At 33.2% G+C, this 134,946-nt stretch overlaps 7 protein-coding genes and 1 long non-coding RNA gene across 11 annotated transcripts in view; 3 read left to right on the top strand and 5 right to left on the bottom strand.

The window, feature by feature from the left end:
* The window catches only part of LOC140438264 (uncharacterized), a 15,515-nt gene extending 14,302 nt beyond the window's left edge, over positions 1-1,213 (bottom strand). The window contains exon 1 of the mRNA XM_072527960.1: positions 950-1,213. Within this exon, the coding sequence (XP_072384061.1) occupies positions 950-1,070 (121 nt within the window). The 5' untranslated portion in view covers positions 1,071-1,213. The remainder of the gene's footprint in view (positions 1-949) is intronic.
* A 10,433-nt stretch (positions 1,214-11,646) lies between these two features.
* Positions 11,647-57,672, top strand: LOC140439637 (uncharacterized). 2 transcript variants are annotated; one of them, XM_072529677.1, is made up of 12 exons: positions 11,647-11,993; positions 15,361-15,522; positions 20,797-20,968; positions 27,752-28,005; positions 35,380-35,519; positions 39,675-39,906; positions 41,703-41,788; positions 41,851-42,035; positions 45,973-46,123; positions 46,182-46,279; positions 51,207-51,350; positions 55,120-57,672. In XM_072529677.1, exons 1-12 carry the CDS (start codon positions 11,841-11,843, stop codon positions 55,197-55,199), a joined length of 1,857 nt encoding a protein of 618 aa, XP_072385778.1. In that variant the 5' UTR covers positions 11,647-11,840; the 3' UTR covers positions 55,200-57,672. The 2 variants fall into 2 exon arrangements, with proteins under 2 accessions (XP_072385778.1, XP_072385777.1); XM_072529676.1 differs by having other exon boundaries at positions 11,651-11,993; positions 15,184-15,522; positions 55,120-57,671.
* A 7,441-nt stretch (positions 57,673-65,113) lies between these two features.
* LOC140439636 (thioredoxin, mitochondrial) lies at positions 65,114-65,702 on the bottom strand. The gene has a single exon (XM_072529675.1). It carries the CDS (start codon positions 65,555-65,557, stop codon positions 65,168-65,170), a length of 390 nt encoding a protein of 129 aa, XP_072385776.1. The 5' UTR covers positions 65,558-65,702; the 3' UTR covers positions 65,114-65,167.
* A 1,977-nt stretch (positions 65,703-67,679) lies between these two features.
* Positions 67,680-89,543, top strand: DCTN5-p25 (Dynactin 5, p25 subunit). The gene is made up of 4 exons (XM_072529674.1): positions 67,680-68,177; positions 68,238-68,425; positions 77,908-78,019; positions 89,253-89,543. The coding sequence occupies exons 1-4, from the start codon at positions 68,130-68,132 to the stop codon at positions 89,451-89,453; spliced, it is 549 nt and encodes a 182-aa protein (XP_072385775.1). The 5' UTR covers positions 67,680-68,129; the 3' UTR covers positions 89,454-89,543.
* A 6,184-nt stretch (positions 89,544-95,727) lies between these two features.
* Positions 95,728-98,356, bottom strand: RpL31 (ribosomal protein L31). Of its 2 annotated transcripts, none has more exons than XM_072529671.1 (3): positions 98,216-98,356; positions 97,723-97,952; positions 95,728-95,902 (listed from the first exon to the last, which is right to left on the bottom strand). In XM_072529671.1, the coding sequence occupies exons 2-3, from the start codon at positions 97,944-97,946 to the stop codon at positions 95,752-95,754; spliced, it is 375 nt and encodes a 124-aa protein (XP_072385772.1). In that variant the 5' UTR covers positions 97,947-97,952; positions 98,216-98,356; the 3' UTR covers positions 95,728-95,751. The 2 variants fall into 2 exon arrangements, with proteins under 2 accessions (XP_072385772.1, XP_072385774.1); XM_072529673.1 differs by having other exon boundaries at positions 98,125-98,217.
* A 166-nt stretch (positions 98,357-98,522) lies between these two features.
* LOC140439634 (uncharacterized) lies at positions 98,523-102,591 on the top strand. Its single transcript, XR_011950668.1, has 3 exons — positions 98,523-98,685; positions 98,884-99,395; positions 99,450-102,591. It is a non-coding gene; the product is annotated as an uncharacterized lncRNA (long non-coding RNA).
* Positions 102,592-102,667: 76 nt separating this feature from the next.
* Positions 102,668-105,755, bottom strand: LOC140438702 (uncharacterized). Its single transcript, XM_072528347.1, has 3 exons — positions 104,821-105,755; positions 103,601-104,515; positions 102,668-102,691 (listed from the first exon to the last, which is right to left on the bottom strand). Exons 1-3 carry the CDS (start codon positions 104,923-104,925, stop codon positions 102,668-102,670), a joined length of 1,044 nt encoding a protein of 347 aa, XP_072384448.1. The 5' UTR covers positions 104,926-105,755.
* Positions 105,756-117,918: 12,163 nt separating this feature from the next.
* Positions 117,919-122,002, bottom strand: LOC140439631 (uncharacterized). 2 transcript variants are annotated; one of them, XM_072529665.1, is made up of 3 exons: positions 121,531-122,002; positions 121,302-121,406; positions 117,919-121,237 (listed from the first exon to the last, which is right to left on the bottom strand). In XM_072529665.1, the coding sequence occupies exons 1-3, from the start codon at positions 121,882-121,884 to the stop codon at positions 120,428-120,430; spliced, it is 1,269 nt and encodes a 422-aa protein (XP_072385766.1). In that variant the 5' UTR covers positions 121,885-122,002; the 3' UTR covers positions 117,919-120,427. The 2 variants fall into 2 exon arrangements, with proteins under 2 accessions (XP_072385766.1, XP_072385765.1); XM_072529664.1 differs by having other exon boundaries at positions 120,101-121,237; positions 121,507-122,001.
* Positions 122,003-134,946: the final 12,944 nt, after the last annotated feature.

Here is a 134,946-nt window from a genome sequence, read left to right as displayed (position 1 = left end):
TTGTCTTCTAGAAACATTAAATTTAAATTTTTGAAATAAATGTTTTAAAAACTTTTGAATATTTTTTGAAATGTTTTTCAAAAAAAGTGTCTCAAATTTGGTGCCTTTCCCCTATTGTATTATATGTAAAATAAGGAAGTTTTAGTAACTAGTGGTAGCAGGCTCTAAATATTTTAGAATAATTGGACATAACCAAAAAATCCCATATAAGACCCTAAATTTTCAAATATTAATTATGTCAAGTTTCTCTAAAACTTCTAATTGGAATTCTCTAAGAATCACCCTGTATAAATATCTGGTATTTATAAGAATATTTGTATAATTACTGAATAGTAAACGTAAAAATTAAAATGGGCTAATTACAAAAAAAAATTAAAAAAAAATCCTTAAAAATAAAAAAAATTAAATAAAAATAGATCAATATATTTTAAAGATAAAATAGAAAATGGCAATGAAAAATTGTATAGAACAGAATTATACAATTAAGATCCTCTCTTCGTATCAAGATTAAAAATATGTAAAAGTAGTGTGTCCATTTCTACTATTTGATCCCTTTAGCAGATCACCTTTTTCCTACTTATTCTATACATCATGCATGGTTTTAGCTCTTGAATATTCTAGTTTCCAAATAATTTCTTCTATTTGTATTGTCACTTTTCATCTACAGTATAATTGACACAATAATTATTGCTTTACAAGTTTGAATTGCGTTAAATGTACTTGCATCCATTTCTGTTTCCCATTATAATTTTTTCTGTTCATATATTAAATATTTTTTTCTAATTCCTCGGCTTATCTTTAAGAAACCCAACATCTTGACATAGGTGCACTCTTTAGAATCTTTAAAAAATTCAATACGTACCTGGAGAACATTCTTAGCTTTAAACGAACTTTCGAAGAAACTGGTTTGACTAATTAATCTCAAAATAAAATTAAGTATTATAAATACCTTGAAATCTTTCTCCTTTTTCATGTTCAATAACACACCGATATTTGTCTGTAAGCTGTCCATTTGAGAGATTTTGAACACCTAATAAGATACTTGTTATCCATACTAGTTTTAGAAACATTTTTTATGTATAAATTGCGTTGTCTATAGCTACTGACACTTTATTAAATGTTATTAATCATTAGTAGCAATTTGGTGTATCTTTTAGATCTATATAGTCAATGAATGAATTTTTGAAAGTTTCGATGGTTTACCAACCGTTATCACAGTAGGTTAGGTATGTGAGAAACTAGTTTCAACAGGGAGGAACTGGCATTGATTTATCAAGTGAGAAATATTTTATTTTTTTATTATAGTTTAGTATTTTTCCAATTTTAGATATGTTCCAAGTATATGAATAGGGGAGAGTAGTACACAGTGAAACAAAAAAACGGTTTTGAGTCCAAAAAATTTATTTTTGAATTTAAAGGAAAATTTTCAAAGCAGTATGTTAAGGTCGGTACACATACCTATACGAGCCAAACGGTATGCATACGGTATGCGAACGCTATATTCGGTAATTTGTACGGCAGAAAAAACCGCTTGCGTACTGTTTCATCGTGACTCGTCGCGAACCAAATTGTTGCGTTTTATTTCACGACTTCAAAGGAAGCTCGTCTTTCAGTTTGGAGGGCGCTTACTAGACGCAGCGAACATTTTTATTGTGTCATCAAATCGACATTGTGTGAATGACGTGTTCCTTCCTAGAGAGACGTGAGAAAACAGTAATCTGATTATTGTACATATTTTTATTTTTGTTAAGCAAGCAAAAACAGAAACATAAATCAGTACCCAAATTATAAATAAAATGAATCATTTCGCACATGTGTGTTCGTTGTTGGTTTGTCGCTTTCCATGGATCGAGATAAGTATGCGATCAGTACGATGTAGAATATTTTTCAAGGATCTGTACGCGTACGGTACGTATACCGTTTGGCTCGCATATGTGTACCCACCTACACTAACTCTTTCTTAACATTCTAAGGACGAAATTCGCTAAAAATTCAAATAATGAAAAAAAAAATAGAACTTAAAGAAAAAATACCAAAAATTGTACCACAATCGGTATACAGTGAAACATATTATATCTAGTGTTTTAAGAAAATGTTTGACCACGTAAAACCCTTATCGAATATCTAATGATCCAAAGTAAATATTAAATTTGTAATAACCTGCCAAGCGTTGATTTTTCATGGAAACCGGTTGAGGTAAAACCATTTTTATATCAACTTTATTCACTAGAGCTAACTCAGGCTGTGGAGGAAAACGAAAAGAACCACCCATTTTCTCACATTTTTGTAAATATGAAATTTTGTCCATTAATATCGGTAAGCTTTCCAACATAGTGGACCTTTTTAGGAAAACGTACGAACACGAAATCGCCCATATTAGCACTTCAGGTTGTTCAGGAATCCAATTATGATCATCATCTGAGGAGTTGGCTAGTTGGTCTGTTTTTGCCGTTTAATTAATTTGGTTGTTGTAGGGAATTCCTTTAAACGATATTTAACCTTTTTACTAATTAGTGCTTTCTCTTTTCCTCTTTCTTTCTCTATCAACGCATCTTTCTCGGGTGTGTCAGTAATAATTATGCTTTTACCTCGCTTTCTAGGTTTCCTGTTAGCTTTGTGGGATGCTTTTGGTGCTTTTGGATACTCTCTGAAGTCTCCTGGACTAGCAAATGTAGGAAGTTTATTGTCCATAGTTGTTTCTAGCTGAAATCCTATGTTAGATGGTCCAGGTTCACTTTTTTCTGAAGTAATCTCGTTCTGAAGTTGTGCGCCAAATGATCCAGCACGTTCAGTATCTGGTGTTGTCTATTTACTCAATTGTAAGGTGGCAGGTCTAGATAATTCATAATCGAGGCCATCTTCCCGTTGTAGCCTGTCAGATATTGCTGATGTTAAAAAGTCTGTGTCGTCAAAGATTAGAGAATTAAATGGATAAATTCCACTTTTCTGGAATCCGGACATTATATTGGAAGGAGTTACGGATTTTGCATGAGCTTTTCCAACACATTTGGCTTTTTGGTAAATAGTCATGGGAATTCCAGGATGTCATAGAAGCCAAGAATCAATACCAGCCTTGTAATGTACTTTGAATGACCCAACGACCGATATATCTAAGGGCTGTATTTTGTGACTACAGTGTGGAGGTAGGGTCAAAATAGCCACACCTGCAGCTCGAGCTTTTTCAACAACGGCAACTGATATATGGTTTTCATGATTGTCATATATTAGAACGGAAGGATTGTCAGGTGTACTATGTGAATGCTTTATGAAATGGTCAAGAACATGTGAAAAGAGTTCGGCCGTCATCAAACCATTGGGCGTTGCTAATGCAAGTGTACCTGGAGGTGCTCCAGCTACCATGTGAGTTTTGAAATATTTTTTCGGAAACACCATTGCTGGGGGAAAGTATGTGCCGTTAGCACAGACGATTGCGCAAGTTGTTACTAGAATTTTACGTTCGGTACTGTACAGTGCTAGTACCCGTTTCATCAAGATTCTAGATACATTAGCTACTTGAGGTTTCTTTTCAAATATTTGGTGTAGATGATTAAAAAATGTTTTCACATAGTGTGGGTTAAACGAAGTGATTCTGCTTAAACTGCAGGCTTCCGGCTGACGAATGCTAAGATTCTTTCGTCTTTTCATAAATTGTCGTAGCAAATCAACCCCAGCTTGCTTGTTTTCTGTTCAAGATTCAGGAACAACCAGTTTGTTTACAACCGACATCTCCCACGCAAGCCTTCTGCACTCTTTTGTGGACAATCCATATGTCATTTTACTGCAGGTATTAATATACTCTGCTAATATTACTTCCTGTTCCTCTGTAAAAATTTGTCGGACGGAATAATTGGGTGACATTTTTAGTTACAAAACTAATATTATATCTCTCGGCTGCTCCACGTAGAGAATAATACCACTAATACCAACCTCTAATCCTCTAATACCAACTTTGTGGCAACAGCCGTTACATCTGCAGACGTATTCCCTATTTTCCTAGGCGTTTTCTTTCTAACCATCTGAAATACCAAAATAACAAATTGTTGGTAATAATTTATAATATTAATTTATAATATTGCGGTACACAGTGAAACGCGTATCACCGTGAAGAATGCTTGAAATCGGCTGTTAATAAATAAAAAACACATGCCAACGATTCTTATTAAGTTACTACATACCTTTTTTAAAAAACATAAAATCCGATTATTATTCGCAAAACTTATTCCACGCACGTGAACGCTCACAACAATATTCAACTCTACTGGACATGGACAACTGTAGATTTCACAAATGTGCTTTATGAGGGCTCAAAATTTGAAAATAAATTTCGGTGTTTCACTGTGAACCATGTTTCACTGTGTACCACTTTCCCCTATATGAATTTATATTAAATCATGTTATACCATTTACTCCGGCAGCAGAGTACCTTTCTGTATCTATAGAAGGGTAGATAGTTAAAAACTATTCTATCTTATGTAAAATTTTTCGCTGAATACGAATATTTTTACAAATAAATTTTCAAATTTCAATATTTTAAAAGGTGAAAGAAATAATAAGTTAGACTTACTCACAATCAATTTAATTTAACTAATCGGACGACCGGTTTCGCTTTCTACAATATGCAAAGCATCTTCAGGTCACGATACAAAGTTAAAATGCTGAAAACAATAATCCCTTATTAGGGTGTTGTCTAATAAAGATAAAAACATAGGTAGGTGATACAAATTATATAAATTACAGTAATTATGCCAATATTACATGTCTGTGGTTTTATAAATGAATAAAATTAATAATAATAAAATGTTTAAGCAGACAAGGTAAGACCCACAAATTGGTAACATCGTCTATTAAACTGTAATGAATCAATAAATAAATGAACAACTAAATAAACATTACTTACATGCCGGTACTCTATTAATTGATGGTTGAAAGAACATGGTTCAAACTATCTTGGATTGTTGATTGGAGAACTCAGGTTAACTATTGTAATTGTTTAACAGTAAACTGGGAAGTTCTTGAGGAGACAGATTTTATCCAATGAAGTAGAGATAAGTGGAATGTATTGTTTGTTTTATGAAAGTAATGTTCTATACCATTAATTTCTTTAAAGTTATTTAAGTTTATTCTGGAGATATATTTATGAAATATGTGTTATTTATTGAGATTTTATGTTTGTTCTGGAAGGTGACAGTTGTAAGACAATGAATAGGAATGGATGTATAGATTGTGTGGGTGTGCAATTGTATAAACTTGAAGTTATCAAAATTTCTTTGATAAATTTGTTGCAATAACTGGCAAATTATGAGTAAGTCTAACTTATTATTTCTTTCACCTTTTGAAATGGACTCACACAAGCAACACATTCATGATTTCAATATTTTAATTTACAACTAGTCCCATAGTAACATATTTCTCTAAAAGCTGCACATAAAAAGAAAGCTGAACCTATTTTGATAATTTACTATTGAAAAAAAAAATGAACGAAACGTGTTATCGACATTACTTCTGCATCGAGCAGTTATTGAAATTTTAAAGTAGCTACTATGTAGCATGCATAATGTCAACACCTACTAGCCCGCTGTGGCTTATGATTCTGTAAGTGCGAAAAGCTATTTAGTTTATTGTTTGTTAACTCAATGAAAAAGAAATTTTATTCCATTTTTTTTCAATAGTAAATTGTCAAAAGAGGTTCAAAATTTCTATTTATATGCAGCTTTTAGAGAAATATGCACCATGTAGTAAGTTATGAGGACTAAAAGAATAAATCTTCGATTTCTCGACTTGAAAATATTAATAACTTTTAAATTATAAACTTTTTATATACATATAACATAAGTATATAGCATTTTTAATGTATTTTTAGCCATACTTTACCATGGAAATAGTTGTAGCTTAAAATTTTCAAATTTAAAAATTTATTTACAAAAAAAATGTTTATGAAAATTGGTACCACTTTTTGAGATGGGGGCCTACATATTCGTATTCCAGTATTCCACGCATACAGAAAGATACCCTGCTGTCGGACTAATTCGTTTTCGCTGGAAATAGTTAGTTTCAAAAATATCAACGATTAAATTTGAAACAATTGCTAATTTTTCTTAATCACTTTTTGTTTAAAATAAACTGTATTCTTGTTAAATTTTGATATATACGAAAAGTAACTTTTCGCACTACGGTATTATTAAAAACATTCACATATACCTAATTTAGTTTCCGATGCTTCGCTACTGAAAACTAAAAACAAATAAGATTTTTCTTCCACTTGTTGACTTTCTGCTAAGAACTGCTAGGGCTGTTAAAAATACTGAGTATCCCATCTCAATCAGAAAGGCTGCTACAAATTTTGATATCATTTATAGAACTTTGGTAATATATTACCGAAAAAACAGTGATGACCACCTTGTCAATAATATTTATACTATTGCTAAACAAATCCAGATAATTTTTAATGAAAATGCAGAATTGGAGTTAGAAAATTACTTGAAAAAAGCGTGTGACATCTATTTTGGATTAACTCCCAGGAAAGTCAGAAAACTTTCCTGTGACTATGGTAAAGCCTTACAAAAACGAATGCCTCAAAGTTGATGTGAGTTGCTAGTGGTAGTTCTGATGTGTTTACCAGATTTCTAGAAACAAATTCGAGATCATCAATAAGAAAATTACAATCAACAAACTTATCTAGAGCTACCAGTTTCAACAAAACTAATATTAACACCTTCTTGGATAATTTAGTTTAGTTATTTGATCGGCATTGTTTTCGTCCAACTGACACTTAAAACAGCATTAAACCTGTAACATACTTGTCTAGATGGTAAGTGCGAAATTAAAAGAGAATAGGTAATCCAGATGCAAGTTTGTTCGCCTTGCAAAACCGGCGCCCAGGTGTTTTGACGGACACAACGGTTAGCTTTGGGACGTGGTTTAAACAATTGAAATTTACCAATGAAAATAACTAGGTACTGAAAGAAAGAAGGGAAGTAAAGGGCGATACATAGTTCTTTTTCAAGGGACAAAGAAAATTCGACACTTGACCTATCAGGAGCTTGGTTTAAGAAAGATTTAAAAAAATGTCAGGTAAACCTCTCAAAAAAACCAAACTGCATGCATAGTCAAAAAGAAAGAGAAGCAAATACGCTTACCTTAAACAAATAATTGCTACAAATTAACAATATTTATTTCTTAAAAGTTCGTTCAAATAAAAGCATTATGAAATGTCAACGCTTTACAAAGTAAACATAAATAAAACATGGCAAATAGCAAAAAGAACCAAAATGTAAATTTAGACAAATCAGATATTAAACAAATATTCCTAAATTTAGATGGAATACATTTAAATACCTTTTAACTGGGTAAAGCTGAAAGGTGAATTTAAATAGCAAAATTTAGCAAAAATACTTTGACATTACCATCTAATTATAGCATAATTATCATAATATTATCGGTATTATCACTTACTATCTAAAAAAAATACCTATAAATTAAATTAACATACAAACTTTTAGGTTGTGTACAAAAAACAAAGATTATTACGAAATACAAAAAAAATGAGAAAGATACCCTATACAGAAAAAACGTGGCACCGCACTGCACTGAATACATAAGTAATAAAAGTAGCAAATGAATTTAGGTTTATTTCTTAGATTCGCTAGACAGATTAAAATAAAACTATTAACTATAACTATTAAATAAATATAACTATAACTATTAAATAAATTAGTGTGAAGTATGTCAAGCAAAGTTACGTTGTTTAGGTAAGTAAAAGAAACACTCAATAAAAAACAAACAGTTATTCTTCAAGAGAAAAAAATAGTAAAATTAAATAAATATAAAGTATGTACAAACAAAATATGATATTCTGTAAATCTATCGTATTGATTACAAAATCAAGCGATCTTCTTCACTATCTGAATACCTTTGAAAATATCTCGACAGATTATTTTCTTTTAAGGTGCTAATGGTTGTTGAGTACTACTGATTACTGTGTCAAGTGGCAGCGGCAGATCCAGCATTGTTAAGGGGAGGGGGGAGTGATCGGCTAAATGTCTAGATAAATATATATATATATATATATATATATATATATATATATATATATATATATATATATATATATATATGTATATATATATATATATATATATATATATATATATATATATATATATATATATATATATATATATATATAAGCGGGGATCCTACAGCTTCTGCCGCTTCCCGCATTTCGATCGCCATCTTTTTCTATCTCTCCAGGTGTCTTTATCAATGGCTCTGTCTAGAAATGTCTACAAATGTCTAGATCTAGATAATAATAATAATAACCTGTGGGAGTTTTTTTGTCAGTTCTTCTATCAGGCGCAGCCCCCTGCGAATGGGGATACTCTCTGGGTATTCTTAGCACCGATACCCAGAGGGTAGCAGGATTATCTACCGTGAAGCAAAAACTGACACCTGGGAGTAGGTATAAAATGCAACCCCATTAAAATGGTGGTTATTGATTTTATGTTTGGGGTCGCTGCCTGGGGATCGCCAGGGCACTTCTGGAGACGGCGCTGGCCATGACAGCATGCGGGACGTCGGTGCCAGGATGTTGAGGAGGCGGGCCCCTGCCATACAATTAGCTACAGCCCAATAAGAATAACAATCACAAGCGAGCCAAACAACAACAAGAGCTCGACTCGCTGAAGGTGCTGCGCTGGAACATCAGCCGGCGCTCATTCAAGCAGGACGACCGAGGTAGCGCATGAAATGGACTGTGTCCATAAATGAAAATATTTTGCGCTTGTATTATAAGGTAACCAACCTCGGTCAAGAAACGATTGGCTATCGACAAAATCTGTATGCCGGATTTTGCAGGGAATACCCAAAAATGCAAGTATCTGGAGTAGCAGATCAATACCGAACACTGAAGTCCTGCCCAAATATGTCGTAGAATCCCATACATTGGAATATATGCATACGCTGATTTACTGAGCAGCAACAGCAATTACCATTGTTATGGGCATTAAAATCAGAACACGAAGGGCTACTAATATCGGAAGGACAGATAACAGAGTTGCTGCAGAAAAACGGCTGCCAAGGAAAATTGAATCGTTACGTAGGAACATTCGTCAAATCACGGAATATGTTCAAGGAACAACAAGTAGAAAAGTAATCAGAAGAGCTGAAGAAATAATGCTAACTACCGCAAGACACTCACAATATGATCCAGAAAACAACACAGCACAACAGTTCCTGCATACATTAAAACAAAAACTCTACGTTTATTCGGGTCGACTAAGAAGATATACAATCAGTAACAAACGGAAATCCGACATTATACTTTTTGGAATGCCGAAAAGGCATTTTATCGGAAATTCAGTTCTACTGCAGAAAGTGCCAATAAATCGTATCCGAGCCAAGAAGAAATTCATGAGTTTTGGGGAAATCAACTTCCCTACGGAAGCTCCCTACGACCTTTCACTGCTGAAGATGTTTCAAATTTTGTCAAACAGCTTCATAACTCTAAATCTCCTGGACCAGACGGCGTTCAAAACTTCTGGCTTAAGAAGTTCTGGAGTATTCTGAGTATTCAGAAGTTCTGGAGTATTAATTAATCACACTATTGGATGCGCTAAAGGTTTCATGGGCTGCAAAGAACAACTTATCATCGACTCTATTATTTCTAACCAAGCATATAGAAAAAAAAAAAAAGGAATCTACTGCTCTCATCGACTACAAGAAAGCGTTTGTTTCAGTGCTAATAACATAGTGACCTTTTTAAAACATAATATAATGTCAGATTGGAAGACAAAAATGTACCTCCAAATACCTGGTGAAAATATTGCAATCCACCGGGACCTATTTCAAGGAGATTCGTTGAGTCCACTGTGGTTTTGTCTAGCAATCAACCCCCTATCCCAGCTACTGAACTCAAATGACACAGGTTTTAGCATCAAAAATAGCACTACTGTTGTGGCAAAGCTTAATTATCATGTATACGGATGATTTAAAACTATTGGTTTCCATTCGAAGCCACCTGGATCAGATGCTGAAAACAGTATCTCTAATTAGTACGCACTTTGGTCTTAAGTGCCGTGTCTTAAATATAATCAAAGGAAAGGTTCAGCCCGGCAGATTCGATATGCAAAATGGCCAGAACATCGAGGCCATAGGTGAAAATGAAATATTTAAATACCTCGGAATAAAGACGGCGTGGAAGATTGACCATAAGTAAATGAAAACTGAGATAACTAGTGAGTTTATACGAAGGGTAAAACAGCTGCTTCGTTCACACCTTAACAGTAAAAATGTATTTAAGGCACTAAACACCTACGCATGTTCCGTGCTTAGCTATTCATTTGGTACCTATTGCTAAGTGAACAAAAATGGATATAGAAAATCTTCAGCGAAAAGTACGAACATACCTCACAAAGGCACAAAAACACCATTCTCGAAGTGCAGTATAAAGAACGATATTATATGGATATAATTGAGCAATTAGAAAAACAGATTACTAATTTAAGAACTTATTTTCAGATGCAGGCTGAGACATCTACTCTACATCGAGCGATTTCTGCAGTAGATGACACAACACCGATCACACTGAGGGAACTAGAAATTCGTATAATCCATCTTACTAAGGACGAAAAAATGCGTAATTGTATGGGTAGACCTCTGCACGGACGACATCAATTTATATTGTTTTTCATTTCTCTAACAGTCTTCTTTTCTCTTGGACCACGAATAAATATGTTTGCTAAGCTATAACATACGAGGTAAGTGTAATAAATGCTGTTTATTTGTCTATGTATGTATTTTGGTTATTGTTTATTGTATTTGTTTATATAGGTATTTCGGTTTTGAGGTTTCTTTCTTCCTAAAAAAAAAACGAAGTAGCTCATCCCTTCTTATTGGCACATTTTTGATAACTGTTTTTCTTTGTATTGTTTATCCCATATATCTGGTTTAGCTCTAGTAGCTATCATTTCCCCAATTTTTTTTCTTTTCAATTTTTCTTTTGTTTTTAAGCAAGTAAGATTGATCCAAAGAAACACGTTCACATCTCTTCCGATTCTGAGCAAAGTGGCCTTGTTCATTTTGTATGCCACAAACTTTCCACTCTTTGTATTGCTACAACCTCTCCTGGAATTCAAAGTAGAAATTTCACAAACCCTTTGTTTGAAAAATAAGGTAAATTGTTATAAAAGAGGGCGTTCTTCTAGTTCTAATGTGTCAACGCCATACGAGGAAAAGTAAAAGAAATACCATGCAACAGCACCCTATCCTCGCTAAGAAGTTAGAAAAGATCAAATGGGTAATTGGTCCGTTTATTTAGAACGAAAAGAAAGATAAATTGTAAAGGAACTCAAGTTCAATGCCAAAAATGTAAAATATTTCTTGTTTCACTGCAACTTCTAATTGGTGTCATACAGAACAAAGTTTTCACATGTTGAATTTTTAATATAGGTACTACATGCAGTTTTATTGCATCATGTTGCCTACAGTACACATTCCATATTTTACAAAAAGGGGGGCAACTGAAAAATTAGTCTAGAGAAATTTTTAAATTTATCACGACTAAAGCTATGTCAAAATAAGAAATGATTTTAGTGTACATTTAAACTGTTAATATTGTCCCTTTTTAGTTAGTGAAAAGTTTGCGTCATGGTTAATAGTTTAAAAGGTCTGTCTGTTGATTGAAAACATTAGCCACCCTCCCTTAACAGAGAAGGCCATAATTATACAGAAGTAGAAAATTTTGAAGTATTTTCAGCGGTTGTTTACAATTTTGATAGGTTAGAAAGGTTGAAATACTTGTTGAATAATATAAATATAAAACAAAAAGAAAGGTTTATTTGAAAATGACGAAAAGGATATTTAACACAGAAAATAGAACGACGACCAACAAAAAACCAAAACTTGACAATGAAATTGAAGCATTATGGGGCGACGAAGAATTAGATGAAAGTGTCTTTGACGATTGTATAAGATTTGATAGTCAAGTTGTGCAAGAAGTAAGTACATTTTTGTACAATATGAACTTTTGTTATATTTTTTACTCCTGTGAAATCTATATGTCTCACATTCTTTGTATTGGGATTATTACCTAAGTATAATTTTCTAACTTTTATAAGCTTTTCCATTTCTTGTTATTAATTTTAGTTTCTTCAGTTTTTCTCACTACTCTCCAATAATTTCCAAGTCTTTACAAATGCTTTGCTTTATAAAAAGATGCACTAGAGACTTTCAGAGTATTGAAGCAATTAAATTTCTATATTGTTCTTTAGTTAGACCTCATCTAGAGTATTGTTCTTGTGTATGGCCCTAATCTTATAATATTTACATATCAAAATCGAGACAGTTCAACACAAGTTCTTGAAATATGTAACATATAGGTAAAACGGGGTATACCTTTTGAATTAAATCAAGTAAATTATGATCAAATTGAGACCCAACTTAATATTCTCTCATTGTATAACTGATGATTAATTAAAGATGCTTTATGGCATAATTAATTCAACAGTCTTATTTTCAGCTATTTAAGCAGGTTGGTCTGCATGTACATCTCTGTAGAACATGATTAAACCAAACTTTTTATGTTCCTCTTCACAGAACCAACTATGCATATAATAATTTTTTATCTCGAGTACTAAGATGGGCAAATATTCACCCAGATCTAATTTTTTTGCACTGAAGGCTGAATTAATTTCTGGTCTCAGGCATGTGTTTATTTGAGTGGCTGTGAAATAGGTAGTCATCATTTTGATATGTTAAACTAAATTATGTGATGAAGTTTCTGATGTTTATATTTTATTTTGTTTTATTGTATTTTTAAATAAGTATATTGGAATATAACTATTGTAAAGTTTCTTAATCTTATTGGGCAGCTGCCCATTGAAAATAAGTAAGTAAATATATGTAGAGGAAGTGAAAAATACAAATATAGTTCTTCTAAGAATCGAAGAATGCTGTGGCAGCAGGACAACACTAAGCTGCAGCTTTTGCAACTAAATTTAGAGAGTGGGTGGCACAAGGAATCCACAATGCCAAGATATTATGTTCTATAATTTTAACCTGAACACCATTGTATTTTCCACTCATAACTGACATGTTGTAGTAGGACTGTCCCCTGCAGTTTTTCAAATCGATATCATGTTCTTGCAAGAATGTAATTAGAGAATTACATATGTTTTCTGGTTTATGACAGTGATTTGGCAAAAATATGAGAACGGGAGTGAAACGGTAGTGAAACCTTCTGTGTAACAAAATATCACAGTTAATTGATCAGTATATCCTTCATCAGATGTTGACTCAAGAGAATCTGAATAATATTTTGACTTATTGTGCTGTGCATAATATGGTGATTCAAAAATTCATTATATTCAGCTAATAACTTGAGTATTCCCAAATAGTTTCCATTTTCTAATGAACCCAACAACTCATTTTCGTCGCGAAATGCTGAACCAAGTTCCCAAATAAACTATATAACACTAATTAGTCTTTGAATTACAATTTTTCAATAATTATTTATTTCTTCAGCCTGTTTTGGTATTTCAGTATCAATATGCCCCAATTCTTTCTCACAACACACTACTGCAGTGAATGCATTAAAGTATGCTTTGGCCATTTCGTGATCCATAAGCCTACTACCTGCATATTTCCAATCACAAAATCCACAGTGGCTAAAATGTGTATGAACAGTAGATAATAATTTATAAATGAAGCAATACGTTTGCCTGGTGAATAGTGAAAAACATATCCATGAACAGTGTATTATATCACCATTGCGTCCCTTCCTTTTAAACATACTTGTCATACATTGTCATGTTCCTGTATCTCCTACCAATTTCTGTTTAAATGAACATCTCTTAAGCTTAATATGTGCATCGCATTGTTGTAGCTTAAAAGTTCCCACTCCAATCCAGTACTCAATATTTGTTACTCTTTCAGTGCCACATACCATCAAACACAGCAAAATCCTATTTTACATTTTTCTTATCTTCTTTTTCTTGACTTGTTGTTGCAGTGGATGTTGAAATATTGGATGTTTGACATGATTCTTATTCTGTACATTCTACAACAATGTCATTGTCGTTTTCCTGGGGAAGATTTATTCTCACTAACAGAAGCAGAGGTGGAAGCAGTTATTAAAAAATCAGTCATATGTTGTGTTTTCGCGATGACTTCTGCACATATTTTGTTCTTCTCTTGAGCAAGTTTTCGTTTTTGAGCACCAGTTTGATAATTTCGCTTACTCTTATTTCTATCAATGTTTTCCATACCCTGAAATAAAAAGATAGGTACCAGTAACAATGAGACCACACAGCACAATTTTATTTAAAAATACGCAACTTTAGAATAATTTAAAAATTAGTGATTAAACTTATATCCCAATTTTTTACAGTTAAAATCCAATGTACAGCTTAAATATTTTCCAACCTTGCCTGACTATGTTTGAATGAGTAGCATGACTTTTTTTTTTATATTTTAAACTCCCCAACCCTACAAATACTACAAAAATTCTATGCTATTACAAAAATAAAATAAAAACCTACTTTTTTCAACAGTTGTAACAGTATGAAATGATACAAATGGGTGGGTAATGTTGCTGTTAATAAAAATTATAGAATTAAGACCATATTACCTTTCTGCAAGTAGCAACAAAGTCAGAGAACAAATAAAAAAGGAGAACTAAAACTCGCGTTCTCGCTTTCATAAGACATTAATTTTGATATACATATTATGTGTTTGCATAAAACAAAAATAATTCTATGTTGATAATGTGCTGGTCCCTTAAATCAGGCCCTGGTGTAGATGCAAATCATCATTTTTATTTAAGTTAGTCAGGTATTCTTGAATTTTAATACTGAATCTACACTGAACATCTGCGAATAGTGGTAATTATCTATAATGCAGTAACAATACAAGAGATCACTAAAAATTTCCTTTCTTCTTGTAAAATTTTTCTAGGTTACAATCTTCCCCCCCTTTGAGCTGCTGATACTCGTCTTTCAATTGGTACATTGTATTTGACAATGTATAAGACCTAAACCTTTTGAGTCAGTGTAAATATTTTGGGTTTTAAAGGAGATGGGATGTGCATGTTAAATACTAAGATATTGTTCTTATATGAGTTTTTATTTCCTCTCTTGCTACTTGCCAATTTTAAATTCTCAAATTTTCTAACTTAATTGTGTTTTTAAGGAGCCTAGAAATGAAAATGAAACCATTCTACCTAATTATACTATTTTTAAAGCTCCAAGGCAAATGTTATGCTCTACACAATTGGAAGTTCATGCAACAACTAGTAAATTGTCAAATTATGATGATACCCATAAAAAATCTAGCATTGAATTTGAAATTCAAAAACTAAAATTACAGTGTAAAGAAAAAGATGGGGAAGTAGCAGTTTTAAGAAGTCAATTGCGTGATATTAGAGCCCAAAGCAATGTAGATTTTCAGAAATCTCAAGCTGAATGGAAAAGTAAATTTACTAATACTGAGAAGCAAATACAAGCAGTAAAGAGTGAGTTAGAATTCAAAGTAAGTTAATGACTTTTATGATTTAAAGATTTTAATTTCATCTTAATCTAATAATTTGTATAGAGAAAGTAAATAGAACACATTAGAGATTGTTGTTTGATAGTTGAAACATTGAAAGACATGGATATTTTTGTTAATTTATAAGTATCTTTTAACAGTTTTTACATTGATATCCATGTAAATTGATAATTCTTTGATCAGAAGAAAAAGACAAGAAAAGATGGTATTTAATTTTTATTGATTGAATTATATGAATGTAAATAAGTGTAGGCTATTGCTTTATAAATGTGTGATTTTTTCATATATGTATTAGTTGTACTTCTTACAGATTACTTGGTTTTATAGAAATTAATTAAATTGCTTCATGAATTGTGGCTTGTCTAATTGATATCTAAATAGTATGTATTCAATATTGATATCATATTTTATGTCCTATCTGACCATGGAATGACAGGTCCAAAATGGAATTTCCTGCAGTTGATACTTCAGAGAAAAATAGCATGTGACTAATAAGAAAATAACCAGAGAACATTGATAATAGTTACTGATAGTGGGTTATGTTGACTGCTAAATATAATATTACTTGCTTGTTACATTTTTGTATTAAGTACCTACTTATTTAATGGGAATAAATCACAATTTTATGCAGAATTCGAAACACAGAATATAAAGTATTTTTAATTAAAATTGTGGATTATTCCCATTAAATATATTAATTACTATTACCCTTTCTTTGTTGGTCCATTAGATCTAGTATCTTTGTCAGCATTTAATATTTTGTGGTTATTCTTTTCACTGTTGTGTGCTTTTATGTTATGATTTGTTTCATTTTAATTCTAGTTTTAGTGCCAATAACCAGAATTTTTCCTGACTGACTAGGACACCTGAATATCCAAGCAAGTAAAATCTGTAATTTCTGTCTTATTGCTTTATGTATAATTATTATATGCCATGTGGCTCTCAATCTCTCTAAGTGGAAAATTCACTAATATCATCACCTAGGGTATCAAAATAATTGAGCACTGAGAAACTCTTTCTGTGTTATCCAGCCCTAGGTGCCTGGTATGCTGGATTATCTTTAACAAGTTTTCTGATGCATCTGGATGTCTTAAGAAGTATTAATTTTGCATGGTCTGAACATAAGATGTTCACCAAGACCAACTAATGTTCATTAGGGGGCTCCTCAGAATGACATTAGTAGTTGACAGAATTATAGATATCATTTTGGATACTTTACATTCTCAATTGTCCCCTTATTTGTGCCTCAATGATCTTTAGACTTGGTGATTTTCTTGTTATATTTAATACATGAGTTGTTCTTGTTTGGTATCACCACACCAATAAGCATTGTTTGTATAGTTAGTTTGTTAACTACTATGACATTCAGTCTATTATGTGCCACTGGTTGGCCGGCTATAGCATTGGCAATTGCATATAACAAGTAGGACAGTTTCTTTGTGGGTGTCAAATATTGTCATTGTTACATTTGTCATTTTGTACCTGATAATGTTCGTTAATTATTTCAGTTATTTTTTGGTTGGGATTACCTAATCCTGAATAAAGAGATTTTACAAATTTCTATGTTGGATAGATAGTGTGTTTGTATTTCTTGTGTCTTCAGTTTAAGTGGTGTTATTTCATCTACCCTAAATTATGTGATCCTCAAATATCTCGGACTGCTTCTGAAAATAAATTCTAAAATTATTAACCTTTTTGGTGATGATGTTTGTCATATCGCACTCTAAGGATAATGCTTGTATGCCTTTGTCAGAAATGTTCTTATTTCATGCTGAAAATTTTCATGTGATTGTATCAAAAGAGCAGAGGCATGCATAGGTGTTTAGTGCTTTAAACAAACTTTTACTGTTTGTGACTTGGTTAAAACATTCATTCCTCATATAAACATGGTGTCAGTCACTCTCTGATGAGTGAGGAGTGACTGACATCATCGAGAAGATAGCCAGACTAAAATGGAGATGGGCAGGACACATAGCCAGAATGACAGATGGGCGATGGACAAAGAGGTTATTGGAATGGAGGCCAAGGGAAGACAAGAGAAGCGTCGGTCGACCACCTACAAGATGGACTGACGATTTAAGAAGACTCGATAAAAACTGGATGAGAGCAGCGCAAGATAGACGGGGTTGGAAACATGAGGAAGAGGCCTATGTTCAGCAGTGGACTCTTGAGGCTGGATGATGATGATAAACATGGTTATCAGTTCTTTTTTCATTTATTTATACATATTATTCTTGCCTATGGCCTCGATGCTTTGGCCATTTTGAATATCAAATCTTCCCGACAGAATCTTTTCACTGGCTATGTTAAGAATATGGCACTTGTCCAGTATGAACTAATATCACTAGAGAATGTTTCTGTAGTCTGTAGTATCTGATCTAATTGTTTTGAGTGGAAGCCATTAGTTTCAAACCATCCAATAGCAACATATGATTAGGCTTTGTCACCACAGGTTTGTTATTTCTTATTCAGCTTAACAAAACCACAGTGTATATATATATGAAAATTACTGAGTTCTCGGGAACAATACAAATATATATATATATATATATATATATATATATATATATATATATATATAGTTTGAGTTTAGTTCTTGAACCTTAATATATATTTTTTTAGTGGATTTTCTTGGGCTTAGGTTCATAAAAAAATTTGATTTGATACTAAGGCATTTTCATATATTTTTTCGACGTTTCGGCAGGAAATCCATGCCTTTTTCAAGAAGTAATATTGACTAAAAAACATTTTATGATAGACATAATACGATTTAAAAGTTAAACATTTGACTTACCAAGCATGTAAAAATTTGTTACTAACAAGTAGACGTCACAATTAAAATAATATTAAAAACATAGGACATACCCACTAAGTCACTACATGTAAAATATATTTTAGATCTAATGTGTTGTTTATTGAAGTTAGTTTATCGTTTAAACAACCAGTTATTTTAACATCATAGGCGTTCTGAGATTGTCTTTTTATGTGTTTTTAAATTAAGTTAAAATATATTTTGTTCAAATTTTTGACATCTTTTTTATCATTTATTGCATTATTATTTTTTTTTATTTGTATAGACTCTAGAAGCTCTCTCTTTTTCCTGTTGGGTTCACTTTTTAGGATCTTGGTTTTCTCAAAATCAAATTTATGTTTTTTTTCGTTTTCATGTTTTGTGAGGGCGGTTGAGTTTTTTTTGTCATATTTGTGGGAACGTATTCTTGAGTTAAGTAGCTGACTGGTTTGTCCAATAAATATACGGTCTACCCAAAACACATAAAGAGGGTGTGCCGCTGCGACCTATTGTTTCATGCATTCAGTCTCCTTTTGAAAACCTTTCAAAATATTTGAAGAACATTATTTCCAACGTAATAAATAAAAATCCACACTATTTAAAAGACGCTGATCACCTGAAATTAAAACTCAAAAATATACATTTACCTCCAAATTATAAATTAGTTTCTCTCGATGTGGTATCTTTATACACCAATATTCCAATAGCTTTAGCGAAAGACATTATTAAAAAAAAGTGGAACGAAATCAAAGCGTTCACAGACATCCCTCTAGAAGAATTTCTGCTAGCAGTCGAAACAACATTAAAGTCAACCTATTTCCTATATAAAAACAAAATCTTCCAACAAACAGATGGATGTGCTATGGGTGCTAGCATATCCAGTGCCATCGCTCAATTAGTTTTAGAGCATCTAGAGGAAATTGTTTTAAATAAAATAGATTTTGATATACCTTTTTTCTATCGCTATATAGATGACTGCTTGAGCGCAGCACCAGAGGATAAAATGGATATTTTACTAAATGAATTCAATAACTTTCACCAAAAACTAAAATTTACATTAGAAATTGAAAAAAATCATCAAATTAATTTTCTGGACCTGACCTTACATAGAGAAAACAGCACTATAACTACTTCATGGTACACCAAAAAAACCTGGTCATCGAGATATCTGAATTTCAACTCTCATCATCCCCTGTCTCAAAAGAAATCAGTAGTTATCGGACTCGCCGATAGAGCTATTAGATTATCCGATCCTATTAATAGACCTCAGGCCATTAAAAAAGCAAAAACAGCACTAACACTTAATTCATACCCACACCACCTTATCGACAACACTTTCAAATCGCGACTGCATAAATTTTACAATAACAATAATAACAATGAAACCAATACGGTAAAGAAAAACTATATGTCTCTTCCCTATATAAAAGGATTATCAGAACAAATTGCAAATCTTCTGTCCAAACATAATATTATGGTTGCTCATAAAGGGCACAATCTTTTGAAAAAGAATTTTACAAGATTAAAAACAAAAACCCCTCTATTAAAAAGATCGCATGTTGTATATGAAATTCCCTGCTCGAATTGTGATGGAGTTTATATTGGACAAACCAGTCAGCTACTTAACTCAAGAATACGTTCCCACAAATATGACAAAAAAAACTCAACCGCCCTCACAAAACATGAAAACGAAAAAAAACATAAATTTGATTTTGAGAAAACCAAGATCCTAAAAAGTGAACCCAACAGGAAAAAGAGAGAGCTTCTAGAGTCTATACAAATAAAAAAAAATAATAATGCAATAAATGATAAAAAAGATGTCAAAAATTTGAACAAAATATATTTTAACTTTAACTAAAAACACATAAAAAGACAATCTCAGAACGCCTATGATGTTAAAATAACTGGTTGTTTAAACGATAAACACTTCAATAAACAACACATTAGATCTAAAATATATTTTACATGTAGTGACTTAGTGGGTATGTCCTATGTTTTTAATATTATTTTAATTGTGACGTCTACTTGTTAGTAACAAATTTTTACATGCTTGGTAAGTCAAATGTTTAACTTTTAAATCGTATTATGTCTATCATAAAATGTTTTTTAGTCAATATTACTTCTTGAAAAAGGCATGGATTTCCTGCCGAAACGTCGAAAAAATATATGAAAATGCCTTAGTATCAAATCAAATTTTTTTATGAACCTAAGCCCAAGAAAATCCACTAAAAATATATATATATATATATATATATATATATATATATATATATATATATATATATATATATATATATATATATATATTATATATATATATATATATATATATATATATATATATATATATATATATATATATATATATATATATGACCAGAATGCCTTTACATACGAGTAGATCCACGGGTCTACAGTACTGTGTCTCGATTGAACTCTTTAAAAGATTTTATGTGTTTTTTTAGAATTTAGAAATAGCTAACCTCAGACAAAAAGTGCTTAGTCTCAGTAAGGCAAATGTAAATATAACAGTTAATAATGATGCTACTAAAAGTCCCAAACCTTCTTTGCCCAAGATTCAATCTGAAGAAAAACAAAAGGATTTATGCAGCAAATTATGTATTACTTCTCTTCCTGGTAAGTCAATAATACATTTATAATATGTTCTAATGAAAAAATTAACCTACATTTTTTCACTATAATAAAGAGATTTTCCACTTTACATACGGCGTTCATTAAAAGTTAAAGATAATAAATTTTGCAAATCACAAACTTGGTTATTTTCGGATCAAATGAAAGAAAATAGAACCAGTAAATGCTTTTTTAGTTACAAAAGATTATCAGCACATTGTTATGGTAATAATTTGAAAGTTGCGTATTGTCAGTCTGTTTCTGAATTTTACAATCAATAGAATTTTTTTTTGTCCATGGAACCCGTCTATTTTAAACCGATTGTGCTGCAGCCAGTTGTTTTATTGTACTTCTTCATGATACCCATTCCAGGATTATGGAATCTTGTACTAGCTTATACACTTCTAGAGGATGGGTACCAGATGTTTATGGAGTCAGTAGTCTCCAAAACGCGTTTATCGTCACTTACCCATATGTTTAATTTACCATGATAATAATATTAATAAAAAAATAATAATACATATTAATAAATATTAAATATATTTACAAAAGGAATATTTTTATTTTCGAGAAATAGTGCTTTTAATTTCAGGTGCTAGCCAAAAGACACCCCCCTCGTATCTTTTGAACGGTTATAAATACTTATAATAGTAAAATTTGGAGCGAGTTAATAAACTAGTCATAACAGGTGACGTATTAGTGACAGATGACGTTACAGAGCCACTGTGACCGACAATTTTAAATGGGACCTTATGGCAAGTGATATCTCGTTTGAAAGGTATTGAACCTACCTATTCAATCATAATAATTTTGTTTACGCTTAAGAGGATTTGGATGAATAAATTAAATGAATATTAAAATTATAGTTTCCCATTTAATTAATAAAGATTCTAACGTCCGCCTCTAGTAATTTGTCAAAAAAGTTGACGTTTTTCAATTCTCTAGTTGTTTTTATTTTGCTAAGTTTTTGCCAAAGTATTTATACCTTGAATATTTAGGTGAATTATTGTTTAACGAGACGTTTAAATGTTTACATAGGCAGAATGGTACGTACTGCAACCGACAAAGTAGCAGCTGTCTTAATAATTGGTGAATGTAGAAACAATTTCCATGCAACGCAGTGTCTTTTTAATGACTATTCCGGTATTCTGGTATTCAGATCGCCCTATATCGAAGACTTATTTGAGCGAGCTTCCTCGGAAGTTTGAAGAAACAGGTAGTGTTCAATATGCCAAACGATCTGGCCGACCAACAATTAGTGATGACAAAAAAATTGACATAATTGCAGAAATGGTAGTGTTGACAGTACACTGAGTGTTGGTTAAAAACAAATTTCAAAACAAATAATTAATTTCAGATGATGACCCCAACCGAAGACTAGAATTCTGCGATGTCCAATCAAATTAACCAACAGCCAGATTATATAAAACAATTTGTTGTAGTGACGAAAGTACTTTTTTCCTCAATGGAAATGTTAACACACAATGTGAGGTATTGGAGTAACACAAATCCTCACGTCTTTCATGGAAAACATACTCATTTTCTAGAAAAAGTAAATGTTTATGCAGGTATTTTGGGAAACCACATAGTTGGCCTGTTTTTCTCAATGCTAACTTAACCGGTGAAATGTATCTGGAGATGTTACAAAACACAATTGAGCCGTTAATTCTTGAAATTCTGGAAGATAATCCAGATGAATTCGGCAACTTGAAAATAAGATTTCAACAAGATGGTGCTTGTTGTGTAAGGGACACAACAGTACCCTGTACTGTAAGAGTACGAAAAGAGTTTAGCAATAGGATGCATTACTGTCAGGAAGTAGATGAAGCACATTTAGAACACTTAATATAAGAACTGGTTCTTAAATCTTTATTAATTCAATGTGAAACTACAATTTTGGTATTTATTTAATCTATTCATCAAAATCAAGCTTAACAAAATCAGTATGATTGAATAGGTATTTTCAATACCTTTCAAACCAAATATCACTTGCCATAAGGGCCTATTTAAAATTATCGGTCACAGTGGCTCTGTAACGTTATCTATGACTATTACATCATCTGTTATGACGTCATGAGAGATGGAAACAAATGCCTTCTTTAAATCGATAAAAGTTTTTTTTTTAATTAACATCCAATGTTTATTGCAATCTGTCTCATTATAAACAATAAGCAATATGTATGATTTATGTACAATAACATAGTGGGAAGCTGCCCAGTGGCGAGCTTACTGTCCAGGTAAAATATAATATAAATATAATTTATGATAATCAATTAGTTTAAACTTTCACTTAACAAACAGAGTTTAATACAGGTAAACATCACTGACACACATATGAGAGTTACAAGGCTAGAAACACAAATTAAGGAAATATTTAGAAAACACTTTTCACCGCATCATGACACTATGCTCTATTTTTCCTGATTTACTAGAGGTCCAAAGGGTCTGGTCGTTTTAATCTTCTTACGTGTGAAATGTTGAGCAGATCCGTGGCTAGCGGATTTGGATGGCAGGATAGTCTGTTCTTGTATACAGAGTTTACAGCAGATATTGCTTCGCAAACTGTTGGTAGCTGTAAATCGTGGTGTAATCTGTGGTTCGTGATATACCAAGGGGCATTACAGATCTGGCGCAGTACTTTCGATTGAAAACGTTGAAGTTTTTGTATGTTGGTATTACTTGCTGTACCCCAGATTTGTGCTGCATATTGCCATACCGGTTTTAAAATACATTTATATATCAGAAGTTTATTCTCCAGGATAAGATTTGATTTACGACTCATGTACCAATACCTTTTCCTGTAGATTAAGCTGAGTTGAAGGCGTTTCTTCCAGATGTGGATGCCCCAATTTAGTTTGCTATCCAAATGGATTCCTAAGTATTTAACGACGGTATTAACTGGTAGTGGAGTGTTATTTATAGAAACTGGTGGCGCGACACCTTTTTTTAAAGTAAACGTTATTTGTGTTGATTTTAAACTGTTAACTTGGACTCGCCACAGCTAAAGCCAGCTCTCTAGTTTAAGTAGGTGATTGTGTAATACCTGGGCTGCTTCAGCTGCTGTAGAATTTGAAGCCATGATAACTGTGTCATCGGCATATGTAGCGATTGTTGTATTAGTCGTCGTTGGGAGATCTGATGTGTATATTAAGTAGAGGGTGGGTCCTAGTATGCTTCCTTGTGGAACTCCGGAACAAATTGGAAACAGGTTAGTGATTTCCCCACCTCTTTTGACTTGAAAGAATCGATCTGTCAGGTAGGATCTTAAAAGTGAACTTATGGGATGAGGAAATATAGATTTAATTTTGGAGATAAGACCTACATGCCAAACTTTGTCGAATGCTTGAGAGAAATCTAGAAATGCAGCAGTACAGTAATTTTTTTGTTCAAGCGAATTTCTGATAGTCTTTACCACCCTATGAATTTGCTCGATAGTACCATGTTGTTTCCTAAACCCAAACTGATAATTCGGTAGAACATTACTGTCATATAAAATAAGCTCCAGTCTTCTCAGAAAAAGCCGTTCAAATACTTTGGATATAATAGGCAACAAGCTAATAGGGCGGTATGAAGATACTTCCGTGTGATCCTTATTAGGTTTTGGAATCAGAACAATTTGAGCAACTTTCCATTGGAGCGGAAAATAACCTGTTTTTAATATTGAATTAAATATATAAGTAATTAAACTTACGCCTTCGTTGGGTAGATTTTTTAGTACTAAACTAGATATTAAGTCATATCCAGGTGACTTTTTAATTTCCAGATTATCAATTATTTCTTTGATTTCAGATTTCTTAACAGGTTTAATAGGTGGAGCCATTTGATATGGTGCATTTACGACTTCATGGATAGCTTGTTCTTCTTCAACTGAGACTTCCCTCTGATGCGGTTGAAATACCTCGCATAGATGATTTGCAAAAGTATATGCTTTATCTGTGTCAGTTTTAGCCCAAGTGCCATTTTGTTTCCTGATTGGCATATTTATTTGTTCGTTGTGTTTAAGTTTTTTTGTTAGTTTCCACAGCGAATAGTTTGTATCATCTGCAGGTGAGAGGTTCTTTAAATATTTGTTGATTCTACTGTCTTTATGTTGGATCAGTTTTCTTTTGAGTAGTCTGCAAGCTCTATTCAGATTTGTTTTATCTTCTGGATGCCTAGTGAGCTGCCATATCTTTCGCAGATTTCTTTTTTCCAATATGAGTGTATTTATGTGTGCAGGATAGGACTCGGAGTTGTCTTTGTAATAAATTTCTGGGGTGGACGTCCAAGCAGCTTGCTGAATAACTGTAGTTAAGTGAGCAACTGCATTTTATATGTCACTATCACTTTTAAGAGGCAAGTTTAGATTGATGGATGTTTTTATTTCTTCTCTATATCTGTTCCAGTTTGTTCTTTTATTAGAGAGTGTTAAATGTTTAGAACAGTTATGAATTTGGCTTTGTAGATCTATGAAGAAAGGGGAATGATCTGATGAGAGGTCAAATGAAGGAGAAATTTGGAGCTAAGTATGTGATATTCCTTTTACTATAGCAAAATCAATAAGATCAGGAATTTTTTGTCTATCAGTAGGCCAATACGTAGGCTCTCCAGTAGAGAAAGGAATTAGATGATTCTCATTAATACTTTTTAATAATTCTCGTCCACGTGAGGTTACGATTCTGGAACTCCATTTATGATGTTTGGCATTATAATCTCCAGCAGAAATGAAACGGTGTCCTATTCAGTAAAATGATCAGCTTTAATTATTTTATTCGGTGGACAGTAAACAGCAGATAGAATAATCGAGCCTTGTGAATCTTCGACCGACACTGATGTGGCTTGGATGTTAACTTTACTAATTTTATTTGTTTCATGATGCTTAATGTTATTTCTTATAATAATTGCCGTACTTCCGTAGGCTTTACCTAATGGATGTTGAGTTACATAGGTTGAATATTTGGGAATATGGAAATGGCTCTTATTAGTCATGTGTGCTTCGGAAATAAACATAACATCTAGATTATGATTGTAGATAAATGCTTTAACTTCGTGGAAATGAGTGGTTAATCCATTGGCATTCCAACAGCACATCTTTAGTTTAGTGTTGAAGGTTAAGCTTAGATATCAGAGAAATTATGAGATCAAACATCTTATCCATTCTTTCCATTAACTTATGAACTAGTAGTTCTAGATTATTTTGTATATGTTGAGGAGTTGTTGTTTCTATTATATGAGAAGTCTCATCTATGGTAGATGTATTTCTATTATCTCTTCCTGCAACAATTTTCGCATAGCTTGTAGTTGGATGAGTACTTGAAGGAAATTCTGCACGAGGTGGTTGACTTGCGTTTTTTTCTCTAAGTGTTGGAAATTTTTTTTCTGTAGCTCTTTGTATATTGAGCATCCCTTATAGCTGGCAGGATGATTTTCTAGACATCTTACACATTGAACATCTTTTATATTTTTTGGTTTTGGGCATTGAGATGATAGGTGATCGCCCACACATTTTACACAGCGCGAACTCCTGTGGCAATAATTGTGGGTGTGGCCAAAATTTTGACATCTTTGGCATTGGGGTAGTTCCCTTTTCGGATGCGGTGGCTCAACTGTGACAATAGAGTTTAGTAATTTTGTAATATTATATATATATATATATATATATATATATATATATATATATATCTTTATTGTTACTTATAACTTATTTAATATAGAACTGGAGAGCCAGTTCTATATTAAATAGTGGTAGATCTTTCTTTGTGCCTCTTTGCTTAATGTTGGAGATGTTCAGTGCTGTATGTCCGTGCGCTAGCAACGCTTTTTTAATGTCATCTGGATCTGTTGAAGGATGTAAATTACGTATAACAACTCGGAATCCACAGTTTTGTTTCAATTGGTATGTATGGTACTGAGTATTTTTTTCTGCTAAAGATTTTACAATTAATGAATAGTTTTTGGGTGAGTCAGCTTGAACTTTAATTTGGTTGTTAGCAAGACATTTTAAAGTATATTTACCTGGAGTTATCTGCTGTAGTAATTCCTGTAATGGTTTGATACACTCAACATTTTGGATAAATATAGGTGGTGGCTGTTCATCTTTTTTTTCTTCCAGCATTTCATCCTCTTCATTAGGTTTATCATTTTCAAGTGCCTCGTATCTGTTAGATGTAGGAACAGTTTTACTTAGCCAATAATCTTTGAGTGTAGCTTGTTTGGTGTTTTTCAATTCAGGACTATCATCGTTGCGTTGACGTTTCTTGTGGTGGACTGATACCCATTCACTACCATTTTTTACCTCTTCTGCATCTGTGAGATTTTTTTGTGGTTTCTCTATTTGAAAGTTTGATAATTTTGTTTGTAGATCGTTGTTGAAATTTTTTCTGCTGTTCATCTAGAGAGTTGTAACTGTCTTTTCGATTTCTTCCAGGTGGAGGAGTGCGGGCTAGGCAGGATTTTCTAATGGCTGGATTTATGTCCTCAATGCATTGATAACTAGTTGGTTCTTGGTTATCTAGTTGGTGATCCATAGTTTTTCACTAATTACAACTAGGAATTGTTAAGACATTCCGGCATTATTCTATTAATATACCGGACTATTTTATTTATATTTATGTTAATAAATGTAATAATTAAATTTGTATTAGTTCCTTGTTGGATAATTATAATAACATTGAACACAATCACAAATCGATAAAAGTGATGTAAATCTCTTTATTAGCAGAAATTCGATTTTGTTTGTTGTTGATATTTTGAAGATGTAGGCATAAGATTTGCAATATTTTTAATAATTTACTTTTTGTTTTTTGACAGATTACCCTTTACAAGGAGTAGTAAACGAATCTATGGTTTCCATAGTAAAAAATGAAAAATTTGTACTGGAGAATAAACAGATCCATTCATATAAAAACGCCATCCCTTATCTTCAGAATAAAAACATATCTACAAGAGTTATACTGGATAAAAACAGAGCAGACATACAACTTATTTACCCCATTTTATTAAAATTTTGTGAATATAGAATGGAAGAGATTGATTGTTCGAAAAATATTAAGGATATAAGCAAGGTATGGGAAATGATATTGCATTTATATTTGTTTATAAGTTCGGGTTAGTTACACCTAATAATGCAAGCTATTCATAGATGAATACCTACGTTTTGTAGACAATGTTGTTATAGTAGCGAATTGTGGAGAACAGTTAAGAAAGTGTTTATACTATATATACTATATGTAGGATATCTTATTATGTGTTATAATAAGATTATATCTTATTATTTAAGTTTAGTCTACAATTTCATTTAGCTCTTACGCCCCTGCACAGCATTTTAGTATAAACACGTTGAAAAGTAGAGAATTTTAATTACCAGATAAGACAACCCCTCGCCAAATGCTTTTTGTTCTATTATTGTAAAAGGTAGTCGAGATACTTTGTTCTGGTGTGTTCAAGGTAGAAATCTGTGCAAAGAATTTTTTCAATGGACGGTGAACTTTCAATTTTTCCATGAACTGTGAACATTAATTGTTTTATAAATTTTAACAACAATTAATTCAATAACTGTCCAATAGAATAATTAGCCCACAATTAATCTAATGCATCCACGCCGGCTTTAGTTCGATTGTAATTGTGGATTATTTTTAACTTACTACTTTCATCTTTATTTGTTGATCATCATGCAATGTTGAAATAAGTATGACAACCCGGTTTTGTTTGCACGCAAGAGTATATTGTCATTCCATTATTATGGCCAAATAATGATGATCGTAATTGCCGGTTTCTATTTGGTTTAAATTCAAGTGGCAATTGCGGCTTATTAACTCAGAGTTCCAAGAGTCAATCCTTGTTCCCTCAGCATCCCTCAAGATTTGAATGGATATTATTGAATTTTAAGAACTGTTCAACAAACAAAAGTATTTGAAATTGCTTAATGATTAACTTTGTCGTTTTAATATAATAATTGTTGTATTAATTAGACGATAATTAATAAGATAAAGACGCTTATGAAGATAAAGACGCTTATAAAGATACAGGCGCTAATAATGGTAACGACGCTTGTGGCGATAAAGACGTTACTGAAGATGACGATGATAATAAATATGATGACGACAAAATTGAAGATAAACAGACGACGGCGTTAAATACGAGGCAGAAATCAAAATCAGTTAAGATGGCGACAGGTAGAGATTTATTTGCCTTAACTTTTAGAGACGTAGAAGACAATATAAGGACTTTTGACGGAAAAGACGATTATCCTATAGGAAAATAGATTGAAGATTTTGAAGAAATTTCATGTCTGATGGGATGGAATGATTTGCAAATGCTAATTTTTGCTAAACGATCCCTAAAAGCTAATCTCTATATACATTCAGAAAAATTGTGAATAGCTGGAAAATAATGAAGAAAAGACTTATGACGGAGTTCGAGAATAAAATAAGTAGTGCTGAAATACATAAAATGCTGATGCATAGAAAGAAGAAGCATGACTAAAGCGTACAGGAGTATGTGCTGACGATGAAAGAAATCGGTAGAAGAGGTAACATAGAAAAAGGAGTTATAATACAATATATAATTGAAGGAATTCAGGACGACCCTACTAATAAAGTAATACTTAATGGTACAAAAAACTTTAATGAGTTCAAAGAGAAAATTAAATTGTATGAGTTAATTAAAAAGCAGACGACACATAAATCGTTTACAACCGAGACGCATAAAAAGCAGTGGACACACAATGAAGTAAGACGAGATGACAGAAGAGTACATGAGAGTACGAAAAACAAGGAACAAAAGTATTTCAATTGTGGAAGTCAGGGACACAAATCGAAAGATTGCCCTGATAAAGTCAACGGAATGAAATGTTTTAAATGCAACCAGTTTGAACATATTTCTTCTCGATGCAATACTAAAGAAGAGAAAGCGACAGCTTCTAGCCATATAAATATTATCAACGTTGTATATAAAAACACGGTGACTTTGAAGTTTGTAAAAATATTGTTACATGCGTCATTTTTAAACAAAATTAATTAGATTTGAATGGATTAGGAAATACTAAAGTTAAAACTTTGGGTTTATTTAACAGAATAGTAGAAATACAAGGCGAATACTTTAACATTTTATTTCATGTGATCCAGAAGGAGCAATTGACGTTGAAGTTATCCTTGGAAACAATATATGGAGACAAGTTGTAGAGGTTAGAATACCCGAAGATTGAATAATTGTATGTAAAAAGGAAGTAGATCATTTTGTAATGAGGATTGTAATTGACGAAACGACAGCCAATGATGATCTACAGATGAACCATATAAAAGATCAAGCTTCAAAAGAAAGGTCAAGATTTATCAGTCAAGAAACAGTTAAGACATCTTTTAATAGTAAAATCCAAAAATCCAAGGACATTCAAAAATATCCAAAATGCTTACCTACAACCTATAAAAACCAACGTAATGCATGGATGAACTGGACAGTTTTTAAGAACTGCTTTTTTAATGACTTTGTACCAGTCATCGATGTCTACCTAAAAAACAAAAATCTGCCTCAGAAAGCTTTGTTGTTTGTTGGACAACGCACGATTGCACCCAGGCGTAAGTGAATTAATTAGTGGTGACGTAAGAGCTGTGTTCCTTCCACCCATTGTGACGTCTCTCATCCAACCCCTAGACCAAGGCGTTATAGAAGATTCAAAAATCATCTAAAAAATTATTTCAGATAGAAAACAAAACACTGGACCTTTAAAAAGAAACTGATGACTGTGAAGTTAATTCTGCTACAGCCAATCAATTACCAGTTGAACAACCAATCGTAAACCGAGACGTCATCGATTAGATGAATGGAAATGAAGAAATGGAACTGACAGATCACGCAATTACCGATCTAGTTCTAAACATCAACTAGAAGAAGAAGATACAGATGAGATAACTCAAAACATTTCTCATTTTGATGGGTTGAAGGCACTTGAAGCAGCTCTCGCATACATCGAGAAGCAAGAGGAATCGACGCCAGTAGACGTCCTTCATTTTCAACGTTGGCGCAACATCGCCGCCTCAAAAAGAGGAATAAAGCTTACGCAAAAATCAATCAAAGACATTTTTAAACAGTAATATTGATAAGGTAAATGTTTTTATCTTTTATATACAGTACTGTATTAGTTTTTAGTCATTAAAATAACCACAATTATCGTTATTTGTGTGTTTTTCTATCAGTACAACCAATCTCGGTGTTAATCGAGTTTTTCCGTATCTGATGTAGTCTCGGTCCCAATTACCTCGGATAATCGCCTGTCTACTGATATATTAAAAATCTAGTGTTGATAAAGAAATAAATAATATACAAATAATATATGAATATCATATAAATAATGTATACTTATCCTTTTAAAATTCTTATTTATTTTATAAAGTAAACAGAGTAAATAAAAAAATGACGAAGGCGTTAAAAAACTAGAGTCTACTAATCCAAACATATCTAAAATCTCATAGTTATCTTCTCAAAACGGCTGACATCACTGATCGCAGGCAACTAAACTCGTCTTTACTGCAATGATGTTTATATATGTCTCCTGTCCAGTACCACTCCGAAATATTTTTTACTGGATGTGTGTTCTAGGGCTATTCCCCTCCACGATACTGTCAGCTGACGATTTGCCTCGTCGTTTCTAAGGTGAAAGTTATTATCATAGAATTCAGACATGTCTTGGGGCAAGGCGTTTTTTGATTTCTCTACCTGCTTTTCTTACCATTTAAGGTGACTAAGGATTGCCTGCAACACAGATGCGATTAGCTTTGTTAGATTGATGTCTAGTGGTTTTGAAGATCTTTGATAAGAGCATTTGTGGTTGCATTCTTTGATTGTGGTTTAAGCTGTCGTAAGCCGCCGACAAATCAACCAATGCCCCACCCATAATCCTTGCAGCCACTCTCTATGTAGTCAGTGAGTGCAAGTGCTTGTACAGTGCATTATTTTCCGGGTCTGAATCCGGCTTGCTGCGGGATTAGAATCTGTTCGATAGTCTTTTCGATGCGTTGCATTATCATTCTTTCAAACAGCTTAATCAAGTGGCCTAGTAGCGGGAGCGGTCTGTAACTGCTTGGTCCTGCTTGATCTTTCCCAGGTTTCTGCAAGACGATCACTTGGGACTTCCGCCAGGGCTTAAGTATCTACTTGGTTCTCACATAGGTGCAGCTACATTTGATAGATACAGCTGTACTTTCTTAGGAGGCTTTGAAATTCGTCAGAATAGCCGGGGATATATTGCTGCTTGCGATCTTTTTGGGAATTGTTGTCTATTTCCTTGTATTCCCACCTGATCCTGTGGCTATGGAAGTCGCGAAGACTGAATAGGTTTGATTGCAGTCCAAAAGTATTTTTGGGCTGAAGGTAAACGGTGCTGATGATATACGGAAGTTACGGTACATTTATCAATCTCCACTGTGAGTACTTATTTGTTGTTTCGACCGTTACGATGTGTAGACGAGGCTTAACAAATATTGCATTATTGTGCCTTCCGTGCGATGTTTCGACAGCGAAGTGCATATCCGGGATGCCAGGGCGCCTGTGTATTTCTATTCTATGTGTTTCCTGGAGGCACAGGATGCCCAGGTTATTTGGTTTACAGTACTCTGTCAGTATTTCTTGTTTGTTGTTATTGATTAGATATTTATAGATGTCATTTTTAGTGTTTGTTCTGACAAGAACATTTGATTGTTTCGTTCTCTCATTAGCAGGTTTGGTTCTGTTGTGGAACGATTGACCGTCCAAAAAAAGTTACCAGGCAATGCCGGCAGCAATAGTTAACCATTTTGTCTTATCTCGTGGTTACACTGCTACTCTCGTGGAGCCTACTTTCATATCACCCAACTAATTGACATTCAAAATCGACGGACGCTTCAAACATTGTTTCTGAGAGAACGGTTTATTCTAAACAAAAAGTGCTAATAAACATTTTTGTTCAACATTATCTCAGATACATTTCTTGTTTGAAACGTTTTTTTCTATGGAGTATAGATTCTTGGTAAATCGATGTTTTCCGTTTTCCCCCCTACGAGGGAGGTTTAAGGAGGAAGCTCGAGGGTAGGAGTGGCAAACTTTTTTGCATATTTTTTGGTGTCCCAAAATTGACATTCTCAGCAAAATTCAGCTTGTTCGTCTCGTTTTTAGATGTAAAATCTTTGACAACTGAACTAAAATTCCTTCGATGAATAGAATAATAAAGACAGCAAGTACATTTTGCTGGAATAAAGGTCTAGAGAAAAAAGAAACGTTGGGTTCCGATGATGCTTATATCATTTAAACCGATCCGTAATACGCCGAATCAGTTAGCATAAGATGCAGATTTTTGATATTAATGATAAAAACTTGTGTTGTGCAATAAACGAAAATTGCAAGATTTATAATTTTGTAATAAATATGTGTTGTTATGAGTTACAACGCTCTAATTGCGGCAGTAATTCTAGAATTCGAATTAACCACTTTTTCAGCAAAGTTCTCAAACTCCTTATCTGTATTTTCTGTAGGTAATCTCATATTAAAGTGCTGATTCGGCATTCGTACCTTCGCTAGAACTCTAGAACAGATATTCATGCATATAAACGGCTCGGCTCCTTTGAACAGACAGTAATTATATATATATATATATATATATATATATATATATATATATATATACATATATATATATATATATATATATATATATATATATATATATATATATATATTATATATATATATATATTGTGACGATTGGGGTTTATAGAAAATAATTTATAAGTTATATACTACATAATTTTAGATATAAATAGATATTTGGTTGTTTTAAATAAGTTATATACTAGAGAATTTAATAAAAATTATTTATGTGAGGGTATTTTTAATAAATTAGCATATAATAATTGTAAAAAGTTGTATTTTAGTAATTTTAATGTTGTAAATAGATTTAAGTGAGCCATGTGCATAGGCAACCAAAAATACTCTCGGAGTGATAGACAGATATTTATATTCTGAAGTGACGTTTAAGAATATTTACGAATATAAAGTGGGGTTATAATATATATTGTTTGAAATGTGTATTTTATTAAATTAGAACTAATTTAATTATATATTCTGATCTGAAAAGCCTAAATGTAAACAAAATTATTAATAGAAAAGAATGGAATTCTCTGGATCAGCGGAGATGACCATTGTTTACAGTCGAACATTCTCGAAATAATGATTATGGCGGTGGATCGAACAGATATTTTTTTCGAGAACATCTATATGGAAGTAATGGAACAAATTGGAACATGATCTCTTACGAGATGGTTCTAGAATGTCCAAAAGATATAAATACCCGTGATTTGGATTCAAGATGGCAGTTTTTGAGTTTTTAATCTGAAGTCAGGCAGTTTTGGAAGTTTTTAGTCAGAAGTCAAGCAGTTTATTATGAAAGTTAGTTGGAGTCAGTGAATCAAGTACAAATAATCAAAATGTTTAATATAGTGAGTTAAATGAAGATTAAAAATTATGCATATAATTTAATGCACATTTATAATCATACACAAATAATTATTGAAGATTAAAAAAAGTATATTGGAAGAAATTAAATTATATTATGGTTGGAGATTAGTATAAATCAACTTATAATAATTGGATATTGGTATATTGAAAAGAAGAATAAATATAAATGCTGTTTGCTGGTTTGGTTGGTGGTGTATAAATGCTGGTGAAGAAAACTATATCTTAAATTGGTAGAAGCTGATAATTGAAAAAAATAATTTCACAAAAAACAAGGATAACTGAAGTACGAAGACATTCAGTGGTGATTAGAATCTATATAGTAGAAAACAGTTCATTTAGGCATTCAGTGAAAGAAAGGTACAAAATTTTGTTAATATAATTTAGTTAGTGTCATAACAATTTCAATTTTGAAGATAGTTTTGTTTAAATTGTAGATTGTCTATAGAATTTAATTAGTTTTATAAGAATATCAATTTAAAGATAGTTTATTTTAAATTTACATTGGCTAAGTTAGATATATATGTGTGTTTCATAATAGTTATAATAAAGATAATTTAAAAAAGTACTTACAAGCTAATTCTTTGAGAACCGCGATAAAAACCCTATATTATTAAAAATACTCATTGCTCATCATTCAAACAAAAAAACACATCATAACAATATATATATATATATATATATATATATATATATATATATATATATATATATATGTGTGTGTGTGTGTGTGTGTGTGTGTGTGTGTGTGTGTGTGTTTGAAAGCAATACCCATATTATTGTAGGCGAAAGTTATTAGTGTATTTATAATTGTTAATGATATATTTGTTATTTAATTTAGTGAGTTTTTTTTAGTTAAGTGAGGTAAATAAAATTAGTTAAACTACGTTTACTTTACTTAATTCCTGATCCTACAGAAAAACGTAACAGTATATTATTTTTATTATATATTTCAGATAGTGTGCACAACGTTGCAGTTATTAGATGATTTATATATTATGTTGCATGAAATTAAAAGGAATCTTCGAACGGAAGATATCTTAGAGGCCGACTCTGTTTATCTGAAGAGAATAAATTGTCTTTCGGAATTTGACGGGTATGTTTTTGTTAATATTAAACTAAAAATTATATATTCAAAATTTTGTTGACTTAAATGACAAAAACCTTCACATGACATATTTTCAAATGTGTTTTTTTTTCATATTTTTTCTCTTATTTTTAAATAAAAAAAATGGAAATGATACTGGTTACAAAATTTTTTCATATTTAGAAATCCCCGTGCTCTGCTTAATTTCGATGTAATTATTGTAAAGTGATAAACTAAGATAACTGGTAGATAATTAGTAAACTTAATGAGTGAAAATTTTATCAACATGGATCTAAATAAGTTCCGCTTGAATATTATAAATCTGCTGTTCCTGATTCTGAAATGCGCAGAGGGTTTTCAGTATTTTACAGAAGGACAGACTGTCAATCCCGACACGGCCCGACTAAATGGCTGATAGGGAAACTCTTATTGATATATAGGGCAGGTGTAAAAAAGGTTTAACCAAAAAAAAACATCAGCTGATCAAGTGAGTACATGACATAGGGTAGCGACTATGTAATTAAGACATTAGTGCATGAAAGCTAGTGAAAAATACTCCTCTAAACTCCCAAGTGGTAATCACTTACTGATTTAACCATCTGTCATACTGCGAATTAACATGCGAAACATATAAGCTATTACCGGCTTGCGAGTAATGGAAGAAATTCAATTAAACGAAAACCACATATTAAATCTGTGATGATACTGTGATGAGGAAAGCAACGTAAAAATACATCGTTAAACATCTCAGTACAAATCATCAGGGAAAACCTAAAGCTCCCGACAGACCTTAGATGGCCAAAGGGGATAATAATCTTTGGGTTAGTCATAGGAGAAAAGCGACATGGAATCTAAAATCTATATTTGAAATTGTAAAAATTCACAATACTGTAAAGTAAATAAAAAAACGGTATGTGGTATTCCGGAGGTGACCGAGGAGAAGAAGCATAGCTTTCTTATCGTCTAAGCACGAAGCGAGGGTTTTCATTTTATTTAAATTAAAAGAAATATGCATGCGACTGCGATTTCTAACCCATATAGTGTGTGGTCGCACGATCTGGCGTTTCATCGCATTTCTGTTGTCATTATTTTTTCACACCTCTTCGCGATCCACCGCTCCTCTGTAAGCTATGGTTCTTAAAAAACTATGCATCCAGAAAGTTGAATATCGAAATCCTAGGGATTACTGAAATGCGATGGATAAATTCAGGTCAAGTCCAAGTAGAAAATCATCAGGAGGTAACTACGGCAAAAACCACCATAACGGTACTACCATCATAGTCAACAAGAAGGTCAAACGGAGGATCAAAGCTGTTGCTCCAATATACTTACGCACCATCTATTAATATGATTCAGACTTACGCTCCAATGTGTGATTACTTTTACGAAGACGTAGAATTATTATTATAACCAAATCAACTCAGATAATACTAGTTAACAAATCAGATGTTAACAGAATAACGGGGAGAAGTCTGAAATACACAGAGTGAAGATATAGTTGGTAACATCGAACTTGGGGTACTGAATGAAAAGAGTGGTAGGCTGGTGCAGTATTGTCAGGAAGAAAACCAAGTTATTGCAAACCTTTCTATCTACCTCCTTGGTTCCTACACCCTTCTTCATGTGCCGAGCTCGATTATCGAGCGTTGGCTATCAAATTGGCTACAGTAATTTTGTTGACGGCAGCTCGGAAAAGAGATGCAGAGGATCTTTTAAACCAATCTCTCAGGTTTCTAAGCCATGACGTTCTTCTTCGACCTGGCCCTCTTCTTCCGTCTACCTTGCCTTGTATTATTAAATGGAGTATATTATATCTCTCTGGGTGGCGCATAACATGGCCAAAATATTCAAGTATGCGATTTTTAACTGTTTTGACGACTTCCGTAACTTTTCCCATCCGATGCAAAACAGCTTCGTTACGAACTCTATCCACCCAACTTATTCGTAGGATTCTCCGATACGCCCAGATTTCAAAGGCTTCCAGTTTCTTGAGAAGTGTATCCGTCAAAGTCCAACCTTCGACACCATACAAAAGAGTAGAGAACACATAACATCTCACTAATCTAATTTTCAGACTTAAAGTAATATTGTTTCCACATAACAGTTTCTTTATCTTAAAGAATACAGCTCTGGCCTTCTCTATCCGTATTCTAATTTCTTTGCTCATATCCCAGTTCTCATTTAGATTACAACCAAGGTAAGTGATACTGTTAGTTCTCTCAGTTGTTCACCATAAGCTGTTACCATACCACTTCCGGTTGTATTGGCGTTTTACTGACGACCATCACCTTTGTCTTTGCGGTGTTTATCTTAAGGCCATATTCATCACACGTTGTGGTAATCCTATTAATTAGACGTTGAAGTTCTTCGTAATTGCTTGCAATTAACACTGTGTCATCCGCATATCTCAAATTATTAATATTGACGCCATTCATTTCCTACACCCATGGTCATAAAACGAGAAAGCTCCAGAAAATATACACAGCGAAATAGACTACTTAATGTTCGGGAAACGTTCTCGAAGTAATATTCGGTCTGTAAAGGCCTATCCCGAAGCACATTGAAACTTAAACCACAAACCTATAGGATAGATCTTAAATAACTAAAGAGTAAATCAAAAATTAGTAATATTAGTACGTCCGTATTAAACAACTAGGAAAGCAAAAAAGAAGTTACACGAATGCCCAACCAAAAATAACCTACGAAGGAGATGTTAAAATAACGTGAAATGTAATTAAACAAGTTATCACTGAAACTAACCAAGAAAACCTTAACCATAAGACGCGGAATAAAAGAAAATGCTGGATGACAAACTAAATCTTGGGCCCTGGGTGGGTCCTAGCCTCCTAAAAAATTTGTTTCCAGTAGTCCCTATTCATCGCCTCCCTCCGCCAAGTACGTATTCCGATAGTTCTCATGTCGTCATCGATGTTATCAAGGAACCTTGTTCTGGATCTTCCTTTTCTAGCTGGTTCATTTTGTTCCATACGCATTACATGCGCTACCCACTTCATACGTCCTATCTTAATATATTTTACGATATCTGGTTCCTGGTATATTCTATAAAGTTCGAAGTGTATCGTCTTCTCCTCAGTCCATTGTCATTCACCGCTCCATGGATTCGCTTTAGTCCTTTTCTTTCGAAGATTCGTAACCTGTTTTCATTACTGTTTATTAGAGTTCAGGTCTCTGAAACATATATTAGGACTGGGCGTATTATTGTTTTGTAGAGTATTATGACATACCGTGCGCAAAATTGGTTAATAAACAAGATAAATAGCAGCAAGGTAGTTGTAGTAGAGGTAAAGTGCTTCAGAAGATGCTATAAGATAGAGAACATTGAGAAAACAGAGTGGAACTCCACAGGTCGAAGAGAGATCGATCTAGAAGATCCTAAAAAACGAAGTAGCTGAAGCTATTTTAAACAGGGTATGAGAGACGAGAATGAATCGTATGAAGTCCAAATTAGTTATCGGATGTTACACTTTATTCACTTATTTGTTTATCATTATCATACTTGACTTATCGGTTATTTATTATCAAGTATTCTCAATATTGCTTTTAAAGCTAATATTTTACAAAAAGTCTTTAACTCGTACTCATAAAAACAGTAATATACTCAGTGACATTAGAAGTGTTACACCCAGAAGGAGTAATTTCTTGAACTTCATTTTTTGACTATGGACTTTTTCCAAGAAGCTGGCGTTAATCTGTTGCCACGGCCGCCCCGTGTTCCGGATTTAAATCCTATCGAACATGTATGGGATATGATGGGAAGGAGACTGTCCACTTTGCACCATCCTGCACAGACTCTGGCACAGTTAATACATGAAGTTTAAGTTGCTTGGAACGAGGTGCCACAAGCAGACATTGTACATCTCATTTTGTCCATTCCTAGACGTATACAGGAGTGTATTCAGCTACGGGGTCGCCAAACACATTATTAATTTTTTTTTTGATTACTTGTTAATAAAAATTCTTGACAACGTTATCGTTTCATTCTTGATGTAAATCTACCATGTTGCCAAAAAATTAAGTTCAAGAAATTATTCCTTCTGGGTGTAACACTTCTAATGTCACTGAGTATATTAATATTACCCCAAAATGTCTACAAAAATATTATTAATATTGAAATTCTGTAATGTTTAATATAAATATTTTTAGGTCCAATAAGAATGAACTTGGCAAAAAATCTTCATTTTTATTAAATTTCTTATCCGAACTCTTGCCTTACTCTAGGTATCTAAAAGATTATTTTTTTGAAAATAAGCAATTGGTTTTAAAGGAATTAGAAAACTTTAGGAGTAGTCTTCCATATATTTCTTCAAAGAGGATCCATACCGGAGAAGATTTTTTAAATAAATTAATATCAGTTTTAAGTATGCTTGGTGAAATAGTAAGTAGAATAAATGAGTTATTATTAAGTAGATTCAATTAGATGTAAGGCATCTGAATTTATTAGTTCTGTGCAGCTGACGATAGGGGATACACGTCACGTTTAAAGCGCTTACATCGGCCAAATTTGTCATCACCGTAAGATTTTTATAACTTATAATTATACATATTTAATTATTTAAAACGATGGTAGGCAATATTTTTTGGATCGTAAACTGCTACAGTAATAGTAAAAGTGGTTGTACTATTTATTGATTTGTATCGTGAAAATCATAAATAGCATCAATGTGAACTGTGGATTGCAGCATCAAAGCTGGAAATATTTAATTTTTTTAAGAAACACTGTAACTGTACCAATGATTCCATATGTTAGTCTTAAAATTCGAAGAAAACGATACAACTTCGAACTTTATAGAATATACCAGAATATAAACCTGATATCGTAAAATATATTAAGATAGGACGTCTGAGGTGGATAGGGCATGTAATGCGGATGGAACAAAATTACCCAGTTAAAAAAACGTTCCTTAATAGACCCATTGGTCAGAGAAGAAGAAGAAGATCCAGAACAAGGTTCCTTGATAACATCGATCAAGACATGAGAAATATGGGAATACGTGCTTGGCGATGGATAGGGACCACTGGAGAGATGTAAAGCCAGAATAATGATGATTATATTATTGTTCAAAAAATATAAATAATCTGCTAGTAAAATGTTTAAAATCTATAAATTTTATTAGCTACTATATTTGCATGAACATCATCCAAATTTAAACTTCAACAAATCTATTAGTAGTACGTAAATATTACGATAAAGTTATTTATATTCGCTGTGCGTGACCATGGTAGGGGTACCTTGAAACGATGCCAGCGTGCGTAGCGGCGAAATATGACAAATTTGGACCTTTTGGATCCATTGATAAATAATATAGTATATAGAAATTTTTTTGCTTTGGATCTTTTTAAGCATAAATTTTATCAAAAATGGGTGCAAATACATGTTGCGTATTTAATTGTGCTAATAATAGCAAAAATAGTGAGTGTAGCTTTTATAGGTTTCCAAAGATTACATATAAATTAGAGAAAAGAAAAAGATGGATTCGTGTTATTAATATGAAAAAGTAAATATCACATAATTTCATTTTTATGCAATTGAAATAGGAAAAATTTAAATAATTTACCTTAAATGATATTTCATAATGCTTCGAGCTAACTGCAGCCTGCCAGATGACTTTAGCTTTTATATCATAATTTTGACTAATATTGTTTTTAATTACAGACTCTTCCACATGCAAAAACTTGATTTGCCAGTACTAGATTTTCCCTCTCTTTTCCGTTTGGGGTTGAAAAATAAAGTTGATGAATTTTTAGAAACCCAGTTTTTAATACTAAATTTATTTTGTACATAAACTGAAAAAATATAATTAAAAAACTAATTATTAATACTTGTCAATTTCGTATCTATTTAACATATGTTTAACCTCAAATTGGGAGGTCCAAAACTGTCAGATGAAGGCGGTAGATGTCACGTCAGTCACGCACGAAGCGAATATAAATAATTTTTTACGGACAATAATTACGATTAATTACAAATTTTTGATTTTATTACTACAGATATATATAAATGTTTTCCATGGTGTAAATCTTAAGGTGATAAATAATAAACTATAGAGGGCAACACCTGTTCAGCTGCACGGAGCGAATACCTAGGTATTAGTATAACATCTGTTTTAGCTAAGCGTCTTTCAATAATAATTATTCTATCCTATGTGGCGCTAATTCAAAACTGATTTTTAGAGGAAAACCAATGTGATGTCTTCATTCCTAAAATCAACAATATACCTTTTAACAAATATCTGCAAGCTTAAAGGCTACGAAAATTTGTAAGTTATGGCATATTATGTAATTAAAAAATAATAATGAAGAAATAATTATTATCTTTTAGGGAAAATCTTATATGTCTTAGTACCAAGGAACTTATTTTTTTACGACCGTCTCTAGAAACAGCATTCCAGCTGACTTATTTATTAAGGGAGGCTTCAAGATACACGTCTTTTGTTCAATTTTTATTGAATAAGGCAAAGAACGATGGTATCACTAAAAATAAGAAAGTTATATATTTTAATAAAGGTAGGTGAGCATTATGTCATATTCATAAATATATTTATTAGTAAATTTTTTTATTAGGTGCACAATATTCACCTAAAATTGGACATAATCTCCTCTATTTTCTTCCATGTTCCAGTATCCAGTCTTCCTTGACCTCTCCTATTTTCCAAGGTCTCCACTATACGATTACATTATTCTAACTTTCATCTTCATATCCAATGTAATATCCTGCGCAATGCCAGTTTAGTTTTTGTTTACTTCTGTACTTTGTCTAATTCTTTATAGTTGTCCTATTTATTTATTTAGAAGAGAATAATGCATTACAAAAAGTAAATAACAAACGTTTAGTTGAAAAATATATTCAATTGACTTTTTGGTCGCAACTAAGAAATCGGATGGATTGTCATGCTAGGATTTGATCGGGCATTCCTCTACGAGATGTAGAGGATTAACCGTTTGTCTTGCAGCATCGCAATCGCAGTTTTGAGAGGGTATTTTGCCCCACCTAAAAAGTGAGTCGGAGCACCTTCCATAGTTTGTTCTGATTGTGTTCAGTGTGGAACAAATTCGTCTTGGTTGGTCGAAACGCTCTGGCTTGCTTGTGATACATGGCGTATTCAGGGTGTCAGACGATGCATTCTTCTCCCAATCTTCTTGTCAACGGTCGGTTATCTTAAAGTTCCTTTCAATTAGACTTCTTGTAGAATCTAGAAAGTTGTTTCTTGAACGAAGTCTACTTATGTCTCTGCAAGTGATCACAACATGGGAGCGGAGCACAGGAACGGTGTTAATTTTTCTATATTCCCTGACAAGGGCATGTTTTCGGGCGTATGAGGGAGCTATGTGGCTTAGTGCTGGTAGCCAGTATGTTGGTGTGGCCTTTATTGTGCCCGATAGAATACGTTAAGCCTGGTTTAGTTGGGCATTAACACATTTGGCGTGCGGGTTGTTGAGCCACACCGGTACACAATACTCCGCAATGGGATACACGAGTCTTACTGTTGTCGATCTAAGTGTAGACGCTGAGGAACCCCATGTGGTAATAACTTTTGCAGAATGTTATTTCGTTTTCTAAATTGTGTAAAGTTGTCTTTGTAAGATGTTCTTTAAAGCTTAGCGTTCGATCAAGTTCCACACCTAGATATTTTGGGTGGTTAGTGATTGAGGAGTTTGTTTTCAAAGTGGATTTTTAATTGGTAGTTGAACTAGTCTGCTGTTTAAATGCATATTCAAACTTCTTTGATGTGGTTTAGTTGGAGAACTATTTAAGTTTCTACTATATTTGTCTTCTTGACTTTTAGTTTTATATTATACTTAGAATTTGCGTTACATGACTATTTGTGTAAATAAATAAATGTATTTTTTACTAAGAAGAAACCTTCACACCCACGATACTCCATCAAGGGGTTAGGTTGATTTATTTTAGTAACACATGCGTAATAAAAATTCCGTCAACCATACTCTGAAATTCAAAAATGCTATGTTTTAAACGTAATTTATTACACAATATCTGTCTCACTAGCATTATTGTAATAGATAACGCAAGCTGTTACAGCAGACAATTAAATAAAGTTTCTTGCTCAAACACACGCAGGCACACACTTACACCACAACACTCTCCATCGTTAATGAGCAAATCACAGACAGCTTGGGATGACATCTGGAGCTCACAAAAGAAGATGACGAAAGAGGCAAAAATATCTGCTGGGACATGGACTCCAACAAATCCACATAAAACCAAAGCGGGGCTACCGGTAACAAGGAGTCCCTAAAAAACAAAGGAACTCTAACGAGCCGATTATTTATATGCCAATGTCAAAAACGTCTGGATGGTGGTAGAACACAGATACAATCCTGATACTCAACTATATCAGGCTAAAGTAGTTCTACCTGATCATCAACAACAAACTGGAACAAGCAGTAGTTATATTCCTATCTGGAGTCAGAATCTAATCAATCGCTAAGCGATTCAGTAAAGCATGGCTTAGCGCAGGGCTATGGCTAACTGTGCTAGCGACTATGCGAAAAAACTGATGAAGCAACTATAAGAACTAAAATCAAGAACTTAAGACGGAAGATTGGTTATAGAAAAACCGGAAGATTAGGGTTAGGGTTAGTGTCATAAATTCTAGTCTACACGATCGACGAGGTCTCCTACAAAGCATTGAGGGCTGCTAATTTCAAGGCGTATTAGTATAAATTTGAAAAGGTATCTCATTCAAAACCATCAGAGGCCTCGACAGCTCCTATGAAAGTCCTGCAGACGAATCTGCATTTAGTAATAATAATCATGTCCTATAATAGTTAAACGACATATCAAAACACTGTCGTTGGTGAATCTTTGCTCCAGGGATTTATTGACAGAAAATGTGAAGACCATATAGAGAGGAAGTATAAAGGGGACAATTCTCGGTTCAGCATATCTCCCATATGATGATCCCGAACAACCACCACCAAAAGAGTTAGAATAGCTAGTGAGAGATTGCAGGAAAAAAGGACTGCAATTGATCATCGGCTGTGATGTGAAGAGTTATTTAGACAGGTTTAAAGGGACGATAAGGCATACATGGACCTAGACATGGCCGCCGAATAATTTTAAGAGGTTGTCATTGCATCGTTCGAAGACAACTGTCCGGAGATAGTGAGGAATTACAACAGGAAAGTACTCTGGTGGAATGACAACCTTGTAAATCAAAGTATAGAAATTATCATCATCAGTTGGCGCTACAGCCCTTTGTGAGCCTTGGCCTGCTTCTGATATGTGCAGAAAACTGGAAACATTTGAGATGTGGCTATATCGGAGAATACTTAAGATCCCGTGGACTGACCGAGTCATAAATAAGGAGTTTCTCAGAAGAATGAATAAGAACCGAGCGGTACTGATCACCATCACATCTTGAAAGTTACTATTCTTCGGACATATGCGAAATGAATCCAGATATGCTCTCCTTCAAGCCATCCTGCTTTTCCGCGCTGTTGCACATAAGATAAAGATTGCCATGATGATCGCCAACATTCGTAACCGATAGGCACACCAAGAAGAAGAACCTAAACAATTAAAAATTATTATACTTTTTTAAAAACATGAAAATTTGAAACCTTTTAAGGTGAATCAAGTCAAAAAAACATTTTAAGTATTGAAAAAGCACCTCTACAGCCATTTGAAAATTGTTTAAAAACTACTTGACCGATTTGGGCACATCTTTTGCAACTATAGTAACTACATAAAAACTCACATTATGAAATGTGTTTTAAATGTTTTTATTGTTTATTTTAATAATTATAAACAATTGAATGCGTACTTTCGGCATATTTGCAATATCTTTTTTGTTTAAAAACATTTTTTAATTTAGAAAATCTCATTTTAAACAGCAGGATTTGTTAAGAAAGTTGTCTGTTGAACGTTTTTATTTACAACTCGTAGTTTTTTTACAATATTGAAATGAATGAAAAAAGTCGCTTTTTTTTTGCTTAAATGTTAATAAAAAAACCATGACGCAGTAAAAATTTCGATAACGACATCCATCTGACCCTCAGGCGGGTCAGAATTGAAGAGAGAGATATATTTGACCGAGTATGTTTTCCCAGTGATAGTAATGTTGCCTTCGGATCCCGACTTTTTCCGGTCTTGGCTCGGAAATTGTTTTTTGGCTTCCCCACAACCGGTCTGGACCGAAGAGTTTTGTAGTTAAAGCTTTTCTGGAAAGTTCATCAACTCTTTTATTGTCTAATTTTCCCCGGTTACCTGAAACCCTACCAGTCTGACACTGTTATTTTCCGCCAGTCTGGAGAGTTCCTATCGGTATTCCCACACTAGAGTAAAGTTCACTTTATTACCTAGAGCTCGCCATGGCTGCTTGCCTACCACTATGGTGCATAGATTGACCCACTTCAATTCGAAAGCGCTCATTAATTTATTTGTATATTACCTTTGCTAACAATATTTTTTTATTTTTAGATGCTTGTCGTTTTTATATCTTTGTCCTGATATTTGACCGATGTCTAAGTAAAAAGAGAAATGTGCCTTTAGAGATTTGTTTCAACATATTGTCTTTTATATACAACACCTACAAATCATCGTATTTTATACATCACCAAGACATAAAAGAGTAAGCTTTATAGTGCACATTATTTTGTACGTTATTATAAATTATTCATTATTTTCAGGTGTGAATGTTTGCCTCAGTTATATAAGTTAGTCATTGAAATCATACATCGAACTGTTGAGAGGTGTTTAGATGAAAACAGTGATATAGGTGGAAAAGGTAAGTTGATGTTGTCAACAATGTTTCCAAAATTGTTATACTCACACATTAGCATTCAGTAATTTCTTTGTGAATTGTACAATATCTACTTAAAATTCGCAGCTATTCATTATCAAAAAATATAGAAAATAATTATATATTGGCAAATTTGTTAAGCAGTCATTTTCACATCAACATTAAGGAAGGTAAAATTCTCTTCCATAATCACATGTTGCATTTTATAATTTACTATCATATTTCTATTTTGTACAGTTACTCAAGATATGCTTTAATATGTTTTCCGCTCTTCTGTATGTTTATGTTTGTTTCCCCGCTTGTATTTGTTACTTATTTTTTTATGTATATTTTAAAAACGTGTTTCTTTTTCCGCTAAAATAAATGGTACAAAGGTGTTTACAATGAACTGAGATACAAACACAATCTTTTTCATTGTCTCCATGGACTGAGGTTATTGATTACTCTGACAAAACTTTTCCTGGTGCTCGTATAAAAGCCCTTCGAAGCCTAGTTCTTCTCCATTATTTTAGGTTTCTCACTCAGCACAGCTTTTTTACTTCCAGTGACGCATCTTTTTTCTTTTTGCCTATGATCATTCTTGTTGCGAAAAAAAAAAAGGGATGGTTCAATGACGAGTGTAAAGAGGCCATACAGAAAAGAAATCAAAGACACTAGAAATATATGGAAAGAAGAGCAATCTACGTTGATGCAAGGCGGAGGGCCGATAAAATATGTCGAACAGAGAGAAGGAAATACGAAAACGATATGGAAAATGGAAGAAAATTTTCAAAGATATAAGAGAAGCATATAAATATTTACACTATTTAAGAGAAGAATACAAAGCCCGAACAAATCTATGCAGAAATCAAGAAGATCAGATAACCAGTGATTCAAAATAAATAAAATCAGTCTGGAAAACCTATTTCCAAACTCTTTTAGGGCGCAATAAAATGAAGAGCATATGGACATGCATATCATTTAGGGAGACATCGAAGATATCAATATCAATTTAACATTTAAACCGCTTATTTTTAATAGATTGCGCAACTATTAGTTCTCACGTCAGACATAACCATTTTTTTGCAATAGCATATGCGTAGTATTATTTGGTGGTTTTTAGTAGATTTTCGTCCTGGTTGTTCATATATTCTCTAAAAAATATGTGGTCACACTGACTAAAAAACGACACTTTGAACCTCTGTAACTCAAAAATTATTTATTTATTATAAGTTTTCTTGCAATGATAAATTTTGTTCAGTATGACCAAAACTACCTATCTGCAAAGTTTCGGCCAATTTAACTGAACCAACTTTTTCATAAAAGTACCGGGATCTTTTTAGAAATAGTGGATCTAAAGTGAAGGGTAAGGGGAAAAACAAACGATGTCCATTTTATAAACTCATTGTGTTGACAATATCCGGTCCCAAACACGTGCTAAATTGCATGGGAATAATACCAACGGTGTCCAAATAAGAAAGCATTAGAATATACCCATACTGGTTAAAAACAAACGTTGTCCGCGCGGTACTGGTAAACAACCGACTAGTTGCGTAGCAACGACATTTAACAGGGCGTGACAATCTTACATGTTTTGTTCTTTTCGCGGCAGTTTATGTCAAGATGAGTTCGAGTGAAGAGTATTTGTGTGACGATCTGTTAAAAAAAAAAATACAAGAAACGAAAGAAAATTGGTCGAACTGCAGATGTAATGAAAAAGTTAAAATTTCAGTCTCACGAGTTAGGAGATGATTGTAAGTGTAAAAGACTGAAGTGTTTTGAAAACACTACTGCTCAAGAGAGGCAAAACATACTTGACGCATTCAATCAACTAGGATCAATTGATGCTCAAAACTGTTATTTAGCCGGACTGATTGCTGTATTGCCAGTTGTAAGACGAAGGTCACGACAAATCGATGGAGAACAACATCATGATGCTACCTGCCGCTACAGAGTACGAGTGAAGAGAGAAAACATAATAGAAGAAATATCTGTCTGCAGCAGTGCTTTTACTGCAATGCATGGTATTACTAGATCTAAGTTGGTCCATATTCAAGCATCTCTGAAAACTTCCGGAATTGCTCCTGTCGACAAAAGAGGAAAGCATTCTTCGAAACATCGTCAGTTAACTTCAGATTTGAATAACCAGATTCAGCAATATATTGCTTCATTTTGGGGCAGGTTAAGTCATCCTAGCATTCACGACTCCAAAAAAGTGTATTTAAGTGAAGAGTTAAATATTATGAAAATGTTCCAAATGTTTAAAGAAAAGTATCCTATTGCATCTGTTTCATATGACACCTACCGAAATATTTTTAATAACAAGTTCAACATTTCATTTGGATACCCAAGGGCAGATACCTGTAGCAAGTGTGATGAGTTTAATGCAAAAATCAAGACTCTGCATTCTGTTGACGATGCAGCACAGATAAAAGCTCTATCTACTGAAAATAACTTGCACAAAATTCGTGCCCAAGTTTTCTATGATAGAAAACGAGCTGCCCGAATAAAAGCTAGGAGAACTTTTTAATATGAATCAATCGTCATGGACTACCAGAAAAACATTTCGGTACCCGACATCAGCACTTACGATGTTTATTATAGGAGACAACTTTCTATGTTTTCTTTCAACATTCACGTACCGTCTGTAGGAAAAACCTGTTTTTTTACATATCCTGAATATGTGTCAAGTAAAGGATCCGACGAGGTATCATCGTTTCTCTTCTTTTTCATTTTTAATGAACTACCAACAGAAGTCCGCCATCTTCACATTTTCTGCGTCTCAGCTGGCGGACAAAATAAAAATTTCACAGTTGTTCGGCTACTTCATTACATTGTCCATGATATAAAGCGTCTAGATACTATTCAAGTCACATTCCCCATTAGAGGACCTTCGTATCTAGAATGTGATAAAAACATGGGCTTGATAAATTTGAAGACTAGGATGGAACTACCCGTAGATTGGATAAATGTGTTAAAAGATGCAAGAAAAAAGCCGGAACCGTTCAAAGTTATAGACGTGGACCAGACATTAACGAAACAGTGGACTACTTTTCTATAAGAAAAATTTATTCGTAAGTGTCCAATAGCTCTGCAACAAGTAAGGGAACTTCGATTGATGAAAGAAAAACGCCGATTGGTTTTTTACTGAACCACTTATAATGGCATTTGGGAAAGCAAGCAAATAACAGGTAGATCAATAAAATCTGTTGTTCCAAGAAAAATTAAAGATGGCGAATTTGAGCTACCAAATCAAGCATACCATGGACCATTACCAATTTCCCAGACTAAGTACAACGATTTACAAGTGTTAAAACGATTTTGTCTTCCAAATGTTAAAGAATTTTATGAAACATTGCTATACAAATGAAAAATCTCTGTGTAGGCTTATGTCGAAAATGGACATCGTTGGTTTTTAACAAGTTATTTGTGACGTTAACGTGTTTTTTTATTTTTTCAACAAAATCTAATAATGTTAAGTTCATATTCTTTTGTTTAGATATTAACAATATAGTAATAAACTATTTAAAAATATTGGCATGCAGTTTTATTTATTTCTAAGATCATAACCAACGGTTTAGTAACGTTAATTAACTTTTCTCCGTAAGTTACTTTTGTGATATCGTTTGTTTTTTCCCCTTACCCTTCAAGTAATGTATTAAATTGACGGTCAGGAAATCTTGATTCAGAATTCTTACGGCTTCATGGTAGTTACGATAAACCTCTCTAAAAATACTCATTGATATACATTTGTCAACTAAATTCCGAACATGAACCATTTCTAAAACCATAACTACATCTTAAAACTATTTTTGTTGGTAATAAGCCACAATTTAAGTTTAAAATAAGTTTATTTTTGACGTTTCAATTTTCACTTCGGAAATCTTTCTTAAAATACAAAACATTATTATTATTCCCAACAAAAATAGTAATTGAATTAAGATGTCACAAGAAAATAGCTTCAGAACAATATTATAACACAAGAAATATGTAATAATAGGTTTTCGACAATCGTTTTATTTTTTGATAGTTTTTTAATAAACAAATAATAGTCTAAGTACATAAAGTAAAGTAGTACAGGTAAAAATTGAACCTATTCTTTTTAAAGGTTGATTATCGTAGTGAGTGAAGTATTAGTGTAGGTTAAACAAAAAAACAGATTAGGGTTAATTATTTAATGAATAAGCAAAAATTATTGTGTAGTATATTTTTGGAATCAGATTTTGATAATCTTTTAAATGACCCTCATTGCTATTTTAAAAAAATTTACGGTGTGGCTGTCACCTGATGGGGAATTATCGAAATACCGAAACTTTGATACCATTAGATATTAGACCAAGTTTTAAAAATCGACGTGTCCGAAAGATTTTGTTTCATCTTTAAAAATAAACGACTTGACAGAGGGGGGTAAAACTTTATGCTCTTTTACTGTTAGGAGACTTTTCTGGTTGTGCAGTTTGTTTTAGATTAGTATCATCGTTTCTTTTTTTGGAATTTTTATTTCGCGGATGCCACTTAGGATATCCATTTACTATTCTGCAGTTGCACGTATAATTTTTTAAGAAGAATTTATAGACTATATAATAGACCAACACTACTGTATTTCATATACTTTAAGAAAGCCTTTGATAGAATTCAACTGGAGTATGTTACTCCTTATAATTTAAATGGAGGATTAGAATAATCAAAAACAGAATTGGAGCACTAGTAAACGGTGAATTTACAAAATTTAAGTTTTTATTTCCAGGGGATGTTCAATTATGGAGGTATCTTTGATAGATACCGACATGTAAATAACAACTATTTTGGTGCTGAAATTTGAAGGTATAATTATAATTTAATGATTGGATCTAACATCTGATTTAAAAATACTTTTTTGTTACGCGAACTTCCTAATAGTAATAAACTTTGTAAATATTTTTAAATTTTTTAGGTGAACCTGTTAACTTTTTCGAAAGCAAAATTATTTTAAAAGTATTAAACCTGATGACATTCAACTGTTACGAACTAACAGCAAAATATATAACAGTTTATTCGCAATTCAAGGATATAGAAAGAAGATTTAGAGTAAAAGGAGGTTTGTATTTATTTTAAATTTATCTTGCTCTTGCGTGTGTAAAAGTACTTTTCATGTCCACTATAAGTATATCTGAATTAGCTTCTTCTTAGTAAACACAATATGAAGCAAACATACTAAAAATAATTTCTCATACTTGGAATCCTAAACATTTCTTTTTCACTGAACTTTCCATTTTACTTCCAAAGTATACCAGATCCGCTTCAAAGAAATATTTAAATACTTGACAACAGCTCAGTGAATTTAACGTTAGAAGCTCGATCCCTTTCGCTTGACAATCAGAAATGAAATGAATTATGTAATAGCCTAAAAACCCGTAAAAGCCACTTTGTAACGGGATTTAATTAAGCATCCAGAAATCAGATCAAAGTAACCCAATTCAGTTTAAAAATTTAAAATCCTTTTAATAATATTAATCATTGCTTATTGCTCAATGCGATTGTTTGTTTATGACATTGAAAATATCGGTGTAACTAGAACACGCTAACCGAGACGCTGACCTAGTGAAATTTGCAATGTAATCAAAAGCTTATTTAATATTGTGTACAAATTATATTAGTAAAACATGAATGCATAAACAAACGCATGTGAGTTAAATACCCGAAAAATAACGGGAGTAGATCATTAAGAATTAAGAGTCGAAGCTAGTGTTGTCATCCGTCAACAGGGTTCTTCTTCTTCAAGTGCCCTCTCCGCTACGGAGTTTGGCAATCATCATTGCTATTCGTATCTTTGAAGCTGTTGCTCTAAATAATTGGTTAGATGTGCACTGGAACCAGTCTCTTAAATTGCGCAGCCAAGATATACCTCGTCTCCCCACGCTTCGTTTGCCCTGAATCTTTCCTTGGATAATTAACTGGAGCAATCGGTACTTTTTCCCTCTCATCACATGACCAAAATATTCCAACTTTCTTCTCTTGATGGTGATCAACAGCTCCCGTTCTTTGTTCATTCTTCGAAGAACTTCACTATTTTTTACTTTGTCTGTCCAAGGTATTTTCAAAATTCTTCTGTATATCCACATTTCGAAGGCCTCTAGTTTATCAATATTGCTCTTGTTTAAAGTCCAAGTCTCTACTCCGTACAGCAGTATCGAGAAGATGTAGCATCTAACTAATCTCATTTTCAGGTTTAAGTTAATGTCATGAGTGTCATGACTTCCCAGAATGTCCTTCATATTAACAAAAGTGGCTCGAGCCTTTCCAATTCTAGTTGTTATTTCTTCTGTGATGTCATTGTTGTTATTAACGCTTGTTCCCAAATATTTATATTTGTGCACCCGTTCGATTTCGCTATTGTGAATGTACAGGTTTGCATTCAATCTTTGTTATTTTGAAATAATCATGAATTTCGTCTTCTTGACGTTCATTGTTAACCCTTTCTCTTCACTAGCTGTGACTACCTTGTTTAAAATGGCTTGCAGGTCTTCTACTGTCTTCGCCATTAAAACCGTATCATCTGCTTATTTAATATTATTAATTGGTTGGCCGTTAACTTTTATCCCAATCTCTTCTTCCTCCAATGCTTTCTTCATAATTTCTTCCGAATAGAGATTAAATAGCATTGGTTACAGCACACATCCTTGAATAACTCTTTTTTTAATTTGAATTTAATTTGTTGTGCTATTTTCGATGCGTGCGACTGCTTTCTGATTATAATACAGAGTAGATATTATTCTTATATCGCGAGTGTCTAACTGTTTAGCTTCCAAGATCTCTAAAAGTTGGTCATGCTTGACGTTATCAAACGCCTTATTATGATCAATGAAACAAGCAAATACATCTTGATTCACATCCAAACACCTCTGTGTCAAGATGTTAAAGGCAAATAATGCTTCGCGAGTTCCATATCCCTCCCGGAATCCAAACTGAGTTTCTCCGATATCTTCTTCCAATTTTCTGTAAATTCTATTGTGAATTATTTTGAGGAATATTTTTAAGGTGTGGCTCATCAGACTGATCGTGCGATGATCACTGCACTGCTTAGCATGTGCCTTCTTGGGAAGAGGGACAAACGTTGATCTTAGCCAGTCTTCAGGAATTATACTCTTTTCATAAATCTTGTTAAATAAGTTTACTAACAAGTGGATTCGATCTTCGTCTATCAACTTTAGTATATCCGCTGGTAGCTCGTCTGGTCCTGGAGCTTTGCTATCCTTTGATGACTTCACCGCTTGCATTACTTCTTCTTTGCTTATTTCTGTACCTGTCTCCTCTGGAAAATTATCACACGGAGGCTGCCTTTGATCGTCAAATAGTTTTTCTATGTATGTCTGCCAACGTTTTAGTTTCTCCTCTGTTTCCATTATCATGTTCCCTTGTTGGTCTATAAGTACTGTCTGCTTCCTGTTTCTATTCTTGATCATTTCTTTAACTTTCTTGTGAAGATAGAACGAATCATATTTGGCTTCCAAGTTTTCAATCTCCTTACATTTGTCTTGTAACCATTGTTTTTTAGCGTCGCGGATTTTTCTTTTGTCTTCGAGAATTCAACAATAACAAAATTTCGTCACTCATCCATTCTTTCTGTTTCTTTGGTTTTTCTCTCTTCAGAATATTTTTAGCGGGCTCGACCACGTTCTTTTTAATAATGGCCCAGTGTTTATTAATGTCTAGTTCTGGTATCTTCTCTGTCTTTTCAAGCTTTTCAAGATTTGCCTGAATGCTTGTTTCTACCTGATGTTTAATTGTTTCATCATTTAAACGATTGATATCTATTACTTGTTTGGGCTTACGTGTTTGTACTCTTTTAAGTTTTATTCGGAATTGTGCCACTACTGGATTGTGGTCTGACCCTATATCTGCTCCTGGATACGTTTTCACAGAGTCGATTGTGTTTTTATATCTGTTTTTTATGGTTATATAATCTATTTGATTTCGTATAATATGGTCTTTAGTGTCTCCAGGAGATTTCCACGTGTATACTCGTCTTCTTGGTAGTTGATAAACTGGGTACTCTCTCTATTATTGTACTTAGAGAAACAATAAAGTAATTATGAGTATCCATTGAGTTCGAGTTAATCAACCCCATACATAGGGTAAACTACCCCTAGAGTTCCACTATATGGAACTCCTGATGGAAGCAATCTAATAAACATTATATGATTATCCAACATTATTATAACTTCTCGTTTGTCGTACTGTACATTACATTAAAATATGTTCCCTAAATAGCCAAAATTTATAAAGATCAAGAAAATTATTCCGAATGGCAAAATATTGATTTGTTCGGTGATTAGTTTTAAAATTTCATTTTGTTTAATAATTTTCTTGAGAGTAGGAGATATATAAATAAAAAAACTATAAATATGACGCAGTTTTATTGTGTTAATAAACTTTTAAGGTACAATATTGGCTATTAGCACGTGTTTTTGGTTGTATAGTAATTTCCAGCCACTTTAAGTCGTCATTAAAATTTCACCAATGTAGCAAAAAAAAATAATTACTAAATTTATTAGACAGTTGGGACTACGAACAGTGAACCGAGTATGATTTTTACGTGACAGTCTAGCATACTGCTTAATTTTAACGTCTATGTTAATTATTAAACTATGGCAAAAGTAAAGCTCCTTTTACAACTATAAAAGTCGGACATTGCAACAGAATTCTAGTAGAGACAAAGTCACTCATATTAACCGCCTTGAATACAAAAAAACGCCTTTTTTTGTTTTGCTTATAATTATTGGATGATTGGATGATCTTAAACCATCATTATATCATTTCTTTTCGTATATTCTAATATATTCTATATAATTTATGTTTTTTTTTAGTTTGTGACCTAGACAGGATGAATATTAACGAAGAGATACCAGAAATTGATAGCAAGAATTTTGATAACATAGGATTTTAGATATTCAGCTGTGATTCAATTTACTGCAATTAATTTGCACGTCATGTTCAAACTATGACATAATAAGTACAATGTAGACCTTAAACAAAATTGTATTTTAAAGAGTAATAAGTTTCCGGAAGTGTGTAGAATATCAAAATTGTTTATCAGTGTATTTATTTATAAAATCATATTTTTGATAAAACTGTATTTGTAAGAAATTGTTTGCATGTTTATATTGTGTATTTTGCATTAAAAAAATTTAGCTATGGCTTAGGAAAAAATTGGTCATAATAATACTATTTGAAGAAAATAACAGTAAGAGTAACCATCTTTAGTTTGTGAAAATCATATTTATTTCATAACTTTCATTTTTTGACTTTTTCTTCGTGTCACATCAGAATTATCCGACGTTGGTGATCACCATGGCGAAGGCTTCGTGATCTTCTGCGATATGAAGAAATTGCTCTGCATATCGTATTTCGTTCCAATTTTAAATGGTTTTCAACCAGAAAGCTTGTTTACCTTCTGCACCGCTTGACGGTGCTAGTCGGTTTTATTATAATATATAGACAGTAAGATATTTAGCATGATCTGGTTTTCGTTGACATTTCACCATTTTAATAAAACATCAGAATAATTTATGCTATTACTAATTGTTGTTTTTATTTTTATTATATTATAATGTTAAAATAATTTGAAGATATTTTCTTTTATGAATTCAGTTAAGTAGTTTATGGGCACTCTGAATATTGTTTATGTAGTTTTGATGTGGCAGTGAAAATTGTTTCTTCTTCGTCTATGACTTACTATTTTTAAATTTTTTTCTAGCTTCTAAAGTTGTTTATTTTATCCTGAAAATGGAATTAAACAACAAACTTTATCCGTACCCTTGGACGATAGTATTCAATATGTTTGTATGGTTGTCTATTATTATACGAATTTAGCTGCTTAAGAAAGTATTAAAATTTCACTAATTTCTATGTATATTATGGATTTCCAAATATTTTTTAAATTGTTTTGTTATATGTACTTATCTTTTTCTAAACACATAGTTACACATACCTTATTTATTTGTAAACTAGCGATGACGTTAATTTTTAACAGAATTCACCAACAGTTTGTAATATTGATACAGTGCGTTAGTTTTGGATTAGATATTGCAACTACATAAAGCGCTAAAATCGGCAACATTGCCTCGTACGAGGTAATTGTAGTTCTCCGATCTCCTCCGCTCCGACACCGAGACGTCGATTTTTATTTTGCCTACGTACATCCGGTTCATTTCTTATTACACAAACTCGATAAAAATACACTGACATTATATGGATTTGTATCGGTTTTTAATAATGTGAACAATTTTTGTGGTTGAATTAAAAATAAAAAGATAAAACAAAAAATATACTCTTATTGAAAATAAAAAATAATTCCTAATAAATAAGAAATAATTCTTTATGCCCTACAGAAATGATGCAAATATTTCCTTCTACGGCTGAACAGTGTCACAATCTGTCATAAAAACTTCTGCGGACAGATGTAAGAGTTTCTGCTATAATGGAATTGGAGACTTCTCTTATTGGGATTCTTAATTCATCCAAATTTTGGTCTCTAGCCTCAGGATCATAGTAGATGATGCTTTTTAAATGTCCCTAAAAAAAGAAGTCCATGGGTGTAAGATCTAGAGATCGCGCAGGCCACTTAATATCGCCTGTTCCACTGATAACTCATTCGGAAAAGTATTGTTTCAATACTCCCTAATTATTCGAGCGTTGTGAACTGAACAGCCCTCTGGATGGAACCAAACATTCTCCAGATTTACATCAGGAAGATTGAGAATAGCGAGAAGAACATGATTCTGTAACAAATCTAGGTATACTCTACTGTTCAAATTACCCTCAATAAAAAATGTGTTGCCATTTATAGTGTGTATATCTAATTTAAAACTTAAATGAACAGAACTGTAATTTAATCTTTTAGAGATTAATAATTTAGTACATTTAAAATAATTTAATCTATTCTTCAACTAAAAGTACGAATAAAATAGTGCATATTATGTCTGTAGTTGCCGTAAATAAATTAAACCGGGTTAATTTGTCTATGCACATCGATAAAATGTCACTGAACAGCACTGGTTCCGACTAAACATGGCCGATTCTGTCTGCGCGAACGAGATGCGCGTACTTATTTTTTCAAGCAGAGTGGGCATTCTGATTGTTTATTATTCTGTGCTTGTACCATACAAACTAACAAACCACGAAACATTACTGCTTTTTTGCAGTTAAAACGTCATCGTCAGTCAGCAAACATAAAAATATAGTTATTTTTGTGGAAAATAAGTTTTATTTAGAAAAGAAAAGTGTTTATTGTCATCAATTTATTGATATCAGTCTATTAGTTGATTGTACCATATTGTTAGCTGTTGTTGGTCATAAGAAAGTGACTCTTGTACTTTTTTTACAATATATAAATATTTTATAAAAATTCTTCGATTTTTAATTTGTGAATTGCCCCGCACAAGAAAATGGTCATCATATAATATATCAAATTGTTGTTAGCAAAACAGTACTATAAGATAATACTTTATATCGCAGAGACTAAACTCTGTCTTTAAAAATGAATAGTAATGATTAGAAAAAAATAACCAAAAATGTTTAAACAAATTAAAAAGACTGTTGAAGAGCTGCTACACAACATGTCAAACTCACTACAGATGAACGAAACCTACAAAGAAGAGGAGGAGAGAAGAAGAATGTTGACGAATAATGGCTGGAGGATGGCTTTAAAAGAACAAAAGCAGCAAAGGGAAGGGAAATCGCCCCATCAGGAGACAAAGATGTGATATTACGCTGGAAAAAGAGGGAAAATTGAACTATAGAGCGTTTCACGTTAAGAAAATAACATTGCGGAGATAGGGCCATGTATTTCTTATGGACGATAGAAGCGCAGCGATGCCACGATGAACGAACACAAGCACGATTCAAGGTTGTATATAATTTGTATTTTCGTTTTCACAGACATGAATTATTAAATTAATGTTTTTTAACGTAATTGACCAAAAGTGCCCATTCGAAACAAGAGATGAAAAGTAGGGAAAATGATTTTAATTAAATAAATAGTATTTACAAAAGATAATTTTATTTTATAATATTTTAATTATAGTAACGACGGTTTATTTGTTTTTCGGTAAGAATATCATATACCATGAATCATAGAAATCAGTAGAAAATATTGTTTAGTTAAATCATCCACTTTGCCGGCTATTAAAGGTTTAAAAGCAAATAAACGGACCGCTTGGAATGCATATATCTAATTACTAATTGCAACTTAAAATTACGGTGTACGTATATCAGCGATTTTATGTCGTTCTCTGAGACTACATAATGATAATAAGGCTTTGTGGTTCTTCAGTTGTTATTCTGACTTTACAGTTAAATGTTAATTGAAAATGGAAATTCGAAAAATATATCGACAATCTAGTAAACCGCATGCCTGAGAGTTTTGGCAACACTGATCTCCATAAGCCTAATGTTATTTTCTTAACGTGGAACGCTGTATAGCAGACTACATCGCAGAATGGGCACAAAGTCACACAAGATTGGAACAACTAGTCAGAGAAGAAGGCAGTGATCTAACAAACTATGTCATAAATTGGTTTACCTCTGAAATGAGAAGGAGCCAAAAGACTATAAATGCCGTTTATACGATCGAGCAAGAGGTTTAAACAGTTTGAAAAGTGCCATAGGTTTGGTAGAGACCATAAAAGGAGGCAGGTAAAAAGGGTGCTACATCTCTACTGGTAGTAGGAGAAAACACCGCCTAGGTGGAACTAAGAAAGGGCGCTCGAATACAGCTATTCAGAATACTGAAGCGGAAATCACACTGGTAGTTCCAAATTACAGGACAGAAAGAAGTCGAGAAGTTGTACGCAGACTTGGCAGAAAGTAGACGTAAAAACAGCGGAGTAGACATATTAGGGCCCATGAGGCTGGATCACGAACAAGAGGTAAAATATAGCAGTTCATATTAAAAACACAGAGCTGGGGGTGAAAACTTGCTTGAGAAAAATGGGATTTATGATCTTGAAACAGTCACAATACTGGCGAAATATCTCCCTTAGTATCACATTAGGAGAGTATAAGAGTCTCGTAGATGAAATAACAAGAAGCATAGTAGGTAAAACAGACTAATCGTTGCTGGGGATCTGAATGCAAAATCTATTTCTATATCAGGAAAGAAATGTGGAATAAGATCTTAAATTTGGTGGTACTTAACAACGGTAAGGCGACCTTCGTCAAGCGAAAAATGGCAACTACGTCGATAAGTAGAAAGGTGGCAGAATGGGACGTCCTGGATGGCACTCATCACAAGTACATTTTGTTTAAAATTAGAGAAAACATAAAAAAGCAAGGAAGAGAGGCAGATCAAAATATCTTGACAAGAGAAGACTCAAAGAGAAAATCCAAGAGTCGCCCCTGTTGGTGAACGGAGAGGATTGAAGAAATAAGAAGAGCCTACATTGAGCTAAGAAAAAAAGTCACGAGAGACAGAGGAAGACACCGAGTAATTGAAGAGAAGGTAAAAAGATTAAAAACCATAAAGAAAAAAAAAATTTTTAAAAGAATAACTGTGGAGAAACCTACCGAATAGTTATCAAGAATTTTAAAGGAACAGAAGGCTACGTTAAGATCGAGGAGAGCCGGAGGAAAGAACTGGCCAAAGCTATTTTTCCACAGGGGGAAGAATTAAGCTTTACGCCACTCCAAGTGGAGACAGAAGCTGGCAAAACACTCAAAACGGGAAAAGTGCCTGGACCTGAAAGGACCACGTCCGAAATAATAAAATCATTAAGAAGAAAGTGCAATGGATAGAGAATATTATGAACAACCATCTAAGAAGGGAAGAGTTCCCATATCTGAAAACGGCAAATCTCATACTGATCCCGAATCTGAAAAAGGAATTAGAGGACCCTGGGGCATACAGGTTACATACTGTTAAATACCTTAGACAAAGACTTTGAAATTCTTGTGAAGACAAGTCTGAAGAGGGAGATAATGGCGAAAAGTGGTATATCCGACCGCCAGTATGGGTTTAAGAAAGGAAAATCTGATGTAGACTCCATAAGCACGATCAATAGGGAGATATCCATATGTACTAGCAGATGGATGGTGGCTTTCTTCCTTGATATAAGAAATGCTTTTAATAGTGTAATAATCTGGAAAATTATCGTTAGACTAGTGGGCGACTTGGGGATATTTCCCTATCTCCAGAACATAGTCAGAGACTACTTTACAATTATATACATCAACATTGCGAGGGGTAACTCTGAAGACAACGGCGGGAGTACCGCAGGGATCCAAAATTGGTCAACCATGCATAAAGGGAACCGAGCCCTCAACGAAGTGAAGTTGTTATAGTAGAATTGTCAGAAAGGAGGAAATATTAGAGAGGGATCTGCAGCAAAGATAAGAGAGAGGGGGGCTATTTATTTGATGCACCAGTTTGGAGAGGACCTACTGCATGAGTACTCCAGATGGGCTTTAAATGATAGGCAGGGCGCTGTCATAGTAATCAAATTTGAGACATGCTAGTGACTTGTTACTTATTTCCTCAAATCAATATGAACTGAATTCATAATCAAAATATTAATAACAGACAGGATACAATCTAAATTAGAACTCAAGAAAAACAAAATCATGAACATAGGTAAAATTGTTGCTTGATCCTCATTTTATGAAAATAAATACTTTCCCGGTAAAAAAGTTTGTATACATATACTCAGAAACATATAATCAGAAATTGTGCAAAGCTGAAATAAGAATGTAATATATGTAAAGATAGGAAAAAATTCAGCCATAATGAAACAAAATTGATGTGTAGGTATTTATCATTTTATTATCTAGCTCTGCAACCCATGGTGTGCACTGGCCTGTCCAAGAACTTTCTTCCATTCTTCTCTATAGGGAGGGCATCGTCTCCACCTAGTCAAACCTAATATTTCACACTGCTTCAATGTCATTTAGATATTGAAATGTATATAAACTCCATTCGCTTAGCTCGGACAAATTTTGACAGATTCATTGTCGGAAACCTACAACACAACAATTCCTACTTCTCAGTATTAATAGCTCAAGTATCCTGCTATTACAGACTTCTTTCTTTAAAAAAAGAAGAATTATTCTAAATAGTCGAAGTGTATACTAAACCCATCAAATTTTGGGTAGTATATATTTAAAAAATATATATTTAGTTGTTATAATTTAACATAACTATTTATTATATGGTGCAGATAAATTAAATATTGATTGTCGGTAATTTGCAAACTTCTATTTTATTTACTATTTAGTTTGTTTACTATTAATATTGGCTATGAGTACGGGTGCTTGGTTGTATAGTAATTTCCAGCCACTTTTAGTCTGTCAAAAAGTAACTAACTTCGCAAAAAAATAATTACTAAATTCACTAGACAGTTTGGACTGGGATTAGCGAACCGAGTTTATCAGCAGATATATATAACATGTGCAAATATATCTACATAAAAAAATGGATAAAAAGAGTTTTCTGAAATTATCTACAACATCACATTGTAGACTTGTACCAGAGGAGAAATTATGTAAAAAAGTTAATATGATTAATTATGTATCTAACGAGACCATTAGTTTTTGTATGATATAATTAATTTCTGTGCAGATCATGGTCCCGTATCACATCACACAATGATTAATAAAATACAAGAGCATAATATGTTACACTAAGGCATAATCAACATAAAACCACAACCAAGTCAACAAAAAGGAAGGAAACTTAGAAAAAATCATTGTTGTTTTAAAAATATATTTCTTATATTGCTTTTAACATTTTACTCTTGCACTGTCATAAAATGGTTCAGATATAAAGATTAGTATTTTTTCAACAATCACTTTGATGAGCTGTCATTTTTTATTAGTTTAACCAGCTTTTCAATATAATGAAATTCCATTGATAGTCGGACAATTTTCAATTAAAGGTGACTAATCTACAAATTAAACTAAACGGTAGCGGCAACCATGTAAAATGTCAGCAGTAAATTCTTACCGGGGTCATTTTTATTGTGTATCCTTCGCCCATGTAAATAGTAAAAAAGTATAAATATATATATATATATATATATATATATATATATATATATATATATATATATATATTTACGTTCTTAGAAAGAATGGGAATGAGAGAAATTTGATATTTTAGTTTATTCGTTATACATTAAATATGCGCATAGGCCAGTGTGCTCTATTTCTTGGGAATATATTTATTAAATAGACTTTATTATTAACTTTAAAATAGTTTTGAGGTAAGTAAAGTAAATTTGAGGCAAGTTTATTCTTTATATAGTATTAACCCATTAACAGCCGCTCAATATACAAAGAGAAATTTGACAATTAATTTATTAGATTGGAATAAAAACGCATAATTTAAGACTAATTTACAACCAAAAAGATTTTTTTTCGCATTTTCAAGGAAAACAGTACAATTTTTAGTAAAGGAACATATTGTATGTAAGATTCGGGGTGTAGTTGCATTCTACACATTTTACATAAATAAATAGTATTACTTTTGCATATCCTACATTCTTGCACTATCGTCTCTTTTTGTAATGTGGCCAATATTGTCGAATGTGGTTTCATCTGGTAAAGCAAATTTAGACTGACGTCCATGTACTAAGTTTGACACTGATGTAGCGGTTTCTTCACTATTATAAATATAAATATAAATCTATGTCGGCTCATGCTTTCTTTTATAATGTGCACTTCTTTATCCTCATTCTTTGACCAGTGCATATCAACTTGAAGCAGAGTGTGAACGAGATAATATACATATGCTAATATATTTTTTTTTAAATCCATGTTATTCATTTCAAAATCGTGATGGTTATTCTGCGATGTATAAATATTTGTAAAATATAGAATGCTCTCAACTACTTTTTTATCAAAAAAGAGTAAAAATACTTCAATATATGACTTGCCTCCATGGTTGGCTTTTATATTGTCCAAATATCAATCAGACTGATGTTGAATTACTACTGAGCACGAAGGAATATCTGTTGTTCCTTCTTGAGACAAATTTGGATTTACTATTTTTGCCTGGTTTTTTCTTTGCACGTTTTATCTGTGGTTCAGAGGAATATCATAATTAGAATCGTCAGAATGCCCAATCACTTGTATTTCATATGTACCCGCAATATCCGATTTTATTGATTCTTCACAAATAATATTATCATCAATGTCTTCTACATCAGAAACGTTCTAATCTAATCTCGGCGGCAAATAAACCACATTAAGTGAGTCAGCATTTTCACAATCTGAGTCTTCTTCTAACAAAGCTATTAACTCTTTAGTAGTTAGTGCCATCTTCATTTCATATTTCAAGAATTTACTGAAATAAACAAATACACTACCATATACATGTATGCACATAATAATTGTTTAGCTTACTTACTACAGAAAAACAAATACAACGTTTACAGCACACAGCAATTCTATAAATAGAGAATGATGTGTAATGACGAGATTGTATGTTAAAATTTCAGATTGTTTAGTCTAATGAAAAAAATAAGTTTTTGAAGTTCTGTATTAGGTACTCTCTAATAAGAATAAAATTTTACTTTAATTTGTTAGACAACTATAAGATACCTGTCAAAAGACACATGATAATTTAATAATTATATTGGTCTTAGATTTAATTTTTACCCAATTACTTATGTGTTTACATAAATAATTAAATCAGTTCAAATTAAGTTAAAACGAAGCAAATATAACGTTTATAGCAGACAGCAATTCTATAAATAGAGAATGAAGTGCAATGACGAGATCGTATGTTAAAATTTCAAATTGTTTCGTCTAATGAAAAATGAAGTACTGCATTAGGTACTCTATAATAACAATAAAATTTTACTTTATTTTGTTATACAACTATAAGATACTTCTTAAAAGACACATGATAATTTAATAATTATATCGGTCTTATATTTAATTTTTACATAATTACTTATGTGTTTAAATAAATAATTAAAAATTTTTTTGGTACGCCTCTGCAAAATTGATAAGTGGAATATGATTTTGTTGAAAAGTTATCGTTAAGGGCTTCGTTAATTGCGATATTGCCAAGTAATCACCTTCAATTAAAATTTGTTTTAGTATAGGAAATAATTGGACAATTTCCAAGCCTTGTCAAAACAAATATTTTTTCTTGGCCTATATTTTCAAATTAAAGTTGTTTTTGTTTGAATCATATCTATATTATTATATCATAATAACTCTTATTGAGCCATTGAATAAGAATGGTATCCTTGTGTGTTGTTGGCATATCATCTTGGGATAGGTCCCAAGACTGACCAATGAAGAGTTGAACTTACATCTAATAATTCTTTCTTTGATAATTATGTATGTGGTCTTTTCCTTTAAAAATTTTACTAAAATTAGAGATGAGGTTTTTAACTGCTTCTATAGAAGTTATGACAAGTAAAAAAGACTTAGAGGTGTAAAGGAAACTATAGACATAAGGATCAAAGGTAATTGGAATTTTTGAATGAATAGTTAATAAAAAAAGGGAATATATTTTCATTCATGCATAACGAAAACATTCAGGATAGGAAAATACATGATTAAAAAAAATAATTGATGATACTTATCATGTAGTGGTTTAGCAAAAAGTGTCTGAATTTTGAAATTTTTTTAGATATGTAGATAGTTAAACATAAACATATATATATATATATATATATATATATATATATATATATATATATATATATATATATATATATATGTATATATATTCATGTGTGTGTTGGTAAGGTAAAATATTATAGACATTGTTAATTTATTATTCCACCAATTTTGACATCTTTGGGATTTTCCAACTCTTGCCATACCACTACAAATATCAAATTTTAGTCATTCATTTCAGAGTTTTACTTAAAATAATTACTAACAACAATAACAAAATGTCTATCATGACTTTTGGTCCAGTTTTTCTATCAAAGTTTCTATCATATTTGCATCTACTAAACCAATAAACTTATCAACCACAATTCCATCTCTGACAGCAATTACAGCGGGCACAGCCTTTACTTCAAAAGTATCTACCAACTCTGCATTGTGCTCTACATCTACTATAGCTAAATCTATATTAGTTTTAGGTTCAATCAATTCTTTCATCTTTGGTGTCAAAATATGGCATGGTTCACACCACTCGGCATGAAAATTAACTATAACTGGGTTACTTGAATGCATTACTTTTGCAAGGAACTCCTCATTGTTTGTTATGTTAATTATTCTTTTCAGAACAGTACTAGAGGAAAAAGTTCTCTTAGTCAAAAGAGATATCACAATTTTATTCATACTTTTCTTCTTCTAAATAAGCGCTATGTATAGGTTTTGGACGCACTGGAACTGTGCAATGTAGAATGAAAAAGCTTCCAAAACCAAGTAAGCCACTGAATAATAATATTGATAGTAGAAGATTCTTGTAAATAAAACAATAATCTTTTTCCTAAAAAATAATTATTATAAACATTACACGATGCGTTATTAGCTACTTACAAAAACTTCAGACTCTTCCAAAGGTATTCCTTTATCAGTGGGAATTATTAATAGTATAATGGTAATAGCAGTAGCTGACCCTAAACTTATCCAGGAAATATTGCTTTGCAATTTTATACTGACTATGAAGACAACTAATGTTATTATCCAGAGTATAATTAAAATGAAAAGGCCTATTCCTACATTTCCAATAGTAGTCATTCCTAAAAAAGTAAGTATTCAAAATTCAAATTTTGCAAAAGGTTATGTTGTAATTTACATCTTACCATGGTAACTTCTCCTGTATTGTTGTATTAAAGGTAAAAAAACAGAAGACGGTGATTATAATTATTTTTAATATCTTGGTTATTATTAAAATGCCTGCAAATTAAAAATATTAGGAATTACGATAAAGAAAGTCAGGCCAGTCAGTGTCAAAACTTATTTTTTATTTAAATTTCAAGGTCATCTAAGGATTCATTTAAGATATATTGAATTAAAAGGTTTTTTTTTAATAAAATTACAAACAATATTTTATATTACAGTTATTTAGAACAAAATATTTTTCTTCTATATTTTAATTATTTATTTCCAATTTCCATCCTATGTATTCAATATATTATTGCTTAAATTATACATATTATTTCTTAAATTCTATGTAATACCACAGTACAGACAACGTACGGTAATACGTTTTTGCTTACAGAATACCAAAGAATATAGACGCTTATAGAAGACCAGTTCAAATGGGCGATTTTTTTACGGTTTAAGAGGGTGGCTGCATAAACTCACAGCGTGGTGCCGTAGCCGTCGGCTTAAAACTATCTTGAAAATTTCATAATGAAATATGTAGTTAGGGGGAAGTGGGAAAGGAGTACGAACGGGTAACTTTGCATCTACGCCTAAACAAATTTCGATGCCATTGATTTGCAAACTGTCTTTTTTTTTGTTTTTTCACAATAAAATCTTTATTTTCAATATATTAAATTGTTAAATTTTTAATTTTAAAACTTAAAAATGTATGATATTTACAATATTCAAAGTATTTATTTTTTTAATTGTATAACTTTGAATTAAAAATTGGTTTGTTCCAACACAACGAAAAACCGTCACATAACTTTTTATTATACTGTTTTTCTGCCCAGAAATTAACGAAACAATTTTAAAAAATTTCAATTTAAAAAAAAAGTATTCAATGAAACTTTTTACTAAATTATGAAATTTTCCATTTCGCCAAAACTTCCATTTCATCCATAATTTTTCAATAACAACAAAAAGCATTCCTGATTTATTTTTGAAATAACAAAATAAACTTTAACAGTACATTTTAATGAATAGTACCTATATGTGAAAGTTTTTACGCTGTATGGGTACTATTTAATCTTGTTTTAAAATAACAACTAATAGTATCTAAAACATAATTTTCACAAAGAATGAATATTGGTGAAATTATTACAATATAGTCTTAAACTGATTTATACTTAAGATTTGTACATATTTCAATTAAAAATTTGAATTATAATAATTTTTCTAAAAAGATTAATTTATTAAAAGTTAAAATAATATTATTTTCTTTAAACAATTTTATAAAACGCAAACATTTAATCCTATTCTACGACCACGCGGCATCTACATATAAAAATATCTAAAGTTGCATTTATTGCCCCACTCTTTCATATTTTAGAAGCAAACCGCTCCTTAGTGGTACCAGGTGCAACACGTGCGTTCCACTCGACCCACTTTTCTTTATCTATGGCCCATCTTTTGCTAACACTCAAAAATAACAGTGAACAATTCTTCTATAAGCGTCTATCTTCTTTGAGAATACCTTAAGCACAGTTGTTCTGTGCAATGGCAGTCATCAAAGACAGGTTTACATTCTGCCATTCTGTGAAATTGATTTTTCACTTTTCATCAGCTGCCATGTTATTCGTACAGACAGATTTGACAACGATTATTCGTCATCCTTGTTGGTTTATAAATTTATAAAAAATTAGAAATATTTGTTCAATAAATATTTTTTATTTAATAAAGAATTATATATTCCATAATAACACAGCATCGCTGTTCTTTTCGTACAGGTGTCATAATAATAATCGATTTAAAAAAATTGATTTGTTAATTGTGGCACTTTATTTGTTTCAATAACCAGACTTTTTAAGGTATTTTTATATTAATTATCTGTATTATTTATATTACAACCTATTTGTTTACAAAATGTCTGTTCGAAAGAAATGGCCGACGCTGCTGTTGATGAAAAGGTCTTTTAATTATTAATCCACTTCCACTGCAAACTTCAGATATTTTATTAAGGTTATGTTTATTACAAATATTGTCATATAAATATTTAATAATTTTGTAAATATTTAATATTGAAATTTGTACTAGTAATATGGAATTAAGAGATATAAATTATGACAAAGGAGAATATGTAGAAACGGTAACTAGAAATATTTGTTTAAAATATATGAATATACATTTTTATTGATTATAATTTTAGGCTTCAGGTAACAAGGTGTGTCGCCAAACTGTATTATGTGGGTCTCAAAACATAGTTTTACAGGGAAAAGTAATAGTTCAGTCCGATGCAATCATTAGGGGCGATTTAGCGAATGTTAAAACAGGAAGGTACTGCATTATTAGTAAAGAAGCAGTTCTAAGACCTCCCTACAAAAAATTCAGTAAGGGGTGAGTCAAATATAATATATTAAAATAGCCATAGAACCATGAATTATTTGTTCCGATTTAGAAATGATTTCACATAGATCATCTTAGCAGAACTAATGTGAATTATCTTTCTCCAAATACTGACAAATTTCATTTCATGTAATTTTTGTTTTTAAAATGTTGTTTTATTGACTATTAGAGGGTGACTTAATTATTAGTTGTCAACTAAACAAATAAGGTTTTATATACATATAAGTTGATTTATGCCCAAATTGACTGTTCCTAACTATTAATACTATTTGCAGATTTCTAATAATTGTTGCTTTTTCTGTATTAACACTAAAACAATTATTTTATGGGGTAACCAATCTCGTCTACTTTAAAATATTTACATTTATATCCAGAAATTACTTCTTTTTAAGTCCACTCTAAGTGGTGACCCTAGCCCAATGGCTATAGTACTTGCTTATAGAGCACCTAAAGCTGTCAGTTTTGGCTACATAAGTGCTCTTTAACACTAACACCTGGGCCAGAGGTTACAGAAATGGAATAAACCAATTAGCTGCAGTACAACAAATGGCTTAAAAAATATACCAAAATATCAATAAGAATTGTTGTTTAATTGTTATTTTAACAGTCATTTTAATAAAATACTTAGCTTAGTTTTATGATACTACTTATTTACAAGTTTCATTTACTTGTACAAATTGTGCTTCTGCCACAAGTGCTGTGGACATGACACACTCTTTTAACAGGTTCTCGCATGTATAACCCAAGTTTAATGATATTCACAATGCTATCGGCTCTGAGGTGTTTTGAAAGACACAACAGGGAATGTTGGGAAGTGGGTCAACATCTCTAGACTGATATCTATCTGATTATCATTTCTCTGAGTGATAAGGAAAACTCGAGACATATTTTTATTCATTTAAAACAATAAAAAGATAGAACAAATAAGTTTAATACCTTCATAAACCAATATATGTTCACAGCAAAAAGAAACAATCACACTTACCTTATGTTGTCTTTATTAAAGTTAGTAGAAGTATTTATTTATTGTCCAAGAGAAGGTAAGATTATTAGAGAAGTAAAAAAATACAAAGTGGTTACCTACTATGTTTATTGCTGGATCAAAACTCAATATGTTAACATGTATGGTAACAAAATGGTCAGAGGTTAAATTGTATAGTACAGAAACAGAAATTGTTAATGCAAAAATCTATCTATCTATATAAAAATTTAATTATTATATCTCTTAATGGCCTGGTAAAATATTGATTTTTAAAAATGCTGTCAATACTAAATAAATGGTATTTAAAATAAAAAAAAATTAAAACGAATAAATAATTAAGAATTTACCTTGGTCATTATCTTATCACAATATGTATGGATTGATTATTAAATTTCTAGACATACAAGAAAATAAAAAACATACCCTGTTACACTAATAGATTTTTTAACACTTCATTGATAACTAAATACTTTAAAGGGTACATTAAGTAAATTTCATCTTATGTTAAACTTTTTTAGCAGAGAACAAAAATAATAAAAATGACTTACAGTAAATTATAGTTGTTTCACCATGCACTTTGGTTGTAGTCTAATCGGGTCAATTTAATGACGAATAAATAGAGAAACTGCATTGCAGACAAGAAGAGATAAACCAGAAATTAAGAAAAATGATGATATTCCCTCAAAATAAAAACACCAATTTTACAAAAGAAAGCGATGCGTCGCTCACACCGGAATCAATCCTTATATGACCTGAAGGGAAATCGCCAGACCTACAATGAATCTTTTCAAACTCCCCGAGACGACACGCACATCCCGATTTTGCCTTTAAAATTTAATTCAAAGGCTATTTTCTTTGATGTTGCATCTTAAGCAGGCTATATAAATAAACATTTGGATTATACTTATTCTCGTTCAAAATTTTAAGACGTAATTCTTAAAGTGTTTATCTTTGAAGATTTTAAGACACAATTTTCAAAGTTTAAATATAACCTTAAGGAATTTATATGATATACAGAGTGGAAAAAATGCTACAGTGCCATAAATGCATAGAAATGTGATTTTTATAAATAGTACAATCATTTAAACTTATCATTTTATTTGGATTTACCCTCAAAAGCATGTCTGATATTTTCTACTAAAATCAAAGTCTAGCATAATTCAAACACCCAATAGTATGTCCTTCATCCTATTATTCTGTTACCCTTGTATGAACATATAATCTAATTATATAATTCCCTTCTACCCATAAGGTGTAGGGATGAAATAAACTGTTGTCTCAACTGTGCTCGAATATTTTCCTATAGATAAACCTTCCGAATATAAACATTACCTTACTTTTATACACACTTATTTGATTTCTTTAAAACTCAAATTAAAAAAAAAGTAATGTTCATAGCTAGCGATATAAAACATATACAGGTATGTAGTTGCGCATCACACACCACTGATGTGACTGGATGCAAAATATTAAATATTTGACGAATTTATTTATTTACCAAAAAGAATACATTAAATTATTGACTTGAACACATAATGTTACCTGCTTAACATTAAAATGTCGGGAAATAATTAATCATCTGTCAAATTCACGTCGGACATTGTAGCTAGTAATGTGACGTCAGTACCGTCGTCTATCAGCTACATGTAAAAATATCAATAGCATCCATTCTTATACTCGGTTTGCTATTCCCAGTCCGAACTGTCTAGTGAATTTAGTAATTATTTTTTTGCGAAGTTAGTTACTTTTTGACAGACTAGAAGTGGCTGGCAATTACTATATAATCAAACACACGTACTCATAGCCAATATTAATAGTAAACAAACTAAATAGTAAATAAAATAGAATTTTGCGAATTACCGACAATCAATATTTATTTATCAGCACCATATAATAAATAGTTGTGTTAAATTATAACAACTAAAATATATTTTTTAAATATATACTACCCAAAATTTGATGGGTTTAGTATACACTTCCACTATTTAGAATAATTCTTCTTTTTTTAAAGAAAGAAGTCTGCAATAGTAGGATACTTGAGCTATTAATACTGAGAAGTAGGAATTGTTGTGTTGTAGGTTTCCGACAATGAATCTGTCAAAATATGCCTGAGCTAAGCGAATGGAGTTTAGTATATATTTATACAGTTGTCGTTGTCATGATAGCATGTGTTCGTCGAGTAGACGCGTTTTCCGAATGAATGAGTAGAGTAGAGTAGAGTAAATTTTTATTTGCATAAATTTTTAAACATAATTGAGCAAATAACGTCACATTATTCATTACAGATTAAATATATATACATATATATATATATATATATATATATATATATATATATATATATATATATATATATATATTGACATCACACATTTAAAATATATTAACATTACAAATTAAATATGCTGATCAAGGAGAAGGATAGGCCAGGTACTCCGCCACAGTGTAGGGCTCAATGTCAACTAGGTATCGAAAAACCTTGCTTTTAAAAGCTCTATAGTGTGTTTCCTGTTGAATGTCAGATGGTAGACTATTATAAAATTTAACACACGCATACAAAGGACTTCTCTCTGTTATAGACAATCTATGAAGTGGCAAATTCAAATTAAGGCTTCTTGTATTATATTCATGATAGGGAAGCAGATGACAATACAAAGAAAAATTTTTAAAAAGGAACATAATACATTCAAATATATAGATGGCTGAGAAAGTGAGTATATTGAGTGATTTGAATCGGCCTCTACAGGATTCTCCCGCCTTCAATCCTAAGATCACACGGACTGCCTTTTTTTGGAATATAAAGACAGTTGAGCTATCTACTGCAGCACCCCAGAAGATTACCCCATATCGCATAATAGAATAAAAGTTTGCATAATATACTGATAGTAAAATCCCCTGGTCTAGATAGCTCTTTAACACCCTTAATGAGTAGCAGGCTCTATTCAGTTTTTTTGTCGTATTTTGTATTTGTTCCCCCCAATTCAGATTCTGGTCAATATGAATACCAAGAAATTTAACTGATCTAGCAGGTTTCGTGTTTTGTGATAGGAAATTAATTGTATCTGGAAACTGCTCTCGTGACTGGCTGGTTCTAAAGTAGACAAAAACTGTCTTATCAGTATTAAGCAACAACCGATTTCCACTGAACCACTGTTCAGTCTTCTTCCAGCATTCTCAAAAATATTCGAAAAAGCAATATATTTCAGACTACAAAACTTTTTCACTACAAACAACTTATTTAGTAATGACTGATACAAGTTCACGCTTTAAGAAAGAGTTTTTTTGTTACGTCATATCTTCGTATGAACGCGGATTATGAAACTATTTTTACTGAATTTCAACTACAATTTCCGATCTCACCGCTACTAATTCTTAAAAACAAGCTCTGTTGCCGACGCGTCGCGTTCTGGATGCCTTGTATCTGTAGCAACTAACGAAAATATGGAAACAATGGTGCTGGCGTTTGTTGAGCAGCCGAACCAAACTTGCGTCTCGGAACTGCCAGCACAGTATATTGCTGAAAAAGTAAGCAATATACTGTGGAGTCACGACTACAAGCGTTTATAGCCTATGCAGATGCAAAAATGTGTCATGTTCTTATTTCCAGACTGCTCTTATGTTTCTAAGACGGCTTAGTTCTGAAATCAACTTGCTTTAAAACGGCGCTGCTTATCTGTGATTTCATATAATTAATTTATTATTACATAATTATATTATTTTATCATATAATATAATATATTATATTAGACCATAGAATATTCGATTGTACTTATTTATATTTTCACAATTTAAAGACGTGAAAATGACTAAATATTCTTGCAAAGTTTCTTTTTATTTAAAAATGAATTGATCGAGACATTTTAAAAATAAAGAAGCAAAAAATAAAAATTACGAATATTTAGCACCGCGCCCGGATACTCTATTTAGACATAAATTTATATAATAATTGTAATAATTTTGAAATTGAAATTCACATACAGTGTGTCCGTAAAGTATGGAATAAATTCGATATTTCCTAAATAAAAGCCTTTTTAAAAAAATCTAAAACACGTCGATTTTTAAATTTAATGTTCTACATTTTACAATAAAATTTCATTATACAAGGTGATACACATTACAGTGATGACGTCATCGGCTCTTTTTTAAATGTAATACCCTGTATTTTAGATCGATAAAAATGAGCTGATTCCAAAAAAGTATAATACTGGGGGTCTAACGGATATAATTTGAAAGATATGCGCTTAGAAAATTATTTTTTATTGATTTATAATATTAATAAATTATAAATAAATTATAATAAATAACTTGAAAGTAATCCAGTAATTAATACATGACTTTATCTTAAATGTTCGAATTGTAGCCCGTGTTGTATTTGACAGTAACCCAAACGTTGTACAAATTCTTGTAGAACCTTATTTATGCTTTCTTGAGAAATATTGTTTATTTCTTTACGAATTCTTGTTTTTAAGTCTCCAATATTTGCAGGTTTCGTTTTATAAACAACATTCTTTAAATGACCCCACATAAAATAATCCAAAGGATTGAGGTCTGGCGACCTCGCTGGTCATTCAATATGTCCACGTCTTCCAAACCACTTGTTCGGAAAAATTTCGTTTAGGTACCTTCGAACATCTAAAGCATAATGCGGAGGCGCACCATCCTGTTGAAACCATAAACTTTTATCAAAACCTATAAGATTAATTGTACTGGGGAATAAATTACCTAAAGTAGGTACGAGATACCCACTTAAAAACTGAAGGTATGCTGGCCCATTTAAATTACCTTCGAAATAGTAGGGTCCAATGCTTTTATTTCTTACAATGCCAGCCCATACGTTTATCTTTTTCGGGCATTGTGTATGATGTTCCCGCATCCAGTTGGAGTTTTCTTTTGCCCAGTATCTACAATTCTGACGGTTGACCTCGCCATTTAATTTGAATGTAGTCTCATTAGAAAAAATAATATTTTGAACCAACAGAGGGTTTCGGTGGCTGTTATCCATCATTATTTCGCAAACTTGTATTCTTTTATCTGGATCATCCTCGTTTAATTCCTGTACAACTGCGCATTTTACTTACTTTACTTACTTTTACGTACTTTGTGTACCGTTGTTTTGCAAACATCCAGATCACTACTAACCTTACGAACATAATTGTGCGCATCTTCTTCAAAAGCAAGTAGAACATCTAATGTTGTAACATAATTTACAGAGGGACGACCTGATTTGCGTGAATTTTCAACCGTACCAGTTTCTCGAAATTTCTTTTCAATCTTACTTACTGTTGACTGCGTGAAGGGTATTTTTGTATATTTATTATTAAATAAATTACACATTTCAATCTGAGTTCGCGATTTGTCTCCATACAAATTCTCATGAGTATTTCAATTCTTTGCTTTATACTCAAATTCATTTCTACTTAAAATTAATTCTAAGCAATAATACCTACAGAACATTCACGAATTAATACAATTATTGTACTACTTAAATTGTTATTAAACGTTACTAAAAATAATTACAGTTTATCAAAACCTAGAAGTAGGCTAGTTTTTTGCAATTGATAATTAATAATTTATTTTCTAAGCGCATATCTTTCAAATTATATCCATTAGACCCGAGTATTATACTTTTATGAAATCAGTTTTTATTGATCTAAAAATGTCCTAAAATACAGGGTGTTACATTAAAAAAAAGAGCCGATGACGTCATCACTGTAATGTGTATCACCTTGTATAATGAAATTTTATTGTAAAATGTAGAACATTAAATTTAAAAATTGACGTGTTTTAGATTTTTTTAAAAAGGCATTTACGAAATATCGAATATATTTCATTCTTTACGGACACACTGTATAATAATCTTTCTTATACATCTTTACCCTTTAAGTATATTTACGAATTAATAATAATCTACTAATTCACAATATTCAAAAATTTCGACAAAAAAAATAAGTTTCAATACGTCCGAACATACTGAATCTTGTTTTATTTGCCAAAAATTCTGAAAATTGTTGAATTTTAAGCTTGTCCAAAAGAGTTAAATTCTAAACTGCTCAATATCAATGTTAGTTAACTCCGGTTGGCACCGGTTATAAACACGTAGTCGTAGGTGTGGAGCTACGACCACAGACCACTAATAACTATAATAGTTATTTAGAGGTTATATAGAGGTTAGGTGATCTGTGCTCCACACTGGCTGACCCGAGACGCGGGAAATCCGAACCAATCTACAGTACGGCTATCGGGAGAACTTCAAATATCCGATCGTTCTTTACGACGAATGCTGAAACGCATGCAGTACGAGTTTACTACGATTTCGATCGCAGATTGGAATTTTGCGAGTGGTACCTCGGACGCAGTCAGGATGTTCCGCAGTTCCAGCGTTCCATTTTGTGGTCGGATCAAGCGATCAAGCAACCGTCAAGTTGAATGGTACGGTAAATCGGCATAACTGCGTGTACTTGAACGACTAGAATCCTCACGTCTTCATTGAAAAAGAATTAAGCCTGCCTGGGGTGTGTGTGTGTGTGTGGGCAGGTATCCATGCGGGAGATCTCGTAGGTTCGTGCTGACGTGATGGTTCAAAGTTATCTGGAATTGCTCGAAGATTTACGCGGGCAAATGGACAACGATCCAACACTCGCGAGCATCCGTCATTTCATGCAGGATGGAGCTAAAGAAGCTAGATGAACCCTAATGTTCATTTTGGAGAATGGATAGACAGACGACGAATCGTTGAGTGGCTCGCACGGTCATGTGACCTGACACCCTGTGAGGCCTTCTCAAGGATCGCGTTTTTGCAAGAGGACCACGCACCCTTCCCGACCTCCGAACTGCAATTGAAGTAGGGATGGTGACCTGATCCCGTACCAGTTACTTTGGAACAGGTATTTTATTTATACTTGTGGAACTGATCCCTAACACCAATATAAACGAGTACGCGTACGCGTACATTGTACTCGCTTTGGCTGGACTTGGACTTGAACGGGATCGGTATCAGTATCAATATCAATACTTATATTCGATATCTATTTAACAGACTCAGCTGTACGGGTGGATGATAAATGATAAAACAGTACTCGGACTCGGATGTCTCGGACGCGTACCTACATTTACGAATGTACTCAGTACTCATACTTGGATGTTGGAAGTGATGCAGGACTTGGATTTGATCGATGTGGATAATAGATTTATGTATATAATGTACTCGGTACCTCGGTATATATTTTTAAGAGAACTCGCGCTAGGTGAAATATGTACTTGGTTTTTTTTTGTTACTGAACGTGGTAAAATAACTTATAAATTATTTTTGTAGGTGTATGCACCCGGATGAAGTTTAAATTTATCTTAGCTGAATGTAATATGATAGACGGCATTTACCAAATAAATATTCTAAATTGAATTGTATAAAGATCGTTTTATGGCAAATTTGAACAAAAAGACTAATGTATAATAGACATACTAAGATTTCGAAACATAAATTAATTTCTCAGCAACACGAATAATTTTCTAGTTATTCTACATGCTACAAACAAGTTGACGTTGCCAAATTCATTCATCCATATCTATAAAACCACCATTGTCAAAAATTATCATTAAAATATATAAAATTTTATTTGCAAATATTTATTTTTACGTGTTCATGTAGTACTTCTAAAATTTATTATAATCATATTATGCGTTTTCATTTGTTGTTATTCATATTAATCAGGAAATTGCATAAGCTTGTCGATCAGTGGACTATTCGACAAATATACATAAAAAATACATAACAATTTAATTGTTTCATTGCATTTGTCCTCATTTTTCTCTTGTATACTTACTTGTATACTCGTGCATACGCTTACAAAGCTTTAGAGAAATATCAACAGATGGCAATTGGCGTGAAGTAGACAAGATACTATTGCCATTTTTTATGCAATCTCTGAATAACAGTAATTTAAGTATTTGTAGTCAAACAGTCATTTTAATAACTATAAAAAAATCTAATAAAATACAAATAATGATATGGTTATGCTTACATGTCTATTAAACGAATGATAACAAACTGATTTCCAAACCAGTATTTTTTAACAGGTATTTGGAACAGGTATTTTTGTTTACGCGTATCAGTTTGACCTGATCCACAAAAATACTTGGATCAACCACCACTAAATTGAAGAAGAATTTGAAAATCTTCGCGGATAGTTTGACGTGCTTCGGTTGTCTGACGGGCCTGCCTCTTCGTTGCGAAACGTTGCAGTAAATGCATTGATCAAGATGGGTATCAATGTGAACACTTACAGTAACCCTCTTTCGAATCCCTTTCATAATTTCTTTGAATTAATTCATTTTGACGCTGTACTTTTTCTCTTAATGCAAATTTGTTGCCTAACTTATGACGACCCCTTAAATGGCATAAAATGCTATGTTCATATAAATTTTTAATTCGGTTTTAAACTGCTTAGGACAACTTATTAAACTTTTGATTTACTAAGTATTTGTATATTTTTAGGGTAGCATTTTTCCCATTGTCAATAGGAGATCATGTTTATATAGGAGAAAAATCTCTTGTAAATGCAGCTACTGTAGGAAATTATGTTTACATTGGTAAAAACTGTGTAATAGTAAGTATTCCGTTTGATTATGTAGGTATAGATTTCGCAATCAAATATTTTTGTCACAAATATACTATAAATATTGAATATTATTTAGCATTGACTGTTGCATATTTTTAACTGGAACCTTACTAGTCGATTAATACTTTATGGACTGTAGGCATGATTAAAAAAATGTAGGTACCATAATATGTTAATTTATTTATTTTTTACTTGCATATTATTTGTTTATTTTAGCTTGGATACGGTTACCATAAACACACTTGTTATATCTTAACGTATAATAGGCGGGCGTTACGGCCTATAATGCCCTGTTGTATAAGAAAAAAAAAAGCAAATGTTATAGAATAAAGATTTTTTTATTTTAAACAATTTTGAAAGCAGTAAATAAACATTTTTTAACATTAACAATCTTTATAAATATTGAAAGTACAATTTTTTTAATAACTGAATATAATATAATCAACAAACTTCAAAATATCAACAACTGTCATAGACTAGTTCCAAAAAGGAAAAACAATTTTAGTTTTTATATTATGTGAAAAATAAAATAAAATCGAGCAACATCCACCCCTCGTGCCAGAGCTCCTCTGGCTGGATTATATTGCTCTCCGGGCGTTATCATCTTAATAACACCCTTGATGCATAAATAACTATTATAGTTGCTTTATTAATTATTTTACCAAATTTATATGTCGTAAGACGAAGGCATATCATTAAAACAATTTATAAGGCTTCTCTGTGAAACAAAACTTTTGTCAATTTTAACACAAGATTTAATAAGTTTCAGTAAAAGTAAATGTTTAAAATAAGTATTCCTTTGTGTATATTCTAATCTTTCCCTAATTTACTCGTGATCAGGTTTGAGTGTATCCAAGCATACAAATGAAATAAAAATGAGAAAAAAAAATTAATATAGAAAAAGAAAACAAAAAAATATTGGAAACAGGATTAATAAAATTAAAAATTATAAAACGAATTAAAAAATTTAAAGCTCAACGAAAAAATAATAATACTATCAATTATGATCATCAGTGGCATCACAGCTCGTTTTGAGCCCACGCCTTCTTCAGAACAATCCTCCATTTACCGCTATCTCTGGCAACTCTTCTCCAGACTCTAACTCTAGTCAATTTTAAATAATCCTTTTAAGTTGTCTGGATACCTAAGTCTTGGTCTTCCTATTGCTCGTTGTCCAATCGGCCCTCTTCAGTCAAAAGTTTTCTACTGTTACACCTTTCTCTCGCCTGATTACATGCCATATCCATCTAAAGCGTGCTACATTAATAAATGTTACAATGTCAGGTTCTCGAAAACTCAAAGTTGTAACGCCTGCGCAAACCTTGCTCTTTGATTCCTCCATATATTCTTCCTAGGATTTTTCGGTCGAAACGTCTAAACAGTGTTTGGTTGTTCCGTGTAAGTGAATATTGCAATAAAATAAATGTAACTATATAAATATTATAATTAAACAATTGAAATACATGTGCAGATGTAGCAAACGGAATATCTGAGTTATCAAAAATTTATGCTTGAGTAAAACAGGATATATGGCAAAGGGGCTAGTTCCCAAAGCTAATAATATCATAAATATTCATAAAAAATATCTCTCCCTCTTATTAAAACCTTTTGGATGCTACTGCATTACTTTCCGAACGTTTATTATTTTTTAACTTCTCTATTATTTCTTTAATTTTTTCATTAGGGGACTTTTTCAAGATTTCTTTTGTTTTTAACTTTATAATAGACAGGTTTTCCTTGATATACTTTTTTGTCATTTTTTAATCTTTGATATAAAGGACCCCGTACTTTTCTTATGTAAAAGTGGTTTTAGTTAAAAAGACCACGTTGTTCAAGTCAGGGGCTTCATTGAGGATGGGTAAGGATATAGATGATAGAAAAATATAGATTAAAGTCAGATAGATAATAATTGGATAACAAAATATAATAGTTTGACAAAAGAAAAACAAGAAACACGGAATACAGCTAAACCGTAAAACAAAATGGGCGCCAATGAGTTTTAACCTGAAACTCATGAAGGAACTCAAGATTAAATAAACTAAACATTGGATTAAAATTTCTCTCAAAGACATCAGAAAAACATACGCCAGAAAACATATCAAATAATTATCACAAAAACTAAAAATTGACATATTTACTCAAAAGCTGCAAGATATTACATATTCAATAAAATACTTCAGACGGCCCCGACAGTGGCATGATTATACCACGTTTTAAACCGCTCTGTTATTTTTCAATTTTTAAATGTAAAATACGGAACAAAGATTTGATATTCTTAAATACTATCAACAAATAATAGTGCAGTGTTGATGCCAATCGACTCAACCCGACGTGAGTAACAAAAAACCTTTATATAAGAAATTACAATAGTAAATATAACCTATACAATTTGAATCAAGTTCAACCTACTGGTTTTATCAACTGGTTTTTGGAACCGTTCAGAACTGATCCGGTGCCGGTTCTTTGGCCGATGACAGGACCGGACCTGCGGCAACGCAAGAAACAAAATAAAAATGACTTCAATTAAAAACATGACTATTTCTACTTCAAATACACCAAATACACCAAAAATACTTATTCCAATGTAGTAAATACGTTCAAACACCCAACATAGGACCAAGCAGTAGTACTCTCCAGTATCGAAGGCATCAAAATGCACAATTACATCGTAGCAATTGGATCACTGGTTGGTCCACGTAACGTCTTGTTTCCATCTAGAATTCCAAACAACAGAATATGTATCTACCTCTCTACCAAAAACATAGTCGATATGTTCTTCATTTCTACAAATATATTAATATAAATGAGTCAGAAATAGAGATAAGAAAATTAATCACACCAGCACAACGTCTTGTAATTTTTAACGCATGTTCTTCAATTCCAAACAATATCATTGAAGCAGAATTACAAAAATTAGGCATCACTGCCGTTTCTAAGATGACTTTCCTAAGAGTGGGTATGACAGAAACCGAATATAGCCAAGTCCTAAGCTTCAGAAGGCAAGTATTTATTTCGCCACTGGATAATACCTCCATTCCTGACTCCTTCAATGTATCTCCACAATAAAACTTATCGTTTATTTCTCTCTATTGATGGACTAAACTGCTCTAAGTGCAACACTATTGGACATAACGATAAGATTGTCCCATCATAACAACTGCTAACTTCTCAAACGTACCCTCAGAAACCTCTCCAAATACGACACCTGAAACAGACGATAGAGATCCTGAAACACAACAAAACATAGAGACGAACGTCAGCTTAACTGAAACTATAGAAAACGTAAGTCAACCGTCCTTACCAAAAGAAACAATATCATCAAATCTAAATAATATTAATAATCCTGCTGAAACTGTAATTCTGCAACCTTCAGTTAATATTAACAAACAACTTACTCAAGTTAAAAGACAAATCTCATCCTCACCTGACATCGACCAAAATAACCCAGAAACGAACTTACAAATCTTTGCTCCTCCTATCACACATAAAGTAAAAAAAAAAACAAAAAAACAAACTAAAACCTCTGATGACGACATTATTTGTTCTCCCCCATTCACATTAAATTTTAATGAAATATGCGACTTTCTAGTTAATACTCTTCATGCTAAACATCCTGAAACTATCTCAAAGAACTACTCAAATGAACATTCCGAATTAACCGATATCCTTAACTTTATTTATTGTTAGTCTCACAACTCTAAATTAAAAATCAACATCACCAGATTAAAGAAAAAACTTAACCCCACTCACACATTTTCAACGGAAGAGACCGAAAAATCCGATGGATAAATCACTAATCCTTCAATGGAACCCAAATGGGTATTTTGCTCACCTCGAATCACTCAAAATATTAATTCAAAAATATTCTCCACTAATACTGTGTATACAAGAAACTCATTTCAAACAGAATTCTATAATAAACTTAAAAAATTATACTCCCTTTCTAAAAAATGTATATATATATATATATATATATATATATATATATATATATATATATATATATATATATATATATATATATATATATATATATATATATATATATATATATATATATATATATATATATATATATATATATATATATATATATATATATATTCCACACCCAAATGAAAGTCAAATACAAGAGGTATTTACTACATCAGATACAGCCTCCACTAATCTTATTAGGGGATACAAACTGCCATAACACCACTTGGGGAAGTTCAAAAACAGACAAATGCGGGAACTTATTACAAAACACAATCAATAATTCAAATCTAATATATAATCTGAATACTGGGGAACCCACCAGGTTTAATTCCTATAATGGGAATCTTTCATCTATTGATATCTCACTATGCAGTCCATCACTGGCAACTATATTACAATGGAAGACACTAAAATACTTGTATGACAGTGATCACTTTCCAATCATAATTGACATCCTAAATGACAAACAAGAAACAACACATCCAATTTACCAGACGTGGAAAATAAAAACCGCTAATTAGGATCTTTTTCAGCAGTATATCTATGAAAAACTATGCAACTTCACATTAGATAAAAATATTGACAAAAACATATGTACATTAAATAATATAATTATATCGGCAGCGCATAAAGCTATCGGTAAAACAAAAACTTGTAATAGGACACCGGTCCCCTGGTGGAATGATCAAATTGCCAAATCATTATCTGAAAGCAAACACGCACTGAATATTCTTAAAAAAATATAAAACAGATGCTAATCTCCTGGAATTTAAAAAGCTTAGAGCAAAAACTCGATACTTAATTAAAAAAAGCAAAAGAGAGTCTTGGAATAATTATGTTGCCTCAATAAACCCTCAACTCCTATCGAAACCATCTGGAAAAAGATCCGAAACCTTAAAGGATCAAACAACTACATCAATATTAATACTCTTTCTTACAATAATAATCTTGTTACCGACAAAAAAGACATATCTAACGTATTAGCCGATATGTATCAACTAAATTCTAGTGATAGCAACCTAAACTCAAATTTCATTAAATACAAAAATCATGAAGAATCCTTTAAAATTTCAATCCATTACAGCAAATTGCCCCTAAATGAAAACATAACTCAACAAGAATTTGATTATTCTCTAAACTGCCTTAAAAATACCACTTCCGGTCCAGATGATATTCCACCTATTTTCTTGAAAAATATTCCAGAATCAGTAAACTTATCCTCCTAGAACTATTTCACTTAATATTTTTCAATAATATATTTCCCAAGATATGGTGCCATGCAATTATCATCCCAATTCTTAAACCCAACAAACCTAAAGACGATCTCTTGTCATATCATCCAATATCCTTGACATGTAGTATGAGTAAACTAATGGAAAATATTATAAATAACAGACTAGTATGGCATCTAGAAAACTCAATGTTATTATCCCCCTATCAAAATGGGTTTCGTAAAGGCAGATCCACTACCGACAACTTAGTATCGCTTGAGTCTGAAATCCATAAAGCATTTCTACACAATCAAAAATTACTAGCTGTCTTTATTGATATCAATAAAGCTTTCGACACTGCATGGAAATATAACATCTTAAAAACACTACAAAAATTTGAAATTGAGGGTCACACACTAGCTTTTATACAAACTTTCTTAACTCATAGACACATTGAAGTAAGAGCTAACGGTTATAACTCTAGTCAACGCTCTCTTGAAAATGGAATTCCGCAAGGCTCCATTTTAAGCCCAACATTGTTTCTGATTGCAATAAATAACATCTTGGACGAAATGAGATTACCGATTAAAGCCAATTTATACGCAGATAATTTGATTATCTACCACAAAAGCAGAAGTGTGGAATGTTCGGCTGAAGTAATACAGAAGTTTTTACACACGCTGGAAAAATGATCACTTAAAACTGGTTTTAACTTTTCTCCTGAAAAAACATAGTACATAATATCCAGCAAACGGAAAAATATAAAAAACGTTAATCTAACTTTAAATGGACATACTCTAAAAGAAACAAACGAAATAAATTGCCTGGGGTTAACTCTAGATTGCACCCTAAACTGGAAAAGCCATATACATACCTTGCAAAAACAATGTCAACCTAGAATTAATCTCCTGAAAATTCTCTCAAACGTGGAGGAGCAGATACAAGAACCCTATTAAACTTATACCAATCACTTATACGTAGCAAATTAGACTACGGCTCAATATGTTATAGTACTACCAAAAAAACTAAACTCAATTCAAACAACGTCACTAAGAATTGCTCTGTGCGCATTTAGAACTAGCCCAACCAATAGCCTTCAAGTATTAGCTAACGAATTACCTTTACACTTACGAAGGCAACAATTGTCACTAAATTATGCAACTCGTGTATCATCAAATCATCAAATCATCAAAATCCGATGCATTCAAATATCTTAAAACCTAAATGTATCAGTAATTACAAAAATAAACCTATGAATACATTCCCTTTTCATGAAAAAATCAAATTTAGTGGTTACAACTGTGAGCAGTTTAGTGCCATCATAAATCCAACCCAAAACTTTCCCTCTTGGTCAACTAGTCCACCAATTGTAAATACATCCCTTACTCGCTTTCCCAAAACATCCACTAACCCAACAGTAATACATCAATCATACCATTAAATAATATCCCTATATCCAAATTCTAAACATATCTACACTGATGCATCAAAAACTCAATCAGGACTAGCAGCGGCTTACATACATGGAGCAGACCATTTTAAAATACGACTCCCTCTGAGTTGTAGCATATTTACTGGAGAAGCACTGGCTATTTTAGATGCACTGAAAGTTTGCAGAAGAAAATCCGCACCTCATTATATTATAATATCTGACTCATTAAGTACACTAAAAGATACACAGTAATTGTATCCATCAAATGAAATTATAATGCTAATAAAAAATGAACTCATACTACTATCAACAAAAAACATAGAAATAACTTTTTTATGGGTGCCATCACACGTGGGAATCAAGGGAAACGAAGCAGTGGACCAACTTGCGAATGAAGCTGCACTAGATGAAAGCATCCCCGTGTCCCACATGGTAACAAGAAACGACCATAAAACCTCCATTAAAAAACATATTACCAACTTATGGCAGAGTAACTGGAATTCCACGCCCAACAAATTAAAAGATAAGCCACAATTAAAGGTTAAAGTACGTTTATTGACGTTTCAATTTCCACTTCGGAAATCGTTCTCAAAATACAAACATTAGTATTAAAATTAAAAGATGTTATAGAAACTGTCGGCACCACCTTACCACTCCCACTCAAACGTTGTGAACAAGTAATAATAACTCGACTACGATTATGACATACTATACCAACCCATATTCACTTAATAAATAAAGAAGCCATCCCTTTCTGCCACAACTGCAAGATCCAAATCACTGTGAAACATATTCGGCATTCAGTAGTCAGTAGTTATCAGACACTGACGAAGAGCATGACGAAGACTGTGTAGTTCTTTGCATAAAATTATTTTGTCACCAACTTTCCGTCGGTAAACCTTAAGAAAAACTCGAACACTTATATTATAGAAATATGCTTTATTGTCACTGAAAATTGTACAATTTTATCGACAATGCTTGTATAAGTTACAAAAAAGTAATAATAATAACAATTAAAATTTACTAATATTACATAAATCGTCAATATCACAGAATAAAACATAATAAAATATACAATCCATTGCAAAATTTCACTATATTGCAAATTGCATAATAAAACCTTACGAATAAGTTTAAGCTGCTGCATGTGATACCCAAATATATATAAAAATACTTTGTTACTTGTACCTAAACGAACTGTACTTTCTTGATTATTCGTTGAGAAACTCTTCCACTGAATAATAAGGTCTTTCAGATAGATAGGCTTTTGTCAATTTACGGAACTTAGAAAAGAAGTTGTAAATTTATGTTGCAAAGGGAGATGGTTGTATAATTTTTTTTGCCGAATATAACATAGATTTCTTTACTAACTCAGTGGATGGGATCGGTAAATACACATCAAAGCTTGAATTTCTAGTGGAGTAGTCATTACTAGGTCTTGCTGGAAAAACATGTAGGTGTTTACGAATGAAGCAAACAGTTTCTAGAATATATAGTGAGGGAAGAGTTAATGAGACCAAAAAGATACCGTATTGCTCTTTTTTGTAATTTAAAAATAACATCAGATTGGGCAGCTGTACTAGAACCCCAAAAAGGAAGCCCATATCGAAGATATGGCCTTCGATATTCGGGTTTAAAATGCAATTCTTGTAGATTATTAGCTGTGGTAGCTTGGAAATAAAACAATAATTAACTTAACATTAACAAAACATAAATAATAATTTTATAAGAAAAAAACCAACTAAAAAAATTATTCTAAAAAATTAAATTAAAATTAAAGGCATTTTTAAAAAATCTCTAACTAATAAAAGTTTCAAACAAACCATTATTTTACGTTAAACAAAATCCGAATCTATCAACTAAAGTAAGTCTCATAGACTACAGAGTTAAACAATTTTTTCTTGCAATTCTGCTAAATTGGTGGCTCGTTCGAATTCATCCCGATATAATTTTGATTTTAGCATTCCCCAGAAATAAAAATCCAAAGGTGCTAAATCTGGTGATCTAGGGTGCCATGTTATTGTTCTTCGTGTAGAAATTAATCGTTCAGGGAATGTTTGTTCCAAATAATTTGTAACTTCCATTTCATTATGTGCTGGTGGGCAACCGTCCTGTTGAAACCAGATATCATCGAAGTTGACCGCAAGGTTTGGAACTGCTGGAATAATCTGATTGATCTAGATAAAGTGAAGTCGTGTAAAAATGTATTCTCTCACGAGAATGAAATGGAAAATCCTTAAGTCAATTTTTATTTATTCCATGAGTATTGTCTAATTCCGGTCATTTATATTAAAATCTCTATAGGCCAAACAGAGGCGAAACTAATTGAAAAGTGAGACAGTTAATATTTAATATTGGAAGCAGCACTTGACTAATTATAAACAGACTTCAAAGTTGTTTATTCTAGTAATTTTAGGGATACATATGAACCATATTAGGTTCTTATGGTTTACAGAGTGAAAAGAAACTGCTTCAACAACATCAAAGTGCATCACTGATACAGAAAAACTAGTACAATTTATAGATTCATTAGCGTCATTAGACAATATCAAGAACGCATTCAGTTACTATTGCCTGATTACCATTGTTCGTGGAAATAACTGACAACAAAAAAGCACTACAACTCACAAAAGTATTAAAAACTGTTTTAAATTGTCTTCAAAAAATCGCAGAACCAATGGAAACAATCCCAAAACAAAACTATCCAATAGATTTAAAATATTTATGGAGTACTTTTCCATTGAATGCAAGCCAGTATGCGTCATAATAATAATTCATAAACCTGATGAATGTGGTAGCGGACTATCTGTCCGAGAGAAGAATTATGGTGGAAAAGGGCACGATCGTGGACGTGACGGCCGGGGTACCCCAGGGATCTGTCTTGGGCCCGACGCTATGGAACCTGGTATATGACGGGGTTATGCACTGTGAATACGGAGAGGGTACAACCCCCTTCGCATTCGCGGATGACCTCGCTGTACTGGTAGTGGCCCGGGATGAGCCAGATCTCAAATACCGGGTTCGTAACGCAGGCCGCATCGTTAAAAAATGGATGACGCAGCACGGACCGAAACTTGCGGCAGAGAAAACCGAAGCCATCATTCTGAAAGGGGCAAGAAACAGGAAAGTGTTGAATTGCGAGAGCATGTCTAACACCCAAGAAACAAGTAAAGTACCTAGGAGTGACATTACACCAGAATGGAAAATGGGGTGAGCACGTGCGTGAGGTGGTCTGGAAGGCTGCGAATAGTGCGGCTGCGTTGGGGAGGGTGATGCCCAACATTGGGGGACCCAAATCTGAAAGGAGAAGGGTCTTACACGGTGTTGTACAGTCGATCGTCCTTTACGCGGCACCAGTCTGGAGCGAGGCGTTAGAGATAACGGCCTATAGGAGGCTCATGACACAAGTGGACAGAACAAGTCTGTTGCGTGAGGCATGCGCCTACAGGACTGTCTCTGCGGCAGCCTTGTGGACCATCACTGGATGTGTTCCGTTGCATGTTTTGGCGGTGGAAAGAAAAGAGCTCTCTGAGAGAAGAGGCCCAAACCTTACTGTGGCCGAGAGAAGACAGGAAAGGGAAAGGTCAATTGAAAGATGGCAAGAAGAATGGAACAACACGGAGGATGTGGCACAGTGGACGAAAATGCTGATCCCGAACATAAGAGATTGGGTGGACTGTGGCCACAGGCAACTGGATTATTTCCTGACGCAGGTGCTCACAGGACACGGATGTTTTAGGGCCTACCTCTCTAGATTCGGAAAGGCTGACACAGATGAATGCCTATAGTGTGGATACTCGGACACTGTAACACATACGATGTTAGATTGCAGCAGATGGATAATGGAAAGGAACAGGATGGAGAGAGAGACAGGTGTGAATTTTGTTACAGTGAGAGAAATTATTGAGAGAATGATTGAAAATAAATCAGGTTGGACTAACATACACACCATACATCCGTGCAGTAGTCAAGAAAAAGGAAGAGGAAGAAAGACAGCTGGAGCAACGGTAAGGGTAAGAGTGAAAGATGCTGGAAGTTGAAGCTAGAGAAGTGGGTCACACTGTATGAGTTAGATAGGCGTGAGTCAGACTGTGGGGAAGGAGAAAATGCCCGTCTGGGAATGATGCCGTACTAGGAGCGATAAGGGTCTTCTATGCGTTACCTGGAACGAGACAAGGAGCCTCCTTGCCGATGAATGGAGACTGGATGTGTATGAATGGAGAATGAATGAATAAAGGTAGTGCTTCGGAAGTGATGCCGGCCTTACAGCGGCCATTCCGCTTCCGGATCGCTGGATGACAGAGGAGGGTCTGGTTTAGCAGGTAGGCGTTCGGCGTAGACTCGACGACGAGAGGGACTAAGTACGAATCCTGCACTAAGGTCAGTCAGGCGGCGTCCTGGACTGAGATGTCTTTTGAAGTATGCGTCATAAAACTTTGACCAAACTTCGGTGTATTACTGTATAAATATTAGTTCTCTAGCAATAATTAACTCATACAATTAACAAACAGAAACCGATATTCTAAATGTTTTAGTTTTTGTAAAAATTTTTAATATTGTTGTGTGCAATCGATTAATAGGAGTATATTCTTAATTATAGGGAAGAAGATGTATCTTAAAAGATTGTTGTGTCATTGAAGATAATACTGTCTTGGCACCAGAAACTGTTATACCACCATTTACAAGATATGGAGGCTCTCCAGGTTCTTATATTGGAGATTTGCCTGAATGCCAAGCAGATTTGATGGTCGATTTTACTAGAAGTTACTATCAGCATTTTCAACCTACAAAATTAATTTAATTTATAAAAGTTTTTTGTATGTGCTTGTTATATTTATTATTTATCTATATATTATGCTGAAATATTTACAGTAAATTTTTTTATGTGAAACTTTTTTATTTAATATAGTTTAGAATCTGTGAGAAGAAATACTAAAAAACGTGTAGGAGTCAGGAAAGAGAACAACATATGGTTAAGAAGCTTCAAAAAATTGAAGAATATATTAATATTCTTCAATTTCAAAAAATATGTAAGAGTCCAGAAATACTATCATCATTCATCATGAATCATCATTTGAGCTGTGGGTGTATAGAAGAATTCTGAAAATATCGTGGACAGAACACGTCACAAACAAAGAGGTTCTGAGAAGGATGAATAAAGAAATAGAAATTTTAAATATAATTAAAACAAGAAAATTGGAATATCTCGTACACATTACACGTGGAGAGAAATACACCTTGCTCCAACTGATTATGCAGGAAAAGATCCAAGGAAAGAGAAGCATAGGGAGGCGTATAATGTCATGGCTGCACAACCTGAGAGAGTGGTACGGATGTACATCAAATGAACTTTTCAGAGCAGCCGACTCAAAAGTCCGAATAGCTATGATGATTGCCGACCTCCGCCGCGGAGATGGCACTTGAAGAAGAAATACTATAAGGTGGTTCCTCGACCTACAATAATATATTGTACAATAAGATTGAATGGCGCTTTCTTTCCAAATGTTCAATTATATTGCACAATAATACCAACTGAGTTTGATCTCGCGTTCATTGTGCACACGACAAAGCCTAGACTAAAAATGATTGCGTAATACTGACCCTACACGATGCAATGGAGAAATATGGCACAATAAAAATTAAACTCCCTCAAACTTTCGTTAAATCATTGCACAATCTTCAATATTAGCCCTCGGCGATTTATTATATTGCACAATCGTCTGGGGGACGCCTAAGAGCAAAGAGGGACACCTAATAGGAGATAAAAAGAGGAAGTTAGATATAAATGGCAAGATAATTTCAGCCGGTTGTTTCGAAACTGGATGGTAATGATGAGGAGCAACTGAGAGTAATATGGAAAGGCAACGATCATGAGAAATTAGTAGAGACACCAACCATTAAAAAGTAAGAGAAGTAATAAAAAGCATGAAAAACAATAAAAGTGCAGGTGGTAATGACATCCCTGCAGAACTAATTACGCCTGAGAAGAACATACTTTTAACCCCTTTATGCAGACTGCTGATCAAAAACTAGGAACGAGAGGAAATTGAAAGAAGCAAAGGAAGATCATGTGGAAAATGTAGTAGTATTACAAAGTACTTGCCAGTCATATGAAACCGACTATACCGGTATTTAAACGAACAGTTTGGTGAACAGCAGAGAGGCTTTAAAAAAGACAAATCCACCATATGTTTGTGCAAAAAATGATTCAGAATAGTACATACAAATAACAATTAAACCTTAACTTCCTTTTTATCTACTTCAAACAAGCTTACGATTCGGTGAAAAGATGTCTGTAGGGGAGAGGGGGGTTAGTGTGGACATGGGGTTAGTGTGGACATAGTTAATTATTTAAAAACTCGCATTTAAATCTGCCGCCCAGTCTGTTCAGGAAGTGACTATTAACGCCACCGAACACCACGTAAAAGTTGGTTGAAATATTTTCTATAATATGGCCGCCAGTGACAGAAAGTGATTTTGTGTGTTGTATCCATTTATTTCACACGGTAAGTAAAATTATACTAAAATTGAAGTTATTGAACTAATTGTATACCTAAGTTAGTGTATGGCTTCTGGAATATTTAATTACTAAATTTGATATGGAATGAGATAAAATTATCATTTTTCGAAACGTCATTCCATTGTTACTGTCAAACATGGCGTTCGGGGTTAGTGTGGACAAATCATCAGCTGTCCACACTAACCCCACAAATGATTATATTTCCAAAAATCATGTGATAAAAATCGCTTTTTTGTTTCAGATGAGGACTTACAGTAGAAAAACGGCGAGAGCTGTTATTGATGAAAAAGTTGTAGAGCGTGCAATAAAGGATATCCTAAGAAAAAAAGGAAGCTTGAGAAATATTGCAGAGAAATATGAATTGAAAAAAAGTATGCTTCACAAAAGAGTCATTTTGGCTAAGAGGAACCTTCAAGATGCTAATATACCCTCTGGTGATGATTCAGGTAACGAAGATGAGTTAGAAATTGTTAGCTTGAATGTTTCTGGCGTCAATAAATTTCGAGGTCGCCAAATATTTTCTGATGAACAAGAACAACACATTGTCAATTATCTTAAGAAGGCGTCTCGATTACATTATGGCTTGACTTACAAGCAGGCTTGTACCCTAGCTTTTGAGTATGGTAGTGCTCTACAAATAGAAATTCCTTCGAATTGGACTAAAAATAAGATAGCAGGAAAGGACTGGATATATTCATTTATGAAACGACATGGAGATTTATCTCTTAGAAAACCTGAAAATACAAGCATAGCACGAGATGCAGCCTTTAACAAATCCAACGTGGATTTATTTTTTGATAATTACATTGGAGTTTTAGATAAATTTAAAGGAAGGCCAGAAAAGATAATAAATTTAGATGAGACAGGTATACCCACGGTCTTACCACCACCCAAACGTATAGCTGAAAAGGGAAAAAAACAAATAGGAGCTGTGGCCTCTCAAGAACGCGGTGAAAATGTTACAATGTGCGGAATTATAACAGCCACTGGACAAGCAATACCTCCAGTTTTCATATTCCCCAGGAAGAATATGAAAGACCGGTTCTTAGATGGTGCACCAATAGGGAGCATTGGTCTGGCTCATCAGTCTGGCTATATGACTGCGGAATTATTTTTAGAAGTACTAAAGCACATAAAAATGCACTCAAGTGCTTCTAAAGAAAACCCTCTACTGATATTAATGGATAATCATTCAAGTCATATAAGTTTGGAAGCTATAAACTTAGCTAGAGAATCTGGAATTACTCTTTTATCGTTTCCGCCACGTTGTAGCCACAAACTACAGCCGCTAGATGTTGCAGTATATGGTTCTTATAAAGCTGCATTACGGGTTGCAATGGGAGACTGGCTTCAAAATCATCCAGGCAGACCTATACAAATATATGATGTTGCTCAACTGTGTGGTATTGCTTTTCCTGTGGCATTTACAATGAAGAATATAACATCTGGATTCAGATCTGCTGGTTTATGGCCAATAAATCGTCTTGTATTCACCGATGAGGATTATGAAGCTGCCGAAACAACAGATAGGAATCAAGAACCACCAACAGCAATGAACCCAAGAAATCCTGAAGATCCTGAGCGAATATTAGAAGTTGCTTCAATCTCCACAAGACTGCTACCTGTAGCTCCCATTACGCTTTCACCATCAGTAGCAACTACATCAACAGCTGTAATTACTCCTGAGAGCTGCCGCCCTTTTCTAAAAGCAGATCGCTCATCAAACTCCAAAGCAAGAAAAAATAAAAAGTCGACTATTTACACGAGCACACCAGTGAAAGATCAGTTGGAAGCTGAAAAAGAGGCTAAAGATTTGAAGGAAAGACGTGCGCAAGAAAGAGCTGAAATGCGAGAAAAGAATAGAGTGAAGAAATCTCTTTCCTATGAACCAAAAAGAAGTAGGAAAGAATCTTCCTCTTCCAATTCTTCTACAGAAGTAATACTTGAATCAGAGGATGAAGGCTGGATGGAAGATGATGGTCAGGACAACGATATTTTTATGGACAAACAAATGGAGAAAAATGATTTCGTACTTGTAAAATTTATGGGTAAAAAATCGGTAACACACTATGTTGGCCAAATCGTAGATATTCGAGATGTGGAGGTACAAATTAATTTTTTAAGGAAAAAAGTGAATAATTTCGTATTTCCCGAAGTTGAAGATGTCTCAGTTGTCGACAAGAACGATATTGTCGGAATTTTGGAGCACCCAGTAGACACTGGCACGAAAAGGCAAGGAAGATTATTTTCATTTAATATTAATTTCAGTTCTTATAATGTATCGTAGTTTCTTTTTGTTAACATAAAGTTTTCAGTATTCCTGTATATGTTTTACTATGCGTCCACTATAACCCCATACTCTGTCCACTTTAACCCCACCACGGGGTCATTGTGGACAAATTATTGATTCCGATTTGAATCAAAATATTTGTTCTATTAAGAAAGATACAAATAAAATATTCACATCGAAAGTTGAGTTGATGTTTACAGTAAATATGTGAGGTAAGTTCAGCAATAAGAATCTTATACATATTTTTTAATTTGCTAATAAGTAAAAATGGTCCACAGTAACCCCCTTCTCCCCTACTGAGCTCTAAGAGCACTTGAAAATCAAGAAAAAAGTATTAGGTAAGTAAAAATGACACTACTGAAAACTAACAGTAGAATAAGGATAAAAGGAAGTCTGTGAAAAAATTTTGAAGCCCAAAAAGGATTAAAACAAGGAGACTCAATTATCAACAGTACTTTTAAATTTCATGCTGGAGGCAATAATAAGGGAAAGTGGAATACTTATGAAAATAATTATCTATGACAACAGAAGTCAGGTTCTGCCGTTTGCCGACGATGCAGTACTAATAGCAAGAACAAAAAAGAGTATAGTTCCAAAAAGGTTAAAGTTTGAATAACTTGGGGTTACCCTCTTCTTCTTCTTCTCTACTCAGGAAATGCGTCTTCTTCCCTAAGGGGTTACCCTAAGAGATAAAAACAAGAAACTGAAAAGAGGATTGCAAAAGGAAGAACCGTTGGAATACTGCATAAATTTATTGAAAGCAAAAATTCCCACTCTAGAAGGCTGTGCCCAGCAGTATTCTCACTGCAACAAAACAGAATCCAAGGAAGCAGCAGTGCTAAGAACAACAATGGTCAACGACTAGTAGAAACCTACTAATATCAGAGAACAAGATAAAGATCCAGTTTTACAGAAACTTCGAAAATGGAAAGAAGAAAACTGTCGACTGTCTTGGCAAAACATATCAAGCCTATACTCAGTAGTTGGGACGTATTGGGCTCAGTGGGACTCCTTTATCTGGAAGACAGTTTGCATAAACGAATATTGGAAAATGATCATGGTTAGAAGAGAACAGTTCATGATTCCAAAGAGCAGAATAACTGAAGTACTTCGTCAGTTGCATGACAGTCCATCAGGAGGGTGTATAGAAAACCCTTCCGAGAATTTGGGAAGTTTTATTGGATGAAAAGTTCTGAAGATGTAAAGGAGTTGTGTAAGACTACCACAAGTAAGGTTCCTTACTGAAAAAGAAATGCTCCTATGAGACAATATAATATTGAAAGTCTGTTTAAAAGAATAGCTTTGGGCATTGCCAGGCCATTTCCAGAAAGTGAAAATGGTTGCAAGTACATGATGGAATGTTTTTCACAAAGTTGGTGAGATTTACACACAATTTTGGACCAGAACGCTGCTCTTATTGCAGATGTATTGATCAAAATCTACATCAGCCCATTTGTGGTGCCTTTGGAAATCCATAGTGACTAAGGAAGGAACTTTTGAGAGTTATCTATTCCAAGAAATCTGTGATAGACTAGGCATAAAGAAGACAAGGACTACAGCCTATCACCCACAATCAGATGGAATGGGAGAACAAATGAATGACAGTTGGCAAAAATAGTGTTTAATCACCAGCAAGACAGGGAGCAGTTCTCAAACAGTAATGAGTGATGTTTCTTACAAATCTAGTGGATACTGCTCCCGAACTAAAAAAACAATTCTGTCATTACACTATTGCCTTATGTGTCAGGAAAAACCAGGCTTGTGTGTTGGAACATGTTTTGCAAATTTTCACAAGACAGAAGTATTTTACTGCATAATATATTAGCTCTTTTTATGTATAAAAGTAAAACATATTTTAAATTTTCTCCCTGCAACATTCTTGTGCACCATCTGTTCCTGGTACAAGTACCTTTATCTTATCTGGTGGCATACATGTGAGCCATGCAAAAATTTTTTGTTTCACTATAATTATGATTAATTACTAATAAACATTTATTATCTTATTAGAGTTTTATTAATAAATAACTTTTCAGAGTTTAGAGTAGAAGTCACAGGATCAGACATCCATATATTATATGTTAACTTAATCTCAAATACTACTTACTTAGTAGTAAGCAGTAATGCTTGTTGAGTTAGCACCCACATTACATTATCCTACTCAACTTTTATAGCCAGTTAATCCACTTACTAACCCAGAGTTGATTTATTTTGTTAAAATTACCACCTATAACTTATAAGAGGTTTTAGCAAGAAAAAAAAACAAACTAACTTAAAAAATATTTATTAAAGTTATTCTTGACTTGCGTCAACATTTTCTGTCTGTAAACCTTTGAATGTTGCTACTGGAACATATGTTACAAGAGTGTACAATTTGTTCACAGAATCTTCATCATCGTTTCTCCTTCTGGAAAGACGTACACGTACTCTGAAAGGAACATTCCTGAAACAAAAAAAATATTCATGTAAAAAACATACACCAAAGAATTAAAATAAATTTTTTTAATAATTACGATGTACTAAAATAAATTATAGTAATTCTTGATTTTTAACCATGACAAATGAGAGAAAGCAAAACCAAGGAAGAAAAGAAACAAACTAGATTTCCATTGGGATTAATTCAACATTAACACAGTTACTGATATGCTAATACAAGCTTAGCCAAGCACTAATCACACAAATATGATTTCTTCTTTTGTCATCTAAGACCATATCCAAACTTACATTCAGCCTCTGGGAAACATGTTGAACTACAAGAAAATGTAGTGACTAATGTGTAAAATTGGAGACATTTACAGTGGTAAAAGAATTCTATAAGATAATTTTAAAGCTGGAGTAGCAGTCATAATCGTGTAGTATAGGCAAACCATCTAGGTTGCATTCCCCTACTTTGCTTAAAGATACAGAGTTTAGAGAAAAAAGGAACAAGGAAACAGTTATATGTAACTAAATGTAATAGAACTTTCTTAAATCTATATAAATTGACATTTATTGTTACATGATGATACATTAAGAGTTCATGAAATCACTATATTTCTGTTTTAACTAAACCAACTAGATCAAATATTATAAAATGAACATTGTTTATATTCATGGATTTAAAGAAATAAGCACTGTGCATTATTTTTCATAGCAAAAATTAAGAAATTTGTGCAAAACATATCCGACACCCTGTTAGGGTAAAAGGAAGGGGAGAAAGAAAGAAAGTGCAAAACATACTGCATTTCAGAGAAAAAAGTAACAAGGGAACAGTTATATGTAACTAAATGTAATAGAACTTTTTTAAATCTATATAAATTGACATTTATTGTTACATGATGATACATTAAGAGTTAATGAAATCACTATATTTCTGTTTTAAATAAACAGGCTAGATCAAATATTATAAAATGAACATTGTTTATATTCATGGATTTAAAGAAATAAGCACTGTGCATGGTTACTGAGAAAAAACTTATTTAGCTCAATATACAATACCTAGTTTATAGGTTTATACCCTGCTAACACCTTTCATTTATGTATATAATTTTATTAATCTGAAAAAATCAACATCTAATATATTATCAGGAGACTAGAAACATATCCCTTTAAATGGTGATAAAAAAATAACACAAAACATCTAGATAAAAAGTATAAACAAATGTTGCAAAATCAGTAACTTGATTCAACAAACTAGTAACTTTAACAAAATTGTTAATTAACCCATAGACAGTATGAACTAGAAATAATAAACACAATAAAAGTAAGAAAATTACAATATTTGTGACATGTAATGGCAGCAATTAGGAGAGTGTCATGGTTGAAACATTTAAGAAGGGACTGGTGTAAATGCAGTTCAATATAACTTTTCTAAGCAGTGGTATATAGGCAAATGAGCGTAATGATATCTAACCTCTAGTTGGGAGATGGCACTTATAGAAGAGTATGGATGTAAGGTATATGATTGTCATATGAAGAAATTCAATTTTGTTTCATGTGAATTGTTTAGAAAATTGATCTGACCCACTTACTAAAAAAACATCGACCAGAGCTAGACAACTTATATGGAGAAAAATATTATGTTATGTAAATCTATAGCATGAATAAACAATAGTAATGACTTGATAGCCTAAAAGTCAGTTTATACATGATCACAAATCAAAATTTATTTAAAATATTTTTCAATCAAAAAATCAAAAGTGTTTAATAATGACGAGAATGGTGAGAATCAATTAGGAGTAATAGATTTTACTACAATAGTTTAATTGATTACTCTTAACTTACCTAATTCCTTTAGACCATAGTTGTTTGTTAAGTCTCGTGTCAACTCTAACATCTGGGGTACCCATCTGTTTTAAAGCAAATTGACGGATAGCCTTAATAGCACGAGGGGCACGTTTTTTGAAACTAATACCATGTAACCTCTTGTGAAGATTTACGGTATATTCTCTGGTTACTACTTCATTTATGGCAGATTTGCCTTTTTTATCACCCTTCTGCTTGGCCATACTTAACTAGAATAAAACAAAATACATTAATATAACAAGAATGTGTATTGAAAGAAAAATGTCAAGCTTGAAAGTTAAAACAAAACAGTATTCATAACCTATAATTCCCAAAAATTAATTTGCTCCAAGTAAAAATTACTTTATGTATAAAATATATATTTAAAAATGTAAAACTAACTTTAAACTATTGATTACAAGTAAAAATAAATCCTTTCCTCTATTATTTTAAAGGATGTTAGTGTATTTAAAAAAAATAAAAATTTACCTACCTTACTCAAGCTATTGACGTTTGAAAAAGAACAGTGGTGCCAACAGTGCCAACGTACAGGAACTAACAATTTTATTTATTTTATAAAACATACAAAACTTTTTAGAACCTATTAAATTTTGCAAATAAGGCAAGTTATTTCTAATTTCCGATGTTTTTACTTACATCTAATTAAATATTGAAATATATTCGAAATATTAACGGAAAGTAGCCTAATTTCGGATAGTGTCTTAATTTCGGATAGCGGTGTATCTAAAAAAGTTTCTTTATTTGCGAACAGAAACCTATACGTATGTCACGCTGAATACCACAGAGAACATTATCTTAAATTGTTTAGGTAGTAGAGCTGCTCCCCGTTAGATGGCAGTGCCGAAACCACCAAACGTTATTGTGCAGTTTTTTTTCGGTCGTATTTCAAAGCCTATTTTTTCGTGTTTTTATTCCTGTTTGAAGTTTGATCTTTTGGCAGGGGTAAGCTAGAAACCTGTTTTATTTGATTTTGCTACTAATTTAAAGCAGATTTTAATCACATATAAATTAGAGAGCCCTAACCTTAAAAATAAAAAATTCCTAATTTCGGATAGTACAAGTCCCATAATTTCGGATATCTGAAATTAGGAACCTTAAATTGATGATCATGTTAGCATAAAAACTTTTGTTTCTTTTCAGAAGAAAATGCCAAAAACAAGTAAAAAACATAAACAATGGGATCCAGACCGAATGATACGTGCTATCCGTGCCGTCAGGGGAAAGGAAATTAGGCAATCCATCGATCTGTCAAACATAAACCACGTGATGTTTGGTTGGCACACAAAACTGTTGGTAACCTAAAATAAATGTAATTATTGATTTCTCTTATTTGTTTTTTGTCGTGCTTTTGAGTTATTATAGTTTTTAAAGAGATTCATTAGATTAGTTTTTTTATAAACTTTTCATTTTTGGTGATTGTGAGAGCTGAAAACATGCCTGTGACGTGTATAGTAGTGAATTGTGGAAGTCGAGCTGATCGTGATCATGTTCATTTTTTTCGTGTTCCTTCTGTTAGAAACTCGTTTATGTTTCCTCACCTAACTGAACTATCAAAAAACGGAGGAACTTATGGTTAGCAGCTGTTAAAAGGGATGACTTGACCGAATCAAAAATTCGAAATCAAAGAGTATGCAGCAAACATTTTATATCAGGTAAACACCTATTATTTACAATCTTTCACATCACAACTCAATAAATTATTTTAGGTAAACAAAGTCCTTTAACTGATGAAGACCATCCAGATTGGGTTCCTTCCCAACATTTGGGTCATGTATCTATGGCGTATTCAAAAAGGAAAAGTGCAATTAGTAGGAGCCTTCGAATAAATAAAAGAAAAAAATTTGAAATATCTTCTGAGCAAGAGTCTGAGTTACCTACCAATTATCAAAATTTTATTTGCCCTTTTTATACAAAAGTAATGTTCATTCAAACATGATTTGTAAACAAACTCTCTGGAAAAAACTTCTATTTAACATCTATATATACCATAAAAGTACCTTCTTTTTTTAGTAATAAGTTTGTTTTATGTTTTTAGGGTGAACATGAAAATATGAGTTGTGAAGAAGAAATGTGTGGCAAGTTAGGAACTGCATCACAGACAGATTTAACAATGGAAGAATTGTCTGTTAAATTTGAGCAGTTAAAGTTTGCTTCACAAAAAATTGCAACTTTAGAGCAAAAAATTGAAAATAGTCCTTTTGGACCATGAATTGAAAATAGTCCTTTTGAAAACACCAGTAATGTGGGGAAGTGGAAGTACTATGTGGGTTTTGAATATGAAATGGTCAAAACCGTTATTTTCATGGGGGTAGAGCCTTATGTTGTGACTACTTCAACTACTGCATTAACTCCATTTAATATGCTGCTTCTAACTTTGACAAAATTAAGATTAGATTTACATTTTAAGCATTTAGCATATAGTTTTAAAATTTCTCCAAGCACTGCATCAGTTTACTTTGAAAATATTATTCATATCTTATATAAAAGGTTAAAATCTTTGATCATTTGGCCAGATCGTCTAGTCAGTAACAAAAATGTTCCTGGATGCTTTAAAGAAGCCTTTCAGGAAAAAACCACAGTAATTATCGATTGCTTTGAGGTTTTCATAGAAAAACCTGAAAGTTATTTAACTCAGCAACAATGTTGGTCTAATTACAAACACCACCATACAATTAAGTATTTGATAGGTATCACCCCTCAGGGAACTATTTGTTATATTAGTAGTGGTTGGGGTGGGCGAACATCAGATAAACAAATGGTAGAATTGGGCCAATTTTGTAATTTTATTTTACCTGGTGATGTAGTGTTAGCTGACAGAGGTTTTTTAATAAAAGATAGCTTAGGTATAATTGGAGCTAAATTGGTTATTCCAGCCTTTACAAGGGGGAAAACCAATTACACCCATTGGAAATTGAGGCAACACGCCATATTGCTCATGTGAGAATTCATGTAGAGAGGATTATTGGAGTTATAAAAAATAAATTTAGAATTTTTAAGGCCACAATTCCTATTAGCATGCTTAAAAGAGGTAATTTAAATGATGATGCTAGCTTATTAGATAAAATAGTTACTGTATGCAGTGGATTAATAAATCTTGTTGAACCAATAGTACCTCTCTAATGTATTGTTTTTGTCCTATATTTATTAGTATTCATAGAACTAGTAGACATGGAAGACAAAAATTAGCAAAGGAACCTTTCCTTGTGACAAGTAGTATATAACATTTTTGTAGTGAAACTCCCTTTCTTTCAACATACCTTTGTAAATATAAAGAACTATCTTTTATGTAACACTACATTGTACTCAATATTGTAGATATATGCCATCACTTTAATACTAAACTTTAACATATATCCCCTATTTTGTTAAATCAATATTATTTTGTTTTTTATTCTATTCAAAATAAATGCAGTTTTGACAGGAAATTTGTTTTATTATTTATTTATTCCATAGTACGCATAAGTTTGTGATATCCATGGGTAGTAAATAACAGACAGAGGCAGGATTCGATTTTTAAAACATTTATTTTACACTCGAAACATAGTCAAATCTTAAGCGATACGAATACATAGGCATATCTTAGACGATAAGTGTATATTATTGTTACAAGTTGATACTACTTATAAAAATAAATACACACTTAAAAGATCAATACATAATTACTTATGATGAATAAGTACATTATAAATTATGAGAATGTAACCAAAGAAGTAAGTCTTCAGGTAACCACAGTTAAAGAGGAAGATCATCACACTTCCCTGAAAAATATTAAAAAGAGCCCAAAAGAAAAATAATGACTTAAGAGTTCTACGAGATTGGCTTAAAAATGGAGTAAGACCTATTTGGCAGGAAATATCCAAATACAGTGGAACCATAAAGGCGTACTGGGCTCAATGGGAATCTCTGTATCTTTCCAACGGTCTATTACATCGGAAGTGGGAAAGTCCTGATGGAGTGCATACAATTCAACAAGTGGTACTGCCAAAATCACACATTAAAAGTGTGCTGCAAGAACTTCATAACAGCCTCTGTCTGGAGGACATTTTGGAGTTAAAAGAACACAGGCCAGAGTTCGAGACACATTTTATTGGATAAATTGTCACTTAGGTGTAGAAGATTGGTGTAAAACATGTGATTTATGTAACGATAGAAGAGGCCCTAGATCAAGAAGTCGTGGTAAAATGGTACAATATCTCTCCTGGAGAGCCTTTTGAACGACTTGCAGTAGCTATTCTCGGTCCACTTCCGATGACAGAGAGAGGAATATAGCCTGAAATTGCACCCCTTCCCAATCAAGAAGCGACTCAGTAGTAGAAGCATTCATAACACATGTGATATCAAGACATGGAGTTCCTTTAGAGCTGCATTCTGATCAAGGACGAAATTTTGAATCAAAATTATGGAAACAATGAAAATCTTAGGTATTAAGAAAGCTCAATCTATACCTCTCCATCCACAATCAGACGGAATGATCGAAAGACACAATAGAACTATTTCTCAATATCTTTCCATGTTTGTTGCTGATAATCAAAAAGATTGGGACACTTTAATTCCTCTATTCCTGTTAGCCTACAGAGGTTCCGAACATGAAGCAACTGGTTATTCTCCATCGATGATGATCACCGGAAGAGAAATGAAGCTTCCTCAAGATCTTATTTTTGGAAGATTGCCATCATGCGAAGAAGAATGTTCATCCCTGACGTACATTGAAAATTTAAGAGAAAAATTGGAAAAAGTCTACGAATTTGCTCATAAAAGTTTGAAGCTTCAAAATGATAAAGCCAAGTCCAGACTCAAGTTATGCATGCTACTGGGACAAAATTCGAAAGAGGTGACCCAGTATGGTTATACAATCCCCTACGTAAGAAAGGACTTTGTCCGAAACTGGGAAGGCCTGTACACTGTCCTGCAGAAAATAATTGATCTAATCTATGCATCCAGTTTTCACCTAGAAGTAAAACCAAGGTAGTTACTATCGAAAGATTAGCCCCATACCATGGAATTGATCCACCCTGTTAGCTTCAACCAGTCCCTGATAGACCAGTTATTCGAGTCGAATAACTACAAAGGAGGGAGCAGTGTTACGACAGTAGTATAAGATTGATCCCACATAGAAAAAGTCCTTTGACGACAAAGAAGAAGTACTCAAATACGAGACTATTCAAGATATCATGGAATAACCCGGATGTCTAAAACGTCAGAAAATATATAAAAACATGGGAGTTGACAGTATATAGAACAGTTGTACCATTGTACTTTAGTTTTTGAAGGTTACAGTTGTCAGTTCATTCAAGTTAAAAAGTTATTGTAATTTTGTTATTAGAGTTTGAATAAATCGATTTTAAAGCTGAGTAACAATATTATGTTGTCATATTTTACAACTTTGACAATACCAAAGCGAGTCTGGTGTTTCACTGATGCCAACACATTTAAAATGAAACCATTGAACATTGCAATCGTCGTTGTCACATTTTAACATAGGGCTTCCATTATCCACCCCTTTGCAATAACACCAGTATTCAACTTTGGCATTGCCTTCTCTTTTTGTAAAATATCTACCTAAGATTTCTGGCATTATAATTTCTGAATGAAATTTTAAAATAAGTTTCAGATTGTCATTCCACAAATCCCAATCTGGTAGAATTCGTTGCCTAAAAAAAATTTTTGGTGACCAAATAACAAAGTCACAATACAATAAATTTGATATGAATATTTGGCCTGGGACCTGATAGTAATAAGAATGATTCTTATTTAAAATCACCAAATCATTTTCTTTAATTAAACAACAATTTTTAAATGCCAAATATTCATTTATGTCATGTACATTATTAGTATGAAGCAAATAGGGGTATTTTACTTCTAGACACCCGCCTTTACAGCATTCGCAATAAACTAATTTATCTGGTGATACACCTATTTGTGGCCACCTGTGGTTAACTATTAGTCCTACATCATTTATAATAAAATCCTCATCATGTTCTTCCTCCGTCATATATTCTTCATATTTCTCAATAGCATTTACTTCGTGTTTAAGACCCCAATCAGTTGCTTTCGTTTTAAATGAAAGCTTTGTAGGATAGCAAATTGATTTTATTAGGCTAAGAGAAGGAGATGTCTTTTTCGTTCTACATACTGCCTTAAATTTTGAAGCAGTTATTCTGCCTGCCCTTTGGGAATACCAATTATCACATGCATATTGTGCTCTGGTATGTTCTTCAATCAGATAAGCTTGATCTTTGGTAACCACTAAAACAATTTTGTTGGCAATTTCCATTAATTCTTTAAATGATTTTTGTTCATACTCTTCTCTGTAAATATTTAAGCATAATGGAAGGCTTATATGTCTTGTGGCATCTATTTTGCTGGCATAGGGTTCTACTATTCTCATCAAACTTGATGATTTTCCTAAATTCTCCATTCTCTTTAGCAAATTCTCCACATCCTGGTTGGACATATCTGGAACTTCAGGGAATTTATGCTTTGATAACGGTTTTCCAAAATCCATTTCCAGACACGGAACAATTGGCACAACTGTAGACAAAGCTGGCATTGGCCATGTAGCTGTAACATCTGTACATGAAGTGGGATCTTGTGTCTTGCTCTCAGCAGCTGCGTGGGCATACTCAGCTGCAAATAACAATGCTGCAATATGGCTGCAGACTTCACTATTGCCGGCCATACACATACAATGTGCATTTGCTATGTCCCCATCAGAACTGGCTATCACCCAAGCATCTAGCGGTTTAGCATTAGCTTTTTGGGAATGCTTCACCTAAAAAAAATATTTTAGCTTTTTGGGAATGCTTCAAATACAAAAATTTATTTTTATCAGAGTATTTGCGTTCTTTACAATGATTGAGAATATTTTATTTAAAATCAGACATTCACATAAAATAATTTTAGAACAAACAATCATGACCGTTTATTATTCTCTTTTCTATCATAGCAATTACATATATGTTTGGTTTCATATAGATATATAAACGTAAATAAATCTAATATTTAGAACCAATATATCCAAAAGACACTAATACTGCTATCCATATATTTCTTAAAGGTGAATAAATAAAAGCATACCTTTCCAACAATAATGTAGAAATCATTAACAATTTTTACTCCAACTTTCAAAATAAATCCAGACGTGAAATATTTATGTGCCTGGAGGCTTTTGTATGCTTTCATCTGCTCCTTAGAGTAGTAACTGTGAGAGTTCACCAGATATGTATAAATATCTATAATTGTAATTGGTGGAATGCACTTTATTGTAAAATCCAATTCTGATGAGTGAATTGTATATGGATCTAAATACCCAATTATTTTCAGCTTCAATAAATATCTAAAACAATAAAAGAAATAATTTTATTTCTTGCAGAATTCATCATTATTGATAAATATCAAAGAAAAATGAACAGTAAATAAAAATTGTTTTGCCTACCTTTCTCCAACATCTGGAGTTTCCAATAATAATTTCTTTAAATAATCACTTTGCATTGTGGTAAAGTTTATAAAATTCACAAATAACAAACAAAAGTTTTAAAAAATACACGAAAACAGCCAAACGAAATCCAAAATACGAAGATAAACAATGAAAAATGGATACAAATATAACCTTTGTGTGCCAACCAGAAGTCACGTGATCATCAAAAATGTCACGTGGTTTGGATTGCCTAATGGGGTATCTTAAAGCCTCGAAGTTATTTGTTGTTCCGAAATCAACTCTGGAAGATTATGTTAAGCAAGAAAATAAAACTCCGGAGCAGTTGGTTGCTGTTAAAATTGGAAGAAGACCAGTACTTTCTGCAGAAATGGAAGCAGATTTAGTCTCGTATTGCCTAGAAATGGACCGGCGATTTTACGGAATTGGGACCGCTGATATCAAGAGACTTGCATATCAAATAGCTTTACGAAATGGTCTTCGTCATCCATTTGCCCATGCCGAATCTGCCGGTAAAAAATGGTTAAGGGGATTTATGAGGCGAAACGCAGTTTTGTCCCTTAGAAAACCACAAGGAATCTCGAAAGCCTGAATTAAGGGATTTACCCCAGAAAATGTCAGCAGATTCTATGATCTTTTAGAAACGTCAATGGAAAAAGTTAACTTCAACCCCGCAAGAGTTTATAACGTTGATGAAAGCGGCATAACAACGGTTCAGTCCAAGAATACTCGTGTTATAACATTAAAAGGAAAAAAACAGGTTGGATCTGTTACCGCGACTGAAAGAGGCGCATTAGTTACTGTTGTATTTTGTATGAATGCTGCTGGTGGGTTTGTCCCTCCATTATTCGTGTTTCCAAGAAAGAACATGAAAGTGGAATTATTAGATGGATCGCCGCCTGGCTCTATTGCAGCTTGCCATCCATCAGGTTGGATTCAGCAGCACATTTTTTCCCAATGGCTACAGCATTTCGTAGCTCACGTGAAACCATCCCGTGAAGACCCAGTGCTGCTTATTCTTGATGGTCACTACAGCCACACAAGAAATATAGATGTGATAGAAGCAGGACGTGCAAATTTCGTTACAATTTTGTGTATCCCGCCGCACAGTTCACACAAACTACAACCTCTAGATTTGTCTTTTATGTCACCATTTAAAACATATTATTCGCAACAAATTGAGATGTGGTTAAGGCAAAATCCTGGACGCACCATAAACTCGTATCAAATTTGTAAGCTTATGTGCCCGGCATATTTGAAAAGTGCTACTGCAGAAATTTCCGCGAATGGTTTTCGCAAATCTGGAATATATCCTTTTAATAAAAATAACTTTTCTGATCACGATTTTATAATGGAGAGACAAAGAGAAAGAACACCACCACCCATAAATCAAAATCATGGGGAAGTATTACCAACAAGAGGTCAGTCAAGACCAGAACCACAAAGCATTATCGAAAGAACACCTCCAAAACATAACTTAACAAATAAATCATCCAATGGAAATGCAACTGAAACTACGGCAACTATGATAAGAGCTGAGGATATTAGTCCACTGCCTTCTTGCAGTTATACCTCACAAACAAACAAACAAAAAAATCCTCGAAAAGGTTCTAGTTGGATAATAACTAGTACACCTTATAAAGATGAACTTGAACGAAGTGTAGCCGAACAAGAAAGAAAAAAGTCTTTGAAAGAAAAGAAACCAAAAATAAGCAACGAATTAAATCAAGTCAACAGAAAAATAACTCCACGCCAAAAAAAGCAAAAGAAAAAAATTGAATCGAGTAGTAGTGACACTTCACATCCTGGTGATGACCTTATTTTGGATGATGATTCTGATATGGATGTAGACGATGAAGATGGAGACACAGAATGTATGTTTTGTGACAGTTTATATTCCGAAGATACACACGGTGAGAAGTGGATAAGGTGTATAAAGTGCTTCAAGTGGTGTCATGAGATGTGCGCCAATGCTGATAAGAAGAAAACCTATATTTGCGACTTTTGTCAAGATGTGTAACTATTCTTATGATGAACAAAATGGTGTCTTAATTTCGGATAGGGTATCCGAAATTAGGAGCCCTAAAATTTTTGACATACAAAAGCACTAATTTTATTGAACAATATTTTTTGTAAAAAAGATTTTCAATAAATTGTCTATGATAATAAAATTAGTTTCTATATTACTCTGCAAGTACTCTTGAGTAGATAAAAGTTTAAAATGTGTTATTAGGTGAAAAATATGACACTAATTGTAAATGGTATCCGAAATTAGGCTACTTTCCCTTATAGTTTTGAAGATCTGTGCCAGGCCTATTTTCTTACCACTATTTATATAAGTAATTTTCTCTTCTCTGTTTTCTCCTTATTTTCAAACTTCTTTCCTAAGGTTTTTTTTTAAGTATTTCAATAGCAGTACTTATCTGTAATGATACTCGCTATCTTCTTCCAAATTGTATTACGACTTCCTTTCATGTTTATTTTCGCTTTTTTACTTCGATGTCCAGCACAAGTAACTTATGTTGTTGGCTTACAGTCTCACTTTTACAGTCCTTACATTCACGCATATCTTCTTTTCTTGCCATAAAATAATCTGTTTGTGAGTGATTTTGTCCACTTTTGTACGGATAAGTTGAGATTCTCTCTTTTGAAAGAATGTGATAACAATCGCTATATCTAATGTTGTTGCTAATTTCAGCATATCATCTCTAGCTTTTGTTAGTTCCAAAGCCTAATCCACCATGTATTGTTCCTCGTACCCCGCCACTAGGAGGCACGTACTTTATTCGGGATACTTCTACTTTTGTTAACGAAATTTAATTAAAATTAAAGTGTCCTAATGGTTTGAAGAAGGTTTTATCCAATAACGAACAAGTTTCCTGAAAATCAACATAATATTGGCTATGTGCATTTTGTTTTTGTATTAATGGGATGGTCATCTATCAGTCCTGAATTCAAATCTATGCATTCATGAGAATCTTATAAAATAAGGCTGGATAGAGTAAATGAAGTAATATAGATATGCATAAGTTGAAGTATTGAAAAATATTCCCTAGTATATAATTGAATATTACATCAATAGCATTTGTTGATAAGGTTTTTCAATTGTTTTAGGATTTTTTACCGAATATTGCCTATCAGAATCCAATTGACCTTTGAAGAGTCTTCACTTATTAACAGACCAGGCACGAAATGTAGTTAAGTATGAAAAATATGAGGACCGATAACTATGATCAGATTCTAATAATATCTAAGATACCAAATTACACATAAAACGATATTGCCAACCGTCTGTTGGTTCCTTTCCTTCCCTCTCAACGTCATTCTAAGATCCGCTAAGTCGTAATATACCCAGTTTATACATCAGTTCGAAAGAATACTTTTTAAGCGTTTACCCAATATAAGTTAAGTTTTCGTGTACCTATTTGAAGTTATTATACTATTCAATTAATGAAACGTGAGCAACGATGCTTACAAATAACACATTTAAAGAGGAAAAGCCTAACCGAATTTGGAACCAAATAGGATAATTAGTTAAGAAACCAAAATCGTTGCGTGCAGGGCCGCCGCTACCATGTGTGCCAAGTGTGCATCGCACACGGGCGGCCAAAAGCAGTCCACTGATGATAATACTTTTTTAAAACAAAAATAAATTCAAATAATTAAATAGTAATGATTCAGATAATTCTGTGAACTCTAATATTCCAAACAATAATAATTATTCAGTACGTGATAATACTCAAATGCGTTTCATTTATCATGTATACTTCTTTTTTTCATCCTAATCTAAAAAAATATTATTTATTGTATGAACTGCTGCCCTTTTGCAGGTACAGTCATAAAGCAGTTTCAGGAATACTTTTTAATTCAAAGCGGCTGGCGACTTTCGGACTTCAGTTATTTGGGATTTCACACGTAGATACTTTACAAGAATTTAGGCAAGTGGTTGTAAAATTTCTGTTTTCTATAATATTGTTCCTATGGTTATGTTTATAGATGGGTTATTATGTCTTATGTTCAGTCTTAGTTGAGAATTCGATGAATTTAGACACGCTTTTGATAAACGATTTTGTTTGTAAAATATAGTAGTGTACCAATTTCTTTTACACAGTAGGTACTGTATTTCGAAGTAACGTCGAGATCAGAGCAATTTTATTCATATACACGTTACGGCTACATATTATTTGGAGAAACATTATTTGGACAACTTATTTGATGTGTTTTTGGATTTATTTTGTTAAATTCGCCCGGCTTCGTTCTTAAGTGATAATTTCAAAATGTCCGAAAGAAAAAGAAAACGACTTTCAGGCTTTCAATATAGAACAATAAAACAGGCAAAAACTGGGGAGAAAAAAAAACTTAGCGGTGCACTAAAATCATTTTTGATGAAACACATACATGAAAATATAGAAGACTCGGATATAAATTTAGGACCTTCAACTTCAAGGAAAGTCCAAACCATAGAAAAAAGTACCAAACAATTGAATATTCCTGCGGATAGAGATGGAGCATTTGATGACAATAATAGCGGTAGTGCGAGTGCTGATGCTGAAACCCCTGAACCTTAAACCACCAACCAAGACAGAACAATTAATGTTCCAGTTAATCTGGATTGCAGTGTAGGAAGCTCCAGCATATACTTGGTTTCAGATGATACCGGAAAATGGCCTTCAAATATGAATCCAAGTAAAGTTCAATTTGTTGTTGAAAATTTTCCTCAGCAAATTACAAAAATTAACTTCCCCAGAGATACGAATAATAGGAAATTTTCAGAAACTTATTATTATCGCACATTACCTAATCAAGACCAAATTCATCGCCCGTGGTTACTTTACTCATTGTCACTAAATAGTGTTTTTTGTGCACCTTGTAAACTGTTTTGTTGTAATGAAAGCAGCCGACAATTACTTAGTGGAATTAATGGGGTAAGTGACTGGCAACATTTAGCTATTGTTTTAAAAAGATATGAATCCGGTGCAGCTCATATAAAATATTATTAAATTAAGATAAAGGATGTTTAAATTAGGATATTAGGATGGGATATTAGGATGGGATATTAGGATGGGATATTAGGATATACATTATAGTTTATTTTTATGAACGAGAGAGTAATTAGCATAATTTTAACTGGTAGCTCCGACCACTCCATGGGTGTGCTCAAGATTAATTGAAAAATTACTTTGAATAATTGTAAAAAATAAATGAATTATTTCAGTGTTATAAAGTGTTATGTGTATGTAAACAAAAGTGACCTCTTTTATCACACACTATATTAGAACTGACTGGCCTACATTAAAAAGGGTTTTAAAAAATTCACATTTTTTTTAATTTTTAAAAATTACAAAAGAGAAAAAGAGTTTTTAAAACCGTCTAAGGTATGTTAAATAGATGAATAAAAATATTAATATAAAACTTACAGCTACTTGTTACAAATCCAAATCAGATTCAGAAGATGAACTTTCAGAACCAAGATTTATAATAACTGGCTCGATCATTTTATCAGTAATATTGTCCAGCTTCCACATTTTTTCCTCTTCTTTAATAGTGTGATTTACTGCCTTTTCCCAGTTTTCAGGTTTTACATTATTTACGGCCTCCAAAAACAACTGTTTAACATCATGAATTTTAAAAGTGGTATTTTATCTTGAAACTTCACTCTTTATCTGTGCCCATACCAGTTCAATCGGGTTTAATTCACAATGATATGTTGGGGATCTAAGTACTGTCATTCCACGATTTTTGGCAATTTCATCAATTTCGTATTTTTTAAATTTGTCTTTATGAAGGGCACACAACGAATAAAGTTCCTTTCTTATAGATCCGGGATGGTACGTAATATTTTTTGAACTCAGCCAATTCTGCAAGTCTTTTTTTAACCACTTGGTTGTGGGCAGTCCTTCTATAAGTCTGGAGTGATAACTTGCATTATCCATTACTATTACACAGTTCTTAGGAAGAAGATCTATCATTTGTTCGAACCATTCTTGAAAGACATCAGCGTTCATGTCTTCATGGTAGTCACCGGTACGAGTTGATTCAAAAGTTAATAAACCACCTTCAACAAAACCGTCTGAACTGCCAATGTGTACTATTATCAGCCTGCGTCCCTTTCCTGATGGTGGGTTTAAACCAGTAGATAAGTTATTTACAAAAGCGTGCCTTTGACTTGTAACAGTTTCATCCTGCCAAAATTTATTTGGTGTATGACCCTCGTTGATCCATGTTTCATCAAGATAAAATATTTTTCTTTTTTGGTTTCTCATTTCCTTTATGGTTCTTAGAAAATGTCTTCTCCATATGACAATATCGCTTCTTTCTAATAAAATAGACTTTCTGGGATTCTTTTTCCAGCGGAAGCCTATTTCTTTTAAAAGTTTCCATAACGTACTTCGACTCATTTCTGGGTAATCCTTATCATCTCGAACTGAGACAAGAACTTTATCCAATGTTGGAAATTCTTGTCTAAAGAAGAATTCATGCACTTTCCGTCGAAGTCCTTCTTTAAAATGATATTCTATTTGAAATTTTGGTTTCCCTGGAGCATTACGTGGCATTTGAAAACTACCACATTTCTCTTCTTTAATAACTCTGTAAATCGTAGATTTCCCAACACCAAGTGTACTGCTTACTAACTCAACGGTCTCATCAACACTTTCACATAAACGTTTGTCTGTAAATGATTTAAAACAATTAAATATTAATGTTTTTTCATTAACTGTTAGAGGACCAATTTTTCGGCGTTTACACGGCACTTCCAAATTTTCCATAACACTAGTATACACAATAAACTGCACCTTGCAACTGAAGTACCTACTTTTAGTGAACTGTTAAGAATTTTGAATACGCCACTTGGACCTTCCTATATACAAAATGGAAAAACCCACTATCACATTTTCTGTGGAATAAGTTTAGAAGGTAATTATCTAGTCAATTACTATCGTAGATTCCTGGAATTAAAGAATTAAATGTTTGATTGTTGAAACCCTTACTTCGTGGAATGCACTCATTTCAGATAAAATAAAACGTTTTATTTTATCTAAAGGATTAAACTTTATTTTGCAAATAGGCAAAGAATTAAACTTTACATGGCATTTGAAAACTACCACATTTCTCTTCTTTAATAACTCTGTAAATCGTAGATTTCCCAACACCAAGTGTACTGCTAACTAACTCAACGGTCTCATCAACACTTTTTTGCAAATAGATAAAATAAAACGTTTTATTTTATCTAAAGAATTAAACTTTATTTTGCAAATAGGTAGGTACTTATTAAACTTTTATTGGTTATATATAACCAATACAATAAACATCTTACATTTCTTGCAAATTCATTAGTACCTGTTAACCTCCATCACTCCGACACTGGCAACCCTATTTAGGGATTAGTAACCCTCACAACTATTGTATTCTATTCTGCTCCAACCTTTATACCTGGTGGTCATACTCAATTTAAAATTGTTTTCCTATATACTTCTGTAAACTTGTTGACAAATATCTGTTTTTCATTGAGTCACCCGTATCAACAGTTTAGGGATTTGCATACATAATTTATTGTTTTATTACTCTCTCATACATAAAAATACACTATAGGATAATATATGGATGTTGGATCATGGAGATTAGTCTAAATGTTCAAGTAAATATTTATCTATTTACAAATTATTATTGTTATATTATGCATCTTCTGCACATTTCTTTAAATAATAGTATGTATGTCTAAAGTGTTGGAAGGGGAGCGGCAAATATTAAGTTGCATACGGGCGGCCAATACCTTAGCGGCGGCCCTGGTTGCGTGTTGTCAAGTATGTGTTGCCAAGTTTCTAGCCGAATGTGCGGTACGCTCTCTCTCTCTCCGTCTCCAAAAATGCAGTGAAAAGTGCATTAGTTTTAGCTATATTCGCGCGCCACGAAAACACCAGCACAAATAATGAACAATGTTGTAAAGCAAATAGTTATTGTGTAAATATTCTCTTGTTATTAACTGTGTAGTATCGATCGATAACTCTTTATTTTTCTCTAAGCACAATCTGATAAAACCATACACATAAAGAATCATCGCCATGAAGTCTGATTACTTATATCAAAGGAACATCTTTAAAAGTTCCATGGTCCTAAAATATTTGGTACTATACCCGCTGAGGAAAGTAATTCAATAAGCTTTCCCCAAACAATTGGTTGGCGGAGATTACGGCAAATCTCCATCAATGTTTTTGATCCTTACCTCGATGGATATTGTGTTTTGGTTTCGCGTTGTTTGTACTTTACTCTCAGTTTCGCATATTTATTTGAATGTGGTTAAAAGACTCTTGGAAAGACTTGGATGTGTCGCGATAAACTCCAAAAATAAAAGAAAGAAGTGAAATTTATCTGGTGTTTGTGCCTGTTGATGTAAACTACTGGACAAATTTGGTGAGATTTTTCCATATTAGAACTTCGCTTATGTACAGGGTGAGCCGCTTTAAATTTGATTACAAAATAAACTCTGTGTGATTTAAGGATTTTGCCGCGTTTTAACAAACTATACACTTTCTCGCCGTGTGATACACATGTTATTATATAATACAAACATTATTGACTCAATTCTCGCCGTGTGCTATACATGTTATTGTTACGAACATGCATTCGACGTAACCCATATAACGGTTGCATCTCGAGACGAGGATGACCTGTCCTTCTATAATAGAAGTGTCCGGAAGTTTCGACCGCGGGAGAGATCGACCCGTCAAACAAACAAATTAGAGGTGGACTACTCCAGAATATTCTAGTCCATAATAACTTGTGTATATAAGCAGACCTTTTACGAGTTAAAGTTAGTAGATAAGATATTTTCGTGTTGTAAACTTATAAAAAAATATATTTATATAAATTACGAACCGCTAATTTTATTTAAAAACGGTACATTATTATATAATATATACATTATTTACTCCATTCTTGTCGCGGGAGACAGATATTTTTAAATAATATAAACATTTCTCTAGTCTCTAAATAATTCGGTGTTCGCACGGCTTTAAGCAGTTATTTTTGGAATAACACTTTCTGTTAAAGTCGGAATGGAAGATCTCAAGAAGAAGAGAAAGCCACTGAAGGCCAGGATTACTAGAATAGTGAACAGTTTCAACTCAGACACACCGAATTGAAAACATGTTATCTGATATATGAAGAAGTGATGGATCAGATTGAAGAAATTGATGAAACCGATTCCGAAACAGAAGACAAGAGTGTTCATAGAGAAAAAATACTTTTCTATTCTAGCCGGCTTGCAGCATAATATGGAAGATTTAAAATTACATGCCCACTCACTCAGCTCAAACGCTACTCCGCCAACTGTAGCCACTGCTAAGGTTAGGTTGCCGGAAATTACAATGCAGGTATTTTCAGGAAACTTCGCTGAATGGAACGCGTTTTGTCAGCTATTTGAGACGCTGATAATCAATAATATGGAGCTAAACAATGTGAACAAATTTAGATGTAGAAGAGAATTTCCGGATCGCTTTTGAACACGCTTAAGAATCGATATGAAAATAAATCGCGTGGGATTAGTTTAGACATCCAAAAACTGTTAAAGGTTCCATCTTTAGCTAAAAGTAATGCAAAATTATTGTGTGAATTTTTAACTCTATGTAAACAAACTTTTCTTGCTCTAAAAAATATGTCTGTACCCATCGAACATTGGGATTTACTGTTGATCGAAATATTTTTACAAAAATTAGATTTCGCGACGCACAGGCCATTTGAGTATGAAACGGTTTCAAAGGTTTTACCTACTCTTTCACAGTTTTTTAGTTTTCTTGAGAAACAAATGTGGTATACAAGAAAAATGAAAGGTTTCTGATGATGATACAAAATTTAATAAACCACGATTAAAAAATTTTTGTTTTCATCAGTTGACGTAGGTACACACACTCTTTTCGGATACTTGTTGTACATGTTGCAAAGGTAATGAGCATAAAATTTATCAGTGTAATGATTGTAAATGTACACAAAAGATTTAATTTTGTAAAAGGTAAGAAACTGTGTCGAAATTGTTTGAGTAATAAACATTTTTCTCATGACTGTAACTGTTCACGCTCATGTAGTATATGTAAGAAAAGACATTTACTCGCTATTGCATAGTAACTCTGAAAATGTATTTTCCTCTAGAAACTTGAATAGGTAATCTTTCTCGATCGATCGCAACGCTCAAGCTTCCAAACATTCTCAAGGTTCTTCCAGTCGTGCCATTCACAAATCTTCTCAGCTTTCTTATTATAGTCACAAACAAAATAAAGCTCCCTACCGGTTCGTTCAAGCCTCCTTTAGAAGTATAATACTCTCCATATTCTTATACAACCACTTCGCTCTCTGCTTTATCAGTTAAAACTGATGTATTTTTGCTACCGCTTTAGTGACAGTTTATTCTAAATAAGATTCTGGCCCACGCATGCCAATGCGCTCCTAGACAATGGAAGTCAACATTCATTCCATATTACCATATCTAAAAACACCTCACTGTCAAATCAAATGATAAAAATATAATTTTTTCCCTATAATGTAAAGGATAGAAGTTTCAAATCTTCTTTTGCTGTACTCGATAATATAACCTGCAGGCTTCCTAAAGCGACACTAGAGAGAAGCAAAATAAATTTTACACCTAATATCACTTTCGCAGATCCCTCGTACTCTGTTTCGGGTAAAATTGATTTGCTTGTAACTGGTGAGGAAGGTAAGTAAATTAACCCCCGGTGAGGAATTGGCTTAACAAATATTTATTAATACCACTTGTATTTTACTTTCAGGTCGCTTTCAAGTAAATTTTCCACTTGAAAATTTAGATGAATTTTTTAGAATAGCTCTAACAAGGTTTATCAATTTAGAAAATAGGCTGTTAAAATATGAAAATACATAAACTCAGTATGTCTTTATTAGCGAATATCTTCTCGACCATGCTAGAATTGTCCCTCTCTCTCTGACTAATGGAAATTTAGAAAATAAATATTTTCTCAGGTATTGAAGGAAGAATCCTTAACAAAACTTAGGGTTGTTTAGGCAACATAAACAAAGTTCTACTCCTCAACCGGAACTTTTTGACATTTTTGGTATCCAAGCGAATAGCACAAAGGTATAGGACCTCATACCACACTAAAAATTACAAGCGAGTTAAAAAGGAATCAAGTAGAGAAATTAAACGGGCGAAGCACGCTTGCTGGCAGAACCTACGCACAGCACTAGAAGATGATGTATGAGCGAAGCCTACAGAATTGCGATAAAGACATTAAGGACATAGACCCCATACAACCTTTGTGCAAAAACGGAAGGAAATAGCTAATACCCTATTTTCTGCTAAGCTTCACAACAGTTCACTCAAAATAACGTCAACGTCCGACTTGATGATTTTTCGGCTGAAGAAATAGCAATAGCGATGAAAAGTATTAAAATTAGGAAACGCAGCTGGTCCTGATGGTGTGCCCCCTGAGACGATAAAGATCATCATACAGAAAAATCCTGAGATGGCCCGGAGGATCTTCAATGAACTCTTCCAGAGCAAATGTTTTCCAAAGAGACCAAACAGGCAAGATTGACGCTTATACTTAAACCGGGCAGAGATCCTGAGACTGCCAACTCTTACAGCCTGGGGAAATTTTATGAACATCTAATTAAACATCGCCTAGAAGACGAATTATAGATAAACAGAAGTATATCTGAAAAACAGTACAGATTCAGGAAATCTAGAGCTTCCATCGATGCGGTAAAAGAAATAACTGAAACTGTAAAAAGGAAGAGGAAGAAATGGGCCGTCCACATGATGTGAGAATCGCATTTAACTCAACCAACTAGGATCACATCATCACCGCACTGGAAAAATCAAATGTGTCAGATTTTTTAATCAATTTTACCTCAATGAAAGGTATGTCCAAGTGGCAAAACCTAAAGACCTGAAAACATCAGCAGTACCACCAATGCTTTGGAGCGTACTATATAGTAAAATATTAGAGATCGACTACGGAGCAGAGACCAAAGCTATCGCATCCGCAGACGATCTAGATCTATTCATTCAATGTAAAAACAACTTTGAGTTAGAAATGTTAGTGAACAGAAGCTGCAGAAAAGTCAACAGATGGATGGTAAAACAAGATCTAGAGTTTGCAATAGAAAAAACAGAAATTCTGATCCTAAAATCCTACCCTATAGAGCCCGTACAAACCTAAATTTTGTAATAGGTAGTACAAGGACAGAGCCTATGTACTGTGCTAAATATCTGGGTATCCATCTAGACACAGGTTTAAGATTTACAAAGCACCAAGCAACTGACGAAAGTAGTCAATAGAGCAGAAGAGAGAACCACGGCATTAATAAAAATTATGCCAAACATCAAAGTCCAAGTACCCTCAAAAAAAGAATGTACCTCCAGGTTGTACATTCTACCCTCTTATACGGCGCCCCCACATGGTACGAAGCCTTGAAAATGGCTAAATATAAAGAACTGCTTACAAAGGCACAAAGAAAGCCTCTACTAAAGGTAGCAACCGCGTACCGGACTACTTCTACGACTGTCCTACAGGTCATAACAGGTACGCTCCCCATTCACCTCCTAGCTAAAGAAAGAGAAACTCTATCAGAGAAAACGGTCATCTACCAGAAACAAAATCCGAAATAAGATCACATATGCTCCAAATGAAGATGACAGAAGATAGAACAACTTGGAGGAACATTGGGAAATTTAACTAATATCTTCATGATATCACGATACCTGCATCAGGTTAACGACTAAGAAGAATGCTCCAAATATGGCAAAATAGAAGGCACAAACGGCGACGGCTCAATGGACCAAAAAGTTAATCTCTGATGTGGTTACATGGTCCAAATGTAGGTTCAGAAGGTTAAATTATTATTTTACGCTATTTCTCACCGGTCACGGTCGTACAGTATAGAATAAAGAAGCCCTCAAAGGATTTGTACATAGGTTGTGGCGCCATAGACGACGCAGAACACTGCATTTTTGTTTGCACTATTTTCCAAAGAGTATATTAACACTAGAAGCGATAACAAGCAACATAAAGCCATGCAGAACAAAGTATCCTACGATGTTACTGTCGACCTAATTACGCAAATAATAAGACGCTAGAAAGAGCGAGACAGGAACAGGGTGGATAAGGTAACAGATTATATATAGTGCGGTCGTTGGCCCTTGCAACCCAGCCTCACAACGGAATAGAAGGCACCTTTACAGCTAGATCTATAATTATATTACGTACGATGATTTTACGACCTAGTGTACCCCCTTTTTTTATTTTTACATTCCTCTTTATCAGGTCACATACATCTGCACTTTTATCATCCCATAATTTGTCTCTTTACAATACTGTCTCTAGATTTTATTTTAAGTGGTTCTTATCGTTTTTAGGTAAGAATCTTCTTCCAGTTTTTTCACTCGAATTCCCAGACTCCGCAAGGCATCCCAATATTTTGTTCACGGATTGAACTCATCCGAAGAAGGGTGGTTTTAGTTGGTAGACGACTGGTCGGGGTTGCACATATTCCATACTTTGGATGGTATGTCCTAGCATGTGTTCCTCTCCGGATTGAATCCAACAGTAGTAGGAACACCTTCCCTAGTCGGTTTTTAGAACCTTTCCAGCCCAGTCAAAAAAAAGTCGTCATCATAATTAGAAATCTGAACCAACTAAAACTATGTAACAAGACTCATTTGGTGATGTGAAAACTCATAGGCAATATAATAAACGCGACAATACTCAAAGGAAAATTTAAGTATGACGAAGTTATCATTCCAAGAATTATAATATACAAAAAATTGTTTCTCTCATGGTCAATTGATTGTAGTATGTTGCCGTGTAGGCAAACCATCCACTTAGTTTATTCTTGCGCCTGGCAACACAACGAAAAATATAGTATATCAAAAGATCCTTCAATGAAAATAATCGACACAAGTGCAACCCATTCGGCTAATGGTTATTTTGTTGCCACGTGATTTAGCTCCTTTTTAAACTTAATTACTTTAATCTCAATATAAAAAAGTTAAGAAACCCAGCTAATAATCTAATGAAACATCTACTAATTCTAAGGAGATACAATTTTTTCCGGGTCAGTAAATTATTAAAATCTATGGGTCGCTGCACTTTTATGTTTTATTAAATCATCTGGATGAGCGAGATGAAGATAATCTACTTTGCACTAGCATATGAAAAGAGGTGGGAAAAGAAAAGAGTCACATAAAGCAGAAATATAAAAGTGAAAATAACATCATCAATCACAAATTGTATGATTCTGGAAGAAGTTGGGTGAAACCGGTGGACTAGAAAAAAATTAATAATTTAGTATCTGACTTACAATTGATAAATACCAGTTAAAAACTCCTTCAATGTAGCAACTTTTGTTACCACCGCAGTACGACAATTACCAGCTGGATAAACTTGGAACAAGCAATTTAAGACGATAAAACTAATGAACCAAATTTTTAACCTGGTCAACTCTCATTTGTGGACTGACAAAAATATAACGACTGAAGCTATGCGCTATGTTCAAGCAAATGAAGAAATTGCTTTTAAAAAAGTTTCCTATAAAGTTACAAGTAGTGACCTATGGGCCAATATGATATATCCTGGTTTAGGCACATGGTTTGATTACAGATCTTTTGAAAAATACAACTGGTGTGTTAGAAATCAAATTTTGTAAAATTACAACCCAACTGATTTACATCTTCTCACACCACAGTAGTGTACTTAATTTTTTTACATTCTTGTGAGCAAAGCAAATTAAGTTGAAACAGAGTCACTCATATTACTACCAAATACAAACTTGACCATCACAGAGAGATTGTGGTGTCATTTTGTTATTCAGACTGCAGAGGGCTTCCAAGTGGAGACCATTATATATAATGAAAACTTTATTGATCCTGTACTTAAGTACATTAATGCTTTCCATCAAAATATTTTGGCTCCAGAATTTTGAACTGAGAATCCCTCCACATTTAAGACCCTATCAACCAAAGACTTATTAAGACTACTTGTTACATTAAAAAATAGATATTATTATTGTAAATTTCTTAAAATATATTAATCAAAGAATATATCGGCAAAATTTGTTAATGAATAAACAAATGTTTTTGCAATACATAATAGTTATATGTGATCAACTGTATTATTAAATGTATTGAAGAATATAAACAAATATTATTGTTTTTAAATTGTAAGTTTTTTTTAAATTTAAATATATAATACAATTATTAATATCTACAATTTCTTTAATTTTTTAAAATAAACCAGTCTGACTTTGTTCATCAAAAACTATAGGTTCTTGAAAGTTGACCAATGATGCACATACAAATATAATTTTTGGTGTAATTGTATGCTTATTTAGAGGTAAAATTGATTGAAGAAGTCTAAATTTTTTTTCAATAACTTTTATATTTTTAATAGACTGAAATATGTTTGGTAATGTTTCATCATCTTTATTATCATTTGGTAAGGTTTCAGCTATTGTTTTTCCAGATGGACACATTAATGGCTCCAGTTGAGTACTAAATTCATTATACAAAAAATGAATCCAAGTTGTACATATTTTCGATACTAATCCTGTAGATATATCGAACCGGTAAGCTAAATCTTCTATTAAATATCCCATGCGTAGTCTCAATAACACTAATATCAATTGCTGCATTGATGTTAATTTGTTTTTATCATTACTTGAACTGCCATTCTTTATCTTTCGGCTACCCACATAATCTAAGTTTTCACAAGATGGGCTCAAAGATCTATGCAAAGCTTGTATTTGTTCAAAAATCAAACTTGTATAGAAAAAACATTTTTTTTCATCACTACGAATAGAAATTATAAATTTTTCCAGGGCAGAATTTTTCCGGAATTTCACCTGAACTAATTTATTACACATCTTCTTAGAATCAGTTTGAATTTGTATGGTTCTTATAGCTTTGTTAATTCCTTCATTGTTTGTGTCTACGTACATTATATTCTTTTCTGATGATTGATTTGGTAACACTTTTTCTTCAATGTAACTAAGATTGTCATCAAAAATATAAACCTCTTCATAAGCCGTGGATACCTGCAATAACACAGAAAAAAATTAATGTAAATTTATATTGTTTTTATAACATTTTATAATGTACCTGCTGAATGGTTTCAATGTTTTCAATATCATTTTTTTGAGGTCCATTTTCCCCTTCTATTTCAATTTTTATATATTCGCATAAACTAGTCCCTAATTTAGTGGCCTGAAATCATATTTGAGGTTATAACTGAGAAAAACTTACTTTTATATATATATTATTACTTTTATATAAATATACTTTTAAATAATTATAGGTACATTACTTTACTATTTGATTTATCAATTACTTGAAATTCTTGATAACTTAAAGGATCTGGATTCATTTGTGTTGGACCACTTTCTCCATAAAAATGTAGTGAACAAATATAAGTGTCTTTAGTAACGTTATCAATGGACTTAAAACCTCTGTCACTTCGACCACATTTTTTTACCCATAAATTACATTTCGAACATTTTGAGCATGTTTTAATATGTACTTCGGCTGATGTTTTAATATTTTTTTTACGATATTCTAGACAAGGCTTTGGAAAATTTATAAAATAATATGGATTTTCTTTAGCTGATTTAAAGCGTGTGCGTGTATCACTCTTACATGCTCCATAACGACACCGCTTCGTTGTGCCTTTTCGTACAGATATCATAATAATAATCTTTCTTTTTTTGAATAACTACACTTTCTTTAGTATTTTTATCTTGTGTTTACAATGTTTGTTTACATTTACATTATGAGTACACGAGACGAGAATGACTGATACGCATGCGCACAAAATTTATGCAATTTGTCATCTGTTGGATTTCAATAGTACTTATTATTTTATTAGTAGATGCCGCTATAAACACCTTGGATGGATACTGCAGAAAGCAGAAAGTAAATAAGAAGACTAAGTTAGAGAAAACTGTAAAAGACACCTTTTCCTTTTATTTTATGAAAACGGTTAATAGATCCAAATTACAAATAAATGATAGGAAACTAAAAAAATATTCTATTCACTTTAATCAATAGTTACTAGATGCCAGAAGAATATAAAAACTAATTTTTAGTCTATAAAATTTATGGATTATGCTACAGACTACAGACACAGAGTTCTATTAAATAGAGGTCGAACTCCCTATGATCTTACAAAGAGAGAATTGCTGCCGGCCAGAGGGTGTTATTTTTCAGCGGAAAAACAATAAGTGGGCAAAAATTTAAAAATTAAACTTGACTGAATATAAGAAAATTTTGACAGATCTCGCTTATGTTAGCTTTATTTATTATTTTTATCATGCATTAATGACGTTTGGAACCTGCTTAATAATTTTGAACTGGTAAGCAAGCAAAACGATGGTTTTATGCGAAAACATTTACAAAAATAGATACCCATCTCGCGAGTTTAATATTGCTTAATGTGTAATTAATTAATTTCCGTGGGGAGTTGTCTGTCTCCCATCGGACGCGTCCCTAGGTGGTGGATAGGGGAACGCCCTAACCGGTCATAGGACCGGTGGGTAGCTAGGGAATAAAAATACCAACCAAGGTATAGTAACCGTTTTCCTAATTTCGACCTATTAACAACAAGGAAATATGTATTGAATAGATGGGTGGAATACCTACTTTAACCAGGCACTTAATATATAGGAAGAAGAAGAAAACCTGGAAGACGAAAGAGATGGAGTAGTGATCCTAAAACTCTCCAGATGGTTCATAATGGTTTGATACAAAATCATTTAAATTATGGATGTCAAATATCAGATTGTCCTAAGGCGCTAATCAACAGGTTAGATAAATTACAATATAAGAGTATTCGTATCATAACAGGATGTATGAGATCTACCCCTATTCATGCATTGTTAAGTGAAAGTGGTCAAATTCCTCTAAAGTACAGATGGGAATGGCTTAATTCTAAATTCCTCCTAAAAATCTTATGCTAATTAATAATCCAATAATTTCTGCCTTGAATCAATTACAAATATCAATGCAATCAAATCATAATTACTGGAATAAAAAAAGTATTCCCCTCTTAGTTTCCATCATGAATAAATTCCAACATACCCCAAATTTATTTTCTAGTGACTTATTTCCGTGCCACAATTTTTAATTAGAATATCAATTAACTTCTATCCCTATTAGGAATGTGCAATCTAATAAAGGTGATGAGCATGCAATAATTCAATTTCAAAGAATCTCACTTGACAATCCACTTCACACTATAATCTTTACAGATGGGTCAGTTGATAGTAAGGGCTTAGCAGGATTTGGTGTTTTTTGTCCTGACTTTGAATACTCATACTCTAGTAAACTCCCTACACAGACTCAAGTTTGCACTGCAGAGATTATTGCAATTAATCATGCGATTAAATTTGTCTTGGAGAAGGATATCAAGAGGGCCTTAATCTTGTCTGATTCTAAGAGTGCTATCCAAAAGATAGGGAAAACATCTTACTCAATGGAAACTGAACATACCTCTATTATGACCAAAAGGGGCATTATAGAAGCCAATCAACAGAACATCAGTATTATTCTGGCTTGGATTTCAGGGCATTCGGATATTAAGGGCAATTGTGTCGCAGACAAATTGGCAAATATAGGAAGATCACTAAAAATGCCAGCCAAAGTTAAATTGCATTATTCAAACTACTTATTTTATATTAAAAAGCTAATTTGGACTTGATGGGAACAAGAATGGAATTCAAACAGATCAAAAGGGTCGTTTTATAGTAAAATAGTCAATAAATGGAGCAAATCACCATGGTTCAATCAATTTCCTTATAAAGACAGAAGGCATATCACCGCAGTAATTAGAATGAGAACAGGACATTGTTCCACTCCCGTTCATTTATTCCGCATAGGTATTCAGGACAACCCATACTGTCAATGTGGTCAAATTGGATCTCTGAATCATGTTATCCTAGAGTGTCCAATAAACGTTTCTCCAAGTTTTGACCTCTACAAAGAATTGGTTAAAACAAAACTACAAACTCCTATAGAGATTTGCTCTCTCCTATCCAATCTTAATTCTCAAAGACTAAATTTGTTGATTACTTTTCTTAATCTAGCCAAAATCAATCTATAATATATTTCTATCTTATCTACTATAACATAACCTTACAAATTCCTCTCTATTTTTACACCTGGGTTCTCTATCATCCGTTGGTAGAAAAAAAAAAATGAAGAACTTGGACAGTCCACAGTAAAGTAGCTATTGAATTAAGTAGATAGCTGCAGAAGAGTTTGCTGTGGAACTCTGAGGACCTCATCACTTATTTTATATATAAATAACTAAAAATCACCTAATAGAAAAGAAAAGATTATGTAGAAAAAGACTGGCTGCTACACCCAAGCGAGAAAAGTTTTATCCTGTGTTGAATTGTCTTCCCTATACTAACTGTCTGGCCCAAGAAGAAGAAGTTTCAACACAGTGTTCATTCAATATAAAATAATTTCAATTTGGTTTTATATGGGGATACTCGATTGTCTAGAGCAAGTTGAGAATATCCCCCCTGAATTAACTGGGCAAATTATCCCCTGGGATATTACCCAATAAAGGAAGAAGAAAAAGAAGAAGAGATGAGGTAAGAAGAACAGACGAGAGGGAAGAGGAACCACCAACGATTCTTAAAGTTAAAGATGCAGTTAAAAAACTAGCCGGAAACAAATCACCCGGAATACATAATCTCTCAGCTGAACTATATAAAGAAGGTGACCATGATACCATAATGGCATTACAGCAGCTCATAAAAGAAATATGGACACAGAAATCCCTCCCCAATGATTGGAAAATTGGAATACTTTGCACCATACACAAAAAGGAGATATCTTTCTTCTTCTTCTTCTTCTTCGTGCGACTAGGATTACTGCTGTTTGTCTGCCTCTTATTTTGTTTCAGTCGTTGTTGACTGTACATTATCTTTCCACCTTTTTGGCGGCCTTCCAACGGGTCTTCTGCTATACGGCTTGTTGTTTTTACAGATGTTCGCTAATCTATCTGGTCCCATTCGGTTTACATGTTCGTTTCAGTTTTTTTTTCTTGTTTTTATCCACCTGTTAATATTTTGAATTTTGCATTTTTCGCGTATACTTCTGTTGGTTTGTCTGTCTCTTAATGATATGCCCGCTATTTATCTTTTATTTCGATATTGTTGATTTGTTGTTTCGTCTTTCTTGTATCGGTCCTTGTATATATATTTAGGGATTCTACAGTATTCACTGCCTTCCCTCGCTCAACCGTTTCCATCTCTCTCTGTTGTTCCATTCTCCATCGTTTAGTCCTCTCTTACTCATGGCGTCGTCTACTTCGTTCCTCCAGGATTTTCGGGGTCGTCCTCTTTTCCTCCTTCCTATGGGACTCCATTCTGTTATTCTCTTTATCCATCTGCTGTCGCTAGTTCTTCTTACATGTCCATACCACTTTAGTCTTTTTTGTTCTATATATGTTAGTATGTCTGTTTCTATTGATGTTCTTTGCTTTATTTCGTCATTACTTCTCCTATCCATTCTTGCTACTCTGCATCATCTTCGCAGGCATTCCATCTCTGTTGATACTATCTTACTGCTATTTTTCTTGTTTATGATCCAATTTTCAGCCCCATATGTCATAATACTTCGCACTAATGTTTTATAAATCTGCGTTTTTGTCTTCATATTTAGGTGTCTATCCCACCATACTGAGTTAAGTTGTCGGATTGCTGTTCTTGTTTGTCCTAATCTTTGTGTAATTTCTTCCTCTGTTGTTGCCTTTTTCGTGATTATAAACCCCAGGTATTTGAATTTATCCTTTCCTTTGATTGTTACGTTGTCATCAATCTGTAGATCTTCTATGTCTTCTTCACTTGTAGATAGGTACTCTGTTTTCGCGAGGTTAATATCTAGGCCAGCCTTGGTATATTCTTCTTGTAGTTTTTTCATCATGTAGCTGAGGTCGTCTTGGTCTTGTGCAATCACTACTTGATCGTCTGCAAAACTTAACGTATATAGGTATTCGTTCCGTACCGGTACTCCCATGCCTTCGCATTTTCTTTTCCATGTAGTCAAGGCTTTCTCTAAGTATATTTTAAATCGGTCCTTGTCTCCGCTGCATATGTTAGGATTGGCCTTACTGTTGTCTTGTATACTTTCATTTTGCTTTCTGTGGTCAGATATTTGTTTCTCCATATGGTTTCTCGGAGGCAACCACTTATTCTTGCCGCTTTTGATGCTTGTCTTGTGGTCTCTGGTCTTATATTCCTGTCACTAGTGATCTCTACTCCTAGGTAAATGAATTTCATTACTTGTTCTACAATTTTTGGAGATATCTTTGAATACTCTAACCACAGAGGAATTACGCTTCTAAACACTGGAATATGGCATTGATACTCATCAGATATTTATAGACTACAAAGCAGCCTACGACTATGTGAATAGAAGAGAAATGTTCAAAGCAATGAAAGAGCTAGGAATACCAAATCAGTTGGTAAATTTAACAAAACTAACTCTTGAAAAAGTTGAATGTAGAGTAAGAATTCAGGGGGAACTGTCTGAACCTTTTAAAACAAATAACGGGCTGCGCCAGGGAGACCCTCTCTCCTGTATACTGTTAAATCTGGCTTTGGAAAAAGTAATACGTATGTCAAAAATCACAACCACTGGTTCAATATATAATAAATCAGTGCAAATCCTGGCCTATGCTGACGATATCAATATTGTTGGGAGAGCGGAAAACGCTGTACGAGAGGCGTATGTAGCATTAAAAGAATCAGCTATAAAAATGGGTTTAATAAATAATAAACACCAACAAAACGAAGTATAGGAAAATAAGCACGCAACCACAAATACTACGACCACTTATTATAGAAAACGACATCATCGAAGCAGTGAACGAATCTGTATACCTGGGAACGTTCCTTAACACTGAAACTAATACTACCGCAGAGATAAACCGCATAATTTGCACGGCGAACAGATGCTACAATATGGATTTTTTTTAGTAAGTTCTACGTAACTTATAACAATGACTGTTTTTATCTTCATTTGCGATCAGCACGTCGTCAAGATAACAATAGACATTAATTTGATATATCTTGAAAATAAATATCCATAAACCTTTGCCAATCTATAGGTGCAGGAGAAGTACCAAACATCATAAATATTGGACGGTAAAAACCCCAAGGTGCGGTTAAAATCATAATTTTCTGAATGAAATTATAACACTAGCAAAAGAACAACAAGGTTTTAGGTCGGGAAGATCATGCACCGATGCTATATTTATAATGAGGCAAGTGCACGAGAAATCATTAGAATACAACAAACCGACATATCTATGTTTCGTGGACCTTAAAAAAGGCATTTGACCGGGTCAAATTAAAAGACGTTATCCACTTACTGTATGCAAGATATATACCTCCAGGAATAATCAAAACGATCGAAAATATCTACCAAAATAACACAATAAAAGTAAAAGTAGAAGAAGAACTAACCGACCCTATTTAAGCTGGCAATGGGGTAAGACAGGGAGATTCCCTGAGTCCTCTATTGTTCAACCTGATAATGGATTAAATAATAAAAAGAGTAAGAACTAAAAAAGGATAACAAATGGGAGAAAAACAACTTAAAATAATCTGCTATACAGACGACGCAATACTACTCTCTCAAATTGAAGTTGATTTACAACTTCATTTTGAACAAATTTACTAAGATATAAATTGGAGCATGGAGGTGAAATAATAGAACAAGTGATGGAGTTTAAATATCTAGGCATCACATTATCTAGCTACGGAAAGCTCGAAATCGAAGTGGAAGATTAAGTAAATAGAGCAAATAAAGCCGCAGGCTGCCTAAATGAAACAATATGGAGAAATAAAAATATCGGGAGAGAGAAGAAAGGCACAATTTACAAAACAGTCATCGGACCAATAATGACATACGCAGCAGAATCAAGACCTGACACAAAGAGGACAAAAAGGATGTTAGAAAGAGCAGAGGTGAAAACACTTAGAAAAATTGATGGTAAGACACTATGGGACAGAGCTAGAAGTACAGATATACGACGTAGATGCAAGTTGGAGAACATCACAAACTGGGTAAGAAATAGAAGAGTAGAATGAAACGATCATATAAGCCGAATGACAACAAATAGAGTAATAGAGGGTAGAAGATTTTACTTTTCTCGAAAATGAAAAAGACACTACACAAAGAGCCGAGATAACTGATATTCCAAAAGAAATATTCAGTGTTTTCACCAGTCTTAGGTTTCTACTGAAACATTTAGGCGTCGAATGTTGCTGTGGACCGAGCGCCGGCGACTGGCTTATCACTGAAGGTTTTTTCTAGAATACCATTTACCAGCTGTCTGTGAGCGTCTATATTGTCAGATTTTTAATCTAGGAAGAAGGACAAATTGAAACTTGTTTTATTTAATATTATTAATGACGAAATAAAAAGAAAGTGCCTTAAATAAGGTATAATTTTTAAATTAACAAACATAATAAAACACAAAACTTTTCCATGAGTTTTTTTCCAAACACAAAACATCAGCACATTAGGTCCAACGTGACAACGTGATGATGCAACAAAAATTACCAAATATTAAAGGTAAAAGTAGAGCTGAAAAATTAACAAACAAGAAAAGAAATTCAGTTATATAGAAGACTCAGTTATATAGAGGAAATAATTTACTCAAAATTTCTTGATCTTATCACTGAAACTTTTTGCTAGGATACCATTTACCAGCTGTCTGTGAGTATCTGTAGGGGCAGAGTTTTAATCTAGCAAGAAAGACAAATTAAAACCTGTTTTATAATGCCTAAAATAAGGTAATACTAAATCAGAGAAGTGTGTACATGAAAAGAAGACAAGTCGATCCCAAAATCAAAAGATCATTCTTACACCATGGAAAACTTATGTGCCAAGTTTTAGAACTTATGTGCCAAGTTTTAGAACTCCAGAAGTTTGCTTTCAACAAAATTAATAGGCCTTAGAAAATTAAGAAGAAAAAAAAAACATGTTAAACCAAAATTAACAAAAAGACTTTGAAAAGAAATTGACGCCAAATATGCTTATACCAATAGAACCGCACGTACCAAGTTTTAAATACCTAGGATTTTCGTACAAAACACAAAACAATCTGAGAAGAAGAAGAAAATAAAACAGTTTATTTATAATATATTAATTATATTACATTACAATAATCCAACTAATTTTCTTTTCAATATTTAGTTTAATACACAAACTGACCTATAAACTATAATAATATTAAAAGTTTTTAAAAACTCACCTGAAAAAAAAAACTGGAAAAATCTCCACTGGAATTCCTTACCTGCCAACGAATGGCCACTAACTGAGGGGCTCCTGGAAGGTGCGCTGTTTATATTCCTGATTTGCATGCTGGATTTGTACCGGTTGGTTCTGGTTCAGTATTGGATTTTTCTGTGTGAAGGATATGGTTAATGGAGGTGATTAGAATGGACATATAGATAGAGAAGGAGCGGGAAGAGAAATGGTTTATGAAGGTTTGGGGATGGGAATAAGAAATGATAAACGAAAAGTTTTTAAAAACTCACCTGAAAAAAAAAACTGGAAAAATCTCCACTGGAATTCCTTACCTGCCAACGAATGGCCACTAACTGAGGGGCTCCTGGAAGGTGCGCTGTTTATATTCCTGATTTGCATGCTGGATTTGTACCGGTTGGTTCTGGTTCAGTATTGGATTTTTCTGTGTGAAGGATATGGTTAATTAGAATGGACATATAGATAGAGAAGGAACGGGAAGAGAAATGGTTTATGAAGGTTTGGGGATGGGAATAAGAAATGATAAACGAAATAGTGTCATTGACTTCGCAGTGGCATGGGATTTGGCTATCATTAACGTTCTTTATCACGTTCTTTATGAAGACTGAAGACCAATATGTTACCTATAGTGGCGGGGGAGGGAAAGTGAGATAGATTTTGTGCTGTGTAGAGGAAGTCAGATAAAAGACGTTACCAACTGTAAAGACATACGGGTGAGTGTGTAGCTAGTCAACATCGAATGTTGATAGTGAACGGGAGATAAAGGTAAGGCGGACAGGAAAGCAAGCAGGATACCAGAAAGTAAAGTGGTGGAAGTTAAAAGATAAGAGTTGAGTCTTAAGAGTGCTGGAAGAGTTTGAGTAAAAAAAGTAAATGACTGGTAAGAAGCCAACGGTAAAGTTGTGGTGCGAGAGGAATAGGAAGTACTAGATTAAACATCTGGTAAAGAGCCTCCTAGAGACAAATAAACTTGGTGGTGAACAGTACAACAGAAGGTTAGAGAGAAGAAAGAAGCTAGAAAGGGGTATGACAGATCTAAAAGAAAGGAAGATAAGGATATGTACAGGTAGCAAAGCGCGCTATAGCTACTAATAAGGAAAGATAGTCTGCACAGCTGTATGAAGAGTTTGAGACATCCGAGGGAATTGCTAAAACAAGGGACAAGTCATCAAAGGGCTTGACCCTCGTGAGGCAGATTAAGAGTGCAGATGGAAGAGTGTTAAGAACCGATGTTGAAATAAAGCAAATCCGGTATGAATACTTTAGAAAGTTGCTAAATGAAGAACACCAGAGAAGAGACGGAGGATACGGGTTCCCAAATGTGAATATAATACCAAGGATAGCGAGACATGAAGTTGTTGAGGGGTTAAATAGGATGAAAAATGGTAAGGCAGTGCAACCTGATGAAATACTTGTGGAGGTTTGAAAGGCTCTTGGAGAGGAAGGGGTTGATATTTTGTAGAAAATGATGAGTAGGATATATGAAGAATAAAGGATGCCCAATGCATGGAGAGAGGGTGTGATGTTATCATTGTATAAAGATAAAGGAAACATTTAGGACTGTAAGAACTATAGAGGGCTAAAGTTAGTGTCGCATACAATGAAAATCTGAAAGAACACTGTAAAGTGAAGGTTAAGGAGAGAGACATCCATAGGAGAAGAACAGTTTGGGTTTGTGCCAGGAAGGAGGACAACGGATGCCTTGTTTTCTTTGAGACAGTTGATAGAGAAATGCGGCGAGAAGAAAAGAGAGCTATATTTGGTATTCATAGATCTTGGGAAGGCGTACGATACAGTTCCTAGACAAGAGCTATGGAGATGTATCGGAGAGAAATGGGTTCCCGAGAAGTACGTAAGGCTCGTGAAGGAAATGTATGAGGGAGCATACACCAAAGTAAGGACTTGTGCGAATTGACGACCTAAATTTTACCAGTCACGATTGGTTCGCATTAAGGCTCTTTACTAAGTCCTACCTGTTTAATCTTGTTATGGATGGAAAACATAAGGAAGAGAGCTCCTTGATCAATGCACTTTGCTGATGATATCGTGTTAGTAGAGGAGAGCAAAAAAATGTTGGAAGGGAAGTTGGGGTGTTGGAGAAGGGCTATTGACGAGGGAGAACTACGGGCTGATTTAACTGGAAGCGAATGAGTGAGATACTTTGTGATATAAAACTTGGGGAAGAGCTGAAAGGAAAGATATACAAGAGTGTGGGAATATGAAAGGACTGTGTGGCAGAGGACTTGAGAGAGCAAGATTTAGGTGAAGAAGAACCGGTAGACAGAAATGAGTGGCGACGAAGAGTAAAGAACAGCGACCTCTGGAAATAAAAAAAGCTGAAGAAGAAGAAGAAGGATGGGGGTGGTAAAGCCATGCTTTAGGCTACATTCCTCTTCTTTGAGTTTTTCTGTATGTTTAAGACGATTTTCTGTTAATGACTTAAGACCGGCGTAGGAGTCGAGGTTTGTGTTTGATGGAGCTTAACGTTGTGCAATGAGTTTCGGAAACCACAGAAAACCAATCTTCCCATGTTCTTGTGTAAATTAAATCGACTATGAAGGAGTTATGTAGTTTTGTCGATGGCTAGTGGGTGCATTCTAGGAGCTAGAGCTTAGGTGGGATGTAACGTGATTAAAATCTGGTTTGTATAAATCTTTGATTTATAGAAAAGTTGAAGGTTGACACTACGATTGCATGTCCGTACATATTTCGGAAGATCTCGTTAGAGATATTGGTAGGAGTTTTTTCAGGTAAGACGTAGAAAAAGATCATAGGAATGAGGTTAATTATCGATGTTATGTCCGAAGTGAATTTGTATGAGGAAATTTGTCTACGGTAGTGACTGTATGTGTGTGTTTCTATGTTGTGGGAGCACTTTTTCTGGCAGGACATTTGTGTGAATATGCCGAGTATGTGCCGCAATCGTTTGAACCAGATGGTGTATCTGCCATTTAAATGATTTGTGATTTTGTCCGCAGTTTGGAGAGATAGTGGTTCTTTGTTGGTATTCTGTGTTGTGACGTTCGCTTTAGCAGCATCTAGAACAATATTTTGAGCGCAGGGGGATGACGTTATTCGATCAAGGGATCTCACAACGTATAATCTTCAGTGTTTCAGTGCTTTTGCGAATTTTTGTTCTGAGTTCTCGAAGACTTGAACAAAGTGTATAGGGATGCTATTTTAGCGGACAATTATTCTGACAATTTAAATGTTAGAAAAGTGGCCTTATGATTGATGGTCTTCAATGTTTTTTTGTCAAAAATTTTTGTTATGTTAAAATGTTTGTTAACGCCTGTCATGACGAGATGGAGGTTTGATTGGATTTTGGTTGTGACTTTTGTGGAGTGTTATTGAAATATATGGGGCCAATAGTGATTATCACGATACTGTTTCTTAGTTTTGTCTGGAATTCGTGGATATTTAGGGGTTAAGGTTTAGGGTTATGTGTTAAGGGGTGTTGTTTTATCTAATGAATAGACTTTTAAGTGGGCTATGTTATTAGGAAGCAGTTCGTTTGATTTTAAAATATTGTTGAGAAGTGTTTTGTTGGCAAATGTTTGGTGGGATGTGTTCTATAAGGTATTTGCTTGGGTTGTGTTGTCTTGTGTTTTTTTGTTGCTTGTGTGTGATGGTTGTAGGGTATGGTTCGGATCGATTGTTTGAGTTGATTGTTGTGTAGATTGAGTTGTATGTGTTTCGTTTTGTGTTTTTTGATTTTAAGGTTGGGGGTCAAGGTTCAATAGGTATTGTTTCTGTCGCAGGTTCATGTTGTGTGTTGTGTGTAACTGTAATGTTAATGTACTGTAATATGGGATATAAGGTATAAGGGGTGATGTGTTGATTTTGGATTTGGTTGTAAGTGTGGCAGATTTGTAAGGAGAGTTGACTGTAAGTGACTTGAATTTTGATAGATGGGTAGATTTTAAGTTTTAAATAAATAATCGATTGAATCTGTATTGATTGCGGAATTATTAGTGAATGCGTGCGCTTAGATTTGTTTATGTGATATTTTCTGGGACTGGACGGCGGGGTGGGATGGGTGTTTTTTGGTTGGATCTGTTTGTTTTGGTTAGGTATTTGGCTCCGGGTAAAACTTTGAGTTTTTTCTGCAGAGGTTTGACATTAATGGGGTTCATTATGTAAAGGTAGGCTATCTTATTCAACTTGTTCACGTAGACTGCAAAGAAATTGTTTTCGTCTTCTAACATATCCAGAACGATTAGGGTTAGTGGGGTTTGACTGCAGAATTTGGTTAGAGATGTGGTTTATCGTTTATTTTATATCGTGCCAGTGTGTTGCATACAAGTGATACAAGGGACTCCTCGTTCTACTAATAGTAATAGTTCCGTATACTCGCCGCTGCTTTCCTGAGTTCCTCAGTTGTTTGAATCGGGTGTCCATCTATATTAGTGGACACTCGGAACAACCGGGATGAGCGTAAGCATACCGACTGGTTATTAATCTCCTCTAACATGAGATTTTTACTCGACTACTGTATTTGTATGAGTTCTAACTTGAGATCTTTTGAGGGTTTTATGACATAAAGTTGTTTGTGTATTGTGTCATTTGTTTGATGTCATATTTTAAAGAGCTGCCTGAGTTTAAGGTGTCTAAGAAAATATGTAGTTGGTTGTAATACTCTGTGATTTATGAAGTGACTATGAATGATGAGTTTTGATGTATATTTTAATGTGTGTAGTGTCTTTGTTGTGTGTAGTTGGGAATTTGTGTGTTGTATGTCGTGTCAGTGTTTTGAATGTCAGTTGATGTGTAAGTTTTTTGAATGTCAGATCTGAAATAGTCCAGACTATGGCCTGGAGGATGGTAATTGTTGTGTTGTGTGTTTGTGGTTGCGTGATATGTAAACGGAGGTACCTCGAATTGTGAGGCATATTTCGGCTAGATGGAGTTTTTTATTAGGAGATGGCTATTTTTAAGTAAAAACTTCTTTAGCGATGTTACACTTTTTTGATGGGAAACAAATCATTAAATACGCGACAGATTTTTGCTACCGTTATCAATACGTAAATTGTTCGCAAAGTGCCACAGCTCGAGAACTGTTCTAGGGATCGTGACATATAAGGTCTTATCGAAAAGAGAAGAAGGCAGCTAGTACAAATGAGAAAAAAACAAACGTATCGGCATTGCCAAAGGGGCATTACATTAGATCTCCGTTGTTATTGGTCCTATTGCAGCGTGTGATACATTAAATGAAAGAGGAGGGGATAATGATTATATTAAGATAAAAAAACAAACAAGGCGACTACCAAAAAGGCACTGCACAGTATCTTGATTATTAATGAACGTATAATTACATACAAGATATAGGGCACTACGGATGAAAATAGATCTACTAAAAGCCTATTAAAGTAAAAAAAATTGATTTATTGACTTTAAGAAGGCCTCTGACAAGAAGGCAAGCCTAGAACAAACAAAGCGACTACAAACAGAGCACTAGAGA

The sequence above is a fragment of the Diabrotica undecimpunctata genome, chromosome 4 (genome assembly GCF_040954645.1).
Source record: "Diabrotica undecimpunctata isolate CICGRU chromosome 4, icDiaUnde3, whole genome shotgun sequence".
Taxonomy (NCBI): domain Eukaryota; kingdom Metazoa; phylum Arthropoda; class Insecta; order Coleoptera; family Chrysomelidae; genus Diabrotica; species Diabrotica undecimpunctata.
Note: the sequence above shows the minus strand (reverse complement) of the source record. Positions and strands in the feature narration are given on the sequence as shown.

What these genes read in the sequence shown, in the direction of transcription:
- LOC140439631 (XM_072529664.1), bottom strand. Translation starts at nt 121,884, where the DNA reads ATGATATCTGTACGAAAAGGCACAACGAAGCGGTGTCGTTATGGAGCA. An exon ending in TTGATAAATCAAATAGTAAA is followed by an intron (nt 121,407 to 121,506) that starts GTAATGTACCTA and finishes ATATGATTTCAG; the next exon opens with GCCACTAAATTAGGGACTAG. An exon ending in ACATTGAAACCATTCAGCAG is followed by an intron (nt 121,238 to 121,301) that starts GTACATTATAAA and finishes GTGTTATTGCAG; the next exon opens with GTATCCACGGCTTATGAAGA.
- LOC140438702 (XM_072528347.1), bottom strand. Translation starts at nt 104,925, where the DNA reads ATGAAAGCATACAAAAGCCTCCAGGCACATAAATATTTCACGTCTGGA. An exon ending in TCTACATTATTGTTGGAAAG is followed by an intron (nt 104,516 to 104,820) that starts GTATGCTTTTAT and finishes TATTTTTTTTAG; the next exon opens with GTGAAGCATTCCCAAAAAGC. An exon ending in GTAAAGGCGGGTGTCTAGAA is followed by an intron (nt 102,692 to 103,600) that starts GTAAAATACCCC and finishes TTTTACTTCTAG; the next exon opens with GTGAAAACTGGATGCATAGA.
- LOC140439637 (XM_072529676.1), top strand. Translation starts at nt 11,841, where the DNA reads ATGACGAAAAGGATATTTAACACAGAAAATAGAACGACGACCAACAAA. An exon ending in ATAGTCAAGTTGTGCAAGAA is followed by an intron (nt 11,994 to 15,183) that starts GTAAGTACATTT and finishes TGTGTTTTTAAG; the next exon opens with GAGCCTAGAAATGAAAATGA. An exon ending in TGTCTTTCGGAATTTGACGG is followed by an intron (nt 35,520 to 39,674) that starts GTATGTTTTTGT and finishes AAATATTTTTAG; the next exon opens with GTCCAATAAGAATGAACTTG.
- DCTN5-p25 (XM_072529674.1), top strand. Translation starts at nt 68,130, where the DNA reads ATGGAATTAAGAGATATAAATTATGACAAAGGAGAATATGTAGAAACG. An exon ending in AAGGAGAATATGTAGAAACG is followed by an intron (nt 68,178 to 68,237) that starts GTAACTAGAAAT and finishes TTATAATTTTAG; the next exon opens with GCTTCAGGTAACAAGGTGTG. An exon ending in TTGGTAAAAACTGTGTAATA is followed by an intron (nt 78,020 to 89,252) that starts GTAAGTATTCCG and finishes TCTTAATTATAG; the next exon opens with GGAAGAAGATGTATCTTAAA.
- LOC140439636 (XM_072529675.1), bottom strand. Translation starts at nt 65,557, where the DNA reads ATGAATAAAATTGTGATATCTCTTTTGACTAAGAGAACTTTTTCCTCT.
- RpL31 (XM_072529671.1), bottom strand. Translation starts at nt 97,946, where the DNA reads ATGGCCAAGCAGAAGGGTGATAAAAAAGGCAAATCTGCCATAAATGAA. An exon ending in CTATGGTCTAAAGGAATTAG is followed by an intron (nt 95,903 to 97,722) that starts GTAAGTTAAGAG and finishes TTTTTGTTTCAG; the next exon opens with GAATGTTCCTTTCAGAGTAC.